The sequence below is a fragment of the Lissotriton helveticus genome (genome assembly GCF_964261635.1).
Source record: "Lissotriton helveticus chromosome 1_1 unlocalized genomic scaffold, aLisHel1.1 SUPER_1_unloc_17, whole genome shotgun sequence".
In the NCBI taxonomy this organism is placed as follows: domain Eukaryota; kingdom Metazoa; phylum Chordata; class Amphibia; order Caudata; family Salamandridae; genus Lissotriton; species Lissotriton helveticus.
Genome location: NW_027611656.1, coordinates 1,215,884 through 1,337,779, shown reverse-complemented (window position 1 = coordinate 1,337,779; position 121,896 = coordinate 1,215,884). Strand labels below are relative to the sequence as shown.

The 121,896-nt window shown below is 50.0% G+C and overlaps 1 protein-coding gene across 2 annotated transcripts; it reads left to right on the top strand.

Annotated features, from left to right (window-relative positions):
- The first annotated feature begins 4,557 nt into the window (after positions 1–4,557).
- Positions 4,558–61,851, top strand: LOC144805654 (uncharacterized). 2 transcript variants are annotated; one of them, XM_078672176.1, is made up of 4 exons: positions 4,558–4,758; positions 4,885–4,959; positions 34,647–34,738; positions 57,512–61,851. In XM_078672176.1, the coding sequence occupies exon 4, from the start codon at positions 58,703–58,705 to the stop codon at positions 59,696–59,698; it is 996 nt and encodes a 331-aa protein (XP_078528302.1). In that variant the 5' UTR covers positions 4,558–4,758; positions 4,885–4,959; positions 34,647–34,738; positions 57,512–58,702; the 3' UTR covers positions 59,699–61,851. The 2 variants fall into 2 exon arrangements, with proteins under 2 accessions (XP_078528302.1, XP_078528301.1); XM_078672175.1 differs by having other exon boundaries at positions 4,558–4,959.
- The last annotated feature ends 60,045 nt before the right edge of the window (positions 61,852–121,896 follow it).

The window sequence follows — 121,896 nt, the reverse complement described above, 5'->3', positions numbered from 1 at the left end:
GAGAGAGGGGAGGTGCTGGCGGCTGGGGAGGGGGAGGAGAAATGCGAGCAAGGCTGTGTGCGGGGAGAGAGAGCGGAGGTGCTGGCGGCACCAAGCTGGCTGGGGAGGGGGAGGAGGCAGAGGTTTCCCCAAACATATTCCTTTTACATTGTTTCAGAGACTGGACGAATTTGTAACTGTGGTTTCAATTCGATGTTCCTGTTGCAGGCAGTCCTCAAGACGACAGAAATGACTTGATTTGGTGTAGGGTATACAACGTTTCTGACTGATGCTAAATCACTGGAGGGAAGGCATTCTGAAAGAAAATACGGATTCAAAGGAAACCTCTGCGACTGTATGGAATTATTAAGCTTGTAAAGCGCCAGGCTACATCGAAGTAGACACAACTCATGCCAAATAGTCAGAACTAACCCAAACGAGGAAGGCCTCTCTCTTAAGAATTTTAACAAAGCAAACGTCTCTGAGGACAGGGCAATCATCAAAAGGGTGGGGGCTCTCTAAATTGGGATGGGCAAACCTCTTTTCAAAACGGTAAAGGGTCCTTGAACAAATGCTAATTACATAGGGGTGGGACTTTTGCGTGTAAGGGGTTGACTTTCCAATGGAGATGGGATTCACTTCAAAGAAGGGCACTCCCCTAGAGGGCTCGATGTTCCCAGCCCTAGAATGGGCATTTAGTGTCCTACGGGGATCCCGCTTGTCTATGTCCGCGTTCTGCCCTCACAGAGTACATTTTTCAACACTCCAAGCAGCCGCCTGCCTTACTGAGCTGGTTTTCATCAGGGAGGAGGAAGATTTAAAATCAGGGTTCGCAAGAACACTGACCGGAAGCATTACACGAGACAAACCATTGCGGCCAGGGACTTGAAGTGGGCCCAGGATTGGGGGATGGAGGGAGGGAGAGAGAGGACATGCGAGTGCACGTTATTAGGATGGAGGTACTTTTTAGCGTGGTTAAAGACCTGGCAGGTTCTCCAAGTGGACATTCAGATCCCCAACAACCAAGAAGTTGCTGGAGGATGTTAAAACCGAAGCTATATAATCCGAGAATTGTACCAGCCAGGCATTAGCTGGGCCAGGAGGACGATACACTAAAAGACCAGTGAGGGTGACCTTAGGATGAAGAGCAAGCTTGAAATACGCTGCCTCACAATTGCATAAGGTGACCGGATCGAGTTGGCATAGATATGCGTTCTTAAATATAATTGCAATGCCACCCCCGGTTTTCTTGGGTCGGTCACTTTTAGCAATGGCGTAGCCAACGGGTAAAGCTTCCGCGATGTCTGGACCGGAGCTCTCGTGGAGCCATGTTTCAGTGATGAATAACACATCAGGGGATTCATCAGTGAGAAGATCAAAAATCTCACGTTTATGCTTATGCAGGGAGCGACAATTCAAGCTGAGAAAGGTATAACTAGGGTAAAAAGGAGTAATGGTCCGCTGAACAAAACAGTTACATAACTGTGGGACATCCAAAGAGAAAGTGCAATGGGGGCAAAATTGTGGGAACTGATCAAGCATGTCAAAGGTAACAGCTGCATGGATAGGTATGGGTTTCAAAGCATGCAATTGATCAGCTCCATAGATGAGCCTAGGTGACGTAAATTGGTCAGGGGTCGTGGCCCCTGGGCCCGTATGGGCGCAGACGGGAGCGCCATCGGCCCGACTCGCTGCGCGGATGGGAGGTGCCAGACATTTAAACAGGAAGAGGGTGGGAGGGTCGAAAGAACTAGACCGCCAACCCTGCGCCTCCCTGCAAGATGGCGGCTCACCCCCGGATCAACCCGCGACAGCGCCTAATCGGCTGCGCGGGGTGATACACAGTGCAATGAAGGTAGCCGAGTGCAAAATGAGCAAGTGAGCAGAGAACAAGGTAAAAACAGATTAAAACACATTTTTAAAACCAAAGTTGAGATGTGCTGCCTAACTTTCCCGGCTTTCCGCCTCAGGAAAGTGAAAGTGCTAATGCCAATCAGCGCGCGGCAGGAACAGCGCGATTTAAATACCTGAGAGGGCGGGAGGGTCGAAAGAACTAGACCGCCAACCCTGCGCCTCCCTGCAAGATGGCAGCTCACCCCCGGATCAACCTGCGACAGCGCCTAATCGGCTGCGCGGGGTGATACACAGTGCAATGAAGGTAGCCGAGTGCAAAATGAGCAAGAGAAGAAGGTAAAAACAGATTCAAACAAATTTTTAAAACCAGAGTTGAGATGTGCTGCCTAACTTTCCTGGCTTTCCGCCTCAGGAAAGTGAAAGTGCTAAAGCCAATCAGTATAGATTAATAAAGTATATTCCTCTAAGACCAGTCACCCCCCCTCTGGCTGGCACGTGGTGGAGTGGGAGGAATTACCCTGCACCAAACCACATGTGCCCTCTGTACGCTAAAACATACCTAGTCGAGTTACCCGGTGGCCCCATGATTCTGGCCTGGACGATTAGCCTATCATGGCATAGGGTTAAAACTTTTAAGCTGTAAACTTTTCCTGGCATAGCGTGCCACACCATTCAGGCTCTTCGTCCTGTATCTACCACATGGTTTTCTTGGAAATCCCCTCCGAGGATAGCGAGGGGTGGAGGGCGGGAAAAACCAGATACCACAGGTTTAGAATTATTCTGTTGTGCTTCCCTGTGGCCTAATGATTCAAGACTCTGTCTTGGTCATTGGGTTAAAACATGATGCTGAATGTTTTGCAATTCGTGCCGCATGGTTCACTCTTCTGTCATGGAGAGGTGTGGCGCCGCGGCCAGGGCAACTGACGTTGGAATCTGGGGATCACGGTTCGATCCCCAGCGCCGGTGGCAGATTAGCCCAGCACCATGTGACTCTGGACAATAGCTTGCTTAATCTTCCCGACGGCCCCCAGCGCCTAGAGACCCTTACGGGTGATTGTGCGCTTTACAAATGTGGATTATTATTATTATTATTATTATTATTTATTATCTGTCATAGCATCCATATATATAACTCCACCCATAACCTTGCACCTACAGCAAGACGGGACCCTTGCGGGGGTTGCAAGCTGCAGGACTTAAAACGTATCCTAATACCTCACTGTAGGGCAACCCCTTGGTCCAACCTTACACAAAGCCCAACCCACATGAACAATTTCATATGCGTGCCAAACGGGAGTACTGTTTACCTGAGCTAGGTCTGCTGACAATGGGTGCATCTATTTCATTTGAGCTTGCCAGCCTACCAATGCAAAACATTACCCATGCCCCCATATGCACTGTCCTCACCAAGGCTGAAATATGCCAGGGTGGAGTGTAAATAAACCTTGAGGAAGGCTAGAAAAACGTCTGCCCTTTTGTTAGCACAGAAAACTAGATATCCTGGTCTTTGTGAGGCATTACAAGTACAGAACTGTTATGCACAGTAAGGCGAATACCAACTGTGCTACAATCTGCCTAGAGTTTATAAAGGTATCAGGATTAGAACCCCACGGCAGCACGAATGTTGCTGCTGGCCAAATTTTGTAGCTTTGCCTATGGGTCAAAAATGTGATCCACCCTGGGTATATTCTTGCTCAGCAGGTGGAGGGTATTCAAGAACTGGTGGATATAAACAACTCTACTAGTTAAACTTAGTAACGGTTAAAACTCCCCTCAATGCTCTTCCAGAGAGGATACATACACATGGCATGCTAGTATCTTATGCTTGAATTATTTGCAAGTTGTAAATATGTAACCAACCACGGGTATATGTGTTAAAATATTGTGCTGACTATCATTCATAAGTTTATTAGAGCTTTTGAGCTTGTCGCTTAGATGTTGAAGTCTATGTAACATACCTAGTCCTTTCTGAAAAGCGCACTGACACCTTCGGGTAAAGTACTTTGCGCCCTATAAAATCGCATGAAATAACCAATGTGTAAATGTCACCCTCTTGACAAACCCTGCAATAAGTGGTGACCATAGTCAGTGGTTGCTCCACGCCCAAGCAGGCGAAAAGAGCCACCGTCCAGGAGGGAGGCCCCCACAGGAGCCGCACTCACATCTAACTGCATGACCGACAGGACACAACATGCCACCACGAAGGCGGCATCTCAGCCCCTACATGCAGCCCGCTTTAAAACATGTCACTGCTGCGGGGGGGGGGGGGGGGTGTTCAATGTGCATCCAAAGTCCTCAAACGGACCCCGGCGCAGAGACTGGAGAGGGCCGAGAGCAGCGCAGACAGCGGCGGATGAGGGTCCGCAGAGCCCGCGCCTGACATGGAGGCAGTGCAGGGAGCGGCAGGGGGTGGGGGCAACGCCCGTGAGGGGGGGGGGGGCTTCTGGGATGCAGTCAGTGGGGGCCGCAGAGACCAGGGGGGGGCCCGGAGCTCAGCGTGTCAGGCGGTGATCCTCGGCAGACAGGAGTGTCTCCCCCCCCACTGCAGGCCGGGGGGGGGGGGGGGGGGGGGCAGGCTCGGAGCGGCCGCTCTGGAGTTTGAATCTCGGCACCTCCGCCTCCTGTGACCCTGGGCGGTCGATGTGTCTCTCAGGGAGGGAGGGGGGCAGAAGACCCTTCAGTGCGGGGGGAGGGGCGCAGCGAGAGGGAGGGGCGGGGGGGGGGCAGCCCGGCCATGGGAAGGAAGCACTGAGCGCGTGACCCGCGCGCTGACCCTCACAGCTGCCTGCCTGGACATCGCGTCACGACCCAGGGACCTATAAAACAGCAGAACAACCCGCACGTCACGAGAACGCGGAAGAGAAGAACCCGGAAGAAGCGGAGCACCGAAGGCCAGCGGTGAACCGCTGACCCCAGAGACGAGGGGTGCACGAGGCCGACGCCGCCAGCTGACCCCAGAAACGAGGGGTGCACGAGGCCGACGTCACCAACTGACCCCAGAGAGGAGAGGCGCACGAGGCCGACGTCACCAGCTGACCCCAGAGAGGAGAGGTGCACGAGGCCGACGTCACCAACTGACCCCAGAGAGGAGAGGTGCACGAGGCCGACGTCACCAACCGACCCCAGGCACGCGACTGGGAGACCGGGGGTGGGGTGGGGTGGGGTGGGGGGGGCGTTCATGGCGGCCGAGCCAGACTCTTCCAATCCAGCCCTCCACCCAGGGTTGAGAGAGTCCTGGGTCAGTGACACCCCCCCCCCCCCCCGTCCCCCCGCAGAGACCGTCGTATGTTTAAAATGGACACTAATCTTGCAGTGAGCTCAGAGCTCAATGTCCAGTCAGAGCTGCGCAGTCGCCCCTCTGGGCCGGGCCTGTCTGAAGCTTCAGGGTCCCCGGTGCTCCCTGAACCCCTCCTCTGTGGGGGGGCTCCCAGTGACTCTCTCTGTGACCTCCTCCAGGGATCCAGCTTGGCTCTGTCCCTCTGTCCCTCCCTCTGTCGTGTTTAAGGTCTCACAAAACTGACCAAATATATGCGCCTTTTACACGTCCGAGACTGTAACTCCGCCCGGATCCCTCTACTTTCTCCTTTTGTATTCCTTCTCCCTTTTGATCCTCAACTCTCGTGCCAAGTGGGAGCGCACCTTTTTTTTCCCCTAAAAGTGAAAATTTAGTGGGACGGTTGGAGCTTTTTAAAATGTGGTTTTATTGCTAAAAGACACAACAATATTTTTGACTGTGATATCAATTTGTCTTTTCTGTTCACATTGCAACCTTTTTTATATAGTGTCTGAGTATCTCATATAAAAATAAATGTATTGGCATTTGAAACCATGCCACGTTAGGCAGTGCAATATGAACAACCATACAACCATTTGTGACTGAGTTTTACCCCAACAGTGTTTAAACAAAACCAGTATCTGACTTATCAGCATTTGCAGTGACCAATTAAGCATAACCTGCGGCAGCACATCATTTGATTATATTAGTAGTGACGCTAATCAAACTGTGTGTCAGTGGAAGCCAGTCTTAGAAGGTATTGACGTACATGTTACCATATATATCCCTGGGTCTTGACTCAACCGGTATCTCCTCTACATATAATACAAGATTTTCATTACAATAAACCATATCCTTCACCCAACGCTTAGTCATAGGAGCCAACGCACTTTCCTAGTGCAGCGCAACTTGGTGCTTGGCCAATAACAGCGCAGCGCGCACACATTTTCCCATCGCACCCTTTAAGTGAGGTACATGGCATAGCAAACATACTGACGGAACACACTGCAATACAATCCCAGTCATTTCCTGTAGGTATTGCAATACCCCTTCCCAGAACAACAGCCCTCTTCTGCACCCACACGCCAAATGTAAGAAGTTAGCTTCCGGCTTTCCACATCTTTTACCGTTACTAGTTTCTCTAAGGCCTCATCTCTGTAGTTTAACAGGCGTGTGGTAGACTTGGTGAATGTATTTGAAATGTATGATGCACAAGTTACCCTTAGGTGTGAGGGCACCGGTCAGCTTGTAAATATGGTTTATATATTTGAAATGGGTGTGCTGTGAGTCCCCCCCACTTGCACCAGTGCCACAGGGCTGTTGTACAAAAGTACTATCCAACCCAGGAACAGTGGCCGGAATCCCATGCGGCGCCGTACATGGAACATGTCACTCCACTCAATGGAGTCAAATGTTTTTGCCGCGTCAGGAGGACCGCGGCGGCTGGCAGTTCAGGGTTCATTACATGGAACTTGGCAAAGATAGTTCTCAAATTATTAGACGTGGAGCGCTCTGGGATAAATCTCGCTTGGTCCGGGCATGAGGGGCTGAAGCTTGGTAGCTAATATTTTCTCCAGTATCTTAGCGTCCAAGTTTATCAGAGACAATGGCCTATATGATTCGCGCCTGTCCGGGGCCTTTTCTTTTTTTAACAGCGTAATTATCAGGACCTGGCGGAGGGACGGTGGAAGTACACCAGTTTCATGTGCCTCTGCATACATTTCAAGCAGATAAGGCGCAAGCAGATCGATGTGTTCTTGATAGAATCCATTTGTAAGCCCGTCTGGCCCCGGCGCCTTTTGGTTGGGCAACGTGCATACCACCGCCTTTATATCCACTTCATCTATGGGTTGGCAAAGATTGACGGTGGCCACCCGACAGCCACGCACAGGCAATGCCGGATGGATAGGCGTCCGCGTCCGTCACACTCCCCCGTGCTGTGTGTAAATCAGAGTAAAATCTGCGGAATTGTTTCACTATCGCCTCGGGGCCGTAATGCTCCGTGCCCTGCTTGTCTGTGAGCTTAGTTATGTGGTGATAGTCCTCACAAATTCTTATTATAGTGACCAAATTTCTGCCTGGGCGCCCTCCCTCCCCATAGGCTCGCGCCACATGTCTCCGTGCAATGTAGCGGATCTCCGATTCTGCCAGTGAGTCGTATTTCCTTTTTTGTTCTTGTATACCGGCTAGGGTTTCAGGACAGGGATTGTCTGTGTATTGCCGTTCTCAACCTGTTAGTTAGTGCTCGGCCTGTGTTAGTTGGCCTCGAACATCTTTAAGAATACCCGCTGTGGTGCTGATACAAACCCCTCTAATAGTCACTTTGAAAGCTTCCCACAGTGTGGATGCACTGTCCACCGTACCCGTGTCTACAGCAAAATATTGTTTGATGGCTTCCCTGACAGTATTATTATACAGCTTATCCAAAAGAGCATGCGCACGGAAGCGCCATATGTATGGGCAATGTACATTAGTTGCATGTTTAAAGGCGAGCAGCACCGGATTATGATCCGACAATGTGCGTGGGTGGATCGTGACATCCGTAACCCAGTCATTGGCCCTCTCACTGAGTAGCCAGTAGTCCAATCAGGACCAGCTATTGTGTGCAGGTGTAGCATGCATACCCTCCTTAGCTGTACTGTTAAATAGGATTTTAGGACCCTAGTGTAATTTTCCCGATTATGCCCTTATATAGGTATAAATCACCTTGCCCTAATATAGGCATAGAAATCATAACCATATTTAAACATAGCCCATACAATCCAAATACAGACATGGATACTTCCACTAGTTCCTAAAAGCCACAATGATTTCTTGGACAGACTCGCCTTCAGCAGTCAGGAACTTCCCCTTGCTTGAATATTGATCTATCCAGGGAGAGGTGTGGCGCCGCGGCCAGGGCGACTGACGCTGGAACCTGGGGATCACGGTTCGATCCCCGGCTCCGGCGGCAGGTTAGCCCAGCACCATGCGACTCTGGGCAATAGCTTGCTTAATCTTCCCGACGGCCCCCAGCGCCTAGAGACCCTAACGGGTGATTGTGCGCTATACAAATGTGGATTATTATTATTATTATTATCCAAGAACTCATGGAGTTTTCAAAGAACTGCCATTCTTTGATGACGTTATGTGAGAAGTTGGCCTGATAGGTGATGTTTCCAATTCTGGAACCACCGATTATCAGACCAAACAATCCCTTATGGTGTCTGGTTGTAAGTCAACCTTATTAGACAAGCTATCCTAGGGGTAGCATGGACTAAGCAGCCTAAAGGCTTAACTTAAGAGGTCGTGTTAAGCGAGCTGTTTTACCACATACAATCCTGTAATATCAAATGAAAGGACACCACACAAGTATATATTATAACAATATATTTGTTTATTACTAAAAACAATCCCCAGTATTCTTTATGAATAAAGGGGCACAAGCGTTAAATCAAAAGCACAGTTTAAACATGCAAAGTTGCACAATTATGGATGAGGGCGGGGGGCCACTCAAACCATATACTAAACAAGTGGTATAAGGGATACCAATCGAACAGTGGTTAGGCCTAGGGCCTAGGGAATCGCTGGGAGCAGTCAGGACAAGCAGTGCTGAAGTCGGGAAAAGCCCGCGGGATTCGGGTGCAGTGCGGAAAGCGCACGCATGCACCAATGTTAACCAGTGGTGCGTAAAAGTTGTAAAGTTAAAGTTTAAGGACACTTCCGCTGAACCTAGAGGAACAAAACTTAAGACACAGACCCTAGAGATGTGTACCAGTGTGGGAACACCGGCGGAGCAAAGTTACCTCACCCACAGGAAGCGGGTGCACAGGGTCGAAGTGGCGTCGGGTTTTGACACGCAGGTTCTTGGCGCTTGAAGCTGAAGATGCTGCAGGCGATGTGAAGGAGAAGTGTCCGGTGGATCCAAGGGTGGATCTGAAGTGTTGGAGACCTGAAAGCAGAGGGGACAGTGTTCAAAGTCACTGACCAGTGACCACCGTGGAACCAGATTGGAACCAGGCAAAGTCGGGTGCAAACAGGTGATGAGGTGTTGCTTCTCTCTGCAGCCACGTGGACACGAAGAGGTCAAGGACGTCCAGAAGTCGATCACGAGCTGTCCCTCGAAGGCTCTAGCTGATGGCGGTGTCGGCAACTCGATTGAAGCAAACAAGCCTTGGCTAATGCAAGCCACGGGGAAAGTGAAAAAGGCTTATTACTCGGACCAGCAAGGTCAGAGCGGGTACTCCTTTCTACAGGAGCGAGGGCAGGTCTGGAGCAACCAGACCCACAGTGTAAATTGTAGGTTTCGTCGCCAAGATGGCCGCTGACCACGTGACAAGCGGCCGGGATGGCGAGTCGAGTGGCACAAAGCAAAAGGGCCCCACGCAGATCGTGGAGATGCTGGAGGGCTGATCTTTGGTGCAAATGCTGCTCGATTGTGGGGCTTCTCAAACCCCAAAGCACAGAGTTGAGGGTGCCTCGGGTGCTGCGCAGTCAGCGTCTCGGGGGTCTTTCAAGATGTCCGCTCCCACGTCTCTCGGTGTCTCCACGGGTCCCTTCTTTGCACGAACTGTGGATCGGGCTGGGAGAAGTCTGGGAAGCTGGGTCTTGTCAGGCTCTGCACTCGGGCTCCGGCGGGAGGCGGCGGCAAAGCAGATGTCGAGGTGCTGGGTGGTGCCTGTGTTCACAGGGTGGCCCCTCCTAGGCCACAAGGGAGATGCTCTTCAGTCTTCTGTTCATCAGAATGTCGAAGTCCAGTCGTCTTCTTAGTTTAAAGGTGATTTCAGGATGATCTGAAGTGTCTTGGCACTGCTCCCACTCTTATTCGAATCTGGGGGGCTGGATTACCTGCTAGGTCCCCTCCTATGGGTGGGACCCAGGAAGGGGGTGGATACACCCCTTTCCTTTGATCCAGGCCGCCCTGGCACGAGGGCTGGAGTGCCCCAGAACCGGTTTGGCCGGATTATGCAAGGGGCAGCCTTGTGCGCCCCCAGCAGTGTCTGGTTTCTTTCAAACCTCCCTGCTACAATCCACTATCTCCTGTCTGAAGGGTGGTAACACCCCCCTGCGACAGGAAACCCTTTGTCCAGGCCCCATTTGGCTGAGTTTCGGTCAGCTTCAGGGGGTCAGACTTCTGTCTGTGGCAGAGGCATCCATTTTGTGGATCTAAGGTCCTTTTAGAAATTAACCGCCTTTAAGTAAAGTAACATGTCTTACCCCTCTAGAGGGGTGGAATGCTATCCCCGTCGCCAGAACTGGCGAGGGGATAGTATTCCAAATCGTATGACACCTTACACGACATGTTTTGATAAAGCCAAACCAGAGTTGCTATATAACCGCGAGGATTATAAGGCACTTAAGAGTATATGGTATGGCATTATCTTGAAACAGCTTAGGGAGTTGTTCCCGACAGCTGCAGACAGGCTCAGCTCGTGCTAGAGCTCCATCTCACATTAAACCACGCACTCTGCCTCCAGGATTGATGAGGCCTTCCATAGGAGTGGCTCACGGGTTTATATGTGTCCAGATATAGGTTTAGATATAGGTATACTATATCTAAGTAAGGGGTGGTTACACCACCTTACCCCAGCTGAGTGATCAGCCAGTTGTGTCAATTTAAGAACCAGCCAGGGGTGGCAAAAGATATGCTGCAGCCCCTGGTAGGCCTTGGTGGCTCCTATGCCCTGGGCACCTATAGTGCATTATACAGGGGCTGACAAGGAGTCCATTTCCAATTGTGGTATGTACCTAGGGTACATGGAATCCATTTTACAGAGAGAGCAGATGGCCTGGGGCCCTGATTAGCAGGGAACCAGGTCAACTAAGTCAAAAAACCAGCTAAACACAGGCAAAAAATCTGGGGTAACCATAGTCAGGTAGCCACCTTCCTACACGTTATTATGTCCAACCTTACGTCAAACTCGGCACTTTCAAGGTATAAATATACCCACACTTGCCGAGGCAAACACATGGTGGTGCGGAGCAGTTCGACTATCTACTTGCCCGACACAGCTTGCTACAGCAAGTGCCGAAGGAAGCCGACCCTCCAGCTGACGCACTGAGAGAGACGCTGTCTTTTCTCTTGCAGAGAAATCCAGCTCCAGTGTTTCCAAGCTCCCCTTGCGGGGTGTTGGGAAATCGAGTCCCGAGACAGAGAGATACCAGACCTCCTTCATTCTAAAACCAAGGTACGGAGCTGATTAGACCCTAAGAGAAATCTTGGATAGATTCTTGGCAAAAGATACTAAAACCCATGATACACAATACTTACTTCTTCCCTAGTACTAGACTTAGGTTGGGTACATCGGAGTAGGCATCCTCAGTGGACATACTCCGATGCATCTTCTGCAGGAGGGCGATCTGTACACTGTGGCGTTCTAAGTAGACGATCAAGTGTCTGATTTTTTGGGGAGTATTAAGCCCTCTGACATTCCATGTCACAATTATATTTCTCACCCATAGTCATCACGAGGCGTTAAGTGTAATTGTGTCGGTGTCCTGCTGCCAAGGTCAAAGAATGCGATCAATGTGAGTTCAAGCATCTCTGGTAATTCAATCACATTAACAAACCCAGCTTTTGAACCTTGCCATTCGCCTCCCCCACCCACTTCAGCAGCCCCAAATTGCTAAAGCCATCCCACAAACAAACTCTAGAACCCCCCCTTCCTACTCTTCAAACAAACCCCTTTAGAAACAAGAAGATAATGTGGTGCACCCATGGAGGCGTGAGCCACCCGCCGGAAACCCCTGTGACATAGTCACATGGGGGGTCGCTTAATCATCTAAGTTCAACCTCGCAGCCCTCTGACCTCTGTGAAGAAACCACTTATCAAAAATGCAGACCACAGCACCAAGAAAAGCTCTACATCATGCACATGTACATTTATTTATTTATTGGGCTTATAAAGCGCGACAGCTACCCGAAAGGTTTCCCAGGGCGGAGAAATAGCAACAAGCAGTAGGTACGGAAAGAAACGCAGTTATTGATTAAAAAGCCAGGTTACATTTCAGGAACCATACATCATGACGTGTGTTCGTGACGTTTACTTATCTGTGTCCATGCAGCTCGTCATCGGCTGAAGACAAGCTGCAATGTCCCAGTACTGTCCAAGGGTCCAGGGGGGTTTGTCAATCATTCAACATCTGAAGTGTGTCCTTGCTCCTACTACGTGCCCCTCGTTGATTTTCTACTCGGTACTGGAGCGCCCTTCAGCTGCAAAAATTTAAGGATGTCCTTAGGGTCATTTTAGATCTTGTTTTTTTTCCCCATCAGTGATCCGAAGCCGTGCTGGGTAGAGCATCGCGTATCGAATATTCTGGTCCCTCTGTGATTTCTTGACTGCTAAAAACTTTTTCTGCGCCTCTTGGACTTTTTGCATGAAATCCGGGTATATGGAAATGTTCATCCATCATGTGTTAAGGTTTCCAGCTCCCTGGCTTTTCGAAGCGCTGCATCCCGATCTCTATAGTTCAAAAGTTTTGCAATGATCGGACGCGGTCTGGCCCCCGGCAGAGGCGGCGGGGCAAGTGATCTGTGTGCTCTTTCAATGATGAAGATATCCGAGAACGTGTCTTTGCCAAAAAGGGTCACTAGTAAATTTTCAAAGTAGTGCTCCATGTTTCCAGTGTTTGTTGTTTCCGCTACACCCATGACGCGTAAGTTGTTATGGCGGGATCTCACCTCTAAATCTTCTGATTTCGCCATGATAGCAGCCAGTGCTTTCTCGGCCTTTTCTTGTTTTGTTTCCATTTGGCGTTGTGCGTCTTCTGAATCCGATATCCGTCTTTCCTCCATATCTATCCTCTCCGTGAGCTGTTTCGACATACGATCCACTCTATAGGTCAAGGTATCGATCTTCCCATCTATATTAGTCAGCGTGGCTTGGATCTTCGTGAACATTGACTAAAAAGCCATTGACACAGCAGGGTACGCGTCCCCCATAGGCGCTTGAGTGGAGGATTGTTCTGCTGTGCCTGAATCTCTTTTTTTTTTGGCTTGATCAAAATGTATTTTTGGCTGAGATTTATCCGGTTTCCCCATTGTGCGGCCTGTCGGAGGCCGTGCCGGTGTGTCGTGTCTCGTGGGACCAAGGTACTATCACCGTGTGAGTGGCGTGGGTAGTACCAGACGCAACGAACTCCGCACCACCGCTCCTGCAACTTCTCCTCTGCAGCTGTGAAGAACAATAGGCCCCCAGTCAGCCCGTGTGTAGTGGGCCAGGCTCTGTGGTGCTCGGCCGCCCTAGATCAAACTTGGCGCTATCCATGTTCAATGAGTGGAGGCACACCAAGAATTCAGAGCAGTGGTATGCCTGCGTCAGGAGGTGCATGATGGTCCCTGGACAACACACTCAGACAATTCCACCCTCCCGAGCAGTGATTGTGGACCTCAGTAATGTACAGCTTCAGATGCAGGTGGGGAGCCAGGTGGGAATTTCTCTGTAGCTCGATGCAGAACCTCCCTCTATGTGCGCATCTCAGTTGTTATCGCTGCTAGAGCACGGTCTTTGAGAGTGCTTAAATCTTGCAGCACATTCCCGGGCATGGCTGTTTCCTCCCCCGTGTGGAACCTCAGTCAGGGGGGAGTCACTGATTAAAAACTGACTGCATTCACCCTTCAGCGCTCAAAGGATTCTCAGGCGTGTGCGAGCTCCCAATGCGGCATGGGACGTCGGCGCATCTGTTACTTGGGGCGGTCTGACCACCGCAGCAGGGCTATCGCGTGTTCTCCCGAGTCCCTGCCCGCACACACGCCGCGCAGCTGCAACCTTCCCATATGTCACTGATGCGTGTACGTACAACCCACTCCACAGCAGCAGCAGCTGGTTTGGCCAGATCTGCAGCACGTGCTCCCGCTAATGCCATCTCCTCTGCCCATAGGACTCGTTGCAGCTGCCTAGATATTTAGGATAGTGATATCCCGTCTGTCAAGTATCACCCTGAGTAGGACATAGCGGCTGTTCACGTCGGCTTTCATGTACTGCAGATAAACGGCGTCCCAAAAGCCACCCATATCAATACACCCCTGTCATAAGTAAAATAGGATGAGGGAAATATCTGGCCTCTTCGTTTTTTTTTTTTTGTCAACCTATTGGCTCCCACGTCATCCAGGTGGGTTTCTTGCAAGCAGGCCACTCAGACGTGGTGTCGCTTAAGAAACGTGAGTACTCTGTTACCTTTTGTACCCAATCCACTTACATCTCAACTAAGGAACTTAACCTCCATTGTCATAGCGATATCTATCTTGGTGTTGTTCCAGTCACCAGCTGTGCACTCCATCCACATTCCACATGTGCTGCATATAACAACTACTAACAAACAAAGCAAACTGTGCCATGCTCCCTCCACCCCCCAAGGACCAGTAACGGGCAACAGCGCTATCGTCAATGCCCTCCCCATGCTTGTTCCAGGATGTGTGCTGCTTCCCTCGCAGCCCAACAGGGGCCACTGAACTTCCCAAATTAACCAGCCTCACGACCTAGCCCGCCCATCACTATACCTACAAAATGCCCATCAAGGGAAGTGTAGTCCAGCGGGGGTCCCCAATAAGGTTGCAGTACTCTCAGTGTTACATTTGGATTGTCGTTTCCCCTCTTGCCACTCCAGGCACCTCCCCCTCCCTCCCCCCCCAACCAGTCTGTTCACACTCATTCTGCCCCTCCCCCACCCACCCCAGTAGTAAATGGGTGGCCCACATGCACTTCATTCTTTAATTATTATAAATGTCAGAGCAGCCAACAGTAGTTCAGCGCCCATGTGAATGTCGCCTTTTTCATGTAGCTTCTGTCGCCGGAGCTGCTGCAAGGATAGTTTCAAGGACTATGTACGTCGCCGGGTTCATTGTTTCCGGGGTATCCTCTGTGTCAGGCCCAGATTCAGTGTTCGGTGAGGAGGAGGCACCCAGCTTGATGGTTTTCAGATTCATGGTGCCGTCCTTGCCCACCGTAATTCTCTGTTCATCTGGTTGATCCCCATCCGCGGACTGACCCGGGTGCCTTTTATTTCGAATTCTTCCACCAGACCAAGTGCCCCATCCCCGTCCTTTGTTACACTGTTCTTCGGGGGGGGGGGGGAAGGGGGGGGCGTCACCTCGGATCTCCAGCTATTCGCACACCTCCGGCATCTCAAAGAAATAGACCCTGCCTTGTGCAATTACCTTCAGTTTGGCTGGATATAGCAGCATGTACTGCAGTTGCATATCACGGAGCTTCCGTTTTACTGCCAGAAAGGTTTTCCGCTGCTTCTGGACCTGCTTGGTATACTCCGGTAATGTGACTATTTTACTGTTTTGATAGCAGAGATTCTAAGTCTCTCTTGCAGCCCAGAGGATACAGTCTCTATCTGATTAGATCAATATTTTGGTGATTATTGCCTGGGGGGGTCTGGGGGGGGGGGGGGTGAAGGCGCCAAGGCTCCGTGTTCCCTGTCCACTGCAAAGAGTTCGGATAAGCCCCACGGACGCAACTGGGTGTGTATCCATCGCTCCAGGAATTGATGTTTCCTGTCCTCCTCAATTTGTTCAGGGAACCCTAGGACTCTTATGTTGCTGTGCCTTGCGCGCCTCTCCGCAACTTTGGCCTGGCACTCAAGGGCCCTTGTGACTGGACGTCTGGGCCACGTGCTGCTTGAATGCTGCCACCTCTCCTTTTAAGTCCACTATATCTCCTCCGCCGTGGATACTTTACCTGCTACTTTAGGTAAATCAGCTCTCAATATGTTCACATCAATAGACACAGTCTCAATTTGACTTTCCAGGAGCTTCCTGGAACCCTGGATATCCGCCATGATGGTTTGCAAGTTGCGCCATCTTCCCCCTCATTACCAGTGCCGGTTTGTCTTGTTATTCTTTGCGGGGGTGTCGAGGGGTAGTATACTGTGTGATTGTGTTGGCCCTAGCAAAGCAGCCCATTTTGTCCTTGTCCATCGTGTGCACACTAGGTGCCCCCGTGCTCTAGACCCGGGTTTCGTCAACCACCTCAGTTCATCAGCCACCAAAGGCTTCTGCGTCTTCGTCAATCTGGCCCCTATAGTCACTATATTATCCTCTCTGGAGTGTGGTGGGGGAGGAGAAATAAACAAGAAGAGGAGGCAGCTCCGTCTGACACCCCCGGCCGACCTAAATGGCCTGCAGCAGTAGGACCAGGCCATGTGTAGCTCAGCAGCAAACCTTTTGTGTCAAATGTGTTGTAAATTGCCTGTGATATTGTGCAGCATCCCATGTGCCGCATAGCACCCTCAAAGAGAAGTTGGGTCCTCAGCACCCCAGGTGATTTCCCCCTTGGCCTTGCTCAGCAGCAATCAAGGCCCCACCTCTCCGCCCACAGTCCAGGGGGCCACAGGGGTCCAACCACAACTGTTCCTTGACTCCAGCAGGGTCAAGAATATGCAACTGCACAATCTGCAGCCCCTGCTGTTAAGGGAAATCGTCCTCGAGTTACACTGAGAGCGACGTTTGGAACGAGACCGTCTGACTTCCAAGCTCAAGATTTGGGGACAAAATAGGATCCCTCAAATGCATGGACTGCATTATTGACATCTCACAAGATACTGAACCCCTTTGTGGATTGGATAGATCACCACAAAAGAAAGGTCTTTATCAAAAAGGACATAGCTTTGAGAAAGTCGCGGGACGATTTCCCTTTGTAAGCAATGAAATAAGTGTTGGCTGTCTGAAGCAAGACCAAAAGAATAAAAAAAGAAAAAAAATTGAAATAACTTGTGTATAATTTGTGCTTACATCGTGCACTTAACAAATTGTTGATACACCTATGATGGTGTGCTGAGGATTTCTTTGACTATTCAGTTTTTGTATTTCACCCACAACTTGAACACCGAAAGACGTAATCTAAGATTTGCAGAAAGATCCTGGAGATCCTCTCCCTCCTTAGAACTTCTAAAATGCTTAAGATCAACTAGGAAAACATACAACAGTAGAATAAGGCAAGTGAAAGCTAATTTCTTTAGAGCACACTTTTGAGCAGACCGTTTCTGACCTAGTCAGAAACGGTCGCTCCACCCGCTCCTTGGCCTTCCTTGTGCCTCCTTGGCCTTTCCTTGTGCCGATCTCGCCTGAAGTCGCCAGCCTGGTATCGTATTGCCTTACTGTATTCCTGATTGTGCCCCAATAGAGCCTGGTATCGTATTGCCTTTCTTGTATTGGTATCGTATTGCCTTACTGTATTGCCTTACTTGTGGCCCCAATCTCGCCTGCATTGTTTTTGTGCTCTTAACCCTCACCGCTCCCTGCCGCTGCTCCCCCGCGGCCCCACCCCCGTTCCCTCGAGCATCCCCGGACCTCGCCACCCAGCTGCTCCTCCTTCCCACTGATAAACAAAAAGGAAGTCCCGCGACGTGAAGAGCTGTGACCGTCCTGACCTAGTCAGAAACGGTCGCTTCACCCGCTCCTTGGCCTTCCTTGTGCCTCCTTGGCCTTTCCTTGTGCCGATCTCGCCTGCAATCCCCAGCCTGGTATCGTCCTGACCTAGTCAGAAACGGTCTCTCCACCCGCTCCTTGGCCTTCCTTGTGCCTCCTTGGCCTTTCCTTGTGCCGATCTCGCCTACAATCGCCTGCCTGGTATCGTATTGCCTTACTGTATTCCTGATTGTGCCCCAATAGAGCATGGTATCGTATTGCCTTACTTGTATTGGTATCGTATTGCCTTACTGTATTGCCTTACTTGTGGCCCCGATCTCGCCTGCATTGTTTTTGTGCTCTTAACCCTCCCCGCTCCCTGCGGCTGCTCCCCCGCGGCCCCACCTCCGTTCCCTCGAGCATCCCCAGACCTCGCCACCCCGCTCCCGCCTCCCAGCTGTTCCTCCCTCCCACTGATAAACAAAAAGGAAGTCCCGCGACGTGAAGAGAAAGGAAGTCCCGCGACGTGAAGAGCTGTGACCGTCCTGACCTAGTCAGAAACGGTCGCTCCACCTGCTCCTTGGCCTTTTTTTTTTATGGGTGTCTTATATAGCGCTCGGCTACTCCATGAAGTGTCCTGGCGCTTTTTCCAACCCACAACAGACTACAGAAAAATGGCAAAAAGGAAGAGGGAGAAAACAGGTTACTGTCCATACAACCATGTCTTCAAGTCCTTTCTGAAGACCAGCAGACTTGAAGTACATCGGAGTGACAGAGGAAGGCTGTCCCATAGCTGGGGAGCCAGACGTTTAAAGGAACGTCCCCCAATCCTAGCCTTCCTGACAGTGGGGACAATGGCAAGGCCAAGGGATTCTAACCTAAGGGATCTAATAGGTTTGTAAAAAGCTAGACGTTTCTGGATGTACTCCGCTCCCATAGCATTCAGTGCCTTGTGTGCCAGCGTCAGTGCTTTAAAAACAATCCGCTTGCGGATAGGCAACCAATGTAAGGAGTTTAGCAGGGCTGATGCTCTTGCTCGGCGGGGAAGGCAAAAAATCGCCCGTGCCGCCGAGTTTTGGACCACCTGAAGTTTTTGACGTAAATAGTCCGGAAGGCCCAAATAAAGAACATTGGAATAGTCTAGCCTAGAACAGATCAGAGACTGGACAGTTGTTTTCCTATGCACTATTGGGAGCAAGGGAAGAAACTTGCGTAGCATTTTGAGCATACCATAACAAGTGCCAGTCAGACCCAGAATCTGGGACTTAAACGAAAGGCCATTATCAATTTTGACCCCCAGATTCTTAGCAACTAAGGAGGAAGATGCAGGAGGAAACATGTTTATAGGCCACCAGTCCTGCCAGTTCGGGTCAGCCTGACATCCAAAGAAAAGCACTTCTGACTTGTCAGGATTGCATTTAAGGCTATTTCGTTGAAACCATTCGAAGACAGCCCCAAGGGGCGGTAACATAATTGATTTTAATTGTATCCCCATCCAACCCGACATCCATATGAATGTTGAAATCCCCTAGCACAATACAATGCTCTGTTTTTAGACATAGTGATGAAATTAATACCTGCAGCTCCTCAAAAAAAGACCCCAGCTGACCCGGTGGTCTATAGACCAAGAGCCCAGAAAAAGAATGATGAGGAGATAGAGCTATTGAGAAAGCCAGGGATTCACAGCCAGAAATGGGATCCACCCTCTCCTTGGCCTTCCTTGTGCCTCCTTGGCCTTTCCTTGTGCCGATCTCGCCTGCAATCGCCAGCCTGGTATAGTATTGCCTTACTGTATTCCTGATTGTGCCCCAATAGAGCCTGGTATCGTATTGCCTTACTTGTATTGGTATCGTATTGCCTTACTGTATTGCCTTACTTATGGCCCCGATCTCGCCTGCATTGTTTTTGTGCTCTTAACCCTCCCCGCTCCCTGCCGCTGCTCCCCCGCGGCCCCACCCCCGTTCCCTCGAGCATCCCCGGACCTCGCCACCCCGCTCCCGCCTCCCAGCTGCTCCTCCCTCCCACTGATAAGCAAAAAGGAAGTCCCGCGACGTGAAGAGCTGTGACCGTCCTGACCTAGTCAGAAACGGTCGCTCCACCCGCTCCTTGGCCTTCCTTGTCCCTCCTTGGCCTTTCCTTGTGCCGATCTCGCCTGCAATCGCCAGCCTGGTATCGTCCTGACCTAGTCAGAAACGGTCGCTTCACCCGCTCCTTAGCCTTCCTTGTGCCTCCTTGGCCTTTCCTTGTGCCGATCTCGCCTGCAATCGCTAGCCTGGTATCGTATTGCCTTACTGTATTCCTGATTGTGCCCCAATAGAGCCTGGTAGCGTATTGCCTTACTTGTATTGGTATCGTATTGCCTTACTGTATTGCCTTACTTGTGGCCCCGATCTCGCCTGCATTGTTTTTGTGCTCTTAACCCTCCCCGCTCCCTGCCGCTGCTCCCCCGCGGCCCCACCCCCGTTCCCTCGAGCATCCCCGGACCTCACCACCCCGCTCAAGCCTCCCAGCTGCTCCGCCCTCGCTCCGCCCCCCTCCACTCTCCACTTATGGCAGAGTCGCATACACGCAGCGTTCACGCACTGCGGGCGCGCCCTAAGCGCCTTGCGCGCCAAAGGTAAGCCCGTCTACGCCCGTCCGCGCCTGGACCGCACCCAGCGCCAGACCCCCTGGACCCCGCAAAGGCCATCCCGCCCGCCGAACTTACGCCGCCGCAACCCTTACCGCACTCAACACCGGCCGCCTCCGTGACTGCCACCGAGCCACCCCAGGAAGCACCCATGGACCCTTCACCTGCCAATCCTGCAAGTTCTGCTGCATCAGGAACCACATTACAACCACAAACGCCAAACAGAGCTCCAACAACAACCACCTGAAGTGCATCCTGCTCAACACCCGCTCGGTCCACAGACACGCCATTGAACTATGGAACCTACTCGACACCACATCGCCGGACGTCGCCTTTCTCACGGAAACCTTTATGAATGCCTCATCAGCACCCGACATCGCCATAGCCATCCCGGACGGATACAAGATCCTCCGAAGGGACCGCATCAACCAAACAGGAGGAGGTATCGCCATCGTCCACAAGAACACCATCCGCATCTCGACCAACTCCGACGACACCCCCATAGCCACAGAACACCTCCACTTCCAGATACAAACCGACCACAAGACCACACTCAGACGCACCCTCATTTTCAGACCCCCAGGACCCCGCACACAATTCAGCGAAGACATCGCTGACTTTGTCATCCCACACGCCCTCCCCTCCGATGACTACATTCTCCTAGGGGACCTCAACTTCCACCTGGAAAACAAGAACGACAACAACACCACCACCCTGCTGGATAACCTCGCCAATCTTGGACTCAAACAACTGGTGAACACCCCCACCCACTACGCCGGACACACGCTCGACCCAATCTTCTCCTCCAGAAAGCACATCTCCTTCAATCACACCACGGGACTCCACTGGACAGACCACAGATGCGTCCATTTTAGCTTCAGAAAGACCACGACCCACCACCACCCGCAACCAATTCCCCACAGAAACTGGAACAAAATCACCACCGACCAGCTCACCACATCTCTGAACCAAAACTCTCCCGCCATATCAACGGACCCAAACCCAAATCAAGCAGCCATCAATCTCGCACAGTGGATCACCCACTGCGCTAACGAACTAGCACCCTTGAAAAACCATCCCAACAAGCCAGGAAGCAAAAAAGCCTCCTGGTTCATCGACGACCTCAAGAACTCCAAAAAGAACTGCCGCACCCTCGAGAAAGCCTGGCGAAGAAACCCAACCACAGACAACATGGACCGCCCTCAAGAACGCCACCCGCAAACACCACCAGCTGATCCGCACCACCAAGAAATCCGCATTCAAGGATCGACTAGACAACAACGCCCACAACAGCAAGGAACTCTTCAGCATTGTCAAAGAGCTCACCAATCCCTGCGCCGGCAACAACGACATCACTCCCTCTCAAGACCTCTGCGACTCTCTAGCCTCGTTCTTCCATAGCAAGATTGCAGACATTCATAACAGCTTCGACGACCAGTCCACTCCCCTCACCACTGAACCGAAACCCCTCACCACCACTCTTCACGCCTGGACCTCGATCAGCACTGAAGACACCATCCGCTTGATGAGCTCCATCTACTCCGGATCGCCAACCGACCCATGCCCCCATCACATCTTCAACAAGGCCGACTCCGTCATCGCACCCCATCTCCGGGACATCATTAACTGCTCCTTCAACACCGCTACCTTACCGGAAAGCTGGAAACATGCCGAACTCAGCGCCCTCCTGAAGAAACCTACAGCAGACTCCACCAAACTTAAGAACTACCGCCCCATCTCGCTCCTCCCGTTCCCCGCCAAAGTCATAGAGAAGACCGTCAACAATCAGCTCGCCGCCTTCCTCGAGTCTAACGATTCCCTCGACCCCTCACAGTCCGGCTTCCGAGCCAACCACAGCACCGAGACCGCCCTCATCGCAGCCACAGACGACATCCGGACTCTGCTCGACAACGGGGAAACAGCGGCCCTCATCCTCCTGGACCTCTCCGCAGCGTTCGACACGGTCTGCCACCGCACCCTTGTACAACGCCTCAGGGACGTCGGGATACAAGATAAGGCATTGGATTGGATCATCTCGTTCCTCGCCGGAAGAACCCAGAGAGTCCACCTCCCCCCTTTCAGATCAGTGCCACCGAAGTCATATGCGGCGTTCCACAAGGATCATCGCTCAGCCCCACCCTCTTCAACGTCTACATGAGCCCCCTCGCATCCATCGCACTCCAACACAACCTCAACATCATCTCCTACGCAGACGACACCCAGCTGATCCTCTCCCTCACCAAAGACCCAACCAAAACCAACCTACACGAAGGGATGAAAGACGTAGCCGAGTGGATGAAGAACAGCCGCCTTAAACTGAACTCAGACAAGACGGAAGTCCTCATCCTAGGATCATCCCCCTCTGCCTGGGACGACTCTTGGTGGACCCCGGCTCTAGGCAGCGCACCCAAACCAACGGACCATGCTCGCAACTTCGGATTCATCCTAGACTCCTCCCTCTCGATGACCAGACAAGTCAACGCCGTCTCATCCTCATGTTTTAACATCTTACACATGCTCCGAAAGATCTTCCGATGGATCCCCACCGAAACAAGGAAGACGGTCACCCAAGCACTTGTCACCAGCCGACTGGACTACGGAAACACCCTCTACGCCGGAACCACAGCCAAATTGCAGAAAAGACTTCAACGCATTTAGAACGCCTCCGCTCGACTCATCCTAGACTTACCTCGCCACAATCACATATCCGGTCACCTGAGAGACCTGCACTGGCTCCCCGTCAACAAGAGAATCACGTTCCGTCTCCTCACCCACGCACACAAGGCACTCCACGAACTAAGACCCAGATACCTCAACACTCTCCTGACCTTTTACACCCCCACTCGCCAATTACGATCGTCCAACCAAGTCCTCGCCGCGATTCCTCGCATCCGAAGAGCCACCATGGGTGGAAGATCCTTCTCCTACTTGGCGGCCAAGACATGGAACTCCCTCCCCACCCACCTCCGTCTTACACAGAACCACCTCTCCTTCAGAAAGCAACTCAAAACCTGGCTGTTCGGTCAGTAGCGAACTCCTCTCCCTTAAGCGCCTTGAGACCCTCTGGGTGAGTAGCGAGCTATACAAATTTTGACTTGACTTGACTTGACAGCTTGACCAAGCCAGAAATAGTCAAGCAGCAGTCATGCCGGAACCAGCACCCTCCCAAACTGTGAAGAACTGGCTGCCTTTTTCATGGAAAAAACCACAAAGATAGAGAATGAGCTACAACTCAGTTTTTCACTCACCACCCAGTATACTGAAGGTAGTGATCCATTCAGGCACCCTTCCAAAAACAATGCCTCTTGCCACACCTTCTTCTCAATCAACGAAAGTGACATTTACAAAATCCTTTCATCATTAAACCCATCTAATCACTTCACTGACCCTCTACCTCCATCTATATTCAAAGAGATCACATCCTTCATTCTCCCCTATAGTCTAAGATCGTAAATGCCTCGCTACATCAAGGCACTATCCCTGATTGCCTAAAAGCAGGACACCCCTACTTTAAAAAAACAACGCAGACTGCTCTGATCCTAATAACTTTCAGCCCATCTCCAACATCCCTACTCTTGCGAAGCTCTTAGAAACATGTGTCTAGATCACACTCTGCAACCACATAGACAACTTTTAACTCCTTGACCAACACCATTCAGTTTTCCGTCAAGGTCACAGCACGGAATCTGCCCTTACTTGTTTTGTGGATGACATATTAACACTGGATCAAAATGAAACATACCTCATGATACTGCTCGACTTTATAGCTGCCTTTGACACAGTTAATCACGATAGACTATTGGAACAAAGGATGGGCTTATTAGTGGTCGTATTATAATGGTTTTCCCCATTCCTCTAAAATAGATCTCAGGTAGTCACAATGAATTAATCTCTGTCTAAGCCCCATGCAATCACTCTTGGCTTTCCCCAGGGATCTGTTCTCTCACCCATTCTCTTCAATCTTTTCCTGGAACTACTGGCAAACTACTTAAAATCTGCTACCATCCACTATAATATGTACACTGATGACACTCAGCTGAATCTCAAAATCATCTTCCCAGAGGACATTATATTCCTCAATTCCACCTTGCAAAATACACATCTCTGGCTCACAGAAAACCAACTCACTATTGCCAAAACTGAATTCTTTCTCATCTCACCGCCGAATAACATCTCCAAGATCGATCTTTGGTTGAAACCTCTTCCAGCCCTCACTTGCTCTCCTCACATCATACACTCTGCTAGATCCTTGGGTATTACATTAGACCTACATCTGAATATGTAAATGTAACTGTAAATGTAGAGTATTTATATAGCGCACTTCTACTAGGCCTCGTAGCGCTGTATTCATACCGCTGTGGAACCCATCGTGGCTTTCCTGTGAAATGTCCACTCCTGGGCACCCCCAAGGTGAAGCCAGGCATCCAAGCGCTGCTGGGGCCGTTGTGGAGATTAAGCAAGCTATTGCCCAGAGTCACTGAGTGGGACCCATGATTAGACTAGGCACCGAGGCGAGAATTATCCGGTCCGTTCAATATGCAGGATCACATTAGCGCAGTCACCAAAGGAGCGAATTAGCAGCTGAGCATTCTGCGGAAACTTAAACCCTACTTTCCACATGAAGACCTAAAACAAACGGTCTAAGCTCTTGTTTTGCCCAAACTGGATTATGGTAGTGCCACTCTGTGGCTTACCTCAATACAAGTTGGCCTCTCCAAGAGCCTCCCTCAACACGGCAGCCAGACTTGTCTCAGGAACAATAAGAAATACACACATCTCCCCAGCCCTAAAATCCCTGAACTGGCGACTGTACGAAGCAAGAATTCAACTAATAATTCCCTGCATAAAGTGTCACACATCAATACCTCCTGATATCAGGCCCAAAAGCTAAACCATGAGGGGACTGCAGACCATTGCGAAGTGCGCACACCCTGTTTTTGAAACCTAAAAAACGCTCACACTTGATTTCTGAGGACTGACCCGTGGATTTGCTGCTAGAACTCTTCCCCGTCGCTCCGTGGAACAGCACGCCTCCCCACTCGATCGCACTCGCTGGTGGGAGCGCCTTCTGCAATCGGCAGAAGTACTCACTGCTCCCAGCTGAGAGCGCTGTGGGTAGAGGCTTGAGGGGCTAAAAAGTAGAACTACACCGACCGGGGGACTGCGAGGACCAGCAATCCTAAACTAGCACAGCTGGTGCCTCTTCCCCCGGTGGCCACGCCCACCGCTTCCAGCCCTTTACCTTTCGCGACACCCGCTTCGCGGGTGCCGCTCACACTTGATTTCTGAGGACTGACCCGTGGATTTGCTGCTAGAACTCTTCCCCGCCGCTCCGTGGAACAGCACGCCTCCCCACTCGATCGCACTCGCTGGTGGGAGCGCCTTCTGCAATCGGCAGAAGTACTCACTGCTCCCAGCTGAGAGCGCTGTGGGTAGAGGCTTGAGGGGCTAAAAAGTAGAACTACACCGACCGGGGGACTGCGAGGACCAGCAATCCTAAACTAGCACAGCTGGTGCCTCTTCCCCCGGCGGCCACGCCCACCGCTTCCAGCCCTTTACCTTTCACGACACCCGCTTCGCGGGTGCCGCTCACACTTGATTTCTGAGGACTGACCCGTGGATTTGCTGCTAGAACTCTTCCCCGTCGCTCCGTGGAACAGCACGCCTCCCCACTCGATCGCACTCTCTGGTGGGAGCGCCTTCTGCAATCGGCAGAAGTACTCACTGCTCCCAGCTGAGAGCGCTGTGGGTAGAGGCTTGAGGGGCTAAAAAGTAGAACTACACCGACCGGGGGACTGCGAGGACCAGCAACCTAAACTAGCACAGCTGGTGCCTCTTCCCCCGGCGGCTACGCCCACCGCCTTCACGGTCATAAGCGACGGGCTCTTCTCCACGACGCGGGACGCGTGCGGGACGGAGCACGGGGCGAAGCCCGGGCCAAGGGCGGGCCCGTTTAAGCCTGGGCAAGACTGGACTGGGGCACCCTATTTGTCTTTTATTATTATTCGGTCCTGCAGTTTGATTGGTTTTTAGTTGAAGTATGTCCCCGAGGGGTACTAGGAGCAATAAAGCCCTTCGCACGGCCCAAACCACCGGCCCAATTGACCAATTTATCGCTAAGGCAAACGATGCCATTAATCAGGGCGTACTTCTTCTGGAACGGAGGGTCTCTCAGGATTTGAACACCGCTAAGCGCTCCTCTTTGGGCTTACTGGCGACAGTCCAATCCCCTGCTAACCCTCCAGCTCCTGTAATACTTCTAGCAGATCATGTTGACCCTCTTTCAGTTCCAGCCACAGTGGACTTATCAGTCTCACTTGAATTTTCAGCCCTCCAGCAATCTCAACTATCTCTGTCCCTGGAGCAAACCCCGGCTCTTTTTACTAGCCCGAGCCGGGTTGACTCTACCTTTACTGCCATACGGGGAATCAGGGAGGGTGCGATCCCCAAGAACAAAAAGACAAAAAAGAATCCCCGTCAAATCAGGAGTCCACAGCACAACAACCACTCTCATATTAGGTCTCCAAAAACACTGCATCCTAATCCTCAATTTTTTTCTGTTACTCACTCTGTTAACCAAGCAGTTCCCCCGCTTACTGAAGGGATTTGCTTTCCCACCGATACCCAAAATCTTTCCCCTACACCACTCATCTTTAGTCCCCACCTTAGCCCCAGCTCTAACGTAGACTCTAGTGGCTGTCTCTCTGAGCTTAATAACAATCTTCTTGACAGCATTGGGGCATTACTTAAATTCTATCTTCAACCGTTCGAACTTATTCTTACTAACATAGCGAAGCAGTTAGATGTGTTATCTTCATCGATAAAATTAACTAAAGGGCATTCAACAGCCCAAATCCTGGTTCTCAAACCTATCCTTAAAAATCCCAGCGATAGGGTCCCGGTAACTAACCGCTCTTCCACAGCAGTTATCAGCTCTACCACAGTAGCAACAACTCAATCCAATCCCCCACTATCAAAGACAGTAAATGTTCCCACTCCAGTAGTCACTTCTCTTCCCACCCCTGTTCTTTTACCAGCTCACCCCACCGTCCTATCCACTAAACATTCTAATACACGCGACCAACAAAATGCCACCCTTAGGACCAGGAGGAAGGGAACCCCCCCCCCATTCATCTTCCCCCCGAAGCAGCTCCCTTTGTCGCTATCATGACGGGGGTCCCAGAGCTGAATCCAAGTTCGGACGAACCTAGTTGGTCCCTTAGAAATAAGGTTCTTCACTGGTTATCCAGCAATAGGCCCCTTCCCCCTTATGCCAACAACAGAGTTACATCAGTACAGCGAGTTCCCTGGCTAGGAAAAGTACATAATACTCTGAAGGGCGATTGTGTAATTGTTAATTTTGAAGATCCACACACAGTAGAGCACATATGCTCCTGGGGCCCTCAATATACATCTGATGGTATTAGTATTAGAAGACTTTCCTTTTTTTACCCTCCAGCCCAGCACTACAATACCGGGCCAGAGTGGAACTGGACCCAAGTTGGAAACTGGAATACTATACGGGACTGGAACAGCAGGCCAAGGTATGGGGGTAGTGATGTAGTTCCCTCATTTGGCTGGGGAGGTATCCCATTGTCCAACAGATATGACTGCTTGGAAATGGTTGATTGACCATCACCTGCCAGCCTTTTCGTAAATTTTTCTCCAGCTTCCCCATTACCTAATTCCCCCGATCATTGTGATATGGTGCAGACCCCGGTCTTGTTGCCGAGTACAACATCTATCCCCGCTGCACTAAACTTAGACGTACCAATTCCAGATTTGTTAACTGCCCCGCCCACTCTTCCTCGATCTTCACTTTTCACCAAACTTGTACATACCACCCCTGATCATCAAACTATTAATACAACTGCTTCTCTCCTTCCTCCGAAATATTGCCAACCCACACTCATCACTGCACCTAAACCGATTACTACTAAGAGATCTCCTTCATTTTTCCAATTTTCCGTTTTATTTTGGAATGTAGTGGGTCTCCGCTCAAAACTGAAAATCAAATCCTGGTTGGACCTTGTTTCTTCGTTTAAAATAATCTGCCTGCAGGAAACGTGGGCTATAGACCCGATACACCTTCAGGGCTATATTACGTTCCACTCACCTGCCAGTCCCACTACTCATGGCAGATCTAAGGGGGGTTTAGTTGTTTATTTGTGTAACACTTTACCTTTGTTGAAATCATCTGTTTTACATTTTACCCCGAATTTCCAAATTATTTCGGTTGAATTTAGTAAAAGCACTGTATATCTTTTTATTAATTTTTACAGCAATCTCAGCTCATCTGACTGTATCAAATGTGTGAAAGAAATTTCCTTTCTAATTAACGAATATCGTAACAATCATCCAACATCTGTATGTCACACAATTTGGGGGGGAGATTTTAACGCTTCATTGTGTCCTAATTATAGTAAAGGTATTTGTGGTTTGCTGGATGAAAATGATTGTCCACTAACTCATTTTACTCACTCCTGTGTTGGTAACGCTATGAATGATAGTTTGGCCGAAATGGAACTTGATTTTGCTAATGTTTTGGTAGATCCCCCAATTGATTTTAAGCCCACCTTTCATGGCAGGGGTATGCTGACCACTATTGATTTTATTTTATGTTCAACACTGCTAAAAGGCAATCTCCAACGATTTACCACGGGCTCTGATGTTTCAAGCGATCATTATCCAAATAGTATCACTCTGTCCATTCCATATGGCGGCTCGCAACCTAATAAGATCAGTCACTTAACCCAGCAGTCATTGGTCATGGACAGAGGGAATGGCTTTTCGGTTAAATGGTCTAAAATTGACCCTTCAGTTACCAGTGCCAAAGTCATATCCAAATCCCTCTCATGGATAAACAACTGTCTCGCTGAAGATTCGTCACCTCAGTTGATTTTAACTAGTTTCTTAGAGATTTTATCAGTAATGTGTTCAGTGCTGTTTCGAAGTCATAAACCTGCTACTCAAGGTTCTTTGGGATGGTTCGATAAAGCCTGTCGCAAAGCCCTATCAGCCTTAAAAAAGGCTACAAACAGTACTAATAGAATTCCATCTCTGATAGCCAAACTAAGAAAGGATTACAAGGTGGCCCAACAGACTTGCAAAAAGGCTCTAAAAAAAAACCTATGGGCCCAATTACATGATAGCTGTCTAACCAAAGACAGCTCTCAGTTTTGGCGCGTCATTAAAACACCATTTTTATCAGACGCCAATAGACCTCAGCACCTAGATGTGGCAGTTCCTGCTGAGCTTTGGGTGTCCCATTTTTCAAAAATATTCGGGGGGCCCCTCGACCCTGCCCTATCAGTTGGCACCCCACTCGTTGATGTCAATGGAGCTTCAACTTACCCCATCGACTTGCACTTTAGTCTAGGCGAGGTTTTGCATGCTTTATCGCGTTCTAAAACTGGAAAAGCGCCCGGCCCAGACGGTGTCCCCTTGGACATCTTCATTAGCAACATAGAACTGTGGGCTCCAGTCGTCACCCAGGTGATGGCGGCAGTCTCGTCTAACGGCCTTCTGGATTCCTGGTCCTCCTCCATATTATTGCCGATCTTTAAGAAGGGGGATCGCAACAACCCTGCCTGTTATAGACCAATTTCCCTCCTGGACTCACTGGGGAAAGTTGCCGGGCGCCTACTCCTGGAACGCCTCCAGGACTGAGCGTCGGTAAACAACATTTTAACCGATCTCCAGTATAGGTTCCAGGAGGGCCTTGGCACGACAGAACAGGCATTAAACCTATCCTTATTGATTGGCAAATATGTAGGAGCGAAGCGCGGTAACTTGTATGTAGTCTATATTGACCTCAGTTCTGCCTTCGATTGTGTGATCCACTCCAAGCTATGGTCCATTCTGAGTGATCTTGGTGTGGATCCTCCTCTCGTTAACTTCTTGCGCGAGCTCTACTCCGACGCTACTGCGTGCGTGAGGTTTGGGCTAGCCGGAGAATTAACATCTTCTTTTCCTGTTACGAGAGGAGTAAGGCAGGGCTGTGTCCTGGCCCCATTCCTGTTCACCTCTACACCAACGGGGTTGAGAAGGCTTTGTTAAAGGGATGCCAGGACCTCCCTACTATTAACCATCGCCCAATCCCTGCCTTACTGTATGCGGACGATTCCGTCATTTTAGCCAGGACTCTAATACAGTTGCAGAAACAAGTAGATAAGTATAATCAGTTCATGTCCTCCTTGGGACTAAAAGTCAATAAGAGCAAGACTTATGTCATGCACTTTGGTCCTAAAGTAAAACATCCTAAATCTATCCACCTAGAACAGGTTAGATAGGAGCGAGCCAGGGAATACCCCTATCTAGGTATTTTAATGGACGACCAACTAGCCTGGAAACAGGCCGTGGCCTGCAGAAAAATGCACTTTCAAAGAGCAACTTCAGCTTTGGTTTCCTTTTCTTGCAAATTAGGCAAACCCGCTCCTAAAGAGCTACTCAAAATCTATCAAGCAAAATGCCACAGCGTGGCCACCTATGGCGCTCCCGTTTGGGGCTACGCTCAGGTTGATAGCCTACAATTAGTCCAAAATAGGTTTATTAAATACATCCTGGCCCTACCTCCGAGCGCTCCAATATACGGTTCTTATATCGAGCTGGTCATCGATTATATAACAGATTCCATCAGATGCCAGCCGATTCTTTTATGGCGCCGTATTTGGACAAAACCTCACTGCCATCTTACCCGCTCCCTTCTCCAGGATTGCCTTACCCTAGCAAATTGGCAAAAAATTCCTTGGCTAGTCTATGTTTCAAATTTTTTTAAGGATATGAACTGTGCTTCTTATTTTTTAGATCCACTGTCTTTGTCCGACATCAGTAAAAAGGCGCTGAAAATTCTCTGTATGAACCACCTGAGACATCTTCGCCTCTATACTGAGATACTGAAGCCAAGTAACGTGCACATCTTATCTTTACAATCTACCCCTGGAACCCAGCCCTACTTATCCTTTTTTCTATCCAATTTTGAAAAATTTGTGTTAACAAGATTTCGTTTTAATCTCTTTTTTCGTCTCGTTACCTTTCCCAATGTGCAAAATTGGTCGCACGAATTGGCTTGTTGTCCGTGCGATGGTGTATCCGTTCAATCAAATATACACACCATTTTCTTCTGTCACTTTTTTGTTCAATCACGTAAAAAATGGATAATTCCCCTCTTACGAAGTATGGGGTTGAGAACGTGTCGGCCAGCCTTCCTGGCTCTTCAAATGCTGGACACACCCCATGTAGCCAAATGTGTGGCACTTTTTCTGAAATCTTGTTTAAAAACACGTTGTATGATTGGGCTTCCTACTATATGAATTGATATTTCTCACACCTTGTTTACTGTAATTACTGTTTCTTCTTTTAGCCATGTATTAAATTTGTATTTTATTTTCCTTGTATTTTTACACGTGTATCCATAACATTTATCCGACTTGTTAAACTGTACTTTTTATGATTCAACTTACTGTTAATCGAATAAAAGTAATGAAATGAATGAAATGAAACCCAAATGAAACCATAAAAAGAAAATGGGCGCCATCGTGTTCTCCTTTGGTGCACCTAAGATATGGAATTCTCTACCACCGGACGTTTGTCTAATCTCTTCTACCACCGCCTTCAAAAAAGAAGCATACTCTTTACTGCTGACTAGGTTTTTACCCTAAGACAATATATTTATGCTTACTAAAATGTAACCATGCTAACTACTCTTTATGATGCTTGACCATCTTATTGCTGACTATTATTGAGATCAAGCTTTTTACTCGCTGTGTTTGTCATTCACTCATGTCTGCTTTACCAGTCCAACAGATACCCTACCTCTCGTCATGTAAAGCGTTCTAATACCCACGAGGGTCATGTTCGCGCAATACAAAACTATAAATATAAATAAATGTACATTTTTATATGAATTTCTCAGAGTTCTGAGCTGTTTTAGGTATGGTGAGGGGGCTAGCCTCCATCATCTCTCTGCATATCTTAGACCTGGTGTGCTCTAACTCTCCTCTGTCTGGCATTTATCCTCTAAAAGTACCCTGGTCTGATCATTTTCTGATTCAGTTCTCCTGGTCCATTGTCAGACCTGCGTTTTTTAAAAAGCCTTCTCAAAGCAGACCCTCAGAGAAGATTGATGCTGCCGTTTTTGGCCTTCTGCCAATGTAACACTGGAGGGGGCCTTAGTGAATCTCACTAACTGGATCTCCCAGGCTGTAGAGTCTGTTACCTCTCCCCTCCCTGACAGCCGCGTTAGAAATGCGCCGTCTAAACCCTGGTACTCCCAACAACCTTAGAGCACTAAAACACTCTTGCAAAAAATTTGAACGATGTTGGAGGTCAAATTATTGCCCATTGGCAAAAGTTGCACTAGGAAAGGCCCAGAGGGAGTACTACGAAGCTATTAAGGAGGCTAAAAGCCTTTTCTTCGCTGAGCCCATTGCTGGCTCTAGAAATAACTCAAAGGAAATATTTACCATCGTACAGAGTTTCCTTAATCCCAGTGCAGAGCGGATGGACTTGCCTGTCTCGGCAGTATGGTGTGAGAAACTGTCAGACTTTTTTATTGATAAAATCCAGGCAAAACAGGATTCTTTAGGGGCGGATTGCACAGGGCAGGCCGATGCCCACACCTCGAGCCCACCAGTTCCCCCTCTGCCCGCTTCTTCACTGATGGCTTTTTTGCCGATTACCTTGAAGGACTCCCTATCTATCCTTTCATCCCACAAATCGGGATCTCCCTGTGATCCGTGTCCTGCTAGGCTGCTTGCTGAGGTAGTTAATCCGGAAGTGAATGCTATAATAAATCTATCACTTCAGACCGGCATTGTACCCAAGGTTTGGAAGGAGGCTAAACTTATACCTCTCCTAAAGAAGCCCTCCTTCGATCCAGACATACTTGCCAGCTATCGCCCTATTTCTCTTCTTCCGGCGGTGGCCAAGATATGTGAGAAAGCAGTCTTTAGGCAGCTATCCACTTTTGTTGAGTCATCGGGTGCTCTTCATCTGGCTCAATCCGAATTTAGAGCCTCCTGTAGCACCGAGACCTCTCTTGTGGAAATATCAGAAGCCATAAGGGAGTGTTTGGATGGAGGCGGCAGAGCGACCCTGATTTTATTGGACCTCTCTGCCGCCTTCGCTACGGTCCCTCACCAACAACTTCTCTCTAGGCTTTCTCACATTGGCATGTCTGGACAGGCCTGGAAGTGGCTTGAATCCTTCCTAGTAGATCGTACTTAGCAGGTCTGGATGCCTCCTTTTTCCTTTACCCCCCGGAAAGTGGCTACTGGTGTTCTGCAGGGCTCGACTTTGAGCCCCCTGCTCTTTAACATTTAGGTTACCCCCCTGATCTTCCTCGCAGAGGAGCTGGGTGCAAAAGTCATAGCATATGCGGATGACACTCAGCTCCTCTTTACTTGGAAGGAAGGTGAAATGTCCCCTTCAGCAGCCCAGCGCTGCCTTACAGCGGTCTTTGGTTGGCTGGCCCGGACACAGCTGAAGTGTAATGAGGGTAAGTCGGAGGTTCTCCTCTATGGCTCCTTCCCTCCATTCTTTAGAGAGACTTTTGTGGCCCCCAGTGTACCCCCAGCCTCTGTCATCTGGTAACCCTGCTAAAAATTTGGGGATCTGGTTCGGGGAAGATCTTAGATTCACTGCTCAGATAAAGCGACTGGCAGGGGTGTGCTTCGGTATCCTAAAATCTCTCAGGAAGTTCTTCCCCTTGTTACCTAGATCTGCCAAGGAAATGGTCACTCGGGCACTTATCCTGTACCGTATCGACTATGCCAATGGTTTGCATATTGGACTCCCTGGGTATCAGTCAAAGAAACTGCAAGTAATTCAGAATACGGCTGCTAGGGTTCTGCTGCAAATTCCTGGGCGCGCAAGCATGAAACAGCACTTACGAGACTTGCACTGGCTGTCTGTTGTCCACCGCATCCAGTTTAAGGCCCTTACGCTGGCTCATAGAGCCCTGCATAGTCTAGGCCCGGTCTATCTCCAGAGGCGTTTTTCCTTCTGCACGCCTCGCAGAAATCTCCGCTCTACCACCTTGCGCCTGACTGCCGTTCCCCGCTTTCGCAGGGTTCGGCTGGGGGTAGCTCCCTCTCTGTTAAGGCTGTGGAGGCCTGGAATTCCCTCCCTCTGGAGCTGCGCAACATCCAGGACACCATGCTATTTAAGAAACAGCTGAAGACCTTCCTTTTTAACCAACCCATCTAAATACGCTGCCCGTTGTTATGGTTCACCACCGTGCCGGGACACTCTTGAGTATCTGTGCGCGATATAAATGTCTAATAACATAACATAACAAATCGGAGTCTGCTTCTTTCTTCATTTTGGTGACCGTTCTACCAAGGTTGTGTTCATTTGTTTTTTATCCTTTTTTGTTGTTGTGGGGTGGGGTGCTCCCGTCTCCATTTTGTCATTCATAGTTCTGTTGTAGTGTTCCATGAGTTTGTGAACATCGGAAATGGTTTCCTGGGGTTGAAGTTTTCTTTGGCATAGATCATACAAATCATCTCTATTCTTATTTCTGGTATCCCTGACCCACTGTCTAGGTCTAACCTCTTATCTCGTTGCCTTTGCTTCAGGAGCTGAGATGTGGAATGAGATGCTGTGATGATCCGACCAATCACATGCCGTTATGGAGTCTATGCATAGTGCTTCTGCCATGGAGATAAGGGTTAGTGATGTTCCTTTGCCATGTGTTCGACCTGTGCATGTTTTTTTGTTTTTTTAACAGAGTTTTATATGTCGCAAACTTGACCCGGATTGGGTATTGGAGCGCTTTACATAGCACCAGTTGCATTACATGAGGACCCATTTTTTAGGCACAGGGAGATTAAGTGATTTGCCCAGAATCACAATATGTTCAGCGTCATTGCCGAGACTCGAACCCAGTTCCTCAGATTCAAGTTCGACCCCCCTAGCCGTTAGGCCAACTCCTCTCCCTTGATTGCATGATTGCACCAGATTATGTCTTTGAAAAAATATTTAGGACAGTCACATGTGGGTGCTCAATTTAATTGCAATTTAGGTTGAAGTCACCTAGAAAGATTGTGTTCGGGTGTCTTAAGGTCTGTACTGTGATTGTTAATTGCTCATGAGGGCCTGGTTGTCTCCAGGAGGGTGGTAGATAATGTGTAATTTGGTCAGGGAATAAATCCCCCAAACCCATGAGGACTTCAACTCACAGGAGGATATCTTCTCCATTTGGAATTGTTTGATTTGTAAGGCTGATCTGTGAATGCATGCAACCCGCACGCCCCCAACTTGGTTTTACTGTGTGGTCCAGTCTAATGATGTTGTAGTTAGGTGGAACTAAGTTATCGAATAGTGGTGTGGAAGAGGTATTTAGTCAGGTCACTATTAGGATTGTTGTGTCTAGCAGGCATGTGGAATTCCTATAGGCCGACGCCCAGGACATATTGTTTGAGGCCAAGGGCAACAAGTTTTCATTTGTGTTTTGTCCTTGGGACAAGTAGGCCCAACTCCCTGCAGCACAAACCCTTTGGCTGCCAGTTTACAGTACCACATTATGGATCAGGGAAGGGCACTGTCTGCAGTTAAGGTAATATTTTTGTCCATATATTAATGCTGTTCAAGCTTGTATTTATGGTTTATTAATTGAAAGCATTTATTATTAGGTTGAGAGTAAATGTTGTAAGCTCCGACTGCACTACTGACCGTGGTTCCACTATAGAAACGTCTACAGACGTTTTCAAAGTTTGGCAATATGAGGCTATGTATAATGCTCCCAGAATGCTCTTATTTGATGCAAATATTTGCAGAAAATCGAAAGCAAGATTGATGATTCTCTGCTTTCAAAATAAAATGTTCATAAATAAATGAAAGCAAAAAAAAATCGCTTTAAAAAAATCGCTAGGGCGTGGCCAAGATGGCGGGCTGAGCAGACGCTCTCATCTCGAGCTCCCGAGCCCTTATGCCGTTCTACACTGCCGATCTCCCCCGGATCAGGCGGCGGAGAGACCCGGCACGACCGCGGAGGCAGCGGAGCGACCTGGACCCCCTAGTGGCCCTGCAGACGCAGCACGACGCCTCGACATCGACATCCCCGAGGCGGGCGAGAGCGCGAGCTGCGGATCTAGCGAGGGCCCGAGAGCCGGAAGCTACGACCCACGGGCGGAGCCTCAGAAGTGCCGGAGCTCCGACGGGACCTGGCGGCTGGGTAACGCACCTTTCCAGGACCGCCGGGGTGGTTTGCGGCGGAGGCTCCGTGAAGAACGAAGGTACACCTTCCGAACCGGGGCGGGGGAGGAGCCGGCGGGAGGCCGCCAGACACTCCGGAAATCGAGTAGGCCGGGTGGCCTACCCTTGAGCGGCGGCCCTGCGGTGCCTCCAGAAGCCCCAGCGGAGGGGAGAGGCCGATGACTGTGGGAGACGGCTGGGGCGCCCGGCTGCCCCACATATAGCCTGCCTGGCCTAGAGACGAGGTACTTGTGCACGCCTTGAAGAGCTGCCCTGACTGGCATCGGGCCCTTGTCCCCCTGGCCCATCCCGGTGCCGGGATCACGCGGCGGAGCCGACCCCCTGCCGGACACCTTGCCTAGAACGGGGGCGCCCTATGCCCCATTGAACACTGTCCAGGCTGCCTGAGAGCCCGTGTCGCCTTTTTCTGTAACGCGGTGGGCCTCCCATAGGCCCTGGTGAAGACGCACTTCTGAAACCGGCCGAGGTCTAGTATTGAGCCCTGCTGACGAGGTGGTTCAGCCCTGACGTACGAGGGGGAACACTTGCTGCTCCTAGGCCCGGCCATTTCCACGCAGCTGGGCTGGACTGCTGCTGAGAGAGGAACGCGGCGCCCCCGGGGTCATCAAATAGCCCTATTCCAGGATTTATCCACGATCACACTGCAGAAACGCAAGTCCTTCAAGATCGCCATGGATTTTCTACGGGAACACGACACGCAATACTCATGGGGACACCCCTCAGGCTCATCTTCCGCTGGAACGGAACATTGCATCAGCTTCGGTCCCTCCAGGACACCTGCGGAGTGCTGGGTATCACCGCGACAGATGACGAAGTCTCCACGCCTCGACGCCGCCGCGCCTCCAGGGAGGGATGGCAGACGGTCCGACGGCGACGACCCACACTCCAGCCTTCGCGACCAGATTCTCCCACGATCAGAGCTGAGATGGACAGCGCCATACGTGAGGCTTCTAGGGATTCGTCGTCTGGTGATGTGGCCTTGACGGCCTGAGCAGTCTCCGGGGGGAGATCATATTGGCTTCATCATCATTGCAGGTGCGGGGGTGCTGGGGGGGAGGAGGGGGCTCTGGGAGGGCTTAGGTGGTGGCTGGACGTCCACTCGAATACTTTTCCACGGACTAGTCCGTTAGGGACCAGACTGGGACGATGGAGTTTTTTGAGCAGTTGGGACTGGGGTTGAGGGGGGAGAGGGGGGGAATTGGGGAGGTGGGCAGTTCAGGGGTTGTTTGGAGGGTGGGGTTGGGGGGGGTATGGGGTTCCTGCTGTGCTGTATCATCTTGCTGCTATGCGCGCTTTACCCTCGCGCCGCCTTCTCAGGGCTGGTTGAGGATTGTTTGGGGAAGGAACTGGGGTTTGTGCTGTGCTATTGTTGTTTTTTGCTGCTGCATTTGCCATGTCCTTCTTCCACAGGTACAGAATGCTCATTGTCATGCTACGAGGTTATCGCATTTGCCTCGCCCCGCATTGCTTGTCTGCCCCGTTTTCCTTACTGATTTAGGGTCACTAAGCGATATTTCCCTGTCTGTTCATGGCCCTTAAGATTGTTACCCTTAATGTGAAGGGGTTGAATAACCCGATCAAGCGTAGAGCAATGTTGTGCCTCCTAGAAAACACCCAGGCGAACATCTGCCTCTTACAAGAAACACACCTCTTGGCCCGAGATTGTCTCCGGATGAGGTCTCCCAAATTCCCGGTACAGCTTTTTTCCTCGGGGACTACTAAAACAGCAGGGGTTGCAATTTTGGTGTCTAGACAGTTTAGAGGGGAGGTCCTATGTAAGGTGGCGGAACAGAAGGGGAGGCTCCTGGCTTACAGGGTTAGGCTTGGGGGATTGCTGTTCACGATGGGCTCAATATATAGCACTAACGATCACCAAGACTTGTTTCTACAATCAGCCTTGGAGGATATCACGATTACACAGGACAGACCTATAATCATTGGGGGGGACCTGAACATGGTCTTTAACTCATCTTTAGATAGATCTGCGCAGCGACGTCCACACACCGGGGAATTTTCACAGCTGAGTACCTCCCGCTTACGGGATCTTGATATGCATGATTTGTGGAGACGCTTACACCTCACCACGCAGGCCTACTCTTACTACTCTCACGCGCACAAGACATATGCAAGACTAGATTGTCTCTTGGTCACAGGCCCGGTTGCCGAACTAGCGACAGCCTCCGATATGGGGGTTCTTACATTGTCTGACCACGCCCCGGTGTCGGGCTCCTTCCACCTGCCGCCGATGTCTCCCACACGAGGGGTATGGCGTCTGCGGGATACCCTCTTACATAAGCAGACAGTCGTACGACAGATACACGACGCGCTTACTGAGTTTCGGACGCACAATGAGAATGGGGATACCTCCCGGGCAACGCAGTGGGCTGCCCTCAAGGTGGTGCTCCGAGGTGAGTTCATCGCCATCTCCTCCGCGGAGAATAGGGAACGTCAACAGAAGAGGGATGAACTTACGAATACGGTACGGGAACTGGAACAGATGCATCAGAGGACGGGGGCCCCCAGAGTCTGGAGGCAACTCAAAGCAGCACGGAAGCTTCTTTCCGCGCTAGATATGGACAGGGCGGAGTACGCGGCGCTGCGCCTGAAGCACGCGTATTACACCGGCGGTGACAGGTGCGGCCGGCTACTCGCGAACAAACTCCGGGTGAAACACCAGCACCAACGGGTTAGAGAGCTGTCCCTTCCTGACGGAACTTCGGCCACGGAGGACCACCAAATTGCGGACGGGTTCCGCCGCTACTACGCCAACCTATATGCGGGCGCACCCTCCTCAGCCTTGGCCGAGGATGATTATCTTGCGTCAGTCGACCTCCCTGTCCTTACCCCGGAACAGGCGGAACACATGGAACGAGACATTAGGCCGGAGGAGGTGATTACGGCTATCTCCCGACTCAAACATGGGAAAGCCCCGGGCCCGACGGTTACACCCCCCTTTTTTACAAAACGTTTTGTCAGGAACTGGCGCCACTGTACACAGCTCTTCAACTCCTTTGCCGAGTCGGGGGCTATCCCCCCGGACTTACTACGGACAACAGTGTTGGTTATCCCCAAACCGGGAAAGGTCCGGACTGAATGCGACTCCTACCGACCGATCTCGTTGCTGAATGTTGACGTCAAGCTCTACACGGGGATTCTGGCGGCGCGTCTGGCGCCATATTTACCGGGCCTGGTGGATCCGGATCAGGCCGGGTTTGTTCCAGGCCGCCAAACGGTGGACAACACTAAGAGGGTGGTCCACGTGCTAGAAAAGGCCTCCCGTATACCCGGGGAACGCATGCTGCTCTCGGTTGACGCGGAGAAAGCGTTTGACCGGGTGCACTGGCCTTACCTTGAGAAAGTGCTCTGCAAATTGGGTATGGGAGAGAAATTCCGCACCTTAATATTTAACTGTTACAAATCCCCCGCCGCGACGGTACGGGTGAACGGGTGCAGCTCCGGCCAATTCGTGATAGAGCGAGGTATCAGACAGGGGTGCCCACTGTCCCCGCTACTCTTTGCTCTATACATGGAGCCATTTGCCCAGAGAATTCGCCGAAACCCGGCTGTGACCGGCGTCCGGATGGGGAGCCACATTCACGCCATTAGTCTGTATGCGGACGATGTGATCCTGATGCTTGATAATCCGAGAGAGGCGCTCCCTGCTTGCATTGCCGAGATGGACGCCTTCGCCAAGGTTGCGGGCTTCAAGATGAATATGAGAAAGTCGGCGGCATTGGATGTCTCGCTCACCACTGCTACGAGACTTGAGCTGCAAGGCCGATTCCCTATGCAATGGTCAAAGGATCTGGTCCCATACCTAGGCATACTCCTGGCACCTTCTTTGCCTGCCATGGTGACTGCTAACTACGCAGCCCTGGGCAAGAAAATTAAGGAGGAGTTAGCCCGCTGGAGCAAAGGCACGCTGTTGTTGCTGGGACGGGTCGCTGCGGTGAAGATGACTCTCTTACCGCAGGTGCTATATTTGTTCCGGGCCCTGCCGCTCCAGCCGCCGAAGGGATGGATACGACAGGCTCAGTCCGATGTTGCACGCTTTGTCTGGCAGGGCCGCAAACCCAGACTCAGGAGAGCCTTGTCCACGCTGGCACCTGAGTCTGGTGGCCTTGGCATTCCGGATCTGCACAAATACTACCAGGCGGCGCAGCTGCGGTATCTGGTGGAGTGGAGCAAATGGGAATCTGATAGGCACTGGCTTTTTCAGGACCAGGCTGTGGCGGGCAGGACCCTGCAGGAGATACCCTTCATGCGCAGAAGTCACCGCCCCCCCAATCTCTATGCGTCCTTTGTCACGCAGGTCCCGCTCCGTGTGTGGGTCGCCGTGAATGTTACGCATGAACTCACCACCTTTCCGTCTCCGCTTACCCCACTGATCGGGAACCTCGACTTCCGACCCGGGATGGAGCCTGGCGCTTTTGCGCGCTGGCAATCAGCCAGATGTTGCGCTCTGTTTCACGTGTATGGTCCGGAGGGAGCCATGTCGTTTGAGGACCTCCGCCGGGACTACCACTTACCCGAGACTGAGCGTATGCGGTATCTACAGGTACGCCATTGGGCGCTTCAGTCGCAAGTACGGGATTTGGCTGACCGGAAACTTACCCCATACGAGATGTGGCTGGCGACGCGTTCATCGGATGCCAGGCTCATCTCCGACCTATACCGGCTCTTGCAACCCCCCGCTTACCACATCCATAACCCAGGGAGAGTTCGATGGGAGCGAGAGTTGGGGAGGGAACTGAGTCACAAGGAATGGGACGATATCTCCTACCGGGCGCCTCATTCAGCGTACCACACTGGGCTCACCGAAACCTTCACTAAGATCTCCACATATTGGTACTACACGCCTCAGAGGTTGCATGAAATGAACCATAACATCCCGAGCACCTGCTGGCGCGAATGCGGACAGCTCGGCACACTTACACACATCTTGTGGGATTGTCCGTTATTAAGTCCTTACTGGAAAGAGGTTTTAGACGAGATAGACCAGTGCTTTAACATTGAATTACCCCGCTTCCCAGCCTATGTCCTGTTAGGATTACCTAATGGCTTGATGTACCCTTTACGATCTAGGAGGGGCAGACAGATAGCGATTGCTTTGGGCTCGGCGATCCAAAACATACTTATATATTGGCGTACCACCACCCTTCCTGCCACCACAGGTTGGTTGCATAGGTTATGGCACGTTCTGGGAATGGAGAAACTGTCCCTCACGTGGCAGGTGAGGTGGATAGATTTGAGGACTTGTGGCAACCTTTCCATACTTTACTGCAATCGGAATTCAAGGAAATTATTTGTCCCCGATACCTTAGGTTGTTGAGACTGACGCCCCCGATTGCCTAGTTGCCATGGATGTGGGGCATGATGGGAGGAGTAGTTCCCTTGAGATGGTGTTGGATGGGTAGGACATTTGCTCAGCACAAGGGGGGGAGGGTGGTACTGGAGGGAGGGCACGGTGGGTGGGAGTTGAGGGGGGTGTTAGTTTTGGAATTTGTCATCACGGCGCTTACACTTAGACTGAGGCTCTACAATCGCTCAGGTGGTACTGCTTGGAAATCTGAAGGCGCATCTGGAGCAAAGACTTTGCATTCCGTCCTTACGATGACTGTATTCATTGTATGTATTGTTTTTCTCTGTTTCTTAAACTGCAATAAAAATGCTTTAAACCTAAAAAAATCGCTAAACTACTATAACATTTCACATTCCATTTCTTTGCAGCTGCAGCATCATTTAGTAACGTGTTGATGCACACTAGTATTTCCCAATACTATTCATTATGGAAAATCAGTGTAACCAGTTTTAGTAAGATTATGGGAAACAAAAATAAACGAGCATCAGCAAAGCCAGTAGGTCTGAAATTGGTGGTCAGCTTTTTAGTTTTATCAATGTGCGAATTGTTTTGCCATGGTTTTTGTAAAACCTTATTGGTGTGAGAATTGCCAGGCCCTTACCATTAAAACAAACATTGGCAAAAGCAACAATTGTTTTTGGTCTCAAATAGCATATTCTGCACAGTAGTTACTGGCATTGAGCAAAACTACTGTGTGCCCATATGCTCCTTATGAAAGCAGAATGCTGTCACTCGCAGTAAAGCCAGCCGATACAGAGAGAGAGACAACATTTTAATAAACGTAATACGTCATGGTCAACGCCAGACCAAATTAGAGAACCAATTAATAAAGAAAGTCTAAAAAGTGCACCCAGGGTATATGTCCTTGCATTAAGTGCAGCTATACCGCTTTCGTGAATTCTCAAGAATTTACAGAAGTAGGACAAAAAATAGTACTCCTAGAAAATATTTGTGAACTGCATTTTGGCATGAGCAAATATGCATGTGTATCTTTGCTCATGTGAACATCTGAGTGTTTGCAAGTTAACTTTCCCTCCAACCACTCTTTTTCCCAACTCTGGAAGAAGGTTTACGGCTGCCATTGTAAGGAGTAAATTTCCAACATTTCTCAGTATGGGAAAAGATCAGAGAAGAGTTGTTGAAAACCCTTAAACTATGCAAGTTAGTAGGTTTGCACAGACTCAAAATGGCATTCTAACCCTAGAACTATTGCTTACCACTACCTTCAGCCCCAGTATGTAGATCTGCGAAAACGTGGCAACATAAGGGGACCGCAAATATTCAAACACTACTATGGTATGAGCCCTGGCATAATCAGAGAGGCTATATCAGAGCTCTTATATAAGGAGTTTGCGGCCATAATTTGTCGCCACACTACATGGCACTAAAGGGACAAGTGGATTTTGTTACAGGACAAGTAGATTTCTGAAGCATCCTGCCCCTTGGAAAAGTAGATATTTTATTAAATTCCACACACTGACCTAGATTGTGACAGGATGGGGTCGGCTATGTCTTTGGCATATTTAGCTGCTCATTGCAGTTATGCGGTAAGCTTTTCAGTGTCTTTTTAGTCTTGATTACCTGGGAAGAAGGTGATCTGTCTTACTTTTGAGAGGTTTATAGTAGAAGCTGTGATTTGTTGCTCGAGAGAAATATTTATTGCTATAGTGTGTATTTTATAAGTTGTTTCTGTGTGGTGAGGGTATGTTATGTAAGATTGGCAAAGGTCATCAATGTCCACCTCTAACATCTGGTTTGTTGTCCTGTTGAGGCGTATAGTTGTGTTTGGCAAAGGCATAGAGATCCATCTAGGTGTGCTTGATACTGTGTGTTTGTGGTGGTTGGAGATCAATGCGGTCTCCTAGTGTCCTGAGCCTTAGGTATTTCGACTGCCAGCTTAAGGTTTGTCATGATTAGGGCTCCCGGTTTTATGGTATTTATTTTTTTGCCATTTCCGTCTGTATTTATCCATATTTATTTTTGGGCCATTTTTTCTGTATTTATCCACATTTATTTTTGCCACTAGCAAAATACGACAGTACAGCTAGTATTTTTCCACATTTATTTAAAGTGACACTGCACTCTAACTACACAGGGAGAGAATTGAGTAACACCAATCTAGTAACAAGCATATGATCATCCTTCGGTGTTAGCAAGGTTTTTTGTTTTTGTTTTGTGGCATATATTTGTATTAAAAAAATCTGTTGCACCAGTTTGCCAGTGTCAGGCCTATTGACTTTGCCAGTGCTTATTTTCCTTTGACGTTATATGTTGCAGTAAATAGCTGGACTGCAAGTGAAGTGACAGAATCGTAGTCTGGCCTGGTGTGGTTTTGAACTGTGGATGACAGCTGCAGTCAGTAGGACCTAGCCAGATGTGATCTTGTTCACTTTCTATCCTGCCCAGCCCGTTCTTGGGATTGAGAACGTCGTGGCGAAAAATGTCTGCATTCTTCGGCTGCCATGCAGATATCTGCAGCCAAGGATAATACATTCTTAAAATACTGTCTGATTCCCTGACGTCCTTGCTGCTGAAATAGCTCATACAGTTAAGCGGCAGCTGCTGAAATCTATGTTCACACTGCTATTACGGGTTCCTATCCTGGCTGGTCCACTCAGCCTTTCATCCGTGTGAGTTCGATTCAAGCCATTCAATTTAACAACAAAGCATCTATTACAGTGCAGATGCCTGTATGTTATGCTATCTGCTGCCCCATATGGAAGTTGGTCTTATTGCCTGAGGACCAGGTGCTGCTTAGTATTGCACATGCCATGTCTGATTGTGTTTTCTGACTGCCATGTGTAGCCTGGTTGGAGGTTACATCAACAGGGTTTACCTTGTTCCCCGGATAAAATGTGTGGCCAGCTTGAAGGGGGCTTGTCCCGTTGCAATCGTCCTGCCTTCTGCCAATCGTAACTGCATTAAATTGGGCACGCCAGGTGTGCTCTTGTTTCCAGACTGCCACGGGTTGCTAAGCAGGTCACATGCCAGGTGTGAGCGTGTTGTTTCTGACTCCTCGTGGTGAGGTCTACTGTCCAGAGCGACAGTTGCTTTTCTCTGCCTGGCATTTCCTAAAAGCGTGTAGGAGATGACTGCTCTCATTCCAGAGAGAGCCCCCCCTCCTCCGCCCACTCTCCCCTAACCCCCTCTCTATGTGGTCCCTCAGCTTGCTGAGATCAGAGAAGGATGCTAATAATCACACCTCTGCTGCCGTACCGTTTAATCACACCTCTGCCGCCCTACCGTTTAATCACCCCTCTGCTGCCAGCCACGGGAGTGAAGTGCAGACTAGAGCATTTCAACAGACTGCGTCGTGCAGCCCCAGAGGAGAGAGATCATAAAAAGCTCTAATGTGACACAGCGAGAGTGTAAGGAAATGGTAACTAAATAGAAAATATTTTTAACACATTATTACAATCCATGACGTCATGCAGTCTTTATCCTCCACCGCAGTGGTCTCAGGCTTTCCACGCGGCAACCATCAGGGTGTTCATGGTGCCCCAGGGTTTAGCGCCCTTCCTCCAACACTCTCCCCGGAGTTAGCTGCGTTTGTTGAGTCTCGCAACAATGCTGTAAATAGATGCTCCTAATCTGACTCTGGCAGAGCCTCTTAGAAGGGGTGAAAGAACAACAAGGACTCCGCAACAAGTAAATGGTCTTTAATAGACCTGTGAAGTACTCAGGTGCGGCTGGCAGCTCTGTGTGTGCCCGAAAGCTGTCTCAGCCCGGCCTGACACCTCCTAGCCCACTAGTATTTTCCAGTTTTTATATATAAATACAGATAAAGGAAAACTTGTTTTCCGTCTGTATTTATATGTAAAAATCCATAAAAACGGAAAACCGGGAGCCCTAGTTATGATATACCATTGTCGACTCTACGTTGTTAACACATGCTTGGCCGGTAGTAGCAGCATTGTTTGTGGTGCTGGGAAGGGGAGACTCTAATGAGGGTGTGCGTGCTTGTTCTTTGAGATATTGCTTGCCTGGTTTGGGGAGTTGTGCGAAGAGGTATACTGCACAGTGAGTGGGAGGAAGTTTTGATCAGACACTTGAATAGCTTACTGATGATTACTGATGTGCACAAAACTGTTCATCAGAATTTCCATCTTTACACCTCCTCAACCTAGTGTTCCAGTGTTCTCAAGCTTTCTTTCTCGAATGCCTAGAGCCCTCTCATCCCTCTCTCAAAATGAACTCAGACTCTGGAAGTCTGTATTAGCTAATACATGTTATTCCTTAGTTCCAGTTTGCATTCTTTAACAATCTCTGGTTTTAAAACCACAGATGATTGAAGATTGGGTGTAGAAGACAAAATGGTGATCAGTAATAAGCAAATAATGAAAACTATTAAAGGACTGATGCTAAAGAAGTAAAGTTGCTTCAGAGCTTCAACAAGAGAAAAGTATCTATGAAAAAGATGTGGTGAGGAACTTGGATTAGAGTAAAATAAAGAATGTGAAAGCAGTTTCTCTAAATAGATTTCCTGCTGCTCTAATGGTATATGAAGAATGCCCTGGAGATGCTAACCCAGGGCAGGAAGACCATCTATCACAACCAGAGAGGACACACATCAGTCTAAAGCTCTATCCGATCCAAGAGAAGATAATACACACAGAACTAGGAGGACTTGAAGAGTTTATAACAGACCTCAGCAAATGGAACACTTGAGCACCATATCCAGTGAATTGTCTTTAAATCAAAAACAAATATCTGTTCATCACTTATACAGTGTTAATGAAGCTGCTTTAAAGACCAGGTGGTCAGGTTAGGACTAAGATATCTGCTAGTTACGAACTAATGATGAGGGTAAATCTGGGACCAAGGGAAGGAGAGTGAGGGAAAATAAATGCCCCTCCGTGACCAATGACCTATTGCTTGTAGTCCGGGTCCACATGTCCACTATCATCCTTGCCCATTAGATGTGACCTCAGGTACTTTTTACCAGATAAGACCTGCAAAATCCTTAACATCCTCATTGTAGTCTTATATACAGACATAGAAGACATCCGTAAGTAGGGTGATAAGTAACAATGTGCTGCTACTGATACACAATAGTATTCTGAATGTTCATGCCAATACATTATTGAATATGTACCTAGCTTTGAAATACTGAACACCAACCAAAGACCTAATCAGTGCTTCATTAACTCATAAATAAATAAATATGAGAATAGGGTTAGAGACTTCACATGGATGTAATGAAGAGGCAATAATCCCATTAGAGGCTTCCCCATTAGTACCAGAGGCTGCTGATATTAATGTTTTCGGGTGAATTACGTTGCCTACAGAGGTTATAAACTGTGAACTCCACAGAGAAGTGATCTTTGGCTAAATAAATGTCCAAGTGTTAAGTCAAATAAGTGCAGCACATTTGAGTGGGTGATGCTAAACACATGCTGAATAAGATTTAGTATTGTCTTATGGTGTGTCTGCTAGCAAAATCCCAACTTGGAGTTATTAACCTCAGAAAGAAATCTTATCTCATAATGGAATGTATACAAGCCAAAACCGAAATTGGAGATATTAGCACCAAAAAGAAGTCTCGTACATGCTCTGAATGTGAGAAGAGCTTAAGTTGTCTATCCAGTCTCAATCAGCATCAGAAAATTCACACTGGGGAAAAACTTCATCAGTGCTCTGAATGCCAGAAACGCTTCACTCGCAAACACCATCTGACTCGACATGTGAGAACTCACACCGGGGAAAAACCTCATATGTGCTCTGAATGCCACAAAGGTTACCGATGTAAATTCAGCCTTACTCAACATGAGAGAATACATACAGGAGAAAAACCTTTTCATTGCTCTGAATGTCTGAGAAGCTTCAATTGTAAAACCATTCTCATTCAACATGAGAGAACTCACACTGGAGAGAAACCTTATCAGTGCCCTGAATGTCACAAAAGGTTCACTCAAAAAGGCTATCTCCGTCAACATGCGAGCACTCACACTAGACAGACACCGCATCAGTGCTCTGAATGCCTAAATAGTTACCAATGTAAATCAGATCTCACTCGACATGAGAGTTCGCATACTGGGCAAAAACCTCATAAGTGCTCTGCATGCCAGAAAACCTTCAGTCGGAAAACCATTCTCACCCGGCATGAGTTAACCCATACTGGGCAGAAATCCCATCAGTGCTCTGAATGCCCAAAAAACTTTAGTCGTAAATACCTTCTCACTCAACATGAGAGAACCCACACTGGAGAAAAACCATATCACTGCTCCCAATGCCAGAAAAAATATTGGCTGAAAAGTGGTCTTAAAATCCATGAGAGAACTCACACTGGGGAGAAACCATATCAGTGCTATGAATGCCAGAAAAGCTTCAGTTATAAACTCAGTCTAACTTTACATGAGAGAACTCACACTGGCGAAACGCCTCATCAGTACTCTGAATGCCAGAAAACCTTTAGTATGAAAAGCCACCTTACTGTTCATGAGAGCACACACAATGGGGGAACCTTTTCGGTGCTCTGAATTCCAGAGAAGCTTTAGTTATAAAATAATTCTCACTCCACATATAAAAGCCTATACTAACTAAAATAAATGTATGAGTGATATGAAGGCATGTAAAGATTCAGTTAGAAGATCCATGTAATAAAGGAAAAGTGTTAGTAGTGTTCTGAATGCCAGAAAAGCTTTATTCAGAAAATTCAATGAACATGAAAGAATGCGTCCTTTGCCAAATCCTTATCACTCTTCTGAATGTCAAACACTTGAGTGGTAAAATGGAAGCCTCTCGACATGAGAGAACCCACACTGAGTGAAAAACCTTAGAAATATACCCTTTGCCAATAGCACTTTTCATATCCATTGAAGTGGTTGTACAGAATCTATACTAATAGCAAAACTGGTTTACTTCCAATCTCAAAAAACTGATGCCGATAATTTCTCAAATAGGTCTTTGGTTCTACCAAGTACAGTTCACAGGCCCCTCTTCTAAGTTTCATAGGTTACCTTCGCAACAGCTTTGAGAATGACTTGATGTGTTCTTTTTTTCTTTTAAACATATCTTTATTGTATATTTTATAGTTAACGTTTTTAACGCACCCCTCCAAGTGGACAGTCCATTCTTAAGATTAATTCATGTCACGTCTTATACACAGATCAAACATTTATACATATATTCCTATCTTTCCCACGTAGAAGACACCTGTGGAAAAATGTACCCAATTGGTGCCCATTCCCACATCTTGCAGAGAATAGAAAGATACTCTACTATCCCGCTTCAAGTGTAGCCACCCACCCGTCAAGGGTGCCCACACCCTTGACCCTTTCCTCCTAGCCCCTTTGCCTTTTTTGCATATACTGCCACTTCCGTAGGATAAATAGCCATTAGACGAGTGAGCCATTGTTGGACCGATGGTGCTGAGAGGTCTTGCCATGCCGTAGCCAAGCGTAGCCGAAAATCTGTCATTACAATAAAAACAAATGCCTGTGCCTGGCTAGGGATTGATTCATTACTAATCCCCAGTAATATAAGTTACGGGCTCTGTACTATACTTAGTCCCAGTCCTCCCTCCAGGAACTCAGTAATGTCCCCAATGAGGCCACCTTGGTCTGGGCAGGGTGCAAACAGCGTATCAAATGCGCCCCGTATGAATGGCATCTAGAACAGTGCTGGTTTCTGGTTCCACCCCATTTAGCTATTTTCCCCAGAGTGTAGTACAACTTGTAATCTGTTTTAAAATGCTGTACTTGCAGAGAGGCAGAAATCAAGATTATCTGTGCAAGATTTCTGGACTCCGAGAGGCCTGGTATTATGATAGAGAGGCACTGTTACAGGTTAAGGAAGGACAGAATGCTTATCACAATGCGATTACGTGTGTGACGACTTTTGGCACAGAATCCAATGATCAGAAAGATTGTTCTTAAGAACTAGCATTTGATTAGCAAGGTTGACTCACAATTAGAGAACCCACGTTTTGCGTTCAAATGTGGGGGAAATCTTAGAGATCTTCTAGTTAGGGCATACAGTGAACCTAAAACTACCACGTTACAGGATATGTGGGGCCTTATCCAGTGGTGGGTCATTACCCATGTGGGCACTGTGCCACCTGTGCTACCATTTTAGTGGTAAAATCATGCATTCTGAACGATAAGCAATGGGTGTTGAAACATCATTCTGTTTGTCGAGGAATGTAATTTACTGTATCCAATGCCCGTGCCTATTATTTTACATTGGGAAATCTACACAAGAGGTGAAAAACATATTTAGTTTTGGTTGAATCAAGCCACTGACTAATTTATATCCTAAATGCTGATCTGTCCTGAAGGGGTATGGCTTATTCTCCCATTGTATTTGACTGATTATGTAATCCATGACTTTTTACTGTCCCGATCCTCTGCACTTATGAGTGCAATGCTTCAGTCATCTGCCTTAATAGTCTATTAACCACATGCGCGCTACGCGTTTTCCCGCTGTGCGCTGAGAATCGCGGAATCCCGCGGTTCATGACGCGCTCAGCTCGTCATGAGCGTACGAGAGGTGTACCTCCTGACGAGCTGAGCTCATCATCAGCGTGGAAGGGGTTAATACTTCCAAGATGGCGGTCACGCTGCGCCGTCTCTCACGTAAAAAGGGTTAAAGTTCAGCTTGAGGCTGGCGGTTTCAAGCGTGCTTCGAGATTGATTCTTCATGCATAATACGAAATGTGAGTGCAGTATTAGTTTTCTGGTTTGTAGGAGAGTATATGGATAGATGAAGACGGCAGTGATTAGATTAGTTTGATTTTTCTTTTCTTCCCTTTCTACAGCTACGAAATTGTTGTTGTTGACACAGGTAAGAGTGACTGCTGCGTTGGTCTTTGATTGATTTTGGCATCCTACGATGATATGAGTTACAATTCTGAATTTTAATATTGACCTTATTCATTGCTTTAGAGACCTGTTTGAGAAGGCAGGATGGAAATGCAATTAGTTATATAGAGTAAGGATTCTATGTTACGGTGTTGGTCACAGGTTTGTGCACTATGGGCACATTGGGTGTTTTCAATTGGTTTTCTCTCCCACACATATTGGTGGAGTTTTAGTTGTAGTATCTGGAGGCTTGTCTTTCTAATTAGGCATGCTTGGTGGGTCAGTCACTGAATTTGGACTGCGGTGTGAGCAGACGATACTTTTAGAACCCAGGGGATATTCATTGTTGTGTATATTGTTTTTATTCTGTACAAGAATGGTTGGATACTAAGCAACGCTGTGTCCTGAGGATGGTCTCATGGATCTGTGTGGCCTACTAAAGACCGAAACGTCGACTTCCTTGCACCCATTTTGTATATGTTTGTCAGATTTTCTGACACCCGTTTTGTATATATTTGTCAAAACTATAAAAAGGTTTCTGATTGAAAAATACTTGTGAACTGTGAGTTAGCTATTTTTACAACAGGGTGTTACAGTAAGTAAACTGTGACATGGATTTAGTAGTGACAGTGTTGCTAGGTAGTCGATTGGTTTAAATTCATTCTATAAATACATCTTTTTTGAATATGACCCTGTTGAAATACATTTCTTTGTTCATATTTATGACTTGATTAAAAAATTGAATATTTCATTTCATAAATCTTTATTTCGGTTAAAAAAAAATTCACCATAAAAGACATTTATAAAATCCATAAAATTAATAAAAGAATATATGCTTGGTAAAATCATCCATTATCGATAAAACAGAGTTTCTTGGTACAATATCTGTCCTTGGTACGTTAGGGTCAGTGGCCAGCCTTGAGGCATTTTCTTCTCAGAAACCAAATGGCACCCAAATATTTGGCCACTGCAAAAACAATGTAGTCCGACAGATTTGATTTGAGAACTCTAAAAGCAGCCAAACACTCTACGAATCCCAGGTTTCTGCATAGGGGAACTATCCATTTCTTGCGAATCTTACTGTAGACCAGGCAAAAAAAGATTATATGGAGTTCAGATTCATCGGACATTCTGCAAGCTGGACACAAGCTGACTGATTGTTCACTCCACTTGCTTGTGAAAGCTCGAAGGGGGAGGGACCCATGCCTCCACTGCAAATATAATTTCCTAAGCAAGGGAGGATACAGTTTATCTAGAGCTGGTACAAAGCTGTAAGTATCCTTAATGCATAGAAAAAGGTCAGTCAATGAGCCAGATTTTTGATGGTTTAGGAGTTCCGTTAATTTACTATCGTGGTATGCCTTAGCTAATTTCTTTTTGGGAAAAAGTGGGCAAGTGGTTAAAGGATCAGACCACATCTTCGGGAGTCCCAGACCATCCAACTCTGATTTGATGAATTTGAGCCACTTAATTTTCCCAGCATTGGGCATAGCAAGCACCTCCTGTAGTCCCTGTCTGTAGCTGGTCAGTTCGGGAGTTGCCCACAACCTATGCCAGTAAGCCAGCGGACGAAAAGCCAGATCTTCGTCTAGTGGCCGCAACCCTAGGTCCAATCTTAAAGGGACAAGAGGCGTACTGGGTGGGAGTCCTACAACTCTCCGAATGAATTTGTTCTCCTCTTTTATCAGGTCTTGTGTTCCTGCATGACCCCAAAGTTCACACCCATACATGGCAGCCCCCCTTGCCTGTACCTTGTAGATCTGTATGGGGGGACCTATGGGCCGAATAGATGATTTGTTGTTGCCCAGGAGATTCATAATACCCCCGAATATTGAGTCAATTTAAGGAGTGCTTTCTCCTGATGCGTACTCCAGGACAATCTATCGTTTAACATGACACCAAGGTACTCGAAAGTTTTCACCCTCTCAAGTCTGCTCTGTCCGATTTTCGGGCTAAAGCGGAATTTCTGCGGGGGGTTAAAGACCATGAATTTGGTCTTTAAGGTGTTAATTTCTAGACCGTGAACCCCGCAGAAGTCCGCAAAGCCGTCAAGTACGCGCTGAATACCCGTTGCAGACTTTGAAAGCAACAGGGTGTCGTTGGCGAACATAATCGCCGGCACCCTGGTGCCAGCCAGCTTGGGGGCGTCAGAGTTGGCAAACCCGTTTAGGTGAGAGATAACCTCGTTGACATAGAGGCAAAACAGGGTCGGTGCAAGCACACAACCCTGTCTTACCCCCCTGTCAATGGGGAACCTATTTGACAGTGCTCCCACCTTGCCACACCTCACCTGCGCAAAATTTGCACTGTGGAGACTAACAATCATCTCCAACAAACCCTCGGGGACACCCAGTTTGGCCAAGACCTCCCAAAGCTTTTTGCGGGGAACCAGGTCGAAGGCCGCCCTCAGGTCCACGAATACAGTGTAGAGGCTGCCACCCTCCAGCTGCACCGTTTTCCAGAAAATGAGGACAAGCCGAAAGACCTGATCTATCGTTGAGACCTTCTCCCTAAAGCCCGCTTGGAAAGGACTCAGGATATCATATTCCGTCGTCCAATCCAACAGGCGGTCCAACAACAGCCTGGCAAACAGTTTTTGTGAAACATCTATCAGGCTTATTGGCCTATAATTGACTGGGAGCAGAGGGGACCCTTTCTTAAAGATTGGGACTATCTCTGCCCCCAGCCAGGTTGGGGGGATTGGCATGCCATTCAAAATCGCGTTGAACAGCACCCAGAAGTACGGGGCCCAAATTTTGACTTCGTGTTTGTATAGGTCCCCTGGCAACCTGTCTAGACCTGGCGCCTTTTCATCAGCCAGGCCCATGATTGCCGTACTAACTTCTGCCAGAGTGAATCCGTCCATAGGAACTACACTGTCGTTAGGTTGGTGCATTATAGCTTCTGATGGGGTCACCAGTTGGTCCTGGTTGTATGACTTATACAGGGTTTTAAAGTGTTCCGCCCAGACAGAGGGTGCTATGTTTGCTTCTACTGCCGCTAGGGGTTCAGCTGAGCCATGCTTAACAATTTGCCAAAATTGTCGGGCATCTCGTAGTGTAAGGGCGGCTGACATTTCAGACCAGTTTCCCTCGTCCCATTCTATTTTAGCACTACGAAGGATGGACTTATAAGCTAACCGCTTTTCCCTGATCTTACTGGGAGTTTCTCGTATTTTAAGGGACTCTAGCAGTACGGCCTTTGCTCTCTTGCAGGAAGCTTTGAACCATGTGGCTCTCTTCTTCTTAGGCTTCTTCGCCCTAGCTACAGGGTTCAGCACTTCTGCCAGGTTAAAGCATAGCTCAGAGTGAATGTCCCCAAGCTCGTTGAGCTCTGGAGAAGTGGCTAGCAAGGTGATAGGGACCTCAACTTTGTCTAGGGCAAAATGCTCGATGTCGTTAAATTGCTGGTGCCTAAGAATCTCAACCTTTTCTAGTGCAGGGACAACTAACGCATACAGCCTTTGAATATTGGATGGGTTTTTCAGCAGTTTTGGCCATTTAATTTTGCGTCTATTGCTGGTTAGAACTAGGTCTGCTGGGTCTACTAAATTTTCTTCTGCCAAAGCCCTGTGTGACCCCTGGATCGCAATTCTCAGTGAGAGTACGTTATGGTCACTGTCAGACCTGGCAATTATTCCAAAGTCCCTCACTTTATCCCAATCCCTCACTGAGACCAGGATATAGTCGATTCTTGACTCGTATCCTGGTCTGTTGAAGGTATGCTTTGGTGGGATATCCCCTTTGATCCGCCCATTACAGGCCCTCAGCGAGTGACAGAGCGTGAAAGATGTTATTTGGGTGGCAATGGGTGTCCAGGCCTTTATGGGGGGGCCCACCATAGTGGGGATGTCCCAGAGTTCATCCTCTTCACTGGTTAAGCCTGTCAGATAATCCGGGAGGGGTTCATACTGAGTGTTAAAATCTCCGCCAACAATTAGTGAGGAGCAGAGAGTGATGGAATCAAGGAACAGCGCTAAGTCCTCGATTGTTCCCGAGGTGGCTGCTATCCCTCCCGCTCTTGAATATACATTAATCAGTATTACATTTGCACCACATGGCCACTCCAAGGATACACAATGGAAATCTGAAAAAATTGAATAAGTATTTGAATACACCCTTAAGGTACATTTGTATAGAGGTACTTGCAGAAAGGCAAAAATTAGGATTGTCTGTGCCAGATTTCGGGACTACGAAACTGCTTGAACCTTCTCTTCCAACCACTTTAACTGCTTTTCTATATCATCAGGCATGAGCTTATTTAACAACTGATAAAGCTTCCTGATGGGGGGTTTGCTAATCAAGAGTCTATCAACCAGTTCAACCCTAGAAATGCCTTTGCCCCTCCTGCTTTTTTCAGTAACAAATCATGGAGCTGAAGATATTTTTAAAAGCTTGTAATGCCCTAGGTTAAACCTGTGCAGAAGGGTCTCAAACAATTCATATAGGAGTCCCAAAAAATTACCAGGTGAACAGAGTTTTTATGTAAAACAGTGTAAATGTTAAGCCAACCCAGCCCTACTTTCTTCCGGACCACGGCCCATATTTTGAACAAACAACTGAGGGTCTTAAATCAAACTCTTTTATAGTATACATACTAAAGCTGCTCCAAAGTACATCCCATGCCGCATTCCCTATCAGAAGCTTGTTCAGGATTAGGACTTTGATAAGCCTCTCATTTTATCCCCAATAAAATAGACATCTGTTGCAGGGCAGTGGCCCAGTAGTAGATTGGTATATTAGGTACCGCTAACCCCCTGAGCTCCCTCAGGAATGTCAGATATTTCAGCACCCTTCTAGGCCAAGTATAAGGCCAGAAAAAGCCCCATCAATATCCTTAAACCATTGGTTCCCCACTTCAAGAGGGATGGCAAAAAAATTCTTGATCAAATTGATTCTACCTATTAAAGACATTTGTAAGTTTGTATTCTGCCAATTTCTACCTTTGTACTTTTTATTAATGGATCCAAATTTGTCAGTATCATTTTATCTAAGTCAACTTTGATTTTTTCCCCTAAATAGGTAGCCCCCTCTACCACTCGCCAATGATCCCATTCACGTCTATGTTTTTAACAAATTGGTTCTTATCCTGATTTAATGGATATCCCGAAAATATGCTTAACTGCCTAGCCTCTTTTATTTCTCTTAATGCTTCCCTGGGATCTGTAGTAACTGCTGCAAAGTCATCGGCGTAGGCCAGTATTTTTGTTTCCCAATCATGACCTAATATGCTGAATAAACATATTTTTTTACTATCCTCCTTATCATAGGATCAATATACAAGGTAAATAACAAGGGAGAAAAGGGACATCCCTGTCAAGTACCTCACTGTATTTTTATAAGTTCCGGCTGGCCTTACATCATGGAAATCCTAGCTTTGAGCTGCTGATAAAATGCTTTCAAGACCATTTAAAACCTGGCCCCTATCCAATCTGCTTGATCAAAAACCCGAGACAGTGCCAGGAGACTCTGTCAAATGCTTTTTCAACATCCAAGAGTATTGAAGCCATAGAGTCTCCCTTTACTGCTGCTGTGTCGAAGTGTGATTACCCGCCTGATGTGGTCAGTTGTTCCTCGACCCAGGACAAATCTGTGTTGCCAAGAAGACACGATTTTTCTGATTGTTCCAGACAGCCTTGTAGCCAAGATCTTGGAGTAGATTTTAGAGTCACTGTTCATTAGGGTAATCGGCTGGTATGTGCCTAGTTCTAATGGAGACTTCCCTTATTTTGGGAATACCACAGTTTTTATTAAGGCCCAAGACCCATGGGGCGCCTCCCCTCCTTGTACTATCAGCAAAAGTTGCAGCAGGTACTTATTGAGGCAGGAGGACAAAATCTTATAGAACTCTCCCTGAATGAGATCTGTTCCAGCTGCGAGGGCGGAGGTTGCTAACTCAATTTCCTCCACAGTGATTGATTGACCTAAATATTCCTGGTCTTCCTCTCCTATATTCCCCATCATCACTGAGTTCAGATATCTTATCAAGTCCTCAGACTCCTCTCCCACATCCTCAGTATATACCTTTGGTAAAATCTCTAAAAGGCAGCCCTGATTCCTTCTCGATCTGAGACAATTCTTACAAAGGATCTTGAACTTCCCGAATATGGGACTGGGCTATTTGCTGCCTAGTCTGCACTGCCAAGAGATTACCCACCCCTCTCTGTATTCGTAAAATGTATATTTCTGTGCCAGAAATTTGTCTGCAGCCTTCTTTGTCCAAAGACTCACTGTTGCTGCTTTAGCCACAGCCACTTTCAGCTGTGCCGTCTGATTCTCCATACCCAAGTCCACTGTTTCCCTTCACCATAGCTTTTGCGAGTGACAGCATTTTATAGGTTACCCAGAAAGTCTCTCTCTTTTTTGACAGGCCCAGTTGTACTGGTCCGTCTAGCCTCGAACCCCTTCTTTTAAGGCATCCCAGATTGTCCCAACAGGAGCACTACCCATGTTTTTTTTACATAAAGCTGGAATCCTGTCCTGCATATAATGGAGGTATGCATCATCCAGTAACGGAGCCCGTTCAAAAGACCAACCCCGCAACTGACCCAACTAATCCAGATGAAGGACCTCTAGTACCAAAGGGTGATGGTCTGACGTGACCATGGGATATTTCTCTATTCAGCTACCCTGCAAAAGATCTAGGGAAATAAAAATAATTGTCTAGCCCTGCATAAACTTTATGTGGAGCATTGTTTGTGGTGCTGGGAAGGGGAGACTCTTATGAGGGTGGGCATGCTTGTTCTTTGAGATATTGCTTGCCTGGATGGGGAGTTGTGCGAAGAGGTATACCGCACAGTGAGTGGGAGAAAGTTTTGATCAGACACTTGAATAGCTTACTGATGATTACTGATGTGCACAAAACTGTACATCAGAATTTCTATCTTTAGACCTCCTCAACCTAGTGTTCCAGTGTTCTCAAGCTTTCTATCCCGAGAATGCCTAGAGCCCTCTCATCCCTCTCTCAAGAGGAACTCAGACTCTGGATGTCTGTATTAGCTAATACATGTTTTTCCTTTGTTCCAGTTTCCATTCTTTAACAATCTCTGGTTTTAAATCCACAGGTGATTGAAGTGTTGGCATAGAAGACAAAATGGTGATCAGTAATAAGCAAGTAATTGAAGACTATTAAAGGACCGATACTAAAGAAGTTGAGTTGCTTCAGAGCTCCAAGAAGAGAAAAGTATCTAACGAAAAGATGTGGTGAGAAACTTGGATTAGAGTAAAATAAAAAACGTGAAAGCAGTTCCTCTAAATAGATTTCCTGCTGCTCTAATGGTATATGAAGAATACCCTGGAGAGGTTAACCCAGGGAAGGAAAACCATCTGTCTGAACCAGAGAGGACACGCATCAGTCTAAAGTTCTATCCGATCCAAGAGAAGATAATACACACAGAACAAGTGGGACTTGAAGAGTTTTTAACAGACCTCAGCAAATAGAATACTTGAGCATCATATCCAGTGAATTGTCTTTAAATCAAAAACAAATATCTGTTCATCAATTATACAGTGTTAATGAAGCTGCTTAAAAGACCAGGTGGTCAGGTTAGGACTAAGATATCTGCTAGTTACGAACTAGCGATCTGGGACCAAGGGAAGGAGAATGATAGAAAATAAATGCACCTCTGTGACCAATGACCTATTGCTTGTAGCCCGGGTCCACATGTCTACTACCATTCTTACCCATTAGAAGTGAACTCAGGTATTTGTTACTGGGCAAGACCTGCAGAATCCTTAATATCCTCATTGTAGTCTTACATACAGACATAGGAGACATCTGTAAGAAGGGTGACCAGAAACAATGTGCTGCTACTGATACACAAGAGTATTCTGAATGTTCATGCCAATACATTATGTGAATATGTACCTAGTTTTGAAATAATGAACACCAACCAAAGACCTAATCAGTGCTTCATTAACTCATAAACAAATATGTATGAGAAAAGGTTAGATAATCCACATGGATGTAATAAAGATGCAATAATCCCATGAGAGGCTTCCCCATAAGTACCAGGGGCTGCTGATATTAAGGTTGTAAGGTGAATTAAGTTGCCTACAGAGGTTATAAACTGTGAACTCTACAGAGAAGTGATCTTTGGCTAAATAAATGTCCAAGTGTTAAGTTGAATAAGTGCAGCACATTTGAGCGAGTGATGCTAAACACATGCTGAATAAGATTTAGTCTTGTCTTATGGCGTGTCTGCTAGAAAAATCCCAACTTGGAGATATTAACTTCAGAAAGAAATCTTCTCATAATGGAATGTATACAAGATAAAACCAAACTTGGAGATATTAGCACCGAAAAGAAGTTTCATACATGCTCTGAATGTGAGAAGAGCTTTAGTTGGCGATCCAGTCTCAGTCAGCATGAGAAAATTCACACTGGGGAAAAACGTCATCAGTGCTCTGAATGCCAGAAACGCTTCACTCGCAAACACTATCTGACTCGACATGTGAGAACTCACACTGGGGAAAAACCTCATAAGTGCTCTGAATGCCACAAAGGTTTCCTGTATAAATTCAGACTTACTGAACATGAGAGAACTCACACTGGAGAGAAACCTTATCAGTGCACTGAATGTCACAAAAGGTTCACTCAAAAAAACGATCTCAGTCGCCATGAGAGAACTCACACTGGAGAGAAACCGTATCAGTGCTCTGAATGCCTAAATAGCTACCGATTTAAAACAGATCTCACTCAACATGAGAGAACACATACTGGGCAAAAATCTCATAAGTGCTCTGAATGCCAGAAAACCTTCAGTCGGAAAATATTTCTCACCCAGCATGAGTTAACCCATACTGGGCAGAAATCCCATCAGTGCTCTGAATGCCCAAAAAACTTTAATCGTAAATACCTTCTCACTCAACATGAGAGAACCCACACCGGGGAAAAACCATATCACTGCTCTGAATGCCAGAAAAGCTATTTCCTGAAAAGTGGTCTTAAATTCCATGAGAGAACTCACACTGGGGAAAAACCATATAAGTGCTCTGAATGTCACAAAAACTTTAGTGAAAGAGCTAATCTCACACACCATGAACAAACACATACTGGGCAAAAACCTTATCAGTGCTCTGAATGCCTAAAAATGTTCAGTTATAAATACAGTCTTATTATACATCAGAGAACTCACACTGGGGAAAAACCTTATCAGTGCCTTGAATGCCAGAAAAGCTTCAGTGTGAAAAGTCACCTTACTGTTCATGAGAGAACACACAATGGGGGAAGAACCTCTTCGGTTCTTTGAATTCCAGAGACGTTTTAGTTATAAAATAATTCTCACTCCACATGTAAAAGCCCACACTAGCTAAAATAAATTTATGAGTGTTATTAAGGCATGTAAAGATTCAGTTGGAAGATCCATGTTATAAAGAAAAAGTGTTTATTAGTGTTCTGAATGCCAGAAAAGCTTTATTCATAAATTAATTTCAATTAAAATGAAAGAACGCATCCTGTGCCAAATCCATATCACTGTTCTGAATGTCAGAAACACTTGAGTTGTAAAATGGATGTCTTTCGACATGAGAGAACCCACACTGAGAGAAAAACCTTAAAAATATACCCTTTGCCAGAAGCACTTGTCATATACATTGCAGTGGTTGTAAATCAATTATACTAAGAACAAAACTGGTTTACTTCCAATCTCAAAATGCTGACGCTAATAATTCCTCAAATAGGTCTTTGGTTCTACCAAGCACAGTTCACAGCCCCTCTTCTAAGGTTCATGGGTTATCTTTGCAACAGCTTTGAAAATGACTTGATGTTTTCCTTTTAAACATCTCTTTATTGCACATGTTATAGCTTACATTTTAACATACCTTTCCAAGTGGACAGTCCATTCTTAAGATTAATTCATGTCACGTCTTATAAACTGATCAAACATTTATACATATATTCCTATCTTTCCCACGTAGAAGACACCTGCGGAAAAATGTACCCAACTGACCACCATTCCCACATCTTATAGAGAATAGAAAGATGCTCTACTATCCCTCTTCAAGTGTAGCCACCCACCCGTCAGAGGTGCCCACACCCTTGACCCTTTCCTCCTAGCCCCTCGTCTTTTTTTTGCACATACTGCCACTTCCTTATGATAAATAGCCATTAGACGAGCGAGCCATTGTTGGACCGATGGTGCAGAGAGGTCTTGCCATGCCGTAGCCAAAGTAAGCAGCTGTGAGTTTTCATATCCCTCTGTCCATGGATAAGGGGCAGACCAGCCTTGAAACGCGTCAGACATGGTGGATATTGAATGAAAGTCAGGAATGCGAGCGTCAACAAGGCATTACAACTGGATGGTGGGGGTGAGCGTTGTTTGCCCTTTCAGAGCTCAAGAGCTCAATTGAAAATTCCTTTCACGCGAGCTGAATTCGATACTGTCAAGGAGATGAACACGTCCGAGATGATCACGTATTCGTGAGGTTGGGAATCTATTAGGTTATTGTAGCTGTGACAGGACGAACTTTGGATTATGAGTACTGGTGGTTATGTGTTTGTAGGATAAACAGTGAAAGAAATTTTGATTCCTATCAACCAGAACAGCCCTGATGAAGTCATTGATGCAGTAACTTGTGCATGACGAAACACGTTGTTGGCTGCGCTTTTGGATTATTTGACTACACTCTGGAATTTTCCAAATTTAACTTTTCTTTCTGAAAACACCTTATATATTTCAATTGGAAGAAGAATTTCTGTCGGACTTATCTACAATTTGAAATATGATTCGCTAAGAAGGACATGTTGTGGAACTGTAAATACAGCTGTACCTATATTGGAAATTAATGGACTAATAACCAAATAGATTATTGTATGATGATGTTTGATGTTTGTTTATTTTAAGAGTGCACAGGGAGGAATATTTTTGAGTTTGTGTGGTGCCCAAGTAGTGGGTATTGTGAGGTTGTCAGGTAACCAACCTCTCCATCCCTTTTGCAGCACTGTTTTTTTACTTGATGTATGGTAACTTGCCCGAACTAGTAGTAGTGCGCCCAACTCTAAACCTGGTTACCATAATTGGTGTTTAGTACTCCCTACATATCGGAATCCACATTCACATTGAAGGACATACACTGCGTAATCAGTGCAACAAGTGAAATGCCCTGTCAATTTGATGGGCACATCGGAAAAATAAATGGTGTATGAGGAGGTATTGACTGCAAACTTGCACGCCCACAACGTGCTACACTTAAAGAAGCCTTTTTTGGGGGAAAGCCAACTGCTTTTGATCGAAAGTTCTGGACTAGTTTTCACTAAATCGCTGCGCATAGAGTGTCCTTTGGGGAGAATTTGCTGGAGAATCAAGTCAGTAAGGACTATGGGCCATTGTGTGTTAATGATTTTCTTGATGTTGTTGGATTGTCTGCTATATGTGGAAATAAATCTGCACACTTTGGTCCCTGATCTATTCTCACCCATTGCATCAGCAACATTGACCAGTGTAGAAGGTCCCTCGATAATGAGCCTTGATGCAGGTTTCAACAGTTCCAGTCTGTCCCTACGGTTTGCTTTCTTTGGGGCAGCCTCTAACTTAATAGGATCATACCCTCGCTCAATAAGTCTCACTTTAGCCACCTGTTGTGCTGCATCCATGGTTGAACTGGAACTGCATGATCTGCGAATTCTCAAAAATTCGCCATATGACAAACTGGCGAGGATGAAAACTTGAGGCATGAAATAACGTGTTGCCCACCGTAGGTTTTCTAAATAGGCCAGTTTCCACATTACCTTTGTCTATAAAAACTGAGATGTCTAAAAAGTGGGTGCTAATAGGGTCAATGTGTGCAGTAAAATTGAGGCTAAACTGGTTTGTATTGATAAGATCAACAAAACTATTAGCTTCCTCCTGAGTCCCTTTCCACACAATAAAAACATCATCAATATAACGCCACATTTCCACTACATGTTTGTCTTATATTGCCTTGTGGTCAACCTTGAGGACCAGCTCCTCCCACCAGCCTACATGTAAACATGCATAGCTGGGGAAGAAGCATGCCCCCATCGCCACACCTTGGTTTTGTCTGTAATATTTACCATCAAACATAAAAACATTATTGTGGAAGCACCAATGTATCATCTTTTTAAGCATTTGGGTATGTCTATACATGGAGATACTTCTGCGCTTTAAATAAAAATCCACAGCATTCAATCCATCAGAATGTTTGAGGCTAGTATACAGAGCAACGATATCAAGTGTTAAAAACAGGTTCGAGGCATGTGGGCTGCTAAATTCATATCTATGCATAGATCGCCGCCTAGTGTTGGGTCCGGATGATTGCACATTGTTGTCCTGGAAGAATCTTCGAAGTATCACGAGATAGGTGGCTCCTCCCCTGGACTACAGTGCGCATGGGCATCGACTCCATCCCCAGATTGTTTTTTTCCGCCATTGGGTTCGGATGTGATTTCGACGTCTCTGTGTCGGAATCGAAAAACTTACTTCTTTAAGGCCAAAAGGCCTTCGTTACCTGCGTCGGTATTGTTCGCGTGCGGTCTCGAGCATCGTCCGACTCTTCCAGTCGGAATTCTGCGGAGTCGAGTAACTCTTCGGACATCGAGGCCCTCTCGTCGCAGCAAGACCCCGACGAACTGATCATGGAACGGAGTCCGTTCAAGTTCTGCCCCGTCTGTGGATCCAAATACCCACATATCGACGTGCATCGAGTCTGTAACAAATGCCTCTCGCCGGACCACAACGAGGCCAACTGCATGGCCTGCTCCAAGTTCAGGTCAAAGAAAACGCTCAAGCTTCGGCGCGCGGCGCGCCTCGAGGCCCAGCGAGCGGCTCCGGCACCCGACGACATATTCGCCGACCCCGCAGAAGAAGGCCGAAGCCATCATCTTCAAATTTCACCACCGTCGACGGAGGTCGAGGCCGATCCAGAGGAACATGTCGAAGGACAGGGCCAAGACCTTGAATACGTCGAGGAGGTAGGGGACGACGAAGAAGTTTATGGGGCCGCGGAAGATAGGTCGGAGGAAGAGCTATGCCCCGAAAGTTACATGACTCAGGCTCAGGTCACGGGATCGCCACTCGGCCTTACCCACGACCCTGCACCGCTATCCCCGGCCCCGCCTTCTGGCCCGGCCACGGACACACCAGCGGAGCCGCCATTGCACGTATCGAAACCGAAAGCGAAACCATCGGTATCGACGACACCAAAGATGGTCGACGTCCCACCAAAAACGAAACCGAAACCTACGGATTCGGCAACGCCTAAAATGGCCGACGTCCAGCCATAAAAATCAAAGCCTGCTCCCTCGTCGACTCCGTCGCCCTCAGGCCCTCCGAAGTCGAAGAAGGCTGTCGAGTCAACAGCGCCGCAGAAGGTGGCCAAGGACCCCTCCTCGAAGAAGGTCGTCCATCACGTGTCGAGCACGGTTGCTCCGGCGCGGTCCGCTAAAGCTGTGGACACGCCTTCGGACGCGACTGCAGCACAGACGACCAAACGCACGGTCGAGGCACAGTCAACTAAGAGCCACGACCCCAAGGCCGGAGGCACTACGCATCGGCACAAGGATGCAGGATCCGCGGCAACGGCGTCGGCGCCTAAGCCTACAACGGAGCCGCGAGCCGTTGGACCCGAAGATTCGTCGGCAGCAAGCTCGTCGGCACCGAGGTCCTCCGACGCAGTAGAACATAGGGCAGCGGTTACCAAACCCTCCGCTTCCTTCACAAAACAGGTCACCGACTCCCTCAAACGGATTCGGGAGAAGACTTTGGCGTCGACAACTCCCACTCCGTCGGCTCCAAAACAGGTGGACACACCTGCGAAGACTTCCACTAAGCTTCTCTACACTCTACCACCAAAGGTGGCGCCACAGGCATTTGCACCCAGATCTGTGCCGAAGATCACTGACACGTCAGAACCTTCGACGCAAGGTGAAAGATTGGATCGACATCAAGCCTCAGAAGACCAATCTGAGCATTACATCGATGCCGAAACAGGGAAATTGACCCTCTATAAAAGAAAGATCACTTCCCAACCATTGGAATCCTATGTCATTCCACTAAAGAAGAAAAGGCCGGCTCAGGACATTCCTGCCCTTGTTGAACCTCTTCAGCCTCCACCAAGGAGAAGCCCATCACCTTCCCCCAACCAGTCAGGGGGAGAGGATGATAACCAGGACGACCAGTACAATTTCCCAGCTCACAATGACCCTGATGTTCAACAGGACTCATATGACGACACTGGTGACCAGGGAAGCCATCAGGTGGTACAGGACCCACAGGCATTTGGTGCACGAACATCACCAACTGAGGATTCAGCAGCATTTAATGCTTTGATAGAGCGGGCAGCTGTAAATCATGATGTGGACATGCATGCTGACCCGGTGGAGGAAGATTTTTTGTTTGACACTTTCTCTGTCTCAGAAAGAACAGTTAAGATACTTCCCATGCTCAAAGGTGTCCTTAAGCATGCCCCGGAGATCTTTAAGGAACCTACCAGGGCGAGAGTGGTGAACCCATGTATCGAAAAGAAATACAGACCAGCACCTGGGGACCCTGCATATATTCGGGGACAGTTGCCTCTGGATTCGTTGGTGGTCGCCAATGCCCGCAAGAGGGCAAACTCCCAAACAACGGGTGAAGCTCCTCCCCCAGACAAGGAGTCGAAAGTGCTTGAGGCATCGGGCAAAAGGGCGGCTGCGCAGGCTGCCAATATCTGGCGCATATCAAATACTTATTATTATTATTATTATTATGAAACTTATAATGCGCTCGGCTTACCCAGGGGCATCCCGGCGCAACAGACCACAGAAACGAAGAAGACTCAGCTAACACTACCGAGGAAACAGATGAGTCTTAAGCAGCTTCCTAAATGGTAGGAACTGGGATTCTGAGCGGATCTTAAGGGGCAGAGAGTTCCAAAGGGAGGCTACCTGCACAGAGAAACGCCTGCCCCCCGACCGGGCTCTTCTTACTCTCGCTGACTGCATAAGATGTTTTTGCTCCGAGCGCAACAGACGCGAGGGTTTGTAGGGACGGGCCATGTTTGCAAGAATGGGAGGGCCTTTACCATGTAAAATTTTATGAGCCGTACAAAGCGCCTTAAATTTCACCCGCTCCTTCACGGGGAGCCAGTGGAGCGCTTTAAGGGCCGGAGCAGCAGACTGCCTTCTAGGAACATCCATAAGGACTCGCGCAGCTGCATTTTGCACCTGTTGGAGGATTTTAAGGGTAGCTTCCGGAGCACCGAGGAACAACGCATTCCCATAATCGAGCCTGGATAGAATTAGGCCACGAATCAACAACTTCCTTGATGGAGCAGGAAGCAGAGGTAACACCTTACGGGCTGATCTCAACAAGCCAAAACAGACCCCTGCGGTCTTCTTGGCATGAGTCCGAAAGGACAGATCGTCATCCAACCATATTCCCAAGGATTTGATCTCCTTCTTGGGGGATGGTGGGTCGCCAAGAGACCGGGGCCAGCAGCTCGCAATGATGGAAGGATTGGAGTTGCCCAGGAGCATCAGCTCGGTCTTACCTCCATTGAGCTTTAAATCAGAGATGGACATCCATCGATAAACATTGGCGAGGCAGTCATGTAATACCTCCGGGTGTGACGCCAATTGCGTGAGGCCCACCACCAGCTGGGTATCATCAGCATAGCTGATGATCTTCACCCCCGAAGGGGCGACCACTCTTTCAAGTGGAGTCATATAAATATTAAATAAGGTAGGGCTCAGCGATGAGCCCTGCGGGACTCCACATTGAAGAGGGATTGGGGCAGATTGCTCTGACCCTTCCCAGACCTGGTAAAAACGATCCGCAAGAAAGGAGCCCAGCCATTTCAAAGCTGTCCCCGAGACACCTGCCTCTGACAGCCGTTGGAGGAGCACCTGATGGTTCACGGTGTCGAAAGCAGCACTCAAGTCCAGGAGGATCACTGCCACTGACCCCCCTGTGTCGAGAGTGCTTCTTGCCTCCTCCACTACTGCCAACAAGGCAGTGTCTGTTCCATGGCCGGGGCGGAAACCAGTCTGGGAGTCTCCTAGCAGGTGGTTAGCTTCAAGATGGTACGAGAGCTGATGATTGACGAGCTTCTCCGCAATTTTTGAAAAACCAGGAAGGAGAGAAATTGGCCTAAAATTGGCCAAATCAGATGGATCCAATCCTGGCAAATACACAGGCACTATTGGCACGATATGATAGGGCGCATTACGACACCCTAGAACAGCTCCTTCAACACCTACCAGATGAGTTTAAGGAGGCTGGCGAAATGCTCATACAAGAGGGAAAGCTCATCTCAAACGCTGCAATTAAGTGTGCACTTGATGTGGCTGATACAGCGGCTAGGGCCATTAACACTAGCGTCATGTTAAGGCGACAAGCTTGGCTTCGCATATCAGGATTTAAACCTGACATTCAAACAACAATACTTAACCAGCCCGTTAATCCTGACAGGCTGTTTGGCCCAGATGTTGACACCACCCTCGAAAAAATTTAAAAGGACAATGAGACGGCTAAGTCCATGGGGGCGCTTCAGTCTCAACAATTCAGGAGGAGCACTTTTCGTCGCTCAGGAGCACGTGGTGTTACCAGAGGACACTTGGGTCAACAGACACAATTCACAAAGGGTGGCGCACAATCCTCGTACCCCAAGCAGGGTAGAGGGGGTTACAGAGGTAACAGTGCCAAGGGCAGAGGCAGAGGAAACAACAACTCCCGTTCCTCTGCCGCCAACAAACAGTGACTCTCTGTCACTGCCCCCCGAACATCCAACACCTGTCGGGGGGAGACTCCAGCAGTTCCTACCAGTCTGGACATCCATCACCACAGACAGGTGGGTAAGACAGCTTATCCAGTACGGTTATTGTTTGGAGTTGACATCCACTCCACCCAACATTCCCCCAAGGCAACGTCCTATGTCGGCAGAGCACTTGCACTTATTGCAGCAAGAGGTTCTTGTGATGCTGCAAAAAGGCGCAATTGAGCTCGTACCAGTGGAGGAGGAAGGCACAGGGGTATATTCCCTGTACTTCCTTATCCCAAAAAAGGACGGATCCCTCAGACCCATTCTGGATCTGCGCCCCCTCAACATGTATATACTGTCAGAACATTTTCACATGCTTACACTGCAGCAGATTCTTCCCCTGCTGAACCAAGGGGACTTCCTGGCAACCTTGGACCTCAAGGATGCTTATTTCCACATTCCACTCCACCCATCCCACAGAAAATACCTCAGGTTCACCATTCACAACAGGCACTATCAGTTCAAGGTCCTACCCTTCAGAGTGACCACTGCCCCCAGAGTATTTACAAAGTGTCTGGCGACAGTCGCGGCGCACCTCAGGAGGCCGAACATACATGTCTACCCTTACCTAGACGACTGGCTCGTTCAAGCAAAGTTGGAACAACAGTGCGCCGCGGACATGTCCCACACCACACACCTCCTTCACAGTTTGGGGTTCTCGCTAAACTACCCAAAGTCGCACCTTCAACCAGCCCATGTGCGGCAGTATCTGGGCGCGACGATAAATACCCTGACTGCTATGGCTCAGCCAAATCCGGTCAGGATCGACAACATTCAGTCGCTGATCCAGAGGTTCAGACCACAACACTCCCTACCAGCGAGAGTGTTCATGCAGTTGATAGGCATGATGGCCTCCTGCATCTTCATAGTCCCGCACGCACGGTTGCACATGCGTCCGCTCCCAGAATGCTTGGCAAATCAGTGGACACAGGCTCAGGGACAACTGACAGACCTAGTGTTGGTGACCGGTCGGGCATACAACTCTCTGCATTGGTGGAATCCACACAACCTTTGCAAGGGACGACCGTTCCAGGAGCCTGTGCCACAGATTATCCTAACAACGGACGCATCTCTCCATGGGTGGGGAGCTCATGTGCTCCACTACACGGTGCAGGGACTGTGGTCATCCCAGCAACAGAAGTTGCACATCAACTACCTGGAATTGATGGCAATCTTCATGGCGCTCAAGTCCTTCAAGGTACATCTGTGCAACAAGGTCGTGTTGATCCGGACGGACAGCATGACAGCCATGTACTACATCCAAAAGCAGGGAGGTACTCACTCGCCACAGCTGTCTCATCTGGCTCAGAGCATGTGGAAGTGGGCCATTCAGAGGAACATTTTCCTCATGGCAGAACACCTCCCGGGCAAGGACAATCAGGTGGCGGATCTGCTCAGCAGGTACAGTCATCAAATGCACGAGTGGGAGATACATCCATCAGTACTCCACCCGTACTTCCAACAGTGGGGTCATCCAGAGATAGACCTGTTTGCCACAAGGGAAAAAGCAAAATGCCAAAGCTTTGCCGCCAGGTTCCCTCACCCACAGTCGCAGGGCAATGCGATATGGATGAACTGGTCAGGCAAATTTGCGTACGCTTTTCCCCCAGCACCTCTCATTCCGCTGGTGGCAAGAAAGCTAAAGCAACACTCGATGACGCTCATCCTGGTTGCTCCAACGTGGGCACGCCAACCATGGTACACCACGTTTCTAGAACTTTCCGTGGTACCGCATCAAAGGCTGCATCTCTCCCCAAGCCTCCTGACGCAGAACCAAGGCGACATTCAGCATCCAGATCCGCAACAGCTCAACCTGGCGATCTGGCTCCTGAGGTCCTAGAGTTTGGCTACCTCAACCTGCCTCCAGAATGCATGGATATCATACGAGAGGCAAGAAAGCCCACTACCAGAGCTTGCTATGCAGCAAAATGGAAGCGGTTTGTCATTTACTGTACTGAACACAATATCAACCCGCTTGATGCATCCATTCCTAACATCATTTGCTATTTGTTACATCTTTACAAATGCAATCTAGCGTACGCTTCCATTCGGATACACTTATCCGCCATAGCGGCTTATCTCCAAAACAGGCAGCATCTCTCTGTTTTCAGGGTGCCTGCCATTAAAGCCTTCCTGGAGGGACTGAAACGAGTCATTCCTCCGAGAACACCACCAGCTCCTGTGTGGAACCTCAATGTGGTCCTCACTAGGCTGATGGGCCCACCTTTTGAGCCACTGCACTCCTGCGAAATTCAGTTCCTGACATGGAAAGTGGCTTTTCTCATTGCTATTACATCGCTCAGACGTGTTAGTGAGCTGCAAGCGCTCACAGTCCAGGAGCCATTCATTCAAATTCATTCCAACAGGGTAGTACTACGCACTAACCCCAAATTCCTTCCGAAGGTGGTGTCACAGTTTCATATCAACCAAACTATTGACCTGCCCGCATTCTTTCAAAACCCACAGACAGTTGCGGAAAGAATGCTTCATACATTGGACGTTAGGAGGGCGTTGATGTACTACATTGACAGAACACAACACTTTAGGAAAACACAACAACTTTTTGTTGCCTTCTCTGCACAGCACAAAGGCAACCCTATTTCCAAAGCAGGGATAGCCAGATGGATTGTTAAGTGCATTCAAATCTGTTATCAAAAAGCTAAACGTACTTTAACAATACCCCCAAGGGCGCACTCCACACGCAAGTTGGGGGCCTCCATGGCTTTCCTGGGGAACATCCCTTTGGAAGACATTTGTAGAGCAGCCACGTGGTCTACACCGCACACATTTACAAAACATTACTGTGTCGATGTGCATTCCAAACAGCAAGCAGCTGTAGGACAGGCTGTTCTCAAAACACTCTTTCAGACTTCTGCAGCTGGCACGGGCAACCGCCCTTAATGGAGGGACTGCTATGTATTCTATGCATAGATATGAATTTAGCAGCCCACATGCCTCGAACTGAATATGCTACTTACCAGTATGCATCTGTTCTTGGAATGTAGGGCTGCTAACATTCATATCGCCCGCCCTCCTCCCCGGTGCCCGTAGCGGCTGCAGATACTCTCTTGCATTCACTCATTAGCATGGACATCCTTTACACTATTTCACTCCATCTCTGCCACAATGGCTCAAAACAATCTGGGGATGGAGTCGATGCCCATGCGCACTGTAGTCCAGGGGAGGAGCCACCTATCTCGTGATACTTCGAAGACTCTTCCAGGACAACAATGTGCAATCATCCGGACCCAACACTAGGCGGCGATCTATGCATAGATATGAATGTTAGCAGCCCTACATGCCAAGAACAGATGCATACTGGTAAGTAGCATATTCAAGACTCCTTTGTCCATTTGAATGTATTCAGTTTCGATAAAAAGTCACTCGAGTCCCGTAAAAAGGACGGCAGATTCATAACATGTTCTTGGAGATAAATCAATGTATTTAGAGGTGCACTCAAATGTACTGTTAATTGCCGAGATAATTGGCCTACCTATGTGCACCTTAAAGATGAGATAAAATGTGGGCAAAGTTGGATACTTTTTAATAGATATTTGTACTCATCTTTAGAGATGAGTCCTTCTCTTTGCCAAAGCAGGAGGTCATTTTTATACTCTCTGTTCATTTTTCTGACATACCCTGCATCACACATTTCATAACACTGTTGGTTGTTAAGATGGTGAAATGCTTCTGTCCTATACATTTGTTTTTCCCATAAAACAATGTTCCCCCATTTGTCTGAATTGTTAATAACCACAGTGTCGTTGTTTTTAAGTTTTGTCATGAGTTGGAAATAATCCTTATTCTTAGCATGCGACTGAGTTAGATTTGCATGTGTTCTTATGTAGAGTTTTTAATTCATCTGTTAGCCGATCATGGAATATGTTCAACGCATCACGTGGCATAAGGGGAACAAATGTAGAGGGTTCTGTAAATGGACTGCAGCCTGGAGACGAAATATTGATGTTTTCTTCTAGTGCGACCTCCTGTGTATTCATGTCATCATTATTTAAATCAATATTATCTCCTATCAAAGCATGTAAAGTTGTTAAAGGAATTTCCCCTGCCGTGAGGCCTTCGCTCGATGTTTGTGTCGACGGCATTGATTTCAATTTGCCTTGGTTTTTGATAGTGAAATACTTTTTGAGGTTTAGCTTGCGAATAAACTTCTACACATCAACTCTGGTCTGTGCATAGTTGAAATTGCTTTCAGGACAGTAACTTAACCCCAACGCCAAAAGCTGTTTCTCCGTGTCGTTGAGTTGGATGTTGGTTAAGTTTACTATGGTATGGTTTATTGTCGATGCTGGGCAGACCAATTCTTTTTCTGTTGCCCTTTGTTTGTTGCGTTTGGCGCATTTACGCCTCTCCCGTCTTCAACGGTTTCTTTCTTTGATTGCTGCCCCTGTGTGTTCCACGGTTGTAATGATTGCTTCCTCTGTTCGCGGATAAAATCCATTTCCTCGGCATACGATAGGGGCCCCAATGCTGGCCCATGTGTACTGTCTGCATTGCTGCTGAGGTCCGAATATGTGTCGCTGGGGAGCGTGCTTACATCAGAGGCAAAAGCCATCGCTTGATCGCAACTATTGATGCCAGTTGAATGAGCATTGGATTTGGTTAACACTCTGTTTCTTGACAAAATCATATTTTCGAGCGAAAGTGAAAACCTGCCCCAGCTCGTAATCGTTTTTGTCTCTGGCAAATTTCCACACCTTCCTAGCTTTAATTGTGTCCTCTTGCTTCTTAAGTCTGTCTTTCATATCTATTGTGTATTTTTCCACAAATTCTTTGTTGTTTGGTGTAATAAGCAAGTCAATTTCACCCTGTATTCGTGCTATTTCCTTAATGTTGAATTCTCTATCAATCCTGGCATATCTGATTAATAGACACATTGATGCCTCAAGGTTACTCTCTGCCCATTCCTTTAAAAGAAGGGGGTTTGGGATTTCAAAGCTCGGAGCAAGCATTATCCTGAGGCCTCTCGCCACCCGGCCCGTCTCGTTGTATTTTTCTAGAGATTTTACCTCCCACCATTTGGTGAGCTCGCTCCGGCTATTTTTTTCTAACAGCTTGAGCAGGCTTCTGACATCTGTATTTGATTCTGTTTGACTGGGTGTCTGTTTTTTGCTGTCTGAAACCGCAGGCAAGTTCAGAAATATCTCATCATTTGCCTTCTCTCTCTCCCTTAGCGTTTCATCCGACATTGCACTGATGTTATTCTGAATTTAAATGTCACTAGTTCCACAGTATTCGTACTGTCACAAACACACACCACGCAACCTATAGCACTTCCCCACCTGCTTTAATGTTCCAAGTAGGTTCCCAACTTACTGCAAGAGTAACTGGCTTCCCTCCGAGTCGTCCTACCCGACGAGGTCACGCAGAAAACTGCAAGCGGGTTCAGCCGCAATGACGAACTTGCAGGGGGCTTGACCATGAGAAAGCTCCAACTGAGCAACCAATCCGCACCGGCCTGAAAAAATTATCAGCCTCAACCGAGGGAGGGGTCCGTTCAAGAAAAACCAAGCCGTTTCTTCTGAGAGAACATCAGGTAACACTCCAAATGCTGTGACGAGCACCGTCAGGAGAGTAACTGACACTTTCATACGCTAGTTGCTGGTGCAATGCAAAGTTATTTATTCTTTCATCAGTGCAATTTGTAGGACGCGTTTCGGCGATCCCAGTCGCCTTGCTCACATAAACGCCATTGTGGTCTACAACAAGTATGTAAAACCCACCCAGAAGGTCATGTGATGGGCTGCCACCCAACTAATAGTGAACATAGGAGAAATCCTATTTGTAGTTCACTATAGGGCCCTGGCAACGCACATAGCATAGGAAATTGTATTGGTGGCAGCAGTAATAAGGTAAATGATAGTGGAAATACTCTCCTCATGTAACCAAATTCATTGTAGCCTAAATAATATATTACTATAAAGTATATAATTACCGTATAAATACTCGAAATCATAACAATATACATTACCTACTGGCGGTCATAGTGGGTAGTTATAGTTAGGACTAAGCAAGTCACAAAAAAGTGTTTTGTGACTTGCCTGTATCTTTGGATGTTGCAAGCAATTGGGTGGTTCCTGTTCGAAGAGCGGCCACATCAAAGGCAGGACCCAATATGTGTTTGGTACTTTCTTGTAAGAATCGGAGGTCTCTGGTTGGCATAGGTATGCACTTGTGACAAGCAGGGACCCTCTCCTCTAGTCAGGGCAAGGGAACTACTCCGTAAGAATAACCCCTGCTCACCCTCTAGGTTGCGTGGCGCGAGCAGACAAGGCTAATCCTCAGGGCGATAGTTAGTTAAGCATTTATGACCACATACAGTAAACCCACTGACCCACCACAGACGGACACCAGTCATAAGTTTGTATCAAAAATACGTAGACTTTATGTAAAAATACTTCAAATCCAGGATTATCACAAGACCATATAACGTTTAGCGATTGAGGCCACCAGATTTAAATAGGCAATAGTTCTTAAGTGTTCTTGGCCAGCAAGGTATGCTGAGGGTCGATGCGCGCTTCGCGCTGGGGAAGCGACCCGTAGATAGATGCTGGACGACAGGGAAAACAAATGTTGCGGACCCTGGATCCGATGTGAACTCGGGATAGAGTTCAAGTGTACCTTGCATTGAGTGTCCGAGGCGTTTTAGGTGCGGCCACTGGTGAGGGCGGACCCGGGACGAGGCCGGCGGTTCTCCGAAGGATCTATCCGGCTCAAAGCCCCCTCGAGGTGCGAGGCGGGTGAGCGGGATGGTGTGGAGGGTTGCGGCGATCCGGGGTCTGATGCAGCTCACGGGGCGAGGCGCCGTTCAGGCCTGCTGGGCGTACTACTTCTTAGCACGCTAGGTCGTACCTGTGGATCTGTGTGGTGCGTCGCGTTCTCGGGCAGACGGGTGCAGCACCGGGCCTGCGGTACCAACGTACGGAAGGCCTTTCTTGAGGTGCGGAACGAGTCTTGGTATGCAGGAGGGCAAAGCGAGACAGTCGGGTACGTATCGACGTACGGACCGTCCGGGGCTATCAGATGCGCTCTGTGCAGATTCCCGTGGGAGAAGATGAGAGGCGCACAACGCGCTCCATAGCAGGCGAGGTGACAGGAGAGCGGGCGGCCCGGCACTGAAGCGGAGAGCGACTCAAGCTTGAGCGGGGCTCTCTGCGGCGGGGCTACCAGGCTCCGAGCTGTCACGACCTTAGGAGGGGCGAAGGTACCCGAGTCACAACTCCGGCGAGAGTAAAGAACTTAAGGCCCAACAGCAGACGGGCACAGGCAGAATAAAACCCACTGGTTGTGGGGTTCAGTTCAGGGGGCAAGCTCGAGATCAAGCCCTTGGAGATCGTTTCAGGCACAAGTCTTCAAAGTCCTCTCTGGTCTTTTCCTCTCAGCAAGGCACCACTGCAGGCCAGTCCCTCAGGTCAGGGACAGGTTTCCTTCCGTCAGATTCTCTTGGTCCTTCTAGTCAGGCAGCGGTTCGTCGTGGTCAAAACAGGATCTGGTTTGCTAGGAGCAGGGCTCCTACTTTTATACAGAGTTTCTTTTGTCTTTTCAGGCCAGGGGCCTGAGCCTGGTTCAACCCGGATTTGGAGTATTCTGTTGACAGGAAGCTGCCGTCTTCTTTCAGGGTGCAGGGCAGGGACATCAGACGCTCCGCAGGAGGTGGAGCCAGCATTTTCGTGGTGGAGCACAACCCTATTCAGAGTCAAGGACTACTCCACCCACCCATCCTGGTGTAAGCACTCTATTCACCACCTGGTAGCCCAGACTGACCCCGGGAATTCCCCAGCCCTGTCACTCACACAAACCCAGACAGCAGATACACATCCAGGCAGAGGCGGGCTGAAATAGTTAGGCGAGCAAATGCTAACTTTCTAAAAGTAGCATTTGCAAACACAGGATATTAAAATAAACCTTACTAAAGGAATTATTTTATTATTCTGAGTTCAAGCATACTAAACTTAACGTGCCACTGTGTTCCCTGAGCCTGCCGGGACTATAGCGTGTAATAATTCCGGCAGCTCATCTTGGCCTATGAGAACAGGTAGCCCTTCAATAGTGAAGAACAAAAGGGCGGTAATTCACTATTAAGACATGCCACACACATCATGGCTTGTCCTACCTTATGCTTACAATGCACCCTGCCCGTAGGCCTACCATAGGGGTGACTGATATGAAGTTAAGGGAAGGTTTAGGGACTGGCAAGTGTGTGCACTTGCACAGTCAGCGTGACAGTACCAGACTGTACGCAGGGTCTGCAATGACAGACTCGAGACACATCTTACGAGGCCGCTTCTGTGGGTGGCGCAACCAGCGCTGCAGGCCCACTAGCAGCATTTGTATCTACAAGCCCCGGCACTCCTCGTGCACGTTACTGGGGACTGACAGTAAACCAAATAAGCCAATCATGGAAATCAATTACGGATACACTTTACATTGGGAGCACTTGCACTGCGGCACGGATTGGCCGTGGTGCAGTGCCCTGAGCAGGAAACACCAGCAAAACATCTGAGGCACATCAGCAAAAAGTGCAAGGGAGACTCACGTCAAGGTGCCAGGTCTAACACGTGTCCCCTCCAGCTGAAACGTGAGGCGAACTACCCTACCCCAGGGAGTTCCTAATCACTAAGGTGGAAAAACCTAGATGGACCGTCAGCATTGGTGTGGTCAATGCCAGGGCGATGTTCCACTGTGAAGTCCATACCCTGTAGGGAAATGGACCACCTCAACAGCTTCGGGTTCTCACCCCTCATCTGCATCAACCATCTGAGGGGCCTGTGGTCTGTCTGAACCCTGAAGTGAGACCCAAACAAGTAGGGTCTTAGCTTCTTCAAAGCCCAGACCACAGCGAAAGCTTCTCGCTCAATCGCAGTCCACCTTTGTTCCCGTGGAAGTAACCTCCGACTGATGAAGGCTACAGTTTGGTCCCAGCCCTCCTCAGTCATCTGTGAGAGAACAGCCCCTACCCCATGCTCTGAAGCGTCTGTCTGCACTAGGAACTGTTTGGAGAAATCAGGTGCCAGGAGCACGGGCACCGTGCACATGGCAGTCTTCAGGGTGTCAAATGCTTCCTGACAGGCGTCAGTCCAGATCACTTTCTGGGGCTGCTTCTTCGAAGTCAGCTCTGTCAAGGGAAAAACGATGCTGCAATATCCCTTGACAAACCTCCTGTAGTACCCGATGAGTCCTAGGAAGGCCCTCACCTCCGTTTGGGTCTTGGGTGGTTCCCAAGCCAGGATGGTCTGAATCATGGGCTGAAGGGGCGCCCCCTGGCCGCTCCCAACTTGGTGCCCCAAGTACTCCACGGAACCCTGACACTTGCTTGCCTTGATCGTGAGGCCTGCCTTGCGTAGTGCCGTCAACACTTCCCAGAGGTGTCGCAAGTGTTCTTCCCATGTGCCGCTGAACTCTGCGATGTCATCCAGGTAGGCGGCGCTGAAATCGGCCAGCCCAGCCAACACCTGGTTGACCAATCTCTGGAAGGTGGCAGGGGCATTCTTCATCCCAAATGGCATAACCCGGAACTGGAAATGCCCATCTGGTGTTAGAATGCTGACCTCTCTTTGGCACCATCAGTCAAGGTGATCTGCCAGTACCCAGACGTTAAATCAAACGTGTTGAGGTACCGGGCAGCCTCCAACCGATCGATGAGCTCATCAGCTCTGGGGATGGGGTGCGCGTCGGTCTTCGTGACCGAATTGAGTCCTCTATAGTCCACACAGAACCGGAGTTCGGGTGTGGCTCCCAACGTTGCAGCCTTCGGGACTAAGACCACTGGGCTTGCCCAAGGACTGCTGGAGCACTCAACCACCCCGAGAGCAGGCATCTTCGAGAACTCCTCCTTGATGCAGGCTCTTACCCTGACAGTCACTCGGTAAGCCTTGTTCTTCACCGGCAAACTGTCTCCCGTGTCCACACCATGGACGCACCAATCTGTGACACCGGGAACCAGGGAGAACAGGTCAGAGAACTGCCCCAGCAGCTGGCGGCAGTCACTCTGTTGCTCAGGGGTCAGGGAGGGTGAGAGGTTAACTCCGTCCACTGACCCATCTCGCTCGGAGGCTACCAAGAGGCCCGGAAGAGGTTCGGTCTCCTCCTCCATTCCGTCATCGGTTGCCAAGTGGGGCTTAAGGCGGTTAACATGTAGGACCCTCAAAGGGTTCCTGGGAGATTGCAAGTTCACCAGGTAGATGACAGGACTCTTGCGCTCCACAACCTCAAACGGACCTGTCCACTTAGCCTGAAGTGCACAAGGCTCCACTGGGGCCAAGACCCATACCTTTTGTCCAGGTTGAAGCTCTACCAGAGTGGCATTCTGATCGTACACCCACTTCATCTCTTCCTGGCTGGCTTCCAGGTTTGTCTCAGCAAGCTGCCTGATTCGCCTGGTCTGGTTTCGAAAGGCCAGCATGTAACTGTATACACTCTGGGGAGGTTTCCTGGGAGATTGCTCCCAGCCTTCCCTAACCAGATTCAGAGATCCTCTGACCGGGTGACCATACAGAAGCTCGAAGGTACTGAACCCGACCGACTTCTGTGGTACCTCTCGGTATGCAAAGAGCAGGCATGGCAAGAGGACGTCCCACTTATGCCTCATTGGACCTTCTAGGCCCATGATCATGTCTTTTAGAGTTTGGTTGAATCTCTCAACCAACCCGTTTCCTTGGGGGTGGTAAGGGATGGTGAACTTGTAGGTTACACCACGCTCTTGCCAAAGGGATTTCATATACTTGGATATGAAATTGGTGCCCCTGTCAGACACCACCTCTAGAGGGAATCCCACTCGGGAGAAAATTCCCATCAGCGCTCGTCCCACCACGGGTGCCGTCACTGTTCTCAGAGGGATGGCTTCAGGGTACCGGGTGGCATGGTCCACCAAGACCAGGATGAACCTGTTGCCCATGGCAGTCTTGTGGTCCGGATGCCCCACAATGTCAATTCCCACTCGCTGGAATGGGGTACTGACGATGGGGAATGGCTGGAGGGGAGCCTTGTGCTTCCGTCCACTCTTACCACTTGTCTGGCAGGTCCTCCAAGGAGCATATGAGCTCCTGTGCATTTGGGGCCAATAAAAGTGGGTGACAAGCCTGTCGTAGGTCTTGTCCATCCCCAAATGTCCTGCTAAAGGCACATCGTGAGCTAGCCCCAGTAGAAAGGCTCTGAATTTCTGGGGTACCACCAGCACACGGGCTGACCCAGGTTCAACAACCTTAGGCTCTGAATACAGGAGGTCGTTCTCCCAGTAGACTAAGTGTTTTCCGGACTGAACACCATTGGCTTGGTCTGCAGCCAGCTGCCGCATACCCACTTGAGAAGGGCATTCTTTTTGCTCCTTGCAGAATTCCTCCCTGGAGGGGCCTCCTTCTTGCTGCCAATGGGTCAGCTCAGGCAGGTCCCCCAGTTCGGCGATCTGTTCCCCGGTAGGCTCCAGGGCATCCCCCTTGAGGTCTGACTCCTCCATGGCTGTGGGAACTTCGGGGGCCGGCTGTCCACTCTCTCTGCGCCTTCTCTCTAAGGCCGGTACCTGGGCCTCTCCTTCAGGCTCCAGGACTTCTTGGACACCCCAACTAGCTGCCATGGACAGGGTGGTCATGCACACCCAGTCGGGTAGACCCACCATCCGCAGATGAGTCGTTTTCTCTACCTTTCCCCAAGGGGAGTTCTCCAAATCATTCCCTAGCAAACAATCTATAGGCATGGAGGTCCTCACAGTGACTTACAGAGTACTAGAGCCCCCCCCCACTCAAAGGGAACCTGAGCCATCGGACACTGGCTCTCAGAATTGTCAGCATTGACAAGCCGGCAGATTGCATGCGGTACCACCTGCTCCTGAGACACCAGGTGCTGCCGGACGGCAGTCAAACTGGCTCCTGAGTCTCAAAGAACCTCTGCTTTCTTACCATTGATGGTCACTACCTGCCCATATTTCTTAGTGTTATTGGGTAGGTAGTTTTCGGGGACCATCTCACTGTCTCCTAGCGAGACTAGGGTCACCTGTACGGGATCCCCACCCCCTTGGACTGCTACTTCCTCCCCAAAATTAACACTAGCCATTTGCCAGGGTGGAGCACCAGTGGGTGCGGGTTCTCCAAATAGACGACACTTAGGATAAGTGGCAATGTGACAATGGTTGTCACACCTGTAACAGGTGATGGGCCCTCTCTGAACAGGTCTACCTGTCGGGCCCCGGTCTGCTTCAGGGGTGAAGGAGGCTGAGAACCTTTCCCTTGGTTCCCTTGGGGATTACTCTGGGGGCCTTTTTGGAACCCTTTCTGTTTTCCCCTGTCCCCCCCACTCTTCTGCTGGAGACCCGGCCAACCTTTGGCTGAGTCTCCCAGTGGACCCTTGTGGACCCTGGTGCTGAGCCAGCGGTCCGCGTCCTCAGCAAGCTTCCTCGGGTTGGACAGCTTGCTATCGATCAGGTGCTGGCATAGCTTTGAAAACAATTACTAGACAAGTGCTCCCACACCATTAAATCAATAAGCCCTTGAAAATCATCCACTTTGCTACCCTTCACCCACCCATCCAGTGCTCTGCAGAAAAAGGTCACATACTCCACATACGTACCCTCAGGAATCTTAGTACAACCCATAAACCTCTGTCGATACATTTCTGGGGTTATCCCAAACCTGGTCATTAAGGCATCCTTCATGTGTGGGTAGGAATTGTAAACATCGGAGGGAAGATCTAGCAGGGTGTCCCGCCCCTCAGTAAGGAACCGCCCCCACAACCCCGCTCCCCAATCTCTCTCAGGGTCCCGGTGGGAGGACATGGCTACCTCATAGGTCCGAAACCACTGCCCTATGTTATCCCCCTTAAAGTATTCCTTCACCACATCTTTCGGTATGCCTGCCTTTGCCGCCTCCAGCCTGCAGATTCCTTCGCTCGCTGCCCGCTGCTCCTGGGAATTTCCCGCTGCTCCTGGGAATTTCCCGCTGCCCGCTGCTTCTTGGAATTTCCCGCCGCTGCCTCCCTGCGGCCCCGCCCCCCTGTGGTTCCATTCGTCGCCCCGCTCCCGCCACCCAGCTGCTCCTTCCTCCCGGCTCCTTACTTATGACGCCCCCAGAGCGACCGCGCAGTGGACGCGCGCAGCGGGAGCACCGATTGAGCGCCGAAGGTGCGCCAAAGGTAAGCCTGTCTGCGCCTGTCCGCGCCTGGCCCGCGCCCAGCGCCAGGACCCCTGGCCCTCCCCGCTGAGGCAAGACGACCCGACTGACCTACGACGCCGCCATTCTCAACGCACTCAATGCCGGCCGGACCCACGCCTGCTGCCGAGCCACCCCGAGACGCACCCACGGACCCTTCACCTGCTGCACCTGCAAGTTCACCTGCCTCCGAACCTGCCCCGCACCCGCCAAGACAAACACCAGCAGCAACCACCTCAAGTGCATCCTGATCAACACCCGCTCCATCCACAGACACGCCGTGGAACTCTGGAACCTCCTCGACGCTACATCACCGGACGTCGCCTTCCTCACGGAAACCTGGATGAACGCCTCCTCTGCACCCGACATCGCCATCGCCATCCCGGACGGGTACAAGATCATCAGGAGGGACCGCAACAACCAGACCGGAGGTGGCATCGCCATCGTCCACAGGAACACCATCCACATCACGACCGACGCCAACAACTCCTTCGCCGCAGCCGAACATCTCCACTTCCAGATTCACACCGACCCTAAGACGACCCTCAGAGGCACCCTCGTCTACAGACCCCCGGGACCACGCACACAATTCAGCGAAGACATCACAGACTTATTCAGCCCGCACGCCCTCCCCTCCACTGACTACATCCTCCTCGGGGACCTCAACTTCCACCTGGAGAACAACAAGGACCGCAACACCACCGCCCTGCTGGAAAACCTCGCCAACCTCGGACTCAAGCAACTGGTCAACACCCCCACCCACTACGCCGGCCATACGCTTGATCCCGTCTTCTCTTCCAGCAAGTACATCACCTTCAGCCACGCCACCGGACTCCACTGGACCGACCACAGCTGCGTCCACTTCAACTTCAAAAGATCCACGACTCACCACCACCACCAACAGGTACCTCACAGGAATTGGAGCAAGATCACCGCAGACCAGCTCACCACCTCCCTCAGCCAGAGCCCACCCACCAACACAACGGACCCCAACAAAGCAGCCCGCAACTTCACACAGTGGCTGACCGCCTGCGCCGACGACCTCGCGCCACTAAAGAACCCTCCCAGCAGACCCAGAAGCAAGAAGGCATCCTGGTTCACCGACGACCTCAAGGACTCCAAGAAGACCTGCCGCACCCTCGAGAAAGCCTGGCTCCTCGACCGGACCACCGACAACATGACCGCCCTCAAACACGCTACCCGCAAGCACCACCAGCTCATCCGCACCACCAAGAAGAAATCCCTGAAGGAACGACTGGACAACAACGCCCACGACAACAAAGAGCTCTTCACTATCGTCAAGGAGTTCTCCAACCCCAGCACCGGCACCAACGACATCACTCCGTCACAAGACCTCTGCGACTCCCTCGCCTCGTTCTTCCACCGCAAGATCGCCGACATCCACAACAGCTTCGGCGCCCCACCCACGCACCCAACCGTCGAACCAACGCCCCCCACCGCCACCCTTCGCACCTGGACCACGGTGACCACCGAAGACACAGACCGCACGATGAACACCATCCACTCCGGATCACCGATCGACCCCTGCCCACACCACGTCTTCAACAAGGCCGACTCCACCATCGCACCCCAACTCCGGAACATCATCAACGCCTCCTTCAACACCGCCACCTTCCCGGAGAGCTGGAAGCACGCCGAGATCAGCGCCCTCCTGAAGAAACCTACAGCGGACCCCACCGATCTCAAAAACGTCCGCCCCATCTCGCTCCTCCCTTTTCCTGCTAAAGTCATCGAGAAGATCGTCAACAGACAGCTGACCGCCTTCCTCGAGACGAACGGATCCCTCGACCCCTCGCAGTCCGGCTTTAGAGCCAACCACAGCACCGAGACCGCCCTCATCGCAGCCACCGACGACATCCGGACCCTGCTCAACAAGGGGGAAACAGTGGCCCTCATCCTCCTGGACCTCTCCGCTGCGTTCGACACGGTCTGCCACCGCACCCTAGTCCAGCGCCTCAGCAACATCGGTATCCAAGAGAAGGCACTGGAGTGGATCATCTCGTTCCTCGCCGGGAGAACACAAAGAGTCCGCCTCCCCCCGTTTCGCTCCGAGGCCACCGAAGTCATCTGCGGCGTCCCGCAAGGATCTTCACTCAGCCCCACCCTCTTCAACATCTACATGAAACCTCTCGCAGCCATCAATCAATCAATCAGGAGTTTGTTAAAGCGCGACTACTCACCCGTAAGGGTCTCAAGGCGCTAGGGGTGGGGGGGGTTGGGGGGGTGCAGGTTCCATTCCATCAAGGAAGGGGTCTGTCGAAGAGCCAGGTTTTGAGGTTTCTTGCGAAGATGGGGAGCGATGTTGTCTGTCTGAGGTGGAGCGGAAGGGCGTTCCATGCTTTGGCCGCGAGGAAGGAGAAGGAGCGGCCTCCCGATCTGGTCTTTCTGGTGCGGGGGACCACAGCGTAGGAAAGCTGGGCTGATCGTAGGGTCCTTTGGGGTGCGTGGAATTTGAGTCGGCTGTTCAGGTATGCTGGTCCGGTGCCGTGGAGGGCCTTGTGTGCGTGGGTGAGCATCTTAAAGGTGATTCTCGCCTCAACGGGAAGCCAGTGGAGTGTGCGCAGGTGCTGGGAGATGTGGCAGTGTTTTGGCAGGTTGAGAACCAGTCTTGCGGCAGCGTTCTGGATGTTCTGTAGCTTGCGGATGAGGTTTTTGTTTATTCCGGCGTAGAGTGCGTTGCCGTAGTCGAGTCTGCTGGTGACCAGGGCGTGAGTGACTGTCTTTCGGTGTTCGAGGGGGATCCATTTGAAGGTCTTACGAAGGAGGCGGAGGGTGTGGAAGCAGGAAGATGAGACAGAGTTGATCTGGCGGTCCATTTTGAGCTCGGAGTCCAGGATGATTCCCAGGTTGCGTGCGTGGTCTGTGGGAGTTGGCGGGTTTCCGAGGGCGGTGGGCCACCAGGTGTCACTCCAGGCGTCGGGGTTTGGGCCCATGATGAGTACTTCTGTTTTGTTGGTGTTTAGTCGTAGGCAGCTGTTTTTCATCCATTTGGCGACGGCTTCCATGCCTTCTCGAAAGTTGCGTCTGGCGGTGTTGGGCTCGTTGGATAGGGAGAGGATGAGCTGGGTGTCGTCTGCATATGACACGATGTTGAGTCCGTAGGTTCTGACGATGGGGGCACGCCAGCACAACCTCAACATCATCTCTTACGCCGACGACACCCAGCTGATCCTCTCCCTCACCAGAGACCCCGACACCGCCAGAACCTGCCTACACGAAGGGATGAAAGACGTCGCCGAGTGGATGAAGGACAGCCGCCTGAAACTGAACTCGGACAAGACGGAAGTCCTCATCCTGGGATCTTCGCCCTCCGCCTAGGACGACTCCTGGTGGCCCCCAGCCCTGGGCACCGCACCCAAGCCAACCGACCACGCACGCAACCTGGGCTTCATCCTGGACCCCTCCCTCTCGATGACCAGACAAGTCAACGCCGTCTCCTCATCGTGCTTCAACACCCTGCGTATGCTTCACAAGATCTTCCGCTGGATCCCGACGAGACCAGGAAGACTGTCACCCAGGCACTCATCACCAGCCGACTGGACTACGGAAACGCCCTCTACGCCGGAACCACAGCCAAGCTACAGAAAAGACTCCAGCGCATCCAGAACGCCTCCGCCCGACTCATCTGGATGTCCCCCGACGCAGCCACATCTCCAGCCACCTGAGGAACCTGCACTGGCTCCCCGTCGACAAGAGGATCGCGTTCCGGCTCCTCACCCACGCACACAAGTCTCTTTACGACCTGGGCCCCAAGTACCTCAACGACCACCTGACCTTCTACACGCCCACGCGCCAGCTACGCTCCACCAGCCTCGCCCTCGCAGCTGTACCACGCATCCGAAGAGCCACTGCCGGAGGAAGATCCTTCTCTTACCTGGCTGCCAAGACTTGGAACTCCCTCCCCATCCACCTTCGGCTGACCCAGGACCATCTCGCCTTCAGGAAACAACTCAAGACCTGGCTGTTCGAGCAGTAGCATACCCCTCCCCCCAAGCGCCTTGAGACCCTCCCGGGTGAGTAGTGCGCTATACAAATGGCATGATTGATTGATTGATAGACCCTTGACTCTACCTGCACCGGCATTGTGCTGCCACCAGAGGGAGTTGTTTCCAAACTTTTTGCTTTCAGTTCCAACTCCTTCACTCTCATTTCATGATCTAACTGGAGTTTCTTTTCCTCTATCGCCAATCTTTGTTTTTCCATCGCCATCTGCCCGTTCAATCTTGCCATCTCTACTTCATGCGCTCTGGTTGCTGCCCTGTCCGCCAGCCCCTCTGACGACAGGATTCCGTGCACCTCAACAAGGTTGTCTGGTGGATCCACCACCAGCTAATTATCTGGCTCTCTCGACTCCTTCCAGGCTCTCAGTGCCTTGATGATTTGGGCTTTGTTTTTGCACCCGGTTTGGGCGACTCGGAACTTCAGGTAAAAACCTTTTAGCTGCTCCACTTTGTAATTTTCAAGCCCTTCCCAATCGACATCATCTAGTCCAGAGATGATAGAGGCTGCTCTCACGGGGAGTGAACCAGGCATGGTTCGACGATACGAGATCTCTCGACAAGAATAAAACGACTATAAATCTGTGGCTTCCTTATAGGTCTGTTCTCACTACGTGGTGATCAGTAATTTACTGTACATAAACCATAAATGCAATTTCGGAATCCTCACCGCTGCTTCCAATGTTAGAATCGGAGGTCTCTGGTTGGCACAGGTATGCACTTGTGACAAGCAGGGGCCCTCTCCTCTAGTCAGGGCAAGGGAACTACTCCGTAAGAATAACCCCTGCTCACCCCCTAGGTTGCGTGGCGCGAGCAGACAAGGCTAATCCTCAGGGCGATAGTTAGTTAAGCATTTGTGACCACATACAGTAAACCAACTGACCACCACAGACGGACACCAGTCGTAGGGTTGTATCAAAAATACGTAGACTTTATGTAAAAATACTTCAAATGCAGGATTATCACAAGACCATATAACGTTTAGCGATTGAGGCCACCAGATTTAAATAGGTATTAGTTGTTAAGTGTTCTTGGTCAGCAAGGTACGCTGAGGGTCGATGCGCGCTTCGCGCTGGGGATGCGACCCGTAGATAGATGCTGGACGACAGGGAAAACAAACGTTGTGGACCCTGGATCCGATGTGAACTCGGGATAGAGTTCAAGTGTACCTTGCGTTGAGTGTCCGAGGCGTTTCAGGCACGGCCACTGGTGATGGCGGACCCGGGCGAGGCCGGCGGTTCTCCGAAGGATCTATCCGGCTCGAAGCCCCCTCGAGGTGCGAGGCGGGTGAGCGGGACGGTGTGGAGGGTTGCGGCGATCTGGGGTCTGATGCAGCTCACGGGGCGAGGCGCCGTTCAGGCCTGCGGGGCGTACTACTTCTTAGCACGCTAGGTCGTACCTGTGGATCTGTGTGGGGCGACTTCTCGGGCAGACAGTTGCAGCACCGGGCCTCCAATACCAACGTATGGAAGGCCTCTCTTGAGGTGCAGCATGAGCCTTGGTATGCAGGAGAACAAAGCGAGACAGTCGAGTACGTATCGACGTACGGACCGTCCGGGGCTATCAGATGCGCTCTGTGCAGATTCCGGCGGGAGAAGATGAGAGGCGCACAACGCGCTCCGTAGCAGGTGAGGTGACAGGAAAGTGGGCGGCCGGGCACTGAAGCGGAGAGCGACTCAAGCTTGAGCGGGTCTCTCTGCGACGGGGCTACCAGGCTCCGAGCTGTCACGACCTTAGGAGGGGCGAAGACACCCGAGTCACAACTCCGGCGAGGGAAAAGAACTTAAGGCCCAACAGCAGACGGGCACAGGCAGAATAGAACCCACTGGTCCTGGGGTTCATTTGGGGGGGCAAGCTCTAGATCAAGCCCTTGGAGATCGTTTCAGGCACAAGTGTCCTACTACAACTAAACAAACACATCGAAAACTTCAACCTACTCGACCTCTTTCAATCAGGCTTCAGGAAAGGCTGAAACACCGAAACGGCAATGCTGAATGACGTTGATGACATCCACCACTCACTTGATAATGGCGAGACCTGCCTTCTTATCCTCCTTGATCTCTCTGCAGCGTTCGACACAGTCAACCATTCAGCCCTATTTAATGTGCTTAGGACTCGTTTCGGCCTTAATGGTACTGCCTACAAATGGTTTGTCTCCTACTTACAACACCGAACTCAGCAAATCAAAATTCAAAACTGTCTTTCTAACCCCACTCCTATCTCCCTTGGAGTCTCCCAAGGATCTATTCTCTCTCCCTCCCTCTTTAACCTCTTTATGGAACACCTCACCCTTATTCTTAAACAAGCAGGCATCAACTACCATCTCTACGCCAATCTATTACAAGATTACACCTGAACAACACCCTCACCAAGATCCAAACCTGGTTCCATTCCAATCATCTCAAACTCAACCCTAATAAAACTGAAATCATCCTCTTCTCCCCTAAAAATAACCCTCTTCCTGATCAATCCTGGATCTCTGACCTTAATGTACTCAACTGCCCACTAACCCTGTACTATTCCATCAAATCTCTTGGTATTTTTTATCGACAACACCCTAACCCTTAACGTCCACATAAAAAACTCAGCTAAAGGAGCCCTCTTCACTCTTCGTCACCTCAAGAAAATCAAACCCTTTATACCTACCGATGACTTTAAACTTGTAGTTCAGTCACTTGTTCTTTCACGTATTGATTTTTTTTAAAAATATATTTTTATTGCAGCAACAATATGGGTACAATCAATTCACCGTTCAGGCCAGCACCCTGCATTCGCGTTAGATAAGCTCTTAAACAGAAAAATTAGACTTACACGGCCATTTAGCTCACACCCCGGAGGTCGAGCGGCAATAGACAGGAGAGCATTTTTCGCTAATAGATGCATGAGTATTCACACACGACTGCTTCTCAGGCAGTACTCAGGGCTGCTTTTCTTATCATCCGGTTCCCCCTACACCTGTCCTAGAGAGCTCCGAACAATATCCAACATCTCCCCCCCTCCTAAACTCCCTACCCTAAGGCCCTCCATCCCTTACCCCTCTACCCCCCTTGCCCCCTACTCCCCCCCGCTCCCGCCCCTCCCCCCAGGCGTGTCAGAGTTCCACAAGAGCAAACCAGAATCCCTCGCGGGCAGTGCAGGTCCGAGACCGACAATCAGGAGTAACCAATAGGAAAGTGCAGTCAACACGTGGGGCGTGGGATAATCCAAGGAAAGAACCTGACCGAACACCAACCTAGGCCAAGGAGCCTAAGGACCAGGACTACGTGCGGGGGAGCCTTCGCTGTCAGAGGCCGAAAGCGTGAGTTCGAGAACCAACCGCTCCCAGGTCCGGGCCCGCTCCAGAGCAGTATCAGTGCCTGTCCTAAGTGCTAGCTGTAGACGTATCTCCCCCTCACAGCATGCCCATTTAGTCAGCTCTGCCCGCCATCTCTCCACCGTGGGACCCCTATTTGCCTTCCACTGGGACATTATGGCTCACTTCACTAGAAGCAAACCCAGATCTAGGAATTTACTAGTGATTTTGTTTTTGGATGTATGCGGGAACCAGTGTAGGACGCAGTGTGCCATTGTGGGTTGCAAATCCCTCTCAGTGACCTCCCGCAGATTCTCCACCACCTCCTGCCAAAGGAGCCCAGTGCCGGGCAGGACCAGAACATGTGTTGGAAATCAGCCACTCCTGCCGGACAGCGCGGGCAGGCAGCCGAGTGTGTTGGGAAATACCTATGGAGCTTGTCAGGGGTCAGGTACGCTCTATGTAGGATGTAAAAATGCACCAGCTGAAACCTCGCATTGCGCGTCCCTTTCCAGGCCCGTTCTACTATACCAGACCACGCCGTCTCAGGGATCTCCGTCGTTAAGTCCGCCTCTCATTTCGCCTTCAGAGCTGTTAGCGGGGCCTGAGCTTCCACAGTCATGCGTTTATAGAGGCACGTTATAGCCTTAACCGTCCCCGCGGCCACTACCACGTATTGACAACCCATGGACAGTGGAGGTTCCGCCATACCCGTCTTCCAATGTTTACGGATTGCCGCAGTCAGTGCCGCATGAAGGAGAAAGTCTCCCCCCGGCAGTGCAAAGCGATCCTGTAAGAGGTCGAAAGGCAGTAGAACTCCGTCGTCATACAGATCTCCAATGGTCGCCAGGCCCTGGTGCTCCCAGTTCTCTAGTCGGTGCCATGTGCCCCCGTGCGGGAGCGCCCTGCATAGCTTGAGCGGGATCTCTGATGCGTATGGCACCGCAATGTGACCTCTCCTCAGATATCTATTCCAACATTTCCGAACCGTCGAGAATTCCTGAGTAAGATGGAGGTCCTCCATCGGGAGGCCCAGAATAATCCGGGAGATCACCTGCACCGTCCCCGCTGGTTCACCAGAACCGTTCTCTTACCTCGTGGCTCTCGCTGTCCACTGTGTTAACCACTGTAGGCTGGGCCGCCAGGTAGTACAGCTTGTAGTCCGGCACCGCGAGACCCCCCCCTCAGCCCGAGGCCGTAGAAGGGTGGTATGTGCCACTCTGTGTCTACCCGAGCCCCACAGAAAACCGGTCACCATGGTCCGTAGACTACGAAAGTAGCTCGCCGGGATCCAGACCAGAAGAGTCCGGAAAAAATAGAGCAGCCGCAGTAGGGTCACCATCTTAAGGAGCGCCACCCTCCCCGCCAGAGACAGGGGAAGCGTACCCCAGAAGTCAAAGTTCGTTTTAGTGAGTCTGATCGCCGATCCAATGTTACCTTCCAGAATGTCTATGCTATTATGGTAGATCGAAGTGCCCAAGTAGCGAAGACTCCTCTCCTCCCAGGTCACCCCTTCCGAAGAGTGCGGGCATTTTCCGCGCCCGAGTTGGGAACAGGTAAGACTTCGCCCAGTTCACTCTGGGGCCAGACACCTTGCTCAGTGATTGAAGTAGGGATTTAGCTCCCCGTAGGGAGGCAGCAGTGTCCGCCAAAAACAGTAGGAGGTCATCAGCGTATAATGCAATATGATGCACCTGCCCATAGACGTCCAACCCCTGATATGCCCGTCCCAATCGGGCCCGTGCCGCTAAAGGTTCAATTGCTATGGTAAACAACAGGGGTGAGAGGGGGCAACCCTGACGCGTGCCTCTTCCTACTGCGCAAGCCTCCGATATTACACCTCCCGTTCTGACTCTCGCCGTAGCGTTCCGGTATAAGAGTGCCGTCCAATCCACGAAATCCTCACCCAGTCCCATGGCGCGCATAACATGGAAAAGGTAAGGCCATTCCAGGCTGTCAAAGGCCTTCTCCATGTCGACGGCAAACACCGCCGCCTGGTCCACCTCATAGGTGTCAGCCTCCAGAACGTGGAGAAGCCGTCGTATATTAAGCGCGGTGTTGCGGGTCGGGATAAAGCCAGATTGATCCACGTGGATCAGAGTGGACATGTGGGGAAGTAGGCGCGTCGCCAAGATTTTGCTCAAAATGTTGTAGTCCAGGTTAAGCATGGACAGCGGGCGGTACGCCGATCTGTCCCAAGGCGGCTTGCCAGGTTTCAATAGTGGGACAATTAACGCCTCGCCAGTGGTCTTCGGTAACCTGCCCAGTCGTTTAGCCTCATTGTATAGCCACGCCAGGCGGGGTGCCAGGAGGTCGACGTAGTTGTGATAGAATTCCGTTGGAAGACCATCAGAGCCTGGTGTTTTATTTCGTGCCATACTCTTGATGGCGACTCTCACCTCCCTCTCGTCAATTTTATCCCCTAGAGGTTTTGCAGCCTCTCCTTCCAGCTCCGGCAGATCCAAACCCTCCAGGAATCTCTGGAACTCAGTCTCCAACGGAAGGACCCGACTACGGTAGAGCTCCGTGTAGTAGTCATGGAATAATTAATTTATTCCCTGTTGGTCGAACCGCGCTATTCCCGCATGATCTCTGAGTTCAAGAATGACCGAACTTCGGCGAGCCAGATTGGCTAGCCAGGCCAAGAGCGCCCCCGTTTTATCCCGTTCCGAATGCGCACGCCGGAGGTAGGCTTTGTAATCGAAGCACCTGAGGCGCTCCACCGTCGCCGCTACTGATTCCTTCACCTCAAGTAGAGCCTCCTGAATGTCTGGCCGCTCAGGTCGGTCCCTCTCCAGCGAGCGTAGCTTCTCGTCCTCCTGGTCAACGGCCCTGAGCAAGGTCTTCCGCACTCCCGACACCGTCGCAATGCATCGTCCCCATACCACTGTTTGAAGGCGTCCCACTCAACTGTTGCCGACTCCGCGGTCCCCGCATTGATCTGAAAATACGTCTCTATACTCGAGGCTATCGCGGTCCGGCAGACATGATCGTCTAGCGCCTCCGGGCGCAGTTTCCAGGTGGGAATGCGTGGGCGGCGCTGCGCCCATCATAGGTGCACTAGCAACGGGTTATGGTCGGAAATCGTGCGCGCAAGGTATTCACTATGGCACACCTCACCATGCACACGAAGGCGTCTATGCGGACGTGAAGCTTGTGAAGGAGTAGTCCCTGTCTAATGGGTGGTGAGCCCTCCATGCGTCAGTTAGTCCCCAACGCCATTGCCAGTCAGAACGCGCAAGCGCCAGTCTGCTCGCCGGTGCATTTGGTAAGGGGGGATGTGAGCGGTCCAAAGCAGTGTCAGTCACACAATTAAAATCCCCCTCACGAAGCAGTGGGCCCATTAAGAACGGGGCCAATGTGCGGGACAGCAAGGAGAAGAAGGCAGGCTGGTCCACATTCGGGGCATATATGCAACCCAACGTTAGGTCCCTCCCATCCAGTTTGCCCCTCACCACTGCATACCTCCCCTCCGGGTCAATAGGCTGTTGTGTGCATTGAAAGGGTACCCCGGCCCTTACCCAGATGTCCACCCCCCTGGCATAGGCCGAGTAATCAGTGTGGTAGACTTGTCCCCTCCATCTCCGCTGCAATGCTTTCACTTCCTGCACTAAGAGATGCGTTTCCTGGAGGAAGGCAATATGGATGCCCCGTCGAATTAAATATGAGTGAATCTTGTGGCGTCTATGCATGGTATGCATCCCTTCACATTCCACGTGAGACATTTATATCCTAAGTCGGGTCCCTTGGCAGCCCATATTGCAGTTCACGCGGTCCCCCATGGGAGCCTCTGACACGCCCAGTTCCCCCCCTCATCCCCCATAACCATACCGAAACAGTCCTACCCAACTCCCTCTCCCCAGGACAGATAACCAACATGGCAACCCCATCCAAACCCTGCAAAAACAAGCGTTAATCAACCAGAGCAGGCTAGGCTATTCGGAACGTCAATGCCAGTAAGATCCGGAGCTTCCCCCCCCTCCCAAGTATTCAAAGATCAACCAAACTTCTCCCCTCGATATCACAGTTATGAACAACAGAAGGCTGCTGCCCCCCGCCACCCTCGCAACAGCAGGTAGGACCCTCCCCGTGTCCCAGTACCATATAACAGTGTGTCCCTTGTCTTCACAGCCGCTTCAGCCAAAGATGCCATCTGCCGTTTGTGGGGTTACGACCGGGAGGTCCGCCTCGGAGAGACCATGAGCGCTATTGGAGCCTGGACTCAGTTCAGCATTCTTCGAGCGCTCCGAATCGTTACTGGAGGGGCTGACCTCCCCCTGGCTGATGGCTGCCACCGCCAGCACCGCCTTGTTTCTCTCCTGTTGCTACCCAGTCGGGGAGCCAGGTCGCCGCGCCGGTGTCAAATCAGTGGAGCTACGTCTAGGCGTGGTCGCAGTGGGGGTGTCTCCACTAGTCTCCCCCCTGGTTTCTATCCAGTCCCAAGCCGCCTGCGGTGTAAGGAAGAAGTGAGTACTCCCGCCAGCAATGACCTTCAGACGGGCCGGGAACAGCATAGCATAGGGCAGTTGCATAGCTCTCAGCTTTCGTTTGACCACTAGGAAGGATGAACGTTGCCGCTGGACGTCCCTGGTGAAGTCCGGGAAAATCATGACCTTGCTATTACCAATGCGTAGGTTCGGCAGGCCCCTGGCCGCTTGAAGAATGTGATCATGATCCCGGTAGTGTAGAAGGCGCACCACCATCGGGCGAGGTGGTCCTCAAGCTCTAGGCGGGCACGTCGGGACTCTGTGGGCGCGCTCCAGAGCGAAAAATGGGGAGAGCCCTTCCGGTGCCACCTCCGTTCGCAACCAATTTTCCAAGAAGGACACCGCATCCTGGCCCTCCTCCCTCTCCAGGACTCCCACGAGGCGGAGGTTGTTACGTCTGGAGCGTCCTTCACTGTCCTCGGCCCTAAGTTCCAGCACCCGAACTTTCTGCGCCACTTCCGCCAATGAGGCCTTCAGGGTAGCCACGTCACCAGGATTGTCCTTCATGTTCGCCTCCGAGGTCGTTACTCGCTCCTTCAGCTTCCTGTGGTCATCCTTCAAGAGGGACAGGTCAGATCCAATGGTGTCTATTCGCTTTTCCAGGGCCTCACGCGATGCCACAATGGCCTGCATAATGTCACTCAGGGAGGGGTCCCGTGGCGGGGCTGGGCTCCCAGAGCCAGACGCCTCTTCACCACCCGCCACCGTGTGACCCGGGTCATCAAGTCTCAGTACGTCAAATCCCTTCTTTTGGCCCCCCGGACAATCTTGCGGCAGTTTTCCCGAGATTGCTCCCAGACGCAGGCGTCGCCTACTCAGGATCAGTGCACCGGGCCCGTTAGCCCGCTGTCGCCTCTACAGTGGAGTCACCAGCGCTGGGTCCGCACCCCTCCGTCTCCCGTGGCAGAAAACACCCACTCCACTGACAGTGGGTGCAGGGGCAAGGTCAGTGCAGGAAGGAAGCTCCAATTAGGGTCCCCAGGCAGGTTTCCAGAGCCAGCCCGAAGCGGTCGCCCACAGGAGTCAGCAGCAAAGTGGAGCGGCCGGCCCGTGGGCAGAAGGGATCGCGCTCCGGCTCCAAGGGCAGTCTCCTGCAGTCCTAGGTCTTCCCTCTGCAGGCCTATCAGGGGTCCCGCCAACGCCCCTGCCCAGTATGAGGAGGAAGATGATGGGGGCCCGGGTCTTCACCCCACTGGGGGCACCCAGAGACGCAGCCAAAACGGGCACCGCCGGACCCCGGGTCACCAGAGCCCCAATGTGTGCTCACCGGTGTCGTGCCAGAGCCTTTTGCGCCTCCGGCGAAGGCGCACTCTAGTCCTCCTGTCGTATCCGCCGCTCCCGGGCTGCCTCGAAGCCTCCACGCCAGTCTGCTCTCCCCACCTGGTGAAAGATCTTTTGGCAAAAAGGACTTCTTCCCTGCCAACTGGTTCCATCGCCCACTGTGAGGCTTTGGCATCCTTTTTTTTGGAAAAGGTCCGGGTTATTTACCAGGCCTTTCCTAACACTGGGCCAGTTCTGGGAGGCTCTGACGGTGCCCAAGGACATACCTTCTTGCATTCTTTCCCACCACTACTACCTGAGGGGTTTAATAAACTGGCCCAGCAAATTAAATCTGGTTCCCTTTCGGATCCATTGAGGCCTGCTTTTTTTAGAGATCAGTCTTTTTTGGGACGCTCGGTGGTGTGTTCCTTAGTCAATCTCTCGTTGGCCTCTAGCATAGTACCAACTAAATGGAAGCAGGCGGTGGTTTCTCCGATCCTGAAGAAACCCTCTTTGGATCCTTTAAAACCTGAGAACTACCGCCCTATTTCATTACTCCCCTGGCCGGCGAAAGTCACGGAGGGCCATGTTAATCTGGTCCTTTCAGACCACCTTACTCGGGCCAATGTGCTGGACCCCACGCAGAACGGCTTCCGTGCTGGGCACAGCACGGAGACGGCCCTCCTTGCCATGGTGGAGCACTTGCGTGCGGTGTTGGATGCGGGTCAGACGGCGGCGCTTGTATTATTAGACCTTAGCGCCGCCTTTGACACCGTCTCTCATCGCATTCTGCTACACCGGTTGGAGGAGATTGGCATTGGAGGGTCTGCTCTGCAGTGGTTCCGCTCCTTTCTCGACAACCGCTCTTTCTGCGTGGCCATTCCACCTTACCAGTCCAAATTCCATCCTCTGGCCATGGGGGTCCCTCAGGGCTCCTCGCTGAGTCCCACGTTATTTAACCTATACGTGAGACCGCTGGCTGAGGTCGTCAAGCAGTGGGGCCTGACTATGGTGTCATATGCTGACGACACTCAGCTGGCGGTTACACTCAGCGGGGATGCGGATCTGGATGCCCCTAGGTTTCAGAGTGGACTGAAGGCACTGGCTAACTGGATGACTGCGAATTGTCTCCAGCTTAACGCCAGTAAAACAGAGATTATGGTTGTCGGTAAGTGCGCGGAGCTCTGGGGAGACAGGTGGTGGCCGCCGGAATTAGGACCATCTCCGACTCCGGTCTCTGAATTGAAAAATCTGGGAGTTTGGCTAGATTCCAGCCTTAACTTTGTTGGCCATACAAAGAAAACCGCGTCCTGCTGCTTTGGGTTGCTGCGGGGCTTAAGACCTGTTCTAAAAAATGTTGATGCCCCGACCAGGCAGCTGGTGATACAGGCGACGGTGATCTCCCGGCTTGATTACGCCAGCTCCCTCCTGGTGGGGGCTAACCAGGTTAAACTTACTCGCCTGCAGCGCGTCCAAAATGCGGCCGCTAGAGCTATAGTTGGTTTGCCTAGATTCTGCTCCGTCTCCAACGTCCTCCGCTCCCTGCATTGGTTGCCGGTGAGGATGAGAATCCAGTTTAAGGTCTTATGTTTGGCCTTTAAAATTCTGAAGGGCACTGCCCCCCAGATCCTGACCAATCTTTTATCTTTTTATGTCCCGTCTCGCTCCCTCCGATCTTTGGGCCAGGCTCTCGCCATTGTTCCCCGGTTTAAGCTTTGTCGTGCCGGTGGCCGTTCCTTTCGAGTGAGAGCTGCGGTTATCTGGAACTCCCTTCCGGTCAAGATCCGACTCTTGGAGGATCTTCTACAGTTTCGTAGGGCTATCAAGACTTTTTTGTTTTAACTGTTAAGCAGGGTCTTGTTCATATCTGTTTTCTTCTGCTCCTGCTGTTAACGGTGTTGTGTTTCACCTTGTCTTGCGCCAGGACGCTCCTTTGCTGGAGCAGCTGTGCGCACAATAAATACCGATAACATAACATAACCTCAGGCAGTACGCAGGACGCTCCGCTCCGGTGCAGGTAGGACCTGTTGCCTCTGTGAGTCCTCCGCCGTCGGCAGTCCGCCTCCGTCAGGCAGCCCGACCCATGACTTCAGCCGCCATCTTGTGCGCCCACCGCGCCAGCCGCTCCGCTCGGGGGGGAAACAGTCGTCCCTGACGGTCTCGGGGCACCCAGCGCCCCCAGTCTGTGCCCCAATGCTCCCCAGACCCTCCGATATTAAGTGGAGGGCAGGGGTCCGAATTTGGGGGTCAGGATATTTGGCTGAGAGGGGCGGTTGCGGAGAAGCTCCAGAGTCCCGCTTCCTTCTATATCGGCACCCAAACCACGCCCCCTTCTTTCACGTATTGATTATGGTAATGCCCTCCTTAACGGAATCCCCAAGGTCCAACTAGCTCCAATTGAAGCTGTGTTCAACCTTGCAGTCAGGCTCATCACAGGCTGCAAACGCTTCGATCATATATCCCCAGCTCTCAAATCTCTTAAATGGCTCCCTATTGAAGGCATATCTGCCTACAAAACTGCCTGCATTACTCATAAAGTCCTCCACCAAAACACTCTGTAGCACCTCTCCAAGAAACTCCTCAGTGCGGGCACCACATGACCTCTGAGAAGCACCAACACCCTCCCACCACAGTATAAAAAGAAATCCACACAATCACGCTCCTTCTCTGGTAATGCCCCTATTATCTGGAATGCCCTCCTAATAAACCTGCGCTGTAACCCATCCTATTTCAGCTTCAAAAAAGACCTCAAAATCCACCTTCTCAATTATTATTGGGGATCCTAACCTGTGACCTGCACTTGATCTCCAATTCACCATGTTATATTAGTCCAGTAATACTTGTCCATTTCCTGAACATTATTTGCCTAATTAATTGATATGTATAGCTCTTGCCCCTGTTTATCTATTTGATTTGTAAATTTTGCATGTTGTTTTCATTATCTTTTATCTACTTGTATGCCATGTTTGGCCCAATTATTATTGGGGTTCCTAACCTGCAACCTGCACCTGATCTCCAATCACCATGTTATATTTGTCCAGTAATATTTGACCATTTCCCGAACATCATCAACCTAATTACTTGAAGTGTATAGCTCTTGCACCTGTATATCTATTTTGATTTGTATATTTCACATGTTGATTAATTATCTTTTTATCTACTTGTATGCCATGTTTGCTTTATATTATCTTCTCATGTAAAGTGCTCTTATACCTCTGGGTCTAGCCAGCGCTATATAAAACGTAAAAAAAAAAAAAAATAAATAAATAAAAAATAGAATGACAGGGATGGGGGGTGGTATCGCCATTATCTATAAAGACTATATGACCTGTTGACTACTAGGCAGTCCGCTATTAGACTGCGAGATTGCCCACTTTTCAATTGAACTCACCCCCTCTCTGTCACTCTCAGGTATTCTGATCTACCGTCCACCTGGGTCAATAGGTCAATTTTGTAAATCTCTGATGGAAACAGTCATTAATCTTGCTAGTTCCTCGGCTAATTTTACCCTCCTTGGAGATTTTAACCTGCACTTTGATGACACTACAGTGACTGAACTAGCACAAGATCTGATGGCCTGTCAACTGCACCAGAAGATCCCCCAAGCAACTCATATTAACGGTCACCTTCTTGACCCAATTTTTTCTAGTTTGGGAGAACTAAAAGGGAAAGCCCCCATACCATGGTCCAACCATTTTCTAATTCCATTTGTCTGGGCCCACCTATCCCCGTTTTACTCACCCAGTCAACACAAATACAAATCCGAGCCTGGCCCAAACTCCCCTTGGAGGGGTGGACTCAGGAACTGGAAGGCACCAAACCTAATCTGGATCTCAATCCACTCACAGATTACCAAAACTTGACTCACTGGATTGAGGGGTCACTGAACACAGTGCTCCCAAAGAAATCAATCCAGAAGAAAGCAGGACTTAACAAGTCTGCATGCTCTCCAAAGCTACGTATCCTAAAACAACAATGCAAAAGATTGGAAAGGATATGGAGGAAAGTCTTCTCACACAATAAACAGGAATACAGGGTGGCCATTGGAACATACAAGGCAGAACTAAAACGAGCCCGGGCCACCTACTATGAGGAAAAGATTTCAGCAGCAGCTAATTCCTCTAGAGTGACTTTTCTCATTGCCAAAAAGCTACTCAAAGTCCCTAGTCCTCCAGCGGCACCCGATCTATCGGGTCACCGTTGTAACGAACTTGCGGAATTCTTTGCCACTAACGTACATAATATTCTCAAGCATCTTCCGCCAAGAGACAGTGATACACCCGGTCCTATGGCCACGGACTTGCATGAAAATGAGCACCATCTGGAGACCTATATCCCCTGGACTCAGGATTCATTTTTAGCTACTCTAGCTTCAGTCAAATCTGTGTCACCACGGGACCCTGCACCACCTAACATTCTGAAACCGGTAGCTCCTACAGTTGCTCCTATCATTATTAGCCTGATTAATGCCTCCCTTGCATCAGGTATAGCGCCCCAGACTGTAAAAGGTCTATGGTAAAAGCCTTGCTAAAAAAAATCTAATTTGGACCCTGCTGACCTGGGCAATTACCACCCTATCTAGCTCCTTCCGGGAATTAGCAAAATCACAGAGAAACATGTCAACCACGCACTCAATGTATTTCTTGAGTCCCATAACCTGCTCCACCCCTCCAAACGTGTTTCCGCCCTCGTCAAGGCACTGAGACCGCCTTATTTGCGTTGGTGGAGGAAGCGAGGAAAATCCTAGATTCAGGAGGTTCGTCGGCCATGATACTCCTCGCTCTAAGCGCAGCCTTCGATACGGTGAATCACTGTATCCTGGTTCACCGTCTCAGAAGCATATCAGTGTGCGGCAAGGCCGTACTATGGCTCCAATTCTTTTCTGGAAGACAGGTGCTTCTAGGTTTTTGAAGGTGACACCTTTTCCAAACCTATCCCCCTTCAGTGTGGAGTCCCCCAGGGATCATCCTTGAGCCCAACCCTTTTTAATGTTTATATGTCCCCATTGGCAGATACCATTTCCCCCTTTGGGATTCATATAGTAATATATGACACACAGCTGGTCGTAGCATGGAGCCAAGTCAGCCATACGCCCTCTGATCTTCACTCTTGCCTTGAGGAAGTTACCAAGTGGATGAGTTTGTCCCATTTAAAACTCAATGGTGATAAATCCGAGCTCATGCTTCTTGGCAACTAGCTAAATTTCAAATCAAGTACCATGTGGCCAGCCTGTATGGGCCCCGTACCGACCCCGAAAGCCGAGATAAAGAGCCTAGGCGTCTGGTTATCTCAAGACCTTACATTTAAAGCTCAAGCCAGGAAGACCACTGCTTTATGTTACAGCATGCTAAGAATGATTTGCAAAGTGTTGCCCCTCCTACCGGATCAAACAAAACAAATGCTGGTCCAGGCGCTCATCCTCTCCAGGATTGATTATGGCAACGCCCTCTATCTGGACACCCCAAGCGCAGTGATTACCAAACTGCAGATTATACAATACTCTGTTGCAAGAATGCTCATGGGAACCCATAATCGCTGTCCAGCAAAGCCGACACTACATGCTCTTCATTGGTTCATTGGCAAGAGAAAACTAACTTTAAAGCCATTTGCGTTGCCCATAAGTCTCTGGGAGGAAATGGACCGCCTATCATTAAAACCATGATTTTCCCTTACAAGGCCAACATAAGACTTTGTTCAGACAAGCTTTACCTACCAATGGTACCCAGGGTTAAGAAGGTCAGAAGTGGCGGACAGCGTTTTTCATACCATGCCGCAAACTTTGGAACAGCCTTCCGCTGCATCTTCGTAGGGAATCCAGTCATCGCTTATTCTGGAAACAGCTAAAGACCTGGGGCCATATGTAGGAAAAACATGTTTTGCGATTCTCAATTTGTGATTTTTAAGGAATCGCAATTAGAGAATCACAAAACGCAATGTAGGTAGTATTATCAAAATATTTGGTGAATCCTACATATTCCTTATTTGTGAATCGCAAATTGAGATTCGCAAATATGGAATACCTTCCCATTCATTCCTATGGGCTAGAAGGCCCATAGGAATGAATGGGAAGGTATTCCATATTTGCGATTCCCAATTAGAAAATCGCAAATTGAGAATGCAATTTCAAGGTTACAAGGGTGTCAAAAGGACAACCTGTTGCACCCCTGAAATAAGCATGTGTGCACATGTGGCGCACATACATGCCCTAAGTGCAAGCGTGTGTGCCACATGGCACTTTGAAAAATGCAAAAAAGTGAATTTTTCAAAGAAATCACAAATTACGACCAACCTGAAGTTGGTGGTAATTTGTGATTCCTTAAGCCAAAATCTCACAACTTATGTGCTTCCAACATTATATTTAAGGAATCGCATGTTGGGATTCCTTAAATGCATTCGCAAAATAAGGAATCGCAAATTTTGCGATTCCTTATTTTGCGAGTGGGTTTTTGTGTGCTACATTACCTAAATTGCGATCGCGAATGCTGAAATTCTGTGAATGTCAGCGTTTGCGATTGCAATTTTTCTTCCTACATAAGGCCCTTGGCTCTTTCCATAGAGGTCCAGTTCAACTCTAGTAACCACAACAGCGCTGGGATGCTCCTGGGTCACCACGCACTATATAAAAGAACCTTTTCATTTAATTTCATTTCATGTTACCCTCCAGCTGGACTGGATTACAGGAGGCATGTTTTCTTTTCTGGGTATTATTGTCGGGATATTCCCAACTCTGAGTAACAGGAAGTATGTGGTTTTGATGAGGTTTTCCTCTGTGTTCTTGTATGGATTCTGTTGCTTATTGATGTGCACTCAGGTGCTATTAATTGCAGTTATCACTTGCTCTGATCAATAATTGCTTGGTTAGACATCTCTTTGGCTTTTTCATGCATGATTATGAGTCTGGTATTCGTAAATTGTTACACTGGATGAATAAAGGGGTTGTTTATTCCTTGGCTCTGGTTCCAGGATGGAGTGAAGCAGAGTCAAGGCCTGCAGCACCAGGAGAGATGGCTGCATTGACGGACTGCGCTGATATTGGTTGATGGTTGTCATGGACACTTCCCACGGACTCATGGGAGTTGTAGTGTGGCAGTGTCATTTAAACTTCTGTTTAACTTTCAAACTGCTGTGAATAAAAAGTGAATAAAGTTGTGCATAGTCCTCGCCTGCGCGTTCATAACAGAAGTACAAGTTTCCTTCTCTATAGCGAGGATATGTCTCATGTCCGAAGCAGCAAGAGATCTGAGAGTCGAGGCAGAGCAGAAGTTACGCGTCTCATACGGCACCGCGACCTTTGCCCGCGGAGTTTCTCTTCCGGTAATGGTCCAATGGCGGGGCTCCTTCTGATGGTCTGTGTCTGCTCTCCGCGCATGCGTACGTCACCCCGCAGAGTTCCTCCTCCGGGAATGCCCCTGTACTATCGCTAGACCCACCCCATCTGTCTTTACACCCCCCCGCGTTTCCACGCATGCGCATAATTATGCGCATGCGTGGAAACCCCATGTCTTGGCTGCATGTATTTTGAAGCACCCCACTCTACTGCCCGTGTACTGCGCTTGCGTGTGATTACACGCATGCGCTTTCAAGATCCAGCGGCGAACACTCCTCCTGCTCGAGCAGCGTTAACCCCATAGCTGCCAGCCAAGGCCTGCAACTGAAAACAGAGCAGAAGGGAGCCAGGCAGCGGCTGCACAGCTCTCAGACACAGTAAACTAAAGGCAGCTCAGAACGAATGAAGCATCAATTGTATTTATTAATGGCAGCCACAGCAGGTCAGCTGCACCGGGCTCAGGGAGAGCTCTGTAAATATCATACTATACTGTTGATTTTAAAAGGATCTGCTCCATTAGGACCGGAGTATCACGGGGTCAACTGGTGGCAATGGAATATTTATATAGCTTATATAGCTGCCACCCGAGCACTCAGCATGGTTTGCAATGACTGCTAGGAGTCAGTGAGCTTACAGAGAGCCCCCTTTTCGGTCACAGGCTGCTCTGAAGACAGGCAGTATCACTAAAACACTCTACTGTGTGTGCTACTACACTGTCCGAACACCGTTATCTTACTGGGACATGAGGTATGGTAACAGTTATATATTACACTGGTGGCCCAAGGAGCTAATGTGCCTACTCCAAGGATCTGTGTTTGCTCTCCTATACTCACATGTTCACTTGTTTCATTCCACATGAGTTTACATAGCTTTTCATCCTTCTAGGGTCGATAAAATGAGTACCATTGAACAGAGGATCTTTGACCATTCAATAGCACAGCTAAACTCTGGGGGTTTTACTTGCAGTCTACTAATATGCGTGCTATGTTTGTAGGTAATAGAAATGAAAACTCTCAGAAATGTCCATCTACAAACAGTGGTGCTGTGTTCTGCTAAACAGGCAGAGCACAGCAAAAGACAGGACCACAGGGACAGCACAGCTATACAAATATCCAATCCACCACTGGCCTGAAACCCCCATCGCATGGCCATGCAGTCTATAATAACTGCTGACTGGCACCACTGGCGGACTCAGCAGCTATGACCTGCCTGCTGGAAGCAGGCATGGCAACCAGCTGACAACCTGCACCCCTGCATTTAATTTGGCCTCATTTCTGACACTGTGGAGTGGGTCAGGTATTAAAACAAATTGCATCCACTTAAAAGATCCCCTCTCCCAGAAACCTCTGAAGGCAACATTGGAGATGATAGATCATTGCAGGATTCCTGTATCCTGGCACCTTTGGAAAAGGCATGTAAAGTGGCAGGGCTGTACTTTTAGAAGACCAGGTGGTGGAGTACAGAATGAGATAGATAGAGTGAGGGCGATAGAGAGATAGATAGATAGAGTGAGGGCGATAGATAGAGTGAGGGCGATAGAGTGAGGGCGATAGATAGATAGATAGATAGATAGATAGATAGATAGATAGATAGATAGATAGATAGATAGATAGATAGGGTGAGGGCGATAGATAAATAGATAGATAGATAGAAAGATAGATAGATAGAGTGGGGCGATAGATAGATAGAGTGAGGGCGATAGATAGATAAAGTTAGGGCGATAGATAGATACATAGACAGATAGATAGAGTGAGGGCGATAGATAGAAAGATAGAGTGAGGGCGATAGATAGATAGATAGAGTGAGGGCGATAGATAGATAGAATGAGGGTGATAGAGTGAGGGCAATAGATAGACAGATAGATAGATAGAGTGAGGCAGATAGATAGATAGATAGAATGAATGAGGGCGATAGATAGATAGAGTGAGGGAGATAGATAGATAGATAGATAGATAGAGTGAGGGCGATATGACCGATAGACAGAGTGAGGGCGATAGATAGATAGAATGAGAGTGATAGATAGAGTGAGGGCGATAGATAGACAGATAGATAGATAGATAGAGTGAGGCAGATAGATAGATAGATAGAATGAGTGCGATAGATAGATAGATAGAGTGAGGGCGATAGATAGATAGATAGATGGAGTGAGGGCGATATGACCGATAGATAGAGTGAGGGCGATAGATAGATAGAATGAGGGTGATAGATAGAGTGAGGGCGACAGATAGACAGATAGATAGAGGGAGTGAGGCAGATAGATAGATAGATTGATAGATAGAGAGTGAGGGCCATCGATAGATAGAGTGAGGGCGATAGATAGAGTGAGGGCGACAGATAGATAGAGTGAGGGCGATAGATAGATAGAGTGAGGGCGACAGATAGAGTGAGGGCGACAGACAGAGTGAGTGCGACAGATAGATAGAGTGAGGGTGACAGATAGAGTGAGGGCGACAGATAGATAGAGTTAGGGCGATAGATAGATAGGGTGAGGGCGATAGATAGATGTGTGTGGTTGTGTGTGTGTGCGTTGTGTGTGTGGTTGTGCGTGTGGTTGAATGTGTGTGTAGTTGTATGTGTGTGTGGTTGTATGTGTGGTTGTGTGTGTGGTTGTGTGTGGTTGTGTGTGCGATTGTGTGTGTGGTGTGGTTGTGTGTGTTCGTGCGGTTGTGTGTGTGTAGTTGTATGTATGTGCGCGCACGTGGTTGTATGTATATGTGTGCGTGCGCGTGGTTGTATGTATGTGTGTGCGCGGTTAGAGAAGGATGCATGTGGAAGAGAGCAGCAGATCAGCACAGCAGAAGAGAACAGGGAGTTAAAGAAGGAGGCGGGTGGAAGAGAGCAGCAGATCAGCACAGGAGAAGAGAACAGGGAGTTAGAGAAAGAGGTGGGTGGAAGAGAGCAGCAGATCAACACGGGAGAAGAAAACAGGGAGTTAGAGAAGGAGGCGGTGGAAAGGAACAGCAGATCAGCACGGGAGAAGAGACCAGGGAGGTGGAGAAGAAGGTGGGGTGGAAGAGAACAGCAGATCAGCAAGAGAGAAGAGAACAGGTACTTAAAGAAGGAGGTGGGTGGGTGAGAGCAGCAGATCAGCACATGAGAAGAGAACAGGGAGTTGAAGAAGGAGGTGGGGTGGAAGAGAGCAGCAGATTAGCAAAGGAGAAGAGAACAGGGAGTTAAAGAAGGAGGTGGGGTGGAAGAAAGCAGCAGAATAGCATGGGAGAAGAGAACAGGGAGGTAGAGAAGGAGGCGCGTTGAAGAGAGTAGCAGATCAGCTCTGGAGAAGAGAAGTGAACAGGGAGTTAGAGAAGGAGGTGGGTGGAAGAGAGGAACAGATCAGCACAGCATAAGAGAACAGGGAGTTAAAGAAGGAGGTGGGGTGGAAGAGAGCAGCAGATCAGCCGAAGTTAACAGGGAGTTAAAGAAGGAGGCGGGGTGGAAGAGAGCAACAGATCAGCACAGGAGAAGAGAAGAGAACAGGGAGTTAGAGAAGGAGGTGAGGCGGAAGAGAGCAGCAGATTAGCACAGCAGAAGAGAACAGGGAGTTAAAGAAGGAGGTGGGGTGGAAGAGAGCAGCAGAACAGCACGGGAGAAGAGAACAGGGAGGTAGAGATGGAGGTGGGGTGGAAGAGAACAGCAGATCAGCACGAGAGAAGAGAACAGGGAGTTAAAGAAGGAGGCGGGTGGATGAGAGCAGCAGAATAGCATGGGAGAAGAGAACAGGGAGGTAGAGAAGGAGGCACGTTGAAGAGAGTAGCAGATCAGCTCTGGAGAAGAGAAGTGAACAGGGAGTTAGAGAAGGAGGTGGGTGGAAGAGAGGAACAGATCAGCACAGCATAAGAGAACAGGGAGTTAAAGAAGGAGGTGAGGCGGAAGAGAGCAGCAGATTAGCACAGCAGAAGAGAACAGGGAGTTAAAGAAGGAGGTGGGGTGGAAGAGAGAAGCAGAACAGCACAGGAGAAGAGAACAGGGAGGTAGAGATGGAGGCGGGGTGGAAGAGAACAGCAGATCAGCACGAGAGAAGAGAACAGGTAGTTAAAGAAGGAGGTGGGTGGATGAGAGCAGCAGATCAGCACATCCTAATTTTTCCTAATTTTTCAGCACATGAGAAGAGAACAGGGAGTTAAAGAAGGAGGCGGGGTGGAAGAGAACAGCAGATCGTCACAGGAGAAGAGAACCGGGAGTCACTTTTCATCTCTTATCTTTATCACCCCCCTCCCCCATTTATACCCCCGTGAAGCCTGATCCACAGCTAGTCCACACTCACGTGCGTGCGTTTCTAGGAGCGCCCATAACGGCGCATTTATCTAATATGATGTCGAAGTCCTTCATTTCTGTCTAACGGTAACCGGTTGCAGAGTTGCACGCCCCGCATAAACATGGCTTCTTGGGTGGTAGATGAGCGGCAGCGCTCCCCACGCTAAGATGGCGGCTGGGAGGCTGGCGTCACACAAAAAGATGGCCGCTGAAAGGTTGGTCTTCTCACCGAAATAACAGGCCACGTCCCTCACAAAGACGGATGTCAAAGTAGTCTCTGCTCTTGCACAACGCGTAAGGGCTAGAGTATCGCGTCCTTCACAACAAGGCTAAAGCGGTTATTGGGATCCACGTGACTGTAGCCACGCATGCGTTTGTCTCACAAACGTGCCGGTGTTCCGTGGTTCCCTGCTCCCCGTCTGTATGCGCTCCCCCCTCGTGTGTGCGCATGCGCACTATCCTACGCAACCGCACAATGTACTTTTGGCTTCATACAAGTATTTTTAAGCTCCCCGGTGTTCTGCCGTTTTAGTGCGCATGCGTGTCCTTGCACGCATGCGCACTATATAATATGTTTTTTGATTTGAAACTCCCCACGGCAGCGGTTGAAGTCCCAGGAACAGCCGGGGGCCACCCCCTCCCCATCCACAGCCTGACCTTCCAAAACACAAGCCACGTGCACACGGCACATGCTGGTCGTGCACTAAACACAACCATACGCTGTGCAACGCCCATTGGGCTCAAAGTGCTCCCCCCCCACGAGTAACTTCTACAACCAAATGTCTGACACTTGGAGCTTTTCTCTCGTTTAAGGACGCCTGGGTAGGGGATGTGATACCTGGGCAGGTGGGCGGGAGCTAAATAGGTGGATGTATGTGATTCTATGCGTGGTGGATGGAAAGGTGGTTGTGCGGATGAAAGGATGAGTGGAGTGGTGGTGGATGAATGGGTGGATGTCTATCTGGCTTGATAACTAGGAGGATCTAAATGGAGAGGCAGGCGGTGAAAGGGCGGGTTGCAGAGATCTAGCGTTCAGGGTTTTTAAATACCATCACTAATCTATAGCGTGAAATCACATCCGGTGGAGAAGAGGATAACTACACTTTCAGGGGAGAGACTGGCCCTCACCTGTGGGACTCCCACTCATACATCTCTATGGTGCCCAGGGAGGTGACCTTATATTCCTAAGTCACAGGGAAACGAGGATTTAATTTGTAAGCATTCACTTCAACAATACATTCTGAGGCAAGAGTCTTGGTTTACTTCCAATAAACCGACTAAATGCCAAATACAGAAAATGCAGCACCTTCGGTGGCAATGGGTCACCTTGTTGCAAACACACAGAGGCCACAAGCCAGCGTGAATGGCGAATACACCGCACTTCAGGCCTTGGGGGCCGTTAGGCCTCTGGCCTCACAGTTTCTTCAGTTACCCATCCAGCAGTGCACAAACGCACCTCCCCACGAATTCATCCATCAATTCATGCTCTAAGCACCCACAGTCAACCATCCACCCATGCATTCATCCATCCACCCCTCAATCAATCAATCAATCAATCATGCCATTTGTATAGCGCACTACTCACCCGGGAGGGTCTCAAGGCGCTTGGGGGGAGCGGTATGCTACTGCTCGAACAGGCAGGTCTTGAGTTGTTTCCTGAAGGCGAGATGGTCCTGGGTCAGCCGAAGGTGGATGGGGAGGGAGTTCCAAGTCTTGGCAGCCAGGAAGAGAAGGATCTTCCTCCGGCGGTGGCTCTTCGGGTGCGTGGTACGGCTGAGAGGGCGAGGCTGTTGGACCGTAGCTGGCGGGTGGGCGTATAGAAGGTCAGGCGGTCGTTGAGGTACTTGGGGCCCAGGTCGTGGAGAGACTTGTGTGCATGGGTGAGGAGCCGGGACGTGATCCTCTTGTCGACGGGGAGCCAGTGCAGGTTCCTCTGGTGGCTGGAGATGTGGCTGCGTCGGGGGACATCCAGGATGAGTCGGGCGGAGGCGTTCTGGATGCGCTGGAGTCTTTTCTGTAGCTTGGCTGTGGTTCCGGCGTAGAGGGCGTTTCCGTAGTCCAGTCGGCTGGTGACGAGTGCCTGGATGACAGTCTTCCTGGTCTCGGTCGGGATCCAGCAGAAGATCTTGCGAAGCATACGCAGGGTGTTGAAGCACGATGAGGAGACGGCGTTGACTTGTCTGGTCATCGAGAGGGAGGGGTCCAGGATGAAGCCCAGGTTGCGTGTGTGGTCGGTTGGCTTGGGTGCGGTGCCCAGGGCTGGGGGCCACCAGGAGTCGTCCCAGGTGGAGAGCGAAGATCCCAGGATGAGGACTTCCGTCTTGTCCGAGTTCAGTTTCAGGCGGCTGTCCTTCAGCCACTCGGCGACGTCTTTCATCCCTTCGTGTAGGCAGGTTCTGGCGGTGTCGGGGTCTCTGGTGAGGGAGAGGATCAGCTGGGTGTCGTCGGCATAAGAGATGATGTTGAGGTTGTGCTGGCGTGCGATGGCTGCGAGAGGTTTCATGTAGATGTTGAAGAGGGTGGGGCTGAGTGAAGATCCTTGCGGGACGCCGCAGATTACTTCGGTGGCCTCGGAGCGAAATGGGGGGAGGCGGACTCTTTGTGTTCTACCGGCGAGGAACGAGATGATCCACTCCAGTGCCTTCTCTTGGATACCGATGTTGCTGAGGCGCTGGACTAGGGTGCGGTGGCAGACCGTGTCGAACGCAGCGAGAGGTCCAGGAGGTTGAGGGCCACTGTTTCCCCCTTGTCGAGCAGGGTCCGGATGTCGTCGGTGGCTGCGATGAGGATGGTCTCGGTGCTGTGGTTGGCTCTGAAGCCGGACTGCGAGGGGTCGAGGGATCCGTTCGTCTCGAGGAAGGCGGTCAGCTGTCTGTTGACGATCTTCTCGATGACTTTAGCAGGAAAAGGGAGGAGCGAGATGGGGTGGAAGTTTTTGAGATCGGTGGGGTCCGCTGTAGGTTTCTTCAGGAGGGCGCTGATCTCGGCGTGCTTCCAGCTCTCCGGGAAGGTGGCGGTGTTGAATGAGGCGTTGATGATGTTCCGGAGTTGGGGTGAGATGGTGGAGTCGGCCTTGTTGAAGACGTGGTGTGGGCAGGGGTCGGTCGGTGATCCGGAGTGGATGGTGTTCATCGTGCGGGCTGTGTCTTCGGTGGTCACCGTGGTCCAGGTGCGAAGGGTGGCGATGGGGGGCGTTGGTTCCACGGTTGGGTGCGTGGGTGGGGCGCCGAAGCTGTTGTGGATGTCGGCAATCTTGCGGTGGAAGAACGAGGCGAGGGAGTCGCAGAGGTCTTGTGACGGAGTGGTGTCGTTGGTGCCTGTGCTGGGGTTGGAGAACTCCTTGACGATAGTGAAGAGCTCTTTGCTGTCGTGGGCGTTGTTGTCCAGTCGTTCCTCAGGGATTTCTTCTTGGTGGTGCGGCTGAGCTGGTGGTGCTTGCAGGTAGCGTGTTTGAGGGCGGTCATGTTGTCGGTGGTCCGGTCGAGGAGCCAGGCTTTCTCGAGGGTGCGGCAGGTCTTCTTGGAGTCCTTGAGGTCGTCGGTGAACCAGGATGCCTTCTTGCTTCTGGGTCTGCTGGGAGGGTTCTTTAGTGGCGCGAGGTCGTCGGCGCAGGCGGTCAGCCACTGTGTGAAGTTGCGGGCTGCTTCGTTGGGGTCCATTGTGTTGGCGGGTGGGCTCTGGCTGAGGGAGGTGGTGAGCTGGTCTGCGGTGATCTTGCTCCAATTCCTGTGAGGTACCTGTTGCGGTTGGTGGTGGGTCGTGGATCTTTTGAAGCTGAAGTGGACGCAGCTGTGGTCGGTCCAGTGGAGTCCGGTGGCGTGGCTGAAGGTGATGTACTTGCTGGAAGAGAAGACGGGATCAAGCGTGTGGCCGGCGTAGTGGGTGGGGGTGTTGACCAGTTGCTTGAGTCCGAGGTTGGCGAGGTTTTCCAGCAGGGCGGTGGTGTTGCGGTCCTTGTTGTTCTCCAGGTGGAAATTGAGGTCCCCGAGGAGGATGTAGTCAGTGGAGGGGAGGGTGTGCGGGCTGATGAAGTCTGTGATGTCTACGCTGAATTGTGTGCGTGGTCCCGGGGGTCTGTAGACGAGGGTGCCTCTGAGGGTCGTCTTAGGGTCGGTGTGAATCTGGAAGTGGAGATGTTCGGCTGCGGCGAAGGAGTCGTTGGCGTCGGTCGTGATGCGGATGGTGTTCCTGTGGACGATGGCGATGCCACCTCCGGTCTGGTTGATGCGGTCCCTCCTGATGATCTTGTACCCATCTGGGATGGCGATGGCGATGTCGGGTGCAGAGGAGGCGTTCATCCAGGTTTCCGTGAGGAAGGCGACGTCCGGTGATGTAGCGTGATGTAGCGTCGAGGAGGTTCCAGAGTTCCACGGCGTGTCTGTGGACGGAGCGGGTGTTGATCAGGATGCACTTGAGGTGTTTGCTGCTGGTGTTTGTCTTGGCGGGTGCGGGGCAGGTTTGGAGGCAGGTGAACTTGCAGGTGCAGCAGGTGAAGGGTCCGTGGGTGCGTCTCGGGGTGGCTCGGCAGCAGGCGTGGGTCCGGCCGGCATTGAGTGCGTTGAGAGTGGCGGCGTCGTAGGTCAGTCGGATCATCTTGCCTCGGCGGGGAGGGCCAGGGGTCCTGGCGCTGGGCGCGGTCCAGGCACAGACGGGCGCAGACGGGCTTGCCTTTGGCGCACCTTCGGCGCTCAATCGGCGCTCCCGCTGCGCGCGTCCGCTGCGCGGTCGCTCTGGGGGCGTCATAAGTAAGGAGCCGGGAGGGGGGAGCAGCTGGGTGGCGGGAGCGGGGCGGCGAATGGAATCACAGGGGGGCGGGGCCGCAGGGAGGCAGCGGCGGGGAATTCCAAGAAGCAGCGGGCAGCGGGAAATTCCCAGGAGCAGCGGGAAATTCCCAGGAGCAGCGGGGAAATTCCCAGGAGCAGCGGGCAGCGAGCGAAGGAATCTGCAGGCAGGAGGCGGCAAAAGCAGGCAGGAGCGGCAGCAGTGAGTGGGGTGCCCATCTCCAACCCAGCATCCATCCACCCATCAATCACACATCCATCCACCCCTCACACATCCATCCATCTCCAACCCTGCATCCATCCATCCATCCCCACCCCAGCATTCATACATCCCCAACCCAGCATCCATTCATCCACCTCTCACACATCCATCCGCCCCACTCCATTCATCTCCAACCCAGCATCCACCCAACTCCAACTCAGCATCCAACCAACTCCAACCCAGCATCCATCCATCTCCAACCCAGCATCTATCCATCCCTAACCAAGCATCAATCCATGCCCAATCCATCATCCATCCATTCCTAACCCAGCATCCATCTATCCACCACCCAGCATCAATCCATCCACAACCCAGCATCCATCCAAGCCCAACCTAGCATCCATCCATCTCTAACCCTGCATCCATCCATCCCCAACCCAGCATCCTTCCATCTCTAACCCTGCATCCATCCATCCCCAACCCAGCATCCATCCATCCCCAACCCAGCATCCATCCATCTCCAACTCAGCATCATCCATCCCCAACCCAGCATCCATCTATCTCCAACCCAGCATCTATCCATCTCCAACCCAGCATCTATCCATCTCTAACCCTGCATCCATCCATCCCCTACCCAGCATCCATCCATCCCCAACCCAGCATCCATCCATCCCCAACCCAGCATCCATCCATCCATCCCCTACCCAGCATCCATCCATCCCCAACCCAGCATCCATCTATCTCCAACCCAGCATCCAATTAATTCCAACCCAGCACTCTGAAATAAAAGCGACAAAGACTCCCATCTACCCAGTGGCTATTGCAGCGTGATAACAATCAGCGCAACTGCCTGCCTGTAGCGGTCAATACATAGCCCCTGCAGAGCGCACCAGTAGGAGACCTCTGATGTTGGTGGTTGGGGTCTCCCACAGATGCTGAGGGCCCCCTGACATTGAGAGTGTGTGCCTCGGAATATACCCTGACTCTGGGGGATTCAGCACGAGCCGACCTGAACCCAGCTGCCTGACCCTAAGATGGCGGCCATTCTGCCCAGGGTTCATTGCGCCCAGGTACCTGGGACTTACCTGACTCTAAAATGGCGCCCAGACTTCAATTTATGACTATGAGACTCCATCTAAGCTTGGAGACCGTTTACTCTACCGTCTTGAGCCCCCACAAGGTTTTTTCACTCCCACTGCTGATCTGCCAGATCTAACCCGCTTCCCAGCTCCCTGCCCCCCCCCCTTCCCTCTTTCCTCTTTCCTCTTTCCTCTCCTGGGGATTGGTTTCTTCTGTCTTGGACTTTTGCAACTCTAACTATTGTAACCATGTGTCCTTTACCAAAGCACTCCTTCTCCCCTTGTTGAGAAGGGATCCAACATTTATACCCTGGAGTATGTAGGTAAAGACACTCGGGATCCAGACTCTTCTCCTGCTACACCTCGGAGACGGGAACTTATACTCGGCTGGGTTATTGTCTCATTACCCCTGAGCTGGCACGGCAGGTTAGGGAGGTTTCCTATCTGGCGTGGTATGTATCTGACCACTCCCCGCTTCTGGTGTGCCTGGCAAGGGGCCGCTGTGGAGCTTATACAGCGATACAAAAGGGGATGATGGACGGAGCATTTGAGCAAATCAAACACTCACCCCCAGTCAACTGATCTGGGTTTAATCCATCACCATTCTTTAGCCCACTCAGCCACCCCATTTCAGACATGGCTATATGCAAATCAGTCTGACCCTGTGCCTCATGGGAACAGTCCCGCCCGAACTGCCAAGCCATGTCTTCCATGGACCGGAAACAAGCATCCTGGGACCGGTTTCGGATTCATAATCCTCATCAGCCAGGCTATCTTGAATCCAGTGGCCAAGTGAGCAAGGGACTCACGTCTGAGCATACCCTGCCACACTTATGGCGGCCAAAGCGACACAAAAGGGGGTGGTGATGGACGGAGCATCTGAGCCAATCAAACACTCATACCCAGTCAAAAGATCTGGGCTTGATCCATCACCGTTCTTTAGCCCACTCCGCCACCCCAGTTCAGACATGGCTATATGCAAATCAGTCTGACCCTGTGCCTCATGGGAACAGTCCAGCCCGAACTGCCAAGCCATGTCTTCCCTTGACCGGAAACAAGCTTCCGAGGACCGGTTTCTGGCATTCCAGCCGTCATCAGCCCGGCTTGCTTGAATCCAGTGGCAAAGTGAACAAGGGACTCACGTCTGACCATACCCTGCCACACTTATGGTGGCCAAAGTGGCACAAAAGGGGGTGGTGAGGAATAATAATAGGGCACTATCATGTTCCAGAATGCTGCCAGCCTCCCGCCTTCCACCTCGAGTACAGAGCCCTATTGCTAATATACGTGACTTTTATCATATACATGCCCTAGGATGCTACGCGTTCTCCGTGGTAATATACTGTAGACAGTTCTCCTAATTATGGGCGTTATCCGTGATAATGCACACTACCCAGTGTGAATATACACCCCCAATAATGGATATTGTTATAAATAAACACAGTCTCTATTGCGATATACGTTCTAAGTGCTGATAGGCGGTCCCAAAAGCCATATACGTACATGTCCCTGTTGGGAATATACATACTCCTTTTTTCCCTGTAGGGTACTGTTGTATCTTGAGTCTTCCTGCTTCTCAGCTAGTATACATGAGATGTGGAATGTTGATGAATGGAATGTGAATGTCAGTTGGGTGAGGGCTGAGCAGCAGGACAGCTGCTCCTGATGGGGTTTTATCATTTATAACTTAACAACTTATCATAATAAAGTAACCTAAATAATCTATTTGGAGTATCCATCTTCTTTTGATTACATCAGGTAACTTTTGATTGAGACCAGCTGAAAGCTCCTGTAGCAAAATGCAGGGCATCTCTGAAAGCGAGAGCATGTGCAGGGAGCTCAGCCTACCGTTTTGAAAAGTGCTCGCCACCCAAAGTATCTGTGTTGTTTTTGTCTACCTGTGAGTATTTCTTTTCATGAAGCCCTAGTGTATAACCTCAAATCCAAGTTTACCTTTTGAGAGTTCTATACTTGACATTTCTATCAATGAACATGTTGAGTGTAAAACAAAAAGCTGTATCTTCCAGGGCTGCAGCCCCCCTTCCCTCTCGCCCCCTTCTACAGCTCTGCTTCTCTTGCCTCAGTCCTACCCCTCCCTAACCGCCTGTCCAACCCCAGCCCCCGCACCGGTCACCAGCACCCTTCTCCCTCTATCTCTCTTCAGCACCTTCTCTGCAACCCGTTCCCTCGCCACTGATTTCGCTTATCCTCCCTCCCCCCGCCTTCTGTGCGATCTACACTGGTCCTTTCCTCTCACCAGTTCCACGTCCCTGTCTCCCGCCTGCCCTACTCTTCACCACAAGCCGTATCTTATTCCACTTTTTCTTCCCCTATCTTCTCCAGGATAGAAGAGACCATCTACCCCAGTGGTTCCCAAACTTTTTTGACCCGTGGCTCCCTTGACCTAATTGGCAGTTCACCGTGGCTCCCCACCATGTTTTTACCCGCGCACCGGGCTGCCGCAGCGCACCCTTTGGGAACCACTGGTCTACATGAAGAATCAAGCCTAGACGTGATGAAGGATTCAGAGGTTACCATCACTGTCATAAAGTTTTCTTTGAAATCACAAAGATCTTATAAAGTACATCTCAATGCATACATAGAGTAGTATAAAGCACTCCCACTAAAAGTAACTAGGCTAGAGAAAGGCTCAAGGAGCTCCTCTCTACGACCCTGGGCTCACCTCCTCTCTACACACCTGGAATCACCTCCCCCCTTCTTGCTGGACTCACCTCCCATCTACACCCCTGGACTCACCTCCCCTCTACACCCCTGGACTCACCTCCCCTCTACACCCCTGGACCTCCCCTCTACACCCCTGGACTCACCTCCACTCTACACCCCTGGACCTCCCCTCTACACCCCTGGACTCACCTCCCCTCTACACCCCTGGACTCACCTTCCCTCTACACCCCTGGACTCACCTCCCCTCTACACCCCTGGACTCACCTTCCCTCTACACCCCTGGACTCACCTTCCCTCTACACCCCTGGACTCACCTTCCCTCTACACCCCTGGACTCACCTCCCCTCTACACCCCTGGACTCACCTCCCCTCTACACCCCTGGACCTCCCCTCTACACCCCTGGACTCACCTCCCCTCTACACCCCTGGACTCACCTCCCATCTACACCCCTGGACTCACCTCCCCTCTACACCCCTGGACTCACCTCCCCTCTACACCCCTGGACTCACCTTCCCTCTACACCTCTGGACTCACCTCCCCTCTCCCACCTGGACTCACCTCTCTACAACCCTGGACTCACCTCCTCTCTACACACCTGGACTCACCTCCCCCTTCTTGCTGGACTCACCTCCCCTCTACACCCCTGGACTCACCTCCCTCTACACCCGTGGACCTCCCCTCTACACCCCTGGACTCACCTCCCCTCTACACCCCTGGACTCACCTCCCCTCTACACCCCTGGACTCACCTCCTCTCTAGCCTGTCCTCCAGATGTGTCATCTTCACGGCCAGTGCTTCCTGCAGCAACCGGACAGCCCTGCGGGCATCTGCGAGAAATGCATTCTTCCCTCATAATCGCCATCCGCTTAACTCTTTACCTGTGTGGTATTTATATTTATTTTTAACACTTTTACAGCTGTGCAGCAAGTAGTGCCAGCTGCACCGTTTAGGCCTCCTACAGCTGCGCAGCAAGTAGTGCCAGCTGCATCGTTTAGGCCTTTTTTACAGCTGTGCAGCAAGTATTGCCAGCTGCACCGTTTAGGCATTTTGCAGCTGCGCAGCAAGTAGTGCCAGCTGCATCGTCTTGGCCTTTTACAGCTACGCAGCAATTAGTGCCAGCTGCACCGTTTAGGCCACCAATCTGATGTACAGCAAGTAATGCCAGCTGCATTGGTTAGACCTTTTCACAGGTGCACATCTAGTAGTACCTGCTGCACCTATTAAGCAACTTTCTCCGTGGGGACAGTTCAAATTGAGTCATGACTCCTGCTGCATCAGAGGTGGTCTTAAGATGACGAGGTTACTGTGCATTTTCTAGACATTGCTAATCATTTTGTGATCCACCCTATGCTCTTTGCCCTAACGTTAGTGTCTCATAGGAGCTTAGGGTCATATAGTAGTCTGTTGAGAACTTGGGCATTCATGGCGGCTGGTACCGAATATGGTTCTATTAGCAGGCTGGTAGTAAGTTCAGTGTTCTCCAATGGTCACTGGGTGGTCATTTTTATTCTGTTCTACTTTGTCTTTGTTTGCTCTGTGATGGGTCCCTACTATTTGCAAATATTTCCCTTGTAACTTTTATCTAGTGCTAGGTGGCACCTCATACTCCTAGATGAAGGGCCCAACAAATTCCCACCTCACTTCCCTGACGGCACATTAACTGAGTATTCTCACCAAAAACGTTTGGATTATGCGCCCCCTTTTTGCCCTTTTATTTCTCCTCACCACCGCTTTCCCAATAACACCCCTCTCATCCCTCCCCCACCCTTCTTCGCCTCATCTTCCCAACATGGCCACCTCTCGAGTTAAGTCTGGAGCCAATTGCTACAGAATCATTTATCCTCCCGACCAGACTAAAGCTACAATAAAACGACTGAAGCATAACACTATTGAACGTTTCCCGGACTCCCTTTTTGTTGATCAATTTTACAATGGTTGTCTTGGGAGGCTCAAAAACGATTTCATTTTCTTCACTCGCGACACCCCCTCTTGGTCCAACAGTTTTTACAATTCCCTTAACGTCACCTCCTCCTCCTCTATCCCTTATGGGAAACAACTAAAAATTTCCCCCTCTGAGTGCTTCAATGGCTACCTCACTATCTCACTCTATAACAACGGTACTGTCATGATCCAAGGCAAAGACGCCTGCCTCTCGCTCTTTGACCACCTCTTCCCCACCTTACTCCCCTCCTCTGCAACCGGGTTTCCCCCTGTCTCTCCTTCCAGCTCCACCCATTACTCCCTTTCTCCTCCGCCGACCCCACCCCACTCCAATTGGCTGCACTCTCGAGAAGGACAGGTCGGCCCTCTTCCCTCCCCGCCCCAACTTACCTCATCTCCTATTCCTCCCCCCTCACAGTATGTCCCCTCCCACATTACTTCAGCCTTACCACTAGCTAATACGCTCCTCGTCCCATCTGCACTATCACGATATTCCAATCTCTTCTCCTCCCCATACTTCTTCCTATCACCCCCCTTTTTAGTCCACCTCTCCTCCAACCCTATCCCCCAATTAACCTTCCCTATGCTCCCCTTATCCCTCCTCTCCACCCCTTTATCCCCTCGTCATTCATCCAGTTTTCGCCACATTCCCACTGCATCTCTCTCCTCCCTCCTACTCCCCCAGTACTGCTGTACTACCCCCTTTCCCCTCCTAGTAACCCCTTCCATCTCCCTCCCTCGGGCCCAGCAGGACCACTTCCTTTCCTCAACTTCCCTTTCTCTCAACCCCCCTCACTCTGCCAGATGACCGTTCCCTCACTGCCACCTCTCCTAACTGACAGGACCTCCACAACCACTGCACCTCTTTTCCTCCCAAACCTCCTACATTCCCATGACGCCACTCAGGCCTCCCCCCTCCTACTTCCCTACCGCCGTGTTCCGCACCTTTCTCCCTCTAAATTTGTCCTTAATTCCTCTTCCTCTTACAACACCAACAATGACAACTCTCCCTTAACGCCCAATTCACTTACTCCACCTGTGAACCCCACACCCCAACTTACCTCCTGTCCCCCCACCTCTCCCCAACTTACCTCCTGTCCCCCCACCTCTCCCTGCCTTCCACCACCAATTCCACCCCCCCTTGTCTCAATCGAGCCACCCAACCTTCCGTGCTCTGCCTCATTCTCACTGGAAAATACGCTAGGCTCTCTGATCACCTCCATCTCCCAGCTTAAAGCTGCCATTTCACTTTTATGCTCTAAGATCTCCACCCATCCATGCAACTCTACTCCCTCCCAACTTCCCATGAGATGCACCTCGCCCCCTCACCCCAATACAGCCAAGCTCAACCTCTTGTCTGCAAACGTCGTTAACTCACACAAGCCCTTGAACGCCACCCTTCTTCAACAGACATACCCTAGCAACCCCACTATCTACACTATTCCGACCATCACCTCTGTCAGAACAAAGCATCCACCTAAACCTTCCCGAGCACCCCCACATAAGTACAATATCCCGATCACCCTTCAGAGCCCAAGTGCCCCCGTCACCAAAACAGTCTTGACAGAGCTGCGCTGTATGCTTCACAACTGCAGATCTGCAGTAAAACACAAACTTGAAATCTCCGACACCATCACCCTTCACAAACTTGACATGCTCTTCCTCCCAGAGACCTGGTTCAATGATACCTTTCACTCGATGTTTGATCTCCTATTACCCACAGGCTATTCCATTTTTAGAAATGACAGAACTGACAACATGGGGGGAGGTGTTGCAGTCATCTTTAGAAACGCCCTCCAACTTAAGGCTTCTCTAATCAGTTCCTCCCTCACCTTTGAATGCCTTTCTCTTGAGCTTCAATTGAAACACCGTCCACCGCTCAGATTCCATATCATTTACCGCCCGCCTCGTAGTTGCCCTTCGTTTATAGAAGATCTCACTGACTTCATCAGCGGCCAATACACACAAAGTGACAATCAGACCTTCGTGGGTGACTTCAATCTCCACTAGGGCGTACCACAAGACTCTCTGGCCATCTTCCTCTCTACAAACGATCTTATCCAACACTGCGTTGAACCAACCCACTCTAAGGGCGCAATCCTGGACCTTGTTATTTCTAAAGCAGGCATGCTTTCTACCACTACCCCAATTCATGTAAATTGGTCTGACCACCACCTCATCCCATTCTCTCTTCAACTTTCACACTCTATAACTCTTGGCCAACCCAAGAGGGCCATCTCCTGGTTCCATGATGCCAAAAATATTGATGTCGGTCCCCTCTGTGAGTCAGCTTTGCTATCACTTCCAAGGCTAGACCCGAACATAGCTGTTGACGACCTCACCTCCCAATGCCTCACAGTTCTTGCAGCTGAAATTTATAACGTCGCTCCACTCAAAAGCAAAAGGATAAGGCCCACTAACTCAGCACCTTGGTTCAACAAATCCCTTTATCAGGGCCGGACTGGGAACCAAAATTGGCCCTGGCAAAGAGATGGCCGGCCCCCCTGGGAGCGTCCAAGCTGTTTACCAGGGCTGTTTTGGCCGATTTTGTTACAGTGGACGATTTTGCAGCAATGCTGCAAAAATGGCCCTGTAACAAAAACGGCCCCCAGGGAACCACAATCGGCCCTCACCCTAGCGGCCCACCGGGGAAACGCCCAGTGCCCACAACGGCCAGTCCGGCCCTGCCCTTTATGAGGAAAGGAAGCAGCTAAGATTCCTGGAGAAGCAATAGAGGCAAGTGCCCTCCACAGACAATTTAGCCATGCTTCGCACAGCAAGATCCAAGTACCACAAGCATATCTCCCTTGAGAAAGCGGCACACTTCAAAACCCTCCTTGACTCCGCCAAAAATAGACCCAAAAACTATTCTATCTCATCAAGATTCCGAGCTGCTCTCCCCCATCCTCCGAGGTGGAGGATTCTACTAAGAGAGCAGCGGATTTCGCTATTTTGAAATCACTTGTGGATCAGGTCATCTCTATGCAGACGACACTCAACTCTACCTCAAGGTTGCCTCCACTCATGATCTCTCCATCCTAAGATCTACTCTTGACTCCATTCAAAACTGGATGTCAACTCATCAATTGATTCTGAATCCCTCCAAAACTGAATTCCTCCTCTTCTCCTCCTCACTCTCTCCTCCCCCGGTTCAATCATGGATGGATCAGATGAATCTACTAAACAATAAACCCATCATTGTCGACAGTGAAAAATCCCTTGGTGTCATTCTAGACAAAAAACTCAATCTAACTCCCCACATCAATTCTATTGCAAAATCTGCTCGCTACCAACTGCGCCTTCTTTGGGGAATCCGTCGCTTCCTCCCGGAGCAGGACCTTATAACCCTGGTGCAATCGCTGGTCCTCTCTAGACTAGACTACTGCAATTCTCTTCTTACTGGCCTCCCCAAATCTCACCTGTCCCCACTTAAGTCTGTCTTCCATTCAGCAGCTCGTTTCATTTATGGCGCCAAAAGAAGCGATCACATCACACCGATGTTATCCACCCTCCGCTGGCTTCCCTTCGAGGCTAGAGCTACCTACAAGACTGCCTGCATTACCCACAAAGCCTTGCACTCCTCATCTCCCCGCTACCTGGCGAATAAACTGAAACTCTCTGGAGGCTCTAGACTTTCACGCAATGCGGAGAATCTACTGCTTGAACCTCCCACTTTCAAGAAGGAAAGAACAATGGCCCAATCCTTTTCAGGCAACGCAGTGAGAATCTGGAACTCCTTTCCACCTCAGCTCCGGACCACTGCCTCCTCCCAGGCCTTCAAAAGGGACCTCAAAGTTCTCCTCCTCCAGAGACACCTCCAAAAGTAATTCACGTCCTCTTGCTATTTGTGGGGAAGACTTCCCACTACTGATAATTTCTACTTTCCATGACCATGGAAGTGCCTTCCCAGTGTATGCCTGTGGTTGGAGGGTCTGCCTTTTTGCAGTATTTTCCATGTACTGGTGTTAGGTGCCCTTTTGTAACATGCACACACCACTCTGCCCTTGTAACACACGGTTGCTACCTCTCACATGTTTTTACCTTTGATACTTGCACAAGTGCCACCTTGCCCACGTAACGCTTGTTCTTGTGCCTGAGTGTCTAGCACTTATTGCAGTACTATACCTCAAATTATACTCTGTTTTCTCTTATAACTGCACACTTATAACTGCACACAAGTAGTGCCAGCTGCAACGTTTAGGCCTTTGTACAGCTGCGCAGCAAGTAGTGCCAGCTGCACCGTTTAGGCCTTTTTACAGCTGGGCAGCAAGTAGTGCCAGCTGCACCGTTTAGGTCTTTTTCAGCTGCGCAACAAGTAGTGCCAGCTGCACCGTTTAGACCTTTTACAGCTGCGCAGCAAACACTGCCAGCTGCACCGTTCGGGCCCGTCACAGCTGTGCTGCAAGTAGCGGCAGCTGCACTGTTTATGACACCTTTTTACTTAGGGTCATTTCTGATTGAGGCAGAACTCTCGCTGGATTGGCAGCTACCTTGACATTATGGTTTATGATTAGAGTCCATTAGTGGTCCGCTGAGACTATGGGCGTACAATGCGGTTGGAGCCGAATGTGCTTGTGTTTCAGACTGATGCTTTGTACTGTGATTACCAATAGTCACTGGGCGTTCGTTTTTGATCTGCTTTACCTCGACTAATTGTGCATTGTGATGGTTTTGACAGTGACCCAGTTGGTTTTATCATATGTATTCATGTCCCTTGTAAATATTATCTTGTGCCAGTGGTTTTCATATACACCTAGATGAAGGGCCCATCAAACACCCACCTCTCTTCCCGAACTACACATTAGTCCAGTTTTCCACTCCCAACGCCTGGATTATGTGTCCCCTGTTAGTCCCTATACTTCTCTTCTGCACCTCTCTCCTAGGTACACCCGTCTCATACCCTCCTAGCACTCTCTCTCACGTCCCCAACATGGCCACCTCTCGAGTTAAGGATGGAATTAACTGCTAAAAAATCATCTATCCTCCTGGCCAAACCAAAGCTTCAGCTAAACGATTGAAGCATGAGACTATTGAACGTTTCCCTGATTCCCTTTTTGTTGACCTTTTTTACAATTGTAATTCTGAGAGGCGCAAAAATGATTTCATTTTCTTCACTCACGACACCCCTTCTTGGTCCAACAGCTTATCTAATTCCCTTAACGTCACCTCCTCCTCCTCTATCCCTCATGGGAAACAACTAAAGATTTCCCCTTCTGCGCATTTCAACGGCTTCCTCACCATCTCCATCTATAACAATGGTACTGTCTTGATCCAAGGCAAAGACACCTCTCTCTCTCTCTTTGACCACCTCTTCCCCTCCCTACTCCCCTCCCCTGCGACCAGGTTTTCCCCCGACTCTCCATCCAACTCCACCCTTTACTCCCTTTCTCCTCCCCTGACCCCCCTACACTCCAATAGGCTGCACCCTCGGGAGGCTCAGGTCGGCCCTCTTCCCTCCCCCTCCTTTGTGCCCTCCTCTCCCTTTCCTCCCACTCCACAGTATGCCCCACCCTTCATAACGTCAGCCTTACCACTAGGCAAAACGCTCCTCGTCCAGTCGGCACCGTCTCGGTACCCCAATCTCTTCTCGTCCCCCCTATTCCTTTCTTCTACTCCCTTTTTTAGTCCACCCCTCCGCCAACCTCCCCACCCAGCTAACTTTCCTTATGCTCCCCTCATCCCTCCCTCTCCCCCTCTTCTCTACCCCCTCCTCTCCTCATATCTTTCCCTGACTTCTTCACAATCCCATGGCTTCTCTTTCTTCCCCCCACTCCGCTAGCAATGCTGTGCTGCCCCCCCTTTACCCCCTTGGTACCCCTTTCCATCCCCCCCTTCAGGCACAGCAGAACCATTTCCTGTCGTCAACTTCCTCTTCTCCCAACCCCCCCCATTCTACCAGATACCAGCTCCCTCACAGCCACCGCTCCTAGCCAACAGGACCTCTCCAACCACCTCCCCTAAACATGTCCCTAATTCCCTCCCTTCGTGCAGCGCCATCAAATACAACTCCCCCTTCTCCTCTGATACCCCAACCCCCGCTCTCAACCTACCCCTTTCCCCACCTAGGAACCCTATACCTCAACTCTCCTCCTGTCCTCCCACCTCTCCCTGCCTACCACCACCTATACCACCCCATCCCTCTGCCATCGAGAGACCCAACCATCCGTGTTCTGCCCTACTCTCTCTCGAAAATAAGATATGCTCTCTCA

Excerpts from the sequence above, each read along its gene's own strand:
- LOC144805654 (XM_078672176.1), top strand. The coding sequence starts at position 58,703 with ATGGAATGTATACAAGATAAAACCAAACTTGGAGATATTAGCACCGAA.